The sequence below is a fragment of the Mugil cephalus genome, chromosome 10, assembly GCF_022458985.1.
Source record: "Mugil cephalus isolate CIBA_MC_2020 chromosome 10, CIBA_Mcephalus_1.1, whole genome shotgun sequence".
NCBI lineage: Eukaryota > Metazoa > Chordata > Actinopteri > Mugiliformes > Mugilidae > Mugil > Mugil cephalus.
Window position 1 is genome coordinate 15,246,364 of NC_061779.1, and position 137,989 is coordinate 15,384,352.

The following is a 137,989-nucleotide window of genomic DNA, read 5'->3' on the forward strand; positions in this document are numbered from 1 at the left end:
GTTTCAGTTTAAGGCGAGTTGGCTGGACTGAGGGTGGGGCTGAGGGTGGGGCTGGAGGCATCTGAGCGGCTGTAGTCGCTGAGGGAGCTGGGACGTGTGTTGCTGCCTCCGTGGGGCCTCTTCAGCATGCCTGGCTGGAAATCTGAGTGGCGGCGGGCGTGCTTCATCAGGTGATCGCTGCGCATGAAGCGCTTGTCGCAAAGGGGGCAGCCAAACTTCTTTTCCCCCGTGTGGGTGCGGTAGTGGCGGGCCAGCTCATCGGAGCGGGCGAACTTCTTACTGCAGTCGGGCCAGGTGCATGGGAAAGGCCGCTCTCCTGCAAAACACACGACAGAGGTGATGTCAGTAACACGCATGAGGGCGGCAGCATGTCAGTAAGTGCACATTTCGGCCTCTAGGGTCTTCAAGGACCCCCAAACTGATGGGGAGATTAAGTAGGGACCCCCTACCCCCCTACCAATTATATGTGTTCTTTATTAAACTCCGCTCTATTCAAGCTATTCAAATAATACACAGATTCAAATATTCAACTGCCGTAAACATAAACATACATATATCTGTATATATATAATATTGCAGCATGCTTCTGGATTTCACCTGGGGACTGAATAAGCTCTCTGGGAACCTGACAGAGTCAACGTGTAATATGCCGTGTGGTTGGCTCAGCAGCGATGGGGGTGGGGCCTACTGTGTACTGGAAGCTTAAAAAATATATAAAAATGTCTGATCAACCAAATATTTTGCGATTCCCCTGCAGCACCTCTGCGGACCCCTGCTGAAGATCTATGTTCTCTGAATCGAAACTAGAATAATAAGCGTAGTCCGATGACATCATGAAGTCATCAATCAATTATCCTTAGCTAACATACCAATAAGTAGGTCAACTAACTGTAGAGCTGCAAGGGGTGAAGGATCAATACGGCATAGTATCACGATACTGATCATGGCAATATCGTATTGATACACAGACACCAAATATTGATCTCTGTTATGCCAGTTATGTCATCTGTACATATAAATTGAATTTTTTTTGCCCGATCAAGCCACCAGACGTGACGTTAAGTGTTTGGGAGGAAAACAAAGATGGCCTCTGTGAAAGAAATCAGGATAGAGATGTCAGCATTTAAATCAAATGTCAGATGTATGTTGTTGGTTTTTTTACCACTAGAAAGGAGACACAGGAGAGCACACGACACCTTCATGGTTTTGCAGTTATAAATAGGTTATAAATGGTTATAAACAGGAAAAGACTCATATCACAAAAAGGTTTCAAAGTGCAATAATATAAATATCGTATTGTTAGGCCGGTTTAGCCGACTGTAGCTAATTGTTAGCAAATTGGAGTAGCCCTGCGCTATCATTCATAGTCAAGACATTTAGACCAAAAATACCTGTTTTTATACATTATCATTATAACGTTGTCATCATAATGTTATGGATGTGATACCACTGACAGGAACTCCAAATAAATACATATAAATACAAATACGTATTTTATACATATACACTGATTTCATTCAGATATTCTAGTTAACTTATCATAGTGCGGACATTTAAAATTTATTTCCGGGGGCAATGAAATGCAATGGCAAAAAAAACAAAGTTGATAGCAATATAGCATTACGATGGATCTCTCATCTGAAACATCTTTCAACACTGTAATAAAATAAGCAGGAGCCAAAGGGTGATGGAAAGGTTTAAATAACACAATCAAGAAGCAATTAAAAGAAATCCAAAAGGACGCCTTTCAAACTCTCCTTGGGAGATTAGCGGGCAGGAATGTACAGAATGTAATTTGTGTTAAATGGGCCGACACATGCTAAAGCCAGCATACATGCTTAGTGCCTTTTGTGTGTAATCGCTTACACACGCAGAGACTTTCCAGAAGCAGCGTTGGTGAACGCAACAAAACGAAACTCTGTTCATATTTCTGCCCTCTGATAACAGAACCCGTGCTCGCCACACAATAAAAACGTCTCACCTCAGTGAGAGAGGCAATTCATGCGGGGACAGCGATCGCGAGGTTGTGTCAATGTCCGATCAGATAAGTCAGTGAGAGCAATGATTAGAACATCACTAGGACACTTTTCAAGATATTAAGAGACAAAAGAAAAGGGCTTTAGCGACGGGCCTCTGGGTAAATCACCCAGAAATTGGTGCAGCACTGGAGAAGCAGACTAAGTTTAATTATCTGAGCTCCAGATGCTAATCACACTCACAACGGTTACCCAGCCCATTTTCCACCACGCAACTATCTGTGACTCGGCACATGGGAAATTACACCCTCCCCCCTCCGTCAGGCAATAAAAGTGGGATTCAACACAAATCTACTCAAAGCCAGATGGTACAGTATATCACTACATATACATATATATATCCATTCTGATGTGGAAACAGTGCTACATAGGTCTGTAATAGCCAATAGTGTATTCCCTCTACTTCTACCTGACAATAGCAACATCCCCCATGGACTTCTAAGAACCAGAGCAAACGGCAGGATGTTTTTGCTATGGTTTTCATGTTAAGGTTCTTTCCTGACAATCAATCATCAAGTGCACATCCATGCCAGGTATTCGAGGTATGACAGAAAAAAAAGATGCATAAATGTTTATAGGTGGCAAACAGGGGCACGCCTGCCAAATTTTTTCTCTGTTCTGCGGCTTCCCTCAGGGCCACAATGGAAACAGTCCTGTTCAACATCAAGTGCTCGTATGCTACCTGATGCCAGAAAGTCTCAAAAGCAAGAACTTGATGCACTAGTGTCGATCCCTCCCCTCCCCTATACTGCAGGGTTACAAAACATGCAGACAGACAGAGCAAGTCTAGACAGTCCGGTCCGTGTTCCTGCCTCTGACGCCTCACCTCAGCTCCAGACAAACGCAGTCGGCCCTGCCTACTGTTCCTGCAGGCTCAAGGTTCAGTGTAAACTCTATAACTGACATGCATTCATTTGCATATACTGTACACACTGCAGCCTGCCTTGCCTTGTTGGGGGTTTTTTTTGTTTAATTTTTTAACAGACATCCCCCTACTAATTTGTTAATATAAGCCGGCTGTGGCTTTTTGACCCTGTTTGCAAACCTTGGATTACATCTTCCCTGAAGCATAGCTCGTAGAAAAAAAAAACGTGTAAATTTTGAGGCACTCATCTGACTGAGGTGACTCATGACAGACCGATTTCATCCCATATTAGCAGGAGAAGGATCCCGTGCCGGCACCACCAAATGAGTTATTGGCTTAAAAGTAGAGCTAAGCTCTGCAGGCTGCTTAAGGCTCAATAACCTGTGTAACGGATCCAGCTGCATTAATATTTAACTAGACACAAGAGAGCTAGGCTGAGATATCCAGTCTAAATGCCCTGATACAGTAACACAGCCATAGTGGAAGCATCAGGTATCCAGCAGCAGCTCAGCAAGACGAGTCAAATTATTTGGAGTTCAGTGACTTCTAAGAAAGCGCAGAATCGAGATACACAGTTCCAGCGTCGAGCCCACACTGAGCAGCTTTTGGCATTTAGGCCAACAATATGAATATTAATAAAAAAAAAAAAAATATCCTGCTGCTTTAATGTCAGCCTTGAAGCGCTCATTTACATAAGGGAGAAGCATGCACTGTCCCAATTAATTGCTTTTGTTGTTATACAACATGTGCATTGGGGCCGGCAAGGAGTTTTCTGGTACCGGTGAGGAGGGTTTACCCTCGAACATGGTGATGGTGGGGCTGCTGCGCTGTGCGACAGGAGGACGACGCTCTCCACGAGTGCAGCCATTACTCAGCAGCGCTACCGCGTGAGACGAGCTGCTCCCCTGCCCCGCTTTTCTTCTCATCTAGTTCCAGTGTTGTCACAGTGGGGCACCGCGGCGAACGTGACGCCGGGCCCCAGCGATTGGTTATTCCACCTATGGCAGGGTGCCACATCCAGGGTGTGGTTTGCCCTTCACAGAATGTGTCAGTTACAGAGGGTGAGAGGGGTGTGTGTGTGGGGGGTGGAGGGGGGGGGCGACGAGGGAAGCTTTTCCCTAATGAACACAGTGACCCAGTTACCCATAAAGAGAGTTACATCATGCACGCATACTGTACATCTACTAAGCACTTGTGTGTCCCCCTCAAGACAATATGATTATGTCACAGGTACGCCTGTTATTCAACCGTTCTCCCAAAGTCCACTGGGTCGGTAAATAAACATTTAGTCTCTCCTCTCCCCCAATTTTCCTCTCATTCATACCCGAGAAGTTTCCCTTAAGAGGAAGAATGCTTAAGAGAAATGGAACCCGTCTCCCTGGTGTAACGGATGCTGTCTGCGAGGGCGAGATAAAATCTCTTTTTGACGTGAGCAGGAGTGCAGGAACCGGACTCGATCGCCTCTTCCAACAGCCGCTACCAGCATTTCAACCCAGAGGAGATAACATTCCTGGGGCGTCCTCAGGCATGGGCAAGACTCACACAGTGTACACCTGAAACCTCTATGTCAACCGCAAGATAGCCAGAGTAAATAGCTCTGCGGGGGGAGAGAAGGGGAGAAAATACAGCTCACGTGGATACATCAGAGATCACCTTGACCTAAACTTTGCTCCGCCTGTGCAGTGAGGACCAGCGCAGGAAATATCTTTAACAGAGCCCAGAACAAAAGCAAGGTGCACCATAAACCCACACAGGCGTCTATGGTGCAAACAACACAACAAGGGAAAGCAAAACCAGAGTCGGTAGCTCACAGCTCATTAGATCTGGAGCTACCTCACTTGAATGCGGGCTTAGTGGCACAGCCAGCTTGGCAGCATGAAATAAGAGGGACACCACTAACTCCAGTGGAAGGGTTTAGCAAAATCCTATAATTTGGTCACATGTTTACAACAGACTATGACCTGTAACCAACCAGGAGCCAGCTCCAGTGCCAGCAGACAACCATTCATGGGATTTTGGGTATTACTAAAATGACTGCCGAGCCCCTCATCAGCACAAACGACCGGAGCAGACGGGGTTAACCCGGCCGTGCCCACCCCCCTGCCTCCGCACGCACCGTCACATACCAAGATGATATAAACACTCACATGTGTGCACAGAACAATAAATATACATTAAGGCTTCTGCAGCTCCTCCTTTCATTGTTCACAATGCGGCGTACGCAGGCCTCGCTGGTGCAAAAATAACAACAAAGCCTCGCAAAGTTCTGCGGTCTGCAGAAACACGCTGCTTGATCTGAGGCACGTCTGAGATCAGAAAAACCGTTTTTCGTGGATGTTTGTCGATGAAAAAATAAAGTCAGTGGGAGCGGCAACAATTTACCGAGAAAATCACTCAGTCAAAACATGTTTTCGCAGAAGCTCCACTCAAGAGATTCTTGCAGTGAAGAACGGGTAATTTCTGCAGGAGGACAACAAAGGAGCCTTGGGTGGGTTAGGTGCTCACGACGAGAATTGGCTCGATCTCATCAGGAGAAGGCTCAGAAAACGAAACGCATTTAATATATTATCATCTTTTGTCTTTACTGAGAGGGACGTTGCTCGTGGTTGAATGGGCTGCTTCCCCTCGTGGGCCTATAGCTGTCAGGTTGTGAACAATAGCGGCAGCCTCGCTCCCAGCAGGAGAGGCACTCCTGTAATGCATTTCAATCAGACAGACTGGGCGTGCTAACCGTAACTCACTCACCTTCGTCTACGCTGCGCTGGGCTATTGACATTCACAGGGAGACATGCAGTGGGGTCGAGTGCGACCATCTGATTCCTGCACACACTTAGCCATACATTACTCCATCCCCTTAACTGTTTAAGGGAAGGGCAGGGATGGCTCGCCTGCGCCGGCCAGCTCATCACATTTGCCTCAATTAGTTGGAATGGGCTCTCTCTTTCAGCCTTGAGTGCATGCTAAAACAACCTGCAGCCTTGCTGTGCTGCAGGCGGTCTACTTATCTATACATCTATACATCGTGGTTAACTGATGACATGAGAACAGCTGCAGTCGTTAAAAGGGTGTTTACAGTTGGTCCTCAGGTTGGAGCTGAGACGCCCCCCATCATCCGTGACCTACACACTACAATGCCAGCTCATTGCGCTCATAGAATCCAACAAAGGTGCGCAGCGTCGATCCCAAGGAGCCTCACCACACTGCGATAAGAGAGCCACAGGCTGGAGATGCGGTGCCTGATATTCTGACGTTGTTTTTATTTTTATGTGTCCTCCTTCTCCCGAGACTCCACAAAGTGCTTCTCATTTTGTGGAGGGCCACACCCCAGCGTGTTGTGGTCTGTCACGGTGTAATTTATCGCACAGAGCATAAGGGGACACACCTTACATGCCGTAGTGAACACAAACAGCACGGCTAGAGACGCAAAACACTTCCTTGGACATTAGCAACACACAAATCTCCAACATGGCTTTCTTATTTAAGCTGTCTTGAGCCAGACACACGGGACAGAATCAAACTCTCAGATGGTACCCCGTGAGTGGCGGCGTGCGCAGGTTCTGCTGAAGAGGTCGCAGCCCTTCAAACGTTAATCAGATTAGCTGCAGATGCAGCTGAATAAATGACCTACATCAATGGAGGGCATTGACAGTGAATACCCTGGTATATAACCCCACCCCCACCCTGCTGCACTGTATATTCTTTCTTTGTACTGCAGATCCCTCCCTCGCATGCAAGATGCGGTTGTAGGTTTGTGAACAGTGGAGGTAAAAAAAAAAAAAAAAAAAAAGCAGAGTTCCACAGGTCTGTATCCCTCTCTTCCTGCCGCTGGTAATCAACACCACACCACAAGACGTGGCCAGGGCTCGGCCTCGCAACACAACACGCTTCAGCACCTATTTTGCTTTGCAGACTGGAAACGGGTGGGAGGGGCCGGTGGGGGCGGGGGGGTAGACAGAGCTGCTTTTATAGAGCTACTCCAGAGCTAACGAAAGAATACATGAGCGCTGTGGGCCACTGAAAGCAGCACAGTGAGGGTACAGCCTGACAGGGGGCTTTCAGCGTTATGATTGTCCACTATGCATGCTTGGCTGCTTAATCACAGTTAAATCAGGTTTATATTTCAGTATGAGAGAGGAGCTATCGCGCTATACAGCTTCACGTATGCACATGTACAGTAACATATGGGCGGCATGTGCACCGACCGGCGCACGCCTTCGAGATGTCTTCCACTGAGCGGCAACGCTACCAGAGGATTAACAGGCAAGATGGTGGCTCCACATTGGTTTTATTTACATCCCCAGGATCAAGTAGATTTAACTAATACCTTGTTTCCATTGGACACATACTGTACTGCTACACATGGTTTACATGGGCCTAGTAGATTTCATGCATGAGAGACGCCATTAGGGACTCACGTCACGCAACAGAAGAAGTATCCGCAGCCAGAGCCTGATGTTTAGAGAAGAAACTGAGGCTTAAAGTAACAACAACAACCACTAACTGGACAAATGAAGATTTTAATGGAATTGTCAGTTATTGCAGTTTATAAAGACAATAAAATGTACCACAATCCTGTATCAAATTTTGTGGGGTAGTGAGGTCAAGCCAGAAATGTCAACCAGCTGGTTGTGCTACGAGAAAAGCCAGAGGCTACCGGATGTATCCACTGGAAACCATAAACGTCTTTTGGCAGTCCATCCCAGTTTCAGCCAGAGTTTCAGATGGCTACTTTTCCAGCGAGCTTTCGCGCAATGTCACCTGAACGGAGACGCATGAAAATGATTCCCCTGCCTCATTTTACTACACACCAGGAGACAAATGATTTGATTCTGAAGGAGTGGTGGAAATCCTGCTGTGTGGCATGTAGACAGATTGACCTCTTCTGCCTCAGTAGAGTTTTTTACCCATTGCTGTGGCATGGCAGTTCTCAAGCATGACCATAAAAACCCCCATCTCCACCCAGCTACCTCCTCGGTGCCACCAGCCACACAGGAACACTGTGCCCTTTCAGCGCAGCAAAATATAAAACCACTGGCAGATGCAGAAGAGTGTGTATAATCAGAGACCCCTGTTGCTTTTTCCGCATGGAATTTGGCATAATTTCACGTTTAAAAAACTGTCATCAACCACAGTTATTTGGCCAAAAATAGGCAGCATGCACAAATAGCTGGGTCTACATGGCAGTGGAACTGAGCTGCCAGGTGGTGCCACTTAGTTTTTAGGGCTTCACGGCCACCTCACAGTATTAGAGGCACCCCAGCAGAAACACAAAAGATGGTCAGACAAAACATCAACCCAACTGTAAAATATGTCATTAGGCTCTTTGTCTTTGAGAAATATTGACCTTGTTCTTCCCCACTGTAATTCCAATAGTTTTTGAATAGGTATTGTATGCTGACAAGATGGCCTTTTGCAAGAACTGTTTGTTGAAGACACAGAAGGCCCGGAGTGTTCTTTCTTAAGAAGAGTCAGAGGCCGTCTCTCATATGGAGCTTGCAGTTGGCATTACGTGATCACAGCAAAGCGCCAAAGCTTCACAGAGTACTCCATGGTTACGAGACACCTCTCGGGAAAGCAGGTTATTGTCAACTTGTTTCTTGTTATGTCAAAAAAGAGCAACAGAGAAATAAATGGTGCTCACTAGAAGAAGAAGAAGCAGAAAAAAAGATGGAGGGGATTTTCTTATATCCTTCAAATGTTCTGTTGAAAGTTGAGTTTGTCTGTGCATCAGCATTACATGACTTCATTTTCCATAATGCAGGATGAGTATATGTGTTGGAGAGGAGCCCCACCTCCCACACCAGGAGATCAGACAAAAGCCGTCTGGTAACCTTAGACCCCTAAACTGCTGTGGATTCCTCCCCATTAAACTCAGTGCAGTATAATGAGCGATTTAAATGCAGCGTGTACCCCCGTGTCTGCTACATCTTCATACCCCTCTTGGGCTGCGAGTTTGAGAAGAAACCAGGAATGAAACATAATAAACTGAGGGGAACCATAACCAGGGACTTTTATTTTAACATGGGGAAAAAAGACATAATCCACGGGCCTTGTTGTGGATAGTTTTTTTTCTGCCATTGTTAATGAAAACCGCCTGCTGTGAGGTTTGTAAATCATGCTCAGTGCATTGTTTCTTGAAAACCCTATTGTTAATGCTATCATCGGAAAAGTTTAAAGTCTGCATGGCTATGGTAATTTGTCATTTAGGGGAACTGGTTAAAAACACAACACACTGTTATTGATTCCAAATGTCACTATAAAACTTGCAATTGGTATTTAAGGTGATGAGTAATCGCTTAAGTCAGCAGATACAACAAAGATAAGTAAACACACAATAAACATGATGATAATTCACTATAAAGCGCTCATTTTGAGGAAGTAACAGAATTGTTTTGTACTAAAGCCCCAGAATGAATGAGAAATACACCACAGCTTAGGTTTCATCTCCTTTTAGAAGCTGACGAATCAAGCACAGAGGAATTGCAAAAGCTGGGATGATGAGGCTTTGGGCGAAGTCAAATGAGGACACCTCGTCCCTGGCTCTTTGTTTGGTGTCTATAACAGTGTTTTCCTCCTCAATTAGATAGTGGTGTTTGGCTGTAACTGACTGGGCTGGGATCCATTCTCTCTTGCCTCTGCTAGTAGGGGCTGAGAGGAAGCATACTGCGAGGGTCTGGCTCTGTGGAGGCACTGCAAGGCTGGCTAAGGCAAGCCAGCTGAACTCAGATGACCCACATTCTGGGGCCATCCAATCAGATAGTCAGAGAGAGTCGCTCTAATCAGAATTTATGGAACCCAAACCAATCGTGAAGCCAGACGACGGAGCGCAACCAAACAGAAAGGCAGGCGAGGGGAAATGCTTAATAGGCACAGAGACAAGGGCAGGGCTAATACGGTACAATAAAACCGCACCAAACTCACATGGTCAGGGCTGAAGGGAAGCACACCGAGTGCCTGAGAGACGCTGCGAGGTTGGGTGAGATGAGGCAGCTGTACTGAGATGACTCACGTTCTGTGGCCATCCAGTTAAATAGGCAGAAACCATCCTCATTAGCAGAAATTAGAGGAGTCAAACCGATCGCAAAAAGCCAGATGAGGGAGCAGATCCAAAAAGAAAGGAAACGCAAAGAGACAAGCAGGCCACGTCTATCACACAGCACAGAGAGTAGATCTAACGAGGAAATGTGAAAACTTGACTGTAATAGGAAAATACAAATCTACCAGCCACAAGGAGGGGGGGAAAATATCATCAAATAACAAACCTGTACCGTGTTATTACAGTGTTTACACAACACAAAGCCAGACACAGGGGAGTGTATCTCAGATTGCATGCAAGCAGGCACAGAAAAAAAACAAAAAAAAAAAACAGATTTGTTTGAATGGAGCAGAAGACGAGGTCATTGTGAGGATGTTTTATCTAGCACGTATTTCTGTGGTAAATGACACAATGCTGTGATCTAGATTGTTCTGTTTTGTTTCTGTCAGGCTGCTTGTGTGTGTGTGTGTGGAGATGAAGTGAGAGGCGCAGAGCAGTGGAAAGCAGAGACTCCTCAGTCGAGGCTCAGCTAGCTGAGTCTGTTGCTGGCCAGATCAGCTGGCAGTCTGTCTAGCGGGGGTGTGGCACATCACAACAAAGGGCTTTGGGCAGACAGGCGACTGCACAGCTCTTATCAACCCCCCAATTTGAGTCGATCTACATCTTTTTTCCCCCCTTCTCCCTCTCCCAGTAGCCCATTCTGCGGAATTTAAAGCGCAAACATGGAGGTATGGTCCTTCTGGGAAGGTCACGCGTAAACACGCCGCTGCTGATCCGGAACGCATTTCATAGCATTTCTCTCTTGCAAACTTTCTGCATGTTGGCGCACACTCGCCTCATTCTTTAACGTGCAGGCTACAAATGGGAGTTTTGTGTTCACCGACGTTAAGTTTAATCAAAGAAGGGCGCTCAGGGTAGTTTGTGATTTTGCTTTTGAATTTGCGCTGCAGTTTCGCCTTTCTGTCCAATGCGGTGGTTGCGCGTTTCTGTGCGTTTTGTGATTGTGGTGGTGGTGGTGGGGCGCGAAAGGAAAGCCGTGACAAAGCTCTGGGACTCGAGTGGGAGTGGCACTGTTTTCGACTCCCTCCCCCTCCGAAATTAAAAGGACATTTCGCAGAGTTCATACAACTTAAAGGAATAATTCGAACTGTTAAATCGCGGTGACTTTTCTCCTAGCGACTTCGCCCTTTATTTACATTTAGGGTGGATGCGTGAGTCTCTATGACGGGAACCGCAGCCACAGCAACCCTCCTCTGTGTTAGTATCACCATGACTGGAAGAGAATCCGCACTTATCGTATCAGTATTCTCGGTTTTAATCAGCTCATCCGCTCTCAGACAGGCCTGTGAAATACACCAAGTCACAGCAACAAACACTTGCATCTAATGGCACTGACCTGTATGTGTCCTTAGGTGGGCTTTGAGGTGGGATGATTTGCCATAAACTTTTTCACAACCTGAATAGTGGCATTTGTGCTTTTTCTGAGGTGATTCTTGCTCAGTTCGACCTCTCGATCTTTTGCCTCTTTGTTTGAGCGCAGGATCGGAGATGGTGGTAGGTGTGGCAGAGTTTCCATCATCTGTGAGGTTCGGCGTGCTCTCATCCTTTAATTTTGCCTGCTCGGCAACACTGTTGGGAGTCTGCTGGTTAAAATCCGCCAGGATCCGCGCCACCACAAAAAGAGAGGAGTTATCCTTCACCAGGGGCTCTTTAATTTCCTCTCCGTTCTTGGAGGAGGACGGGATTTCTGGTTTAATCTCCCTATTCCCTTTAGGAGCGTGAACAATTGCACGACTGGACATTGAAACAAGGCACTCTGCAGCAAAGTGATCCATTTTGTCTTTGAAACAGCCTCCCCTGTTTCTTAATGACATTCAAAAAATGAAAAAGGATGGCGTGTGGAGAGAGAGACAGAAAAAAAAATAAAAAGTACTCGTTCCGTGGTTCCCTTTGTGTAGTGGTGTTGAAGAGGAGGAGGTCGTTCTCATCAGAGAGAACTGACTTTATGATCTTACCCGGCTTTCCAATATCATCAACATCCTGTGCGAGAAACGCCTCGGACAAATATGCAGACAAGCCCCCTCAGAAAGAGAGAGAGAGAGAGAGAAAAGAGAAAGCCAGAGTCTTTGTTTAGTGCCACGACGCCGCTAACAGGAACTCTAGAAACTTGGACGCGTTAACTCCCATCGCGGCTTCAAACAATCTCCAGCATAGTGCGTGTGTCTCCTGAGCGCCTGTTCCTGCTCGTTGTATCCATGCTGGGGGCGTGTCGACCGGCAGCGCTCGGCAGCATCGTCAGAGCAGCCGCTCATTCATTGGGCACCGCTTGTCCCCAAATGCACCAAACAACACGAGTTACTTGAAAGTTTCACCACAGGTTGCCTCCGTGCATTCAGATGATGTGTGTCACCTACAGAGCAATGCATTGCAGAGGCATTTAAGAAAAACCACGGCAGCGCGCGACGACACAGAAGCCCTGCGCGCATTAGGGGGGTGTTTACAGTTCACGAGGGAGGTGACATTAGTGCTCAAGTCATTCTGCGGCGGGTGAAAGAGGCCCTAAAATTTACGGGCGGACCAGTCATAAATAATATCTCCAGCAACAATAAGAGGCGACAGATGGTAGCGACATTATGGAATTAGTTTGATTTCCACGAGACAGAAGACAACGCGCTTAAATCCACCACTGTGACACGACGGGAAAGACGCTGGGAGAACCTGCCAGCAGTCATGCCAAAGGGGGCCGGTTTACAGGCAATGAGAGAGGCGTCACGCCGGATATTGATCCGCGTTTGTCCTTTTAAACGTTTACTGCCTCGCCCATGGAGTTTATTCGTCAATAGAATCTATCCTAACATCATTTTGTGAAGGCCTCTTCCCTTTATTATCTGTGGCGAAAAAGTTTTGCGCATAAACAGTTTGACTTGCACTGCAGCAAATAAAGCTTGTCTGCACAGCACGGATTCTCTTTGTGACATTTGTTAAACATGTCATGTGTACCACAGACTTGGATTTTTTTTTACCAACAGTCCAAGGCACATATGATGAGAAAGACAGAAGCAGTTAATTCTCACAGTTTTGGCTTAAAAAATAACACAATCAGCCATTTTCTGTATGTGTGTGTGTGTGCGCGTGTGTGTGGAGTATAACAGCCTATATCAACTAATACTTTACTGTCCATAACACTAGAAGCAAGTTGACCTGTTGTAAGCATATTAGTTGATGAGAAATCACAGTTAAATTATTAAGTTTGTGCAATTTCCCCTTTGCGTACCCTCAGTGTGCAACATTTTCGTCATGAAGTGACCAGATCATGCGAATCTCTCAACGCATTATGGCAGCGACTTCCCCAGTTACACAGTATCCAATGAGAAATGAGGAAATAATAACAGAAAAACACACAAGACGCCAGTGAACACGTCTGTGTACTGGGGTTAAGTTGTCTAGTGTGCAAAAGAAAGAAAAGGTCGACGAGGTGCCACCGAGATGTCACTGTGTTCACCTTCTTGGAGCAATCTGCACAAGCTGGAGTTGACAGAAAAAAAAAATCTTCCTTACAACCTCTCTAATGCTCTGAATCACACTTTAACAGCAGCTCAGATTACGCTCAAACGCTTTGATTTAAAATCTTAATTATCATTGTGCTGCAGACTCAGCTTTGCACCGCAGCATTATTCAAAACGTAGAAACGTGACGAAAGAAACTCGTCCGGGATTCATTTTCCAGTGACATATTTTTCTAAATGAACAGCTTGTGCACTTTTTTTTGGAAGATGGTAGCTTCCTTTCAGCAAACTTGCAATTTACCTCAAGCCCCTCCTCTGAGCGGCCGCATGGTCTCTGCCAGCTGAAGTCCAGCCAGGCGCTTCAGGCGACGTCTTCTTCTTCGGTTCATCCACCGGGAAACAGACAAGTGACACCATTACAGGGGCGGGGGGAAGACACAGGAGCTGGGATGTTAAGATTTTATTCAACAGCAGTAGCGTAACAGTTTGTTTAGGCTCAGATCAGGAATCAAATCTGCTCAAAAGGATGTTTTTTATATCAGTGGTAAGCTTTTCAGATAGACATTCAGGATAATAGTGTGTGTCACTGGATACAAAGTCCTGGTAGAAAACAAACCAGCTGATGCTATTGATTATAGAAGCAATGACACTCTTGAATGTCCCTGTTAACCTCCAATGCACCTAAATGAACCCTGCTGTTCAACCAAATACTTTCGAAAGCTCCATGCGCCTCAGATCATAAACACGACAAAATTCTCCCCAAAGACCAACTGACAATAGAGACAAATTAAAACACATTCAGTGAGAGAAAGAGTAAACTTGCACTCCAGCAGCACAGGATTAGATCTGTTTTCCTGCAGCAGCTGATGTGCTCCTGTGAGAATGAATGCACACTTTCAGCATTGTGCACAAAAGCCCACACTAGAAAGTTCCCAGTGTTCAGTGTGAGCAAGGCGATGTGGCATTCAGAGGGCCATCTGGCTGTATTATTTTACATATTCTTTCACCACAAAAACGTGGTGTTCTTGTGTTTCATGTGGTGCTCCTGCGATCTTTTCTAGTGAGTGCACAGCAAGAGGGTATAGTTCCTCTTTCACTGGGCTGTTTCCCAGAGCTGTGTAGAAACTGCAAGTGTTTATCAACTCCCATCGGGTGTCATGTACAAGAAAGCCAAATGAGACAGTGAGAAAATCAGCTGCAGCTCGCGAAACCGCTCCGAAGGTAGAGAGCAGCTGTAGAAGCGATCGCGTCTTTAAAGAAATCGTACTCAGAGCAGCACAGAGAAATATCTTTCTCCGTTGCAGCAGCGGCACCCGATGGGATGGTTCTAGGGACCTTTTGTACGTTTCCAAATCCCAGCCCCAACCTTCAGTGTCCAAACAACACTGTCTGGCGCTGACATTATGTTCTCAGGCAGGAACAGTGATTTGATTGGTCTCTTCACTTCTGTTTGTAATGGGAGAGATCCTCTTTGAGCACAGGACAACCTGACCACCATGACAATCTGGCTGCGCTGTCAAGGCTCCCAAGACAGACCAACAAAAAAAAAAAACAACAAAAAAAGAGTGAGTTTTTTTTTTTCTTTTGTGCAGCAGGTGGCGGGTCGGCATCCTCCACTGATCATCACTGAGCATGAGCCCACATTTTGAGAGTCAGGTGGCAATCTGACAGTAACTGTGACCAGATGTTTTTTTTTTTTAGTGTTACCCACTGAATACTCCAAGGACCAGACAGGATTTTCAATTCATAACAAAATCCTTATCTGAGTAAAAAACAAACTTGCGCCGTGCTTGCCGCCCTTTGCGTCTTCAGTGAGGACCACGTCAGTGTCGCTGGGCATAACTGGCCCTGTGGTTTTTTAAGGTCCGTCCCTCACCTTTAGCCCCGATGGTGCCTTGGCCTGTAAATAAATAAATGGACAAATGCCTCTTTTAGTGTCATCCACAGGATCCCCAAAGAGTGCTTCCGAAACTCAGTGAGCGGCCATTCATGAAAGTGCAGTTTTTGGCACTCCTTCGCAGTCTCGTAGCTCCGGACTTTGCCACATGGGAAGACCACTCCACACAAGTCAGAAAAAAAAAACATTATTGACAAAATTAAGCAAAGAGGGTGCAGCAGACCAGTAGATAAGCAGGAGGTCCAGTATGGTTTGCAAGACTTCCTAGCCTCATCGATAGTGTTGGCTCCTCCATTTAGCTTTTTAAATGACAGACTATTATTGTTGTATAGAGTTATTACCTATGTTGCATTACTTAGACATGTACCACCCACCTACACCAGACCTAGCTCCCCCACCCCATAGCAATGACACTCATTGACGGCTGCAGCCCACTAGAACCCAAACTGATCAAGTATCCGTGGGATGATCCACCGACGCCCCTCCCCTCAACCCACAGGACCCAAAGGCCTCCACTAACAACATCCTGCTTTCAGACACTCATATCAGGACACCCTCTCTGATGAGTCACAGCTCTTGGGGAGGCACAAGGGAGACCTACACAATATTAGAAAGCTGGTCATAATGTAATGCCGGATCACTGTAGAGTACAACTAAAGGATTTAATTTTACCACTTCATAAACCATATAACTGCACAAAACTGAAACTTCGGCCCATGCAGCAATGAGGAGCCAAAATTGAATGAATTACCTCTTTCTTATGTCGCTTTAAATTAACACGCACCTTAACTCACAAACCCGATCAATTATTAACGGAGACCTTATGTCTGTGTTTATGCCAGTGCTAAAGTTGGAAGGGCACTCCAGCTCCTTATCAGGCTTCCCTGAAATGAAAATGAATGTGCTTATCACAACAGAAGGAGCAATAAAGAACCTGTTTTGGTGCCAGACTTTCTGGTAATGTCGTGCTTTCTTATCTGTTATTGATTCATAAGAAAAGGCATGTGATTTCACAAAATGGTTTCAAATCTGGAGACGCCATAATTCGCTGATTAACAAATGAGCCGGGGGCACGACTTCTCGTGAACATAAGGTGCTCTGGTGTGGGTAGTGTACTATACTCTGTGTGTGTGGTGTTTTTTTTTAGGTGTTGGTTTACCAATCTTACTCATCCTTAGTGACACACCAGCAGTTGGGCCCGGTGACTAATGATGACAAAACAAGCTTTTCACCTGCATTGAAGAAAGGAGGATTAGTCATGGAGAAGGCAGACAGGTGTTACAGAGTCAACATGTGAGTCTGACACATATAAGTCAACAAGGAGCGTACGCCCACCTCTGAAACTTAGTAGGACAATGAACCACATGTGCTTGTTTCAACAGGGCGCCAGTGAAACATTGTCCCTTGTTCTTTAGGCTGAGGAGGGAAAGGGACACCAGATTACGTGAAACATGTATAAATGCACTGAACACATAAGGTCCAACGAGTGAGTCAGGCATGGAAGAGATGGGTAAACAAGTCCAAACTACATGTTATTGTAACAAAGTGTGCTGTCTAGCAGGATTTACTGGTTGCACTTTTTTTCCTTTCCTTATCAAGGCTCTTCTGTCATAACTTTTCCATCAGACACGCAGAGTGTAAACACGGGATTGAACAAAGAGTTCATCAAAAGGTGAATAATGACCCGACATGTAAGATCCCATCCATAACCTTGCGTCTATTATTCTCAAAACAATTCCTGTTTGGTTCAAAGAAGAATTATTATTTCGTGGTGAAAGCCTTTTCTTTAGCCCTGAAGCGACTCCAACTTGTCGATTCTGAGAACATTATACTGTTCTTTTTATTTTAGGTATATCATCCCTAGAATGCACATTTAGCTTGATTATTATAGATCCATAAAGTGTGATTTGGTGTTCAGGTCATTTTAAGGTTTTGCATTTCAGGAAGCATGACGGGTTGATGTCTAATGAAAAGCTCAGCAATTTACAAAATAGGTTTATATGCTTTCTTTATCTTTCTTAAGGCTTAGATGAGATTAAGAATATTGCAGCAAGCACTAAATGAGCTTAGCTTATCATGAAGACCAGGAACTGGCTCTAACACAAGCCATACATTCTCCTTGTCCCGTACATGACTTTACCTAAATAAACATTTGTATGGATGAAACTTCATATGTACACCTGTTTTTACAATTATTATGCTAAGCTGAGCTAACTACAGACATACACAGATCAGGCAAAAAATTATGACCACCTTCCTAATATTGTACAGGTTGTTGTGATTCATCAGGGAATGGACATGGGTCTCCTGAGGGTGTCCTGTGGTGGTCTGGCTACTTAATATTGTTAGTGGTGACCTTTGGGCCCCGTGGGTTGAGGGGAGGGGCCTCTAGATCCAGTGCATCCCACAGATACTTGATCAGTTTGAGATCTAGTGAATTTGAAGGCCAGGTCAACACCTTGTGCAGTTTTTCCCGTTTTATGAGTTGTTTTTGTTTTTGGGATTTGGGCTATGGGATGGGGGTGCCTGGTCTGGTCTAGGTGGGTGGTACATGTAACATCCACATGAATGCCAGGTCTGAAAGTCCCCCACGATTGCCACAAGATGGTCAGTGTTATTCACTTCTCCCGTCAGTTGTCATATTGTTATGCCTGATCGGTGTATGTAGCATCAACTTTCACACCAAACTCCCAACAAGAGAATGTATGGGGATTTCCCAACATTTCAAGTTGTTACAAAAGCTTGCAGATCAGTGGCTATGAAATATTCACATGGACCGAGTGTCGCAGATTCTAGGCCTAAATGCAGTTTCTAGATAAACAGGGGCCTTGTGAAAACAGCTTATATGTGCATACCTGTACAGCTGTTCACGTGAAGGAATCACATGCAAGTCAAGTGCATGGATATGTGCAGACAAGATCACAGGCTGCAGCCCTCACTGCAGGGGCGGGGGTTAGATTCCTGCCATCCCCTCTGTATCACTTCCTGTCTTTCTCCTCTTGTGCTACCAAGGAAGACAAAAAATGCAGATTAAGTCAGGAAGGCAGACCAGGACAGCTTGTATAGACGGTGTCATTCGGGTGCTCTGCAACAACTAGTAAGCTGAGACTGAGAAAGCAGGAAGGAAGACGACGAAGCATTGTGAAGGCATGAAAGAGTGCACTGAGGTGCCGTGTGAGGCACCTTGCAGGAAGGGGGCTAGGGCTGAAAGGGGGTCGCTGAGCGAGTCCACAGAAGGGTGGGAGGTGTTGTTTGAGATGGAGTTCAGCTTGGTTGTCGTCCCCCCTCTGCCTCTGCCTCCAGGCTGTCAGTGTTCAGCCACACAACAGAGGCAGCCTTCTTCACCGCTATGTTAATCCAGCGCTGCCTCCCCCGCCTTGGTGCTGCCTACCCTGCACACCACCACAAAGAACAGAGTGCTCCCCGACATCATTGACACAACAAGTTGATTTTGACGTTGCATAATCGGGAAGAAGAAGACGACGACGACTGCTTTGACCTATGACGTGAGAGTGACCACTGGCCTGTGTGTGTGTGCGGAGCCGAGTTCATAATCTCGAGCTCAGAACTGGCACGTCACTGCCTTGACCCCCGGGCTGGTGCTGAGCTATGACTATGTGCCGGCCGTCATTGTTCCGTCACCATCACAGTGCGGCGGCTTTGTCCGCACAAAACAATACAGTTCTAAAGAGCAAACTGAAGCGGACGCGGTTTTGTTTTTGCGCCCATTTGCTGGTCAGTGGTGGCCCTATTCAAAACACATTGATTAGTGCAGCGGGTAGAGAGGGATGTGCCTCACAGGCACCAGCGAGGGGACCTGACTCTGAAATACACTATTCAGCCGGGTGGTGAGTCTGCAGGCGCTGCATTAACTCGCTCCCTGCTTTAGAGGTCTCTTTTCTAAGGCCACTCAACAGAGGCACTTAAATGGCACGTCATTCACGAGGAATGAGCTGGCCTAGGCTTGAGTCCACACGAGCCATTAGTGCACTGAAAATAATGCAATATGTAAAAGACATACAGTGCAGTATACATTAGACCAGCATCCATGATGTTGGCTTGATTGAAAAATCATTTAATGTCAGAAAGGCGTGTTTAGTTTCCTAGATCACAAGCTGACATATTTGGATTTCTTGTTTTATGTGGCCTGCAACCCACAACTCAAAGAGCAAGTTCAATGAATTGTGCCAAGAGATTTGGTGTTGATTTACTCATTTATTGTTAACTGCTGTCTTTGGAAATGACTTCAGATATCTGATGTGAATTTTTTTTTCCAAATTGTATTTTGCACAAATGGTATCGTGCACTTCTTATTGCTCTCACTCTTTTAAAACCCGTTTAAGGTTTAATTCTTGATTGCAATTACAAACTTGCTTGCACTTGCGTGCGGTTGTGATGCAGCACAGGCCTGTAATTAGAAAAAAAAAAAAAAAAAAAGAGTAGCGCCGGTACGCTCCCCATTTTTAAATTCTGTGTGGCGCAGAGAGGGTTCAAAGCGAAAACAGCGAGGCAGAATTTCAAAACACACGATTTCCAAAGGGGGTACTGTTACATCACATGGCTGTTTTCACCGCTTCGACCGGAGTGTGCTCCAAAGTCATCGGGTTCACAAGTGGGCGCGGCTCCCGCACACAGACCTCAGCGGTGCGCAACCCCTGCGCGGGGAGCATGACCGCGGCGATGCGCCTGGCGCGATGGGGCAGGAATGGGAGAGGGTCTGAAATGTGAAATGTGGGTTAAGTTGCATCGTCCCCCTTAAAACTCGTCGGTGTGCGTCGTTTCGTGGAGCTCGCCGTAACGACACGGTACGCACAGCGTTTATCCTCAAATGACCCCAATGCCGAAGCGAGAACATCCCGTTCCTTCCTGAGATATTAATAGTTCCCTTTGCGTCACCGAACTGTGGCGGGCCGCTCTGCTAGACACGCAAGTGAGCCGCAATTTGTGCCAGCGACACATTCTCCTCCAAAGCAAACACGGTTATAAAACAGGTAGTCATCACTCTCCACCAGCTGTCTGCGGGTGTCACCGCCGATGTGATTACCACTTTTAAGTGTTACGCACATTGTTATTTAGGGGGTGAGAGCCGCGTCTCGATGACAATAATACCGGCGCAGTGCATATTTATGGAGTTTAGTGTCAGGCTGATTAAGGGCATTTGTTTTGAGTTTGAGCACACTATAACGTCCACGTAACACGCGCGACACTGCGCAAACGTCTGCAGCGCAATTTTCCATTTTAACAACAGAAAATGTTGTGCGCCAGGGGGAGGGCCAATGTTGATGAGCTGAAAGCTGAAAGCCATAGCCTACAATGCACAATAAGCCATATGTTAACTCTGTCCCTTCCCCCAATCCTGAAGCCAAAGTGAGGCTGAAGAGCCACAGAGCCTGGCCCACATCGCTCCAGAGGGAGGGAGGGAGGGAGAGGGAGAGGTGGGAGGAGAGTTTCTGTTGCTATGTTCACTGGGAGTCTCCTGTCTGGAGGATCCATGCGCTTTGAGGGCTGACATGGCAAGTTGAATGTAGGTCAACAACAGTAAAAACAATTTAAGCGGCCTGAAAGCTGCGCTTTCAATACCTTCTGCTGGCAATCTTTACGTTTTACTGGTATGCAAAAAACAAACACCCTGACAGACCGGGATAGGGCCTCACCCAGCCGTGTCAGCAGTGCCGCTGACATTTTCCTATTTCATCCCTTCCGTCCTGTGATTACATGACTTCACAGCAGCTCCACACCTGCATTCACAAGGCTCGACAGCTGAGGCTTTCGCCTCTGGATGATGCCAATTTAAACATCCCGAAGAAACACAGCGTCTAGAACATATCGTAATATTGGAAAATCTGCACAGAAAGTTCAAATAATCAATCTGGACTCCACTAACTCTTTTTTTTGATTGTTTTTTTTTTAATGTGTCACAGAGTGCTCTTAACTGGACCCAGTTCTGTTCATGTTCTCATCCACTTGATTTACAAGTTGAGCTTTGGAGTTTATTTTTTCCCTAGAAATAAAAAACATCCATAGATGATAACAACCATGGAATAAAGCCTAAAATGAATCAAGTCTGAGTCTAGCTTTCTCCCTCATCTGCTGTTTCCAAGTTCAAAACCAACCGAGCATCAAACAAGTGTCCCCAGGTTATTTTAAACGTTTCATTTTTAAGCGAAGATCATAAATCCATTTCATGGATAGCTTCGCTACGGGGAGTTTTTGTATTTGGCCAGCTTTGTCTCGTGTAAATCTTATTTCTTGTGAGCATGATTTTAGGGGGAAACAATTTTAATTTCAGAACAAACGCGCTGACTGAAAGGCTCAGGTAAAATGTAGGAAAGCACAGGCACCTGCATTCAAAAGAAAGAACAACTTTCTTGTCCTGGCACTATTCATTTCTTGGATTGCAGACTGGATGCACAACATGTATCAACAAACGTCACAAGGACACAACTGTGTGTGATTCAATAATCTCATTTGGCTAACTGCATTTTTCACATCTCTTGCATTACACCTCAGGTCGATTCGGAGCACATCCACAGAACAGCTTTAGCGCTACCGAAGAGCTACTCTTAAGTGAATGTCTACGGCCTGGCTAGTCCTGACTCCAGTCGATAAAGCATTTAGCCTCCCGACTAAGGTTTTTAAAGATTTGTCTGCTCCCACATCCCCAACCGATTACCTTACTGCTATTTGTTTAGACTCCCACCACCATCTGTGTTTCAGATCATCCAAGGCAGTTCTAATTACAGTCACAGACAAGAGCCCGTAGATAATGACAATGCTGCTATGATCAGCAGGATTAGACAGGTGCTTGTCGACTTGCCCCGACTCGGGCTTTTATGGTCTGTAACGCAACCTGGACAATCAGCGCGGGGATGAGGACCCCACTGACTCTTTGTCTCTGCGTCTCCTCCGCAGATGCAACAACTATGTGACTTCCTGCAGCAAACAGGTGTTTGTTTCTCTCGGTGTCAGAGTTGGTTTTAGAGCTATGCCTCGCTGCAGACTATAAACACAGTGATTCATGCAGTAATTAGCAATTAAACAGTAAAAAATGTGTTTGCCCACTGTACGCCGGAGACGGAAAGTGGTAATTCTGCTTTATTTCGAGGTGCAAGTTCATGCTTCATAGTTCCGCTTGAAGTTGCGGCTTAATGAGCGTTTTGCTTGAAGCATTGATACAAAGAGCAATTAGAATTTGTAATTTGTGTCCAGCCGTTCAGACATATGTGAAAGGAGCTGGCCTAACCACTGGGATCAATTGGGGTTCAGTGTAAGTACACTTTGCAGCACTAATCCAGCAGCACACTAACCCACATTCTGTTTATGTGCTCTTGCATTCATCATATAAATCTCTGCACCGCTTCAGATCCTGATGTTTAGTCAGCCCAGACTGGAACAGAATAGTCAGATCCAATGGCTCTGCCGTGCCAGACAGCAGTGTTTATGTACAATCCAGTAATAGAAACATTTCTGTGGATTATAGAGACCATGGCATTAACAGCGGCCTGTGGCTGACATGAGGCACTGAATATATTGACCGGTTTTGGCCTGCAAATGTTCAGCTAGAGCAACGATTATTGATTTTGCCTGTTTACGCCCAATTCTCAGATTCATTTCCATCTATTAAACTGTGGTTGTGCTCTGACGCAAAGGCGGCTTCGTCGTTGTGGCTTCAGTTCCTGGTGTGAAAGTGTTGATCAGCAGTTCTGTGCTCTTTGCCTGTCTCGCTGTCTTGTTCCCACCTTGCCTGTCCACAGTGTTACTGCAGGGCAGCTCAAGTCTCTGTTTGATCCTGTGCACATCATTCCCTTAGAAGGATCGGGTGGGTGGGGGGGTTGCGGAGGAAATAGGGTTTTTTTGAGCGTGAATCCGACATCTGGTTGTTTGGATGTTGGCCGATGTGCGGATTCTGGAAGTTTATGCAGCTGAGCGCGGGACTCAACACCCCCTCATCCACTGAGAAAGACCACTGCTCCCTGGGAAAGCACAGACGCTTAAAACACACACACATATAGGTTTAAGAATCTCCTCTTGATCAAAGGAAGGCGAAACTGTTCAGTTCAGTTTGACAGATTGTGAAATGAAATCAGCAGTTGTAGTAACTTCCTGTAGGTTTAGAGAGTTGCATTTTTTTTTACAGCCCCCTACCACAGCATATGGATTCTCTGTTAACCTCTGTGTGGGCCCCAGGTCATTCTGTGAAATTCCTTATGCCAGCATGTGCTCACCGAGTAGCAAAATAGAGATATGTACTCTGGCTGCGCGCCAAGGCAGAGGATATCGTGAAATGCATTTCTCCTTGGGGGACCCGTTTCCAGGAACAGTTTTGCTCTAGTGGTGTGCAATGAGGCAATCTGCGAGCAGAGGCAGACGGCTGGGTGTGCACGAGCCTGCCCTGGTGTTCACTAGTGAAGCTGTTAGCCACAAGCAGACCTTTAGTCTGCCACGCCTCCTTCCTGTCTACTTCCTTAAAATCCATTTTGTGCTGACAGCAGAGTACAGAGGGACCTCTCACTACGAGGATTAGATGATTACATTTGGTCTCGCTGCCACTGCCGTAGCAGCACAGCGCAAAGCAACCAGTCTCTGTCATTTTTAATTATTGCACTTCTGCTGACTGGCAGCAAGGAAGAATTAAGGGAAAGTGGCAAATGCCAACCGCACGAGCACAAGCAGAGTCATGAAGGAATATCTGTGTAAAGTTAGCCACCGCATGCTACCGGTCATACCACATTATATGAGGCAGAAAATCCCTGTTTCTGCATTCAACTTTTGATTTATAAGCAAATATTTTAGTCACTTAAGTCCCATATTCTTTTCACAAATGGTAACTGATTTCTTTTCAGGGAGCCGATCCACACCTCTTGGTGGATGTGCCCTTTTGTTTGGTGCAAGAAACACAAATCAGGATTTTACTGCGTTACGCCTAATAAGTGGTTATTATGAAGGAGAGCTGAACGTACTACCCATGGGCACGCAAAGAGCAGAAGGAACGTGTCCCGACATGACCTCCTCATAACAAACCAATCAAGACCATTTCCAGGCCTGAGGTTCAGACGCGTTGTGCCGAGACAGATGAAATGTCCATGCACTTACTGCACATCATCCCCGTGTTACGTTCGCTCTTGCTGCACATGTCATGCAGTGCTCTTTAATCTATCTGTCAAACATGTTTACCAGCCCCGTGTGTTTGTCTTCCTCCGCAGTACTGAGGGACTGAACACACCTGAAACACTAAAGGTCTCAGGTGAGGGTGTAGTCGGTTTCCCAAGCAACCAGGACAAACATCGGCTGTTCTGTAAGTAGAAGTAAGCCCACACACAAGTTTTCATTGTAGGTCACTGCAGATCACCTTGATAAAAAGTAGCACACGCGTAAACAAAGGAATACGCACATGCCTTTGTTTGGTGTTTTTCGCCCACAGGTTTGTGCAGTAGTCTTGTTCCGTACATTTAAATGTTTGGGTTTCCTTGCCAGGGGCCGTGCTTGTAAGCACTTCTCGCAAACAAAGGGCTTCAGCGGTATGAAAGCACAAAGTGAAACATGTCTTCATACTTGAACGGTGTCTCCTTCCTGAAAATCACACGTGGAAGCAGTTTCACCTGAACCTGCTTTCCAGCTGTTGGCTTAATGCCATCTGGCTTAAGTGATGAGATTAGTCACACGAGACATTTACAAATTATCAAGTGAAAGAGGCAAAGGTAAACTCAGCCTGATGCAAAACAGGAGGCCGGAGCCACGAAGATAATGTCTGTATGGAGTGTAAGCGCGTGGTGCGCCTTTTCTGTTTGTGTTTGTGCAGATTTGCCCTCATTCTTCTGCCTAAATCGACGAGACGAACTTGCAAATAACCTGAAACAACCTGACAGACGGAAAGTGCAAAGACTTTCTCACGAAAACTCTGTGTGACCCACAGATAAGGTGAGCTCTGCACCGAGAACCTGACATAAAAGAGAAAAGACTGCCCTCTTGTGGCTGAAAGTAGGAATTCCCTGCTCAACAGGCGTTTGTGCTCTCAGAGAATAGCTCACAGTCGGTGTTTTAAAGCACATTATGCTACGTTATAACAGAATGTGTATTAAAATGAATTGAGGAATATCACAATACATTTTTTATAACAAAACAAAAACACAATTAACTGATCTAAGGTTTCAAGTTTGAGTCATAACACATCTGAAGATGAGGGAGATGTTATTTTCCCCTAATACTGACAAAGCACCACCAATAGCAGTGTGATGTTGCATTCATGTGAAATCAGATATATTTTAATTATTTCCTCGTGTAGGTGAAAATAGATTATACCAACATCCTGTTGATCCTTTTTGCTGTTCTGTTGTTTCGTGAGTTATGACAAACTTTGCAGAAGATAATGTCAAATAATGCAAATCTAGGCAAATCTAATAAAGAGACAAACACCAACTACACATAGAGCAATAACACAGATTTGGTACTCAAACCATGTATTTAGGAAATGTATATTTCATGTATGTTTGTTTGGATGGTTGAACTCAGATTTAAAGAAGCTAACACTGAATATTAGCTTAAGTTAACCCAGCTTCCTTGTATTTTATACTTGTATTCCTCTTTTCTTGCTCTCCACTCAGCGCTCTGCCTTTTCCTGGAGACAAATAATCTCCCCCACTGACCAATGCAAAGCCACCTACAGATGATAAAGCTCATTCGCGTCTGCTTACGAAGACAAATTACGCATTATCCACTCTTAGAGGCAGCCAATACCTGGACACATGGCTGGAGTGAAGAAGAAACCATCCATTCACGGCCCACGTTCGTTATTTGACCTGGTGAAATCATCCGGCTTCCTTTAATTGTGACCGCAACAGGTATGTGCTGAAAGCTCACAGTAATAACAGCAGATGCTTGGTGATTTCATACTTTGGATTAGCCGACTAGACCGCGTGTGTCAGTGATTCTAACATGAGAGTTTTATTCGTTATCTGATTAGCTTATTGGATTGTCAGGAAGATATTCATTCCAGAAATTTGCCATGTCGTCCTTCTTTATATGTTTTCTTGATAGGTGTGGGTGTTGCTGTGGAAATTAATATAGATGAGGTGACCTTGGAAATCATTTTCTGAAGAATTGCTTATACTCAGCCTTAAAGCAATGACACTTACTATCCAGCAGGGGGAGTTGCTGGATATCTGATGAGCCCACCAGAAAGCAAACTAGGAATTAGTTTTTTAAATGAGATTTTCACATAATACGTAGAAAACATTTTAAATGGTGCACTCTCTGTGAAACCTCTGTAGGGGGTAAAAAAAAAAAAAAAGAGAGAGACTAGCACTTACATTCGTAGATGTTGAGGTTCAGGCACTGAAATGTCACATTTTCTTTTTAGCTACCTTTTAGAAGATATAAAAGTCATAATGGGCATTGCATAACAGTGCAACAGGCCTGGAAGTGAAACATTTGGTATCATATTAATACAGTTTATTACTGCTAATGGTTTGAGGTTTTGCCCTTAATGTTCTAAGCTCCGTTAATGAATAGAAAATTTTTTGCTCTAATTGTCAGGGCTGGCAAAATGCATTGTGACGTTCAAGGTCCCAATAAGTAATAGTTTCATTTTGCACGAGTTACATAACAGGTCGGGCTCTTAACAATGCTTAGTATCAAGCTGCATCTGTGTTGCACAACTACTTTATGTGGAAGAGGAAACACATGTTATATGTATCTAGTAAGTGGAAATAAGAGATTAAAAGGAGCATGCATTATACTCTGCTCCTGTCATATTCAGTGCTCAAATTCTAATATGCATGATATCTAAGTATGGTGCTGTGCATGCTTCCTGTTCCTTGCCTCTACATCTGAGCATACCTGCATATCTGTATGCGTGTGTGTGTGTGTGCGCGCCCTGATAGGACTCCCCAGTCTCCCCTGCCACTGATCCTCATCTGGTGGGACAACCTTTAGTTTGACTCCGGCTAACTTTAGCCTTACAGCTTGCACGGTCTCTCTAAGCCTTTTTTGGGGTTGTGGTGTGCCAAAGTAGATTTACCTTCAATAACCATTTATTAAATCTCTATCCATTAGACTCTGAAGCTTGGTAAGAGCTGGCTGCACTAAGCCTGATTATGGGATGCCCGGCAGAGGAAAAGGGTCTATGTGTCAAGTGTGTCATCGAGTGATTTATATCCCTGGCTGGGATCTCTGTCTTGTCAGTTGGGAATAAGCTGCAGAGAGGAGAGAGAGAAGCCCGGGAACCTGTACTGATAGTGAAGTTGAATAATTTGAACGAGTGAATCTAGAGGCTGCTGCTGTCATGCCTCGGGGTCTGCGGCGGCTCCCCGTTGGTTCCCAGTGTTGCTGCTGAACCCTGACCTGTCGCTGCTCCGGAAGGATCCCGCTTTTGACGCCTCCGTCGAGTCTTCAACATGGACTCCAAGGGCCCGAGCAGCACCTTTAAGAGGTCCTCCCTCAAACGCAGCACATCTGGCTCGCAGAAGGTAAGATGAAGCCTGCAGGACGCAGAGTCACATTCAACAGGTGATTCAGTGTTGTTGCCTGTGGCATTTTTCCTTTTTTTGTGGTGTGTGTTCTTGAATTCTAACATTCATTTCCACTTACATTTGTTGCTATTCACGAAGCAAATACGGCCGATTCCTTGTGTTGCACAGCACGTCACACGGAACTACTGCTGCTCACGTCAACCAATCGTTTCAGAGCGCTCTCTGCGCGGCATAAAGGCACGCTTCATTCAGATATGCCGCTCGTATACTGGTTAAGAGCCTGGTCTGCGTTCCTAGTCTTTTAAAAGTTGCCGTTAAGTGGTGTTTAAAGCTGAGCGACCACTCTCTCCAGTATGGCAGCTTAATCCCCGTTAATGGCCCGATGTGGACGGCCACGGCCACGGCAGATTAAAGACTTTCACGTCTTTCTAAAGTCTGCTCCCATGTGATTAACACACACTCGTGGACGTGTCCTTGAAAGCAGTAAGGAAGATGCAATTTTTTTTTTTATATGCATTTCACTTTCCCAGTCCAATATATCCTGGAGTTAGAGGTCATGTACTATAAACTATGCAGTTTTTAGTAGAAACGCACAGATTAGTGATGAATGAAAGAAAATAATCCTACTTCTTTTATATAGTGGGTAAACGTATAGGTTTCTTTGTTGTTTAAACAGAAATATGGAATTTAACCACTCCAGTGCAGTGGGTTAATATACATTACAGCACGGTTTGGTGAGATTAACATCATATACGGTATTTAATCCGCAGCCTTTTTGTTTGAGGGTTTTTTTTTCCTGTAAAGCATCCGTCATTGCTCTCCAGTGAATAGTGCTGCACTTTTAATGAGGTCTGGTTGGTTACTAAATATAAACTCATCAGTGGCACTGACCAGACGGCCGAGAGATAACAATGTCCACCGTGGATTTACCATCTTTACTGAAATGATCGGCGTACACATCATTTACAGCCGTTCACGGCATGGAGGGAGGATTTATTTTTCATCTGCTGGGAAGTGATTTAGAAACAGGGAAATATTTTTATCATTATTTTATTTTGTAATGTATGATATTTACCTTGACGGTTTTGCAAAGCATCTACTTCACTTTCATTAGGAAACAGCTCACTGAAAACGGCCTGCAGCCCGCCGGGTGTGAATAAATCCAGATGAGTCTTGTGCTCTCACACTTAAAGCAAACTGAGCTTTGTTAATGGAAAACACAAAGGCATCAAACCCAGCTCTAATGTGATCAAGAAAAAATTTCACTCTGCATTCACAAGCTCATATGACTGTGATCTAAGTGTCAGGCTCAGGTCAGGTGAGGGCCAAGGAGCTTCGAAAAAAAAAAGAAAAAAAAAGTGGCTCGGGGCAGAGTGAACCACAGCAGATATCTTTGTGTGAAGAAAACTTGTGGAGAATCTAAACAAGTCAGATCCTACCATGCTGCAATTCATTGTAAATGTTTCTTATTATTTCACACACACGCATGCAATCTCATCAATACCTGCAGCAAACGGACACAGATGAACATTTTAAATATTAACCCAACACACACACACAAACATGTGCCGCTTACAGTTTTCACTGCCTTAGATGTCGTTTAGAAATGACGGTCGAAAACGTGGACGTCGTCACCACATCTAGAAGACCGCGAAAAGCCCTTTAGATAAAACTGGACGCCTCCTAGAAAGAAAAGGCAAAGCGAAAGTCACGAATGACTGCAAAGTAGCTGCGAGAGTTAGTCGAGTTTTAGCTGACTCAGGTCCCAGCGCCGCACCACAGCCGCACAACCAGGCACTTACATGCAAGAGTTGTCTCGCATCTGAACCAGGCAAAGCAACAAGTATGGCCAAGGGGGGGAGAAATCAAAACACGAAAGTAAAAAAAATTATAAAAAAAACATCAAATTATATAGACAGATCTACTGTCCATCTACTCTAAAATCAGCAATTCCTAAATACAAATGCCATGCAGACATTGTAAAACTAATAATATACCAGAGCGGATCTCAAAATGCATAATATACCACTTTAATAAACACAAGCTGGAGCCAAATTTGCAACAGGAGCTGTTTGATTTCCAAAAATCCACAGAATATTAAATTCCCCCTGAGTTTACATACAACTCTTCAGTATGTTTGCTACTGATTAAGTTCATTCACTTTCTATTTAATTTGCAAAACCACACCAACACTACAGGCCACACACTATTTTCCAATTGGAATTTGCTTCTCCGGCATAATGTATGATATGTAATTCCAACATTTATCCACTTTAAAAAGCCTTAAAACCGGTATATGTCTGAATGTGGAGAAATAATGTCCAGGCAGACATATACTTCCCTTTCTCTACAAAAATATTGTTTCTGAGTCAGTTTTCATGTCTGAAAGTATCTTTTCAGATCAACTTTCCTTTAGGAAAAACAGAAAAACAACAGCTTTAAAACATGTCTTATGACTCCCTCAACTCTAAGGGATAATCAGTGACACGTTGGACTCGTGATAGCTAACTGGATTTCCAAACTCAGGAGGACAATGAGTGCATTTACAAACAGGGCTGACTGAAAACAGTTAGCTTCACAGTTAATGCAAATTTGCCTATTCGGTGCCTAGAACTCGAGTGCTCGTCGCCTTGTGGAACTATCTCTTCCCCTCAAGTGAAAAGGGCGTAAAGGCAGCTTTATATTCCGGCCATGCGGATTTGCCACGAGTCTGGAATATATTTTTAGACAGTAAAAGGAGTCTACAGGGGTTTCCTTCCTGTCACAGTGCATCAGGCTCCAACCACTCTGGCATTCTGTGCCTAAGCGGAGCAATTAGTTGCTTTTATCTTCAACCCTGGTGACATCCCATTCCTCTTTGGACCCCCAAATCCTCCCCGATCCACTTGTGCTGACGAGTCCCTCGTTGCATTCAACAATAAATTTGACGCGTAATTGTCCATGTATAAACAATTAGGTGCTCAAAAAACGCTGAAATCAACTGGGTCAGATGCTGACGTGCACAGATACAGTCGTCCTTATACCTTCGGCGTATGACTGAACGTGCTGTGTAATTGTAGCTTCACTGGAACAAATTAGCTCTGATCTAGTTTCTTGCTAAGCTGAGGGTCAGGAGACCAGGACCATGTGATTTCAGTGTATAGCGTAGTGTGTAGGTGGTCTAAATGCGTGCCTTGAGTTACACACATACTCAATGCACAACATCTTGAAATTGCTAAAAGTTTATTCTCTGAGAGATTCAGAATGGAAAAGGTTCAAGCAGAGCACTTATGTGTGTTAGCGTGTCACGAACTGTCCAATTTCTAAGGAAAAAACATAATTCCCCCAGTTAAAGCTAATGAAAACTATTTTTCAGCCCCCCTTCCCCTTCCCCTTCCTCCTCAAGCCAGCAATTATAACAACCATCTCACAAAACTCTCTTTTGTTTCCGCCGGTCATTTTCTCAGAAAAGTCTGCTTGCTGCAGAGAATGTTGCTCATTGTTCAAGGACACGTCTTAAGTTGTGTTAATTTGCTTGGTGTGACGCAATCGTATCCAGCAGTATCCAAATCTTGAAGTTTTTTTTTTCTCTTTTCTTTTTTTTTTTTAGTTAAAGTGCTCAATGGCAGCTCTTAACGAGCCAGCTGGTTGCTGACTGGATTTTGGTTTTAATTGGTGTGGTTAATGAGTTTAAGTAAGCTGAAATAACTGCGTCACACCGCTGGCCAAACTCTTCTGGAAATGCTCTTTGTTTTGTTCACCTATAATTATCACCTATTATTTGCATTTTTACCGGCACAGAACAAAAAAGCAGGGTATTCAGGGGGTGTGCTCGGGCCTCTGTCTCTGTCTTTCTGTGTCATCCACCACTCGTCTTTCTCGCCGAGTAACGGTCGGACACAAACTGCTCACCTCGACCATAAAAGGAGTGCTTATTCACACGAGGAAGGTTTTAAGCAGACGTGTACTGCTCTGTGCTTGTTAACTCCATCTCAGCTTCCAGCCAGGCTAATGCCTTCCTTTAGCTATTTAAGCGCGCCTTGTAACTTTAATTAAACAGGATTTGTTTTTAAACTTATACAAATGAGTCGGATTTGATTTTTTCCGTGAGCACGCAGAAGACAACAGATACACGTTTTCCTTTGTTTTGGCCTTGATTCCTCTGTGGGGAGAATAACTGTTATTATTATGCAAAATCAATGATGCTGTTAAATGCAAATCCACTAAACAGTAACATTAAGAGAATAATGGCGAGCTTGTCTGGTGAGTTTTCCTTTCCTCCACAAAAGCATGGTGGCTCCAAATACAGATTAACTGCAATTAGCATTGACTGACCTTGCCCCCAACTGGAGGCCAGTCATGTCTTAACAAGGCGCCTTCTAAAAGAATGCCTGCATCCAATTCTCTCAATTATGCAAATTGCGTTGAAATCAAAGTAGTTGGAGGGGGTGAACATTTTCGGATGAAAAGTTTGGGAGCCTCCGATTGAGGCTGCAGTGCTTTAAGGTTAGACACCGCAACTGCTCCGACTACTCACTCCAGCTAAGATCTTCCACACTGTGAAGTGAACACAAAGAAAGGAGTTTCAACAAATTGGGAGATTAGGGGCCGGTTATCAAAGTAGATTTATTGTGCCTTGTTCAAGCGAAGGATGAAAATACCCTGTGGGCATGCAGAAGGGGTCATGGGACTCCCAAAAGGATTACCTTGAACTGGAGTCATGAGACTTGGGCGAACAAAGACCCTGCTCACATGCTCATCATATTAACCGGCCCTCATAAAGTGAAGAAGTTTCATGTCGTGTGGGATTCAATGAGACCACTTCACTGGGAGTGCAGCACCAGGGGCAAGCTCCAGCAGAGGAGCAGCAGACTGTAGACTTCCCTTCCACTTTCAAGCCTTAACCTCCGGCAGCACTAGAGGTGGGACTCCGCAGCTCAGAGTGTAAGTTTGCTCTACGACCGCGACTCTTTTAAAACGTTAATTTCTTCCCTTTTTACGACAGGTGGAAGTTTCTCAATGATGATGGATGTGATACAAATTGTAGACACTGGAATTCGGATGTTTTAAATGTGAGCAGGCAGCACTGCGTGAAGTCGGGGTGGTTCGCGGTGATTGATAAGATTCGGACGGAAAATTGGTCAGAGCAAAACCAATACAAAAACCTACAGGTTAAATAGGAAGGTGCAAAGGAAAAAAAAAAACGAGCTTTGTATTGGATAACTAAATTGTAGTTTAGCTGTAGTTACCGTTTGGGGAACTCTAATAATTGTATTTGGTGCTATTTTAGATGAAGACGAAATAAAATGATTTATTTTGTTTGTGCCAAATGGGAAAATCAGCAATTGTTGTAGGATACACTAATACTTATGTGGTCATTTATACAGTAGTGGTAAAGTTTAACTATGGGTAATATTATATAATATGCAAAAATGACTGCAAATGTTTGAATTCACATGTTAAAAATTAGACATTGAACGATCCCTCGCATTAATACTAATTATTTTGCAAACAGAGGACATATAAAGCTGCACAGAAAAGGAATCCAGAAAATTTGGTCTGGGTATGTTTTTTTTTTTCCAGGCAGGACATATAGCAGACAGTTTTGGTTTGGTGCAGCCATCCAGCTGGTTGAGTTCGAGGCCATCTGAGGAGATAAAGAGAACAGTAACCGCACTGTGTTAGGTCACAAGACTAAAGCAGAGTTTAGCGACAGTCTTTTAATTTGCACTCATATGACTCGGGGCTTATGAGTAAATTTCAAATAGAGGTGGGGGGTTTTTTTGAGTATGTTTTCGAGCTTTAACTCCATTAAAGATTTCAATTGTGTTTAACTTTCCAGTGTTTTCTTGGAAAGCTCTGCCTCCAGTGATTCAGTTTTAATTGGGCTTCCACTGTCAACATTAAGCCCCAGAAAAACTTTGAACTCAGTTTATTTTTGTTCAGCTCTGGAAAAAGATCAGACAGCAATTAGAGGAGGATTTGACAAAGCGTGGGGGCATAGTACTTTTGTGCGATGCTATTCACGGGCTTCTTATCAAACTTGAACAGACAATTGAAGCAGACAGTTCCGCAGAGTTGTTATTAGTTGGCATCAAGTGTCAATAATCTGAGGAAGAAGAGAAAAGGCTAGACTTCAGTGTGTCATAGAACACGTTTTCGCCACTTGATGTACAATACGCAACGCAAACTTTATTTCTAGCCTCTGTTGAAGTATTTCCATTTTCTCTCCTCTCTACTGTTCATGCTTGTTTGCGGGACGCTAACAGTCCTCATCTTTTAGGCAGGATTACGACCAAGAGGATTTTCGTAGCGAAACTTTTCAGATATCAGCAAGGATGATCTCCCCGTGACCGCGGTAGAACGGCACACGATGTGAGCTAACACTTTCATAATCATTCTTATTTTGTCTTCGCAGGCACAGAGGGCTTGGATCGAAAGGACCTTTCACAAAAGAGAATGCGTTCACATATTTCCCACCAAGGACCCGACCAGGTAATCACAAATCCTTAACTTTAAACTAGAAATTGCTACTTATTATGCGTGGTAAAACAATGTGGCCTTGGACTGCAAACGGAGCTACGTCACTATTGCGAAGTATTGGAGATTAGAAAATATCAAAGTAGTGTTGCTTCTTTGTTTACTGATTTATGTTAAATGTACTCACATTTGATTTGAAACATGAATGCTGCTTGAGTTTATATAAAGGTTTGTCTTTGCATATTCAAAGCACTGAGTGGTAGAATAACTCTTAGAAGAACACCCATTAAAAGAAGATTACCATTATGATTTAAGCTGTTGCTGGACCCTTGCTAACATGATGTGATGTGTAAAGCAGAACAAGGATAAATACATGAATTAAGTAATGACAACATATATGTGCGGCACCTCAGCTCCATACTCAATTAATTCGAAATCATTCCTCCTTGTTCATTTACTAAATCATGACTAAATCATGATCAGACATTTATCAGGATTAAAGCAGTTTTTTTTTTAGAGCCACGTAGGACATGATTACTATCCTGGGCTCCAGAGCTCCCGGGCTGCCGAGAGCAGCCATGCAGTGCGGTCCTTTGTTTGTCGAGGAACATGTTTCTCAGAAGTAGGCACAGTCGCGTTTTTGTTTTATTTCTGGGAACAAAAAAAAAAAAAAAAGAAAGACAAAGCTTTCGTGTGCAGACCGAACAACTGTATCAGATGTCATGCTTCGTACCTTCTGTGATCCGTCTAGATGTGCCTGTGGTCAGCTGACGACGCAGCACGTGGCCATCCCTCCTGGTGCCAACTCCATAGAGGAGGCCAACCAGCTGGTACAGATTGACACACCAAAGGACAAATGGTCTATGATAAAGCACACCAGGACGTACCCAACGGACTCCTTCGGGATAATTGAGTTCCAGGGAGGAGGGTTCATCAACAAGGCCATGGTGAGTCCCTGCCACTTAAAATGGTCATTAGCGAAGTGAGTAAACATCTGACCTACATTTACAAATGTGTAGGCACATCCGGAGAGACTCTGTTAATTAGAAATAAGTCACGCTCTTACACATGCTCCTTCTGTTTTCAGTACATACGGGTTTCTTACGACACCAAGCCTGACAACCTCCTGCATCTGATGGTGAAGGACTGGCAGCTGGAGCTTCCCACCTTGCTCATCTCTGTGCATGGAGGTCTCCAGAACTTTGACCTTCAGCCAAAACTCAAGCAAGTGTTTGGCAAAGGCCTGATCAAAGCCGCCGTCACCACCGGGGCCTGGATCTTCACGGGTGGAGTCAACACAGGTACGAGGGCCAACAGTTTTGGATGGCGCTTTTAACGTTCACTTAGCAAATATCAGCTTGTGACATTAGAAGATTACCTTTGCTCCAAATTGTTATCACATAATACCTAGTCTGCAATTTCCTGGTGGTGGATTTTGACCAACCCATTGTCACCGGTTTAAGCTCTTTAATTAAAGCTTTAGTGGGAAAATTCATCACAAATGACTATCTGGGGGGATTTTGTATGGATTTACCATAGTATGTCCCGTGGCGCAGCCCCATTAGGTGTCTGAAAGAGTTATTTATTATCATTTTTTCACAATTCAGGGGTGATCCGTCACGTTGGAGATGCCTTAAAGGACCATTCCTCCAAGTCACGAGGAAAGGTGTGTGCAATAGGAATTGCTCCGTGGGGGATCTTGGAAAACAAAGAGGATCTCATTGGAAAAGATGTAAGACCATTTATAGATTCATATACAAATAGGATTTTTATACTAATGTTTCTACTTGAAACACACCACCTTGATTTTCCTACTTTGTTCCAGGTAACCAGACCCTATCAGACCATGGCGAACCCCCTGAGCAAGCTGGCTGTGCTCAACAACAGCCATTCCCACTTCATCCTCACTGACAATGGAACCTGCGGGAAGTACGGCTCAGAGGTCAAACTCCGTCGACTGCTGGAGAAGCACATCTCCCTGCAGAAGATCAACACTCGTAAGTTCCACAACGTTCTGTGTACGTCATTAAACATGCTCCATCCTCCTTGGTGTGGGTGCCAGAGTCTTGTTGGACGGTTACTGGAGAGCTCCTCTGTGACCTGTGGGCTTCCCTTTGTCATCCTATGCCTGGAGCTCGGATAAGGCAGGGACAGCAAAGGGATGCTCAGCTGTCACCACTGACTTCACTCCCTCCTCCCTCTGGTTCGTCTGTTCAAACATCAGAGCCCCGCATACTCTGCCTCATTGTTTCATTCTCAGACCGCCGTTATCACGAAGCGCTGGATAGATGGACTGACATTCCTTTTCTGTTGTGCTCCAGGTTTGGGTCAAGGGGTACCTCTGGTGTGCCTCATAGTGGAGGGAGGCCCCAACGTCATCTCCATAGCCCTGGAGAGCTTGAGAGACGAGCCCCCCATTCCTGTCGTAGTGTGCGATGGCAGCGGCCGTGCGTCTGACATCATTTCCTTTGCGCACAAGTTCTCAGAGGACGGAGGGTGAGGTTTTAGATGATTTGTGCCCTGCTTACACTTTAGTATTATTCACCCGGAAGAAAAATAAATAAATAAAAAAAATCTGAAATGTATCACATCCTCTCCATCAGCCTCGTTAATGACGACGTCAGAGATCAACTTTTAGTGACTATTCAGAAAACCTTCAACTATAGCAAAAGCCAGTCACAGCAGATCTTGCTCATGGTGATGGAATGCATGAAGAAAAGGGAACTGGTGAGTAAACGAATAAGCCCGAGTTAACCCTCCCAAAAGTATCAGATCATCCTGTCTGTTTCCACCAATAAACATTTTTTGAGTTGTCAAGCATCTGGTCTCCATTGTGTGGTTCATCCATTCCACTCATCTGTGTGTTTCCATTAACATAGTGAATAAACATAATCCCCACAACCTGGTTGTCATTTCTCCTTCTTTTGGTGGTCATGTGTGCTCACATAATCCAGGGCGGTTCTCAGCTTTAACCTCAGGCCATCGTTTACCCATCGTGTGTATGTGTGTGTGTGTACCGTGGCGGTGGGTGTGTTAAACTCCTCACTTTCATGTAAATAACACAGTTCGACACACTCTGTGGTAAAATCTTCACAGATAGCAGATTAATCCCGCGGCCTGAGAGTGTTTCTCCAAAGTGTTTCGGGAGACTTCAGTACGTAAATAGACGCTGCATTTGTGCATCTCCAGCAGATTTCCACCGGCATAAGTGATGTGATTAGTAGTTTGTAATACCCAGGGCATATAATCTCAGGACTATGTACATTCGGGTGGGAAAGATCAGCACTCACAGCCACCTGCTTAGCACAGGCTCTTACGCCATCTATTCACGGTAAGCATGCAGAACACAGATGGAGGAGAGGCTCCATCTCCCTAATCCTCACCCAGGTTCCTCTCTCCACTGCCCAGGCTTTCAGTTCTCAGAGTGGTATCACTTCACCACTCGCAACTCTGCCTTCTCTATCCCTCATGTATTAGATTGCCTAATGCGCCAACACACTCAGATAAGCAACTTAAACTGCTGTTTTTAAAGATCATACCGCTTTGGGGTTTTTTTTCTTTGCCATTTAGTTTCCACTGATTCCAAATCCAAACAACGCGGCAGAGCTGTCAAGTTATTTGTGGTCTTTATACAAGAGACTGCAGCTCTTAAACTAAAAGTTCCACGAGTAACCTACAGGTGAAACAGTGTCTAGTCCACACATAATCCTTTCATCCTAAGTGCAACCCATGTGAACAGCTGGGTTAGTCAAATAATGACACTGATTTAGAGGGCTGAAATGTGCCGTGATATAAGCGCATGATGCAACATTCAACCGGGTTCACCGTTACAAACGCCTCCCTGTTTTGCAGGAAAGCGAAACATGTGAATGTCCGAGCGCAACAAAAGTTTTCAGTGTTCAATCCTGATGCGGGCTGCTTATTGTTAAAGTATCCCGAGGACAGCTCTAAAAAATCCCTGGCGCCGTGCCTCATACCCATGCCAATCTAATCCCATTCACCACAGCCGCACATGTGACAGGTCCGTCAGCATAATTTCGTTGGATATAGTCGAGCCTTTAACGAGGCAAGAACAACCCCTCTGTCTGAAAAGTAAATTGGACATTAGCGCTGGAAAAGGTCAGCAACAAGAAGCGGTTCAGTCAGCGAGGAGCTCCGCTGAAACTCAGTCGACGCCACGTGTTTGCCATCACTGCAGGCACAAAATAATTCATCCATTCATTCATTTACACTACCAGTCAAAAGTTTGGACCTGGCTTCTAATTCAGTTCAGTGAGAGAGTGTGTCCAAACTTTTGACGTGTAGTGCATGTAGTTTGTAATTTACCTCTTCAGCTCTCTCCGTTTCCTCTGTCACACATAGATCACAGTTTTTCGAATGGGTTCTGAGGGACAACAAGATATTGAAATGGCCATCCTCACAGCGTTGTTAAAAGGTATTATCAGACTGCATCATAAACTACATATGACACTGTGTATTGTTGACTGTGAGCCGCGCACACCTGCTCTCTTCACCTTTCTCTTCTCTCTCTGCCCCCGTCCGTTCCTTCTCCATCAGGCACCAATGCTTCAGCAGCCGACCAGCTCAGTTTGGCTCTGGCCTGGAACAGGGTGGACATTGCTCGCAATCACATTTTCGTTTATGGACACAATTTACCAGTGAGTTGTCCTCACATGTGTACGGTGCAGATTAATTATACCATGCAAGAGCTGCAAAGCTGTAAAGGACGTATTTAGGGCTGAAAGTATCTGCGGTGAAAAATAATAATAATAGTAATTTTCTTAACATTAACTTCTCTGTTTGAACATAACCACGTAGAATGATGCATGTGGCGCTAAAGGTGCTTTCAAACTCACAGGGAATGTAACGCTCTGTAGAGACAGAGTAAAGCAGTAGGTCATACTTTGGATGTGTGAAGGGAAGAAACATTAATGATTAATTGGAGAAGAAACATTTCTTGTGTGGTGCTTTAAAGAGCAGAACGCATTCTGTACATGTAACAGGAAGAGAGAACAGTCTTGCTCTAATCAGTGGTGGGTAGAGTAAACAGTAACAACACTCGAGTAACAGTATCAAATATATGTAATAATAATTGCTCGAGTAGGAGTAAAATAAAAGACCTAAAATAAAGTACTTGAGTTTTTTGTTTTTCTAACTGAATTATGTTTTCAAATCCAAACAAGAAAATGTACGAGTTAAGTGTCTTTTTTTTTTAATCGTTCCTTGTCAGCCTGCCGGTGCCATTGCCAACACTGCGACTTCCGGAGCCGTGGTCCCAGAGAAACCAAAAAGCCCGGCGAGCGCTCCCCGCAACAAGACCCGTGGCAAAAAGGGGAAGGGGAAGGGGAAGGCTAAACCCGAACCTCCAGAGGAAACTGATCCTAGGAAGTTGGAGATGATTCGCTGGGTAAGGATGGGGTTCGTAGAGAAGACTTTGGGTGGAAATGTAAGAGAACAGAATTAAGGTAATGAAAATCACGTGTCACATTCTCCCAGGTGAACTCTCTGGAGCAGGCTATGATGGACGCTCTGGTGTTGGACAGAGTGGACTTTGTCAGGCTGCTCCTTGAGAACGGGGTCAATATTCACCACTTCCTGACCATTCCCCGACTGGAGGAACTGTACAACACGGTGGGTCAGAGAAACTACGGCAAATTAACAGAAAAATTAACTCTAACTGTTCTGAGGGACAAATATGAAAAAGGTTAAGTATGACTAACCTTCTTCTTTCTCCTCTCCTGCCTTCTCGTCTATCAGAAACTAGGTCCTCCCAATACACTGCATGCTGTGGTTAGGGATGTCAAAAAGGTGAGATCATTCCCACTGTACTGAACTTGCAGGAAAATCATTTCACGCCATTTTAGCTTTTATATTCTCTTGAGCCACGTGCTATATTAAACATGACTGTGGTGATTCTGCAGGGAAACCTTCCTCCAGACTATCAGATCACGCTGATTGACATTGGCCTGGTGCTGGAGTGTCTCATGGGTGGAGCTTACAGGAGCAATTACACCAGGAAGGTTTTCCGCAACCTCTACAATAACTTATACGGGCTAAAAAGGGTACGCATCGCTGAAGAAAATAATTGATAATGTTCTCTGCATTACGTAACATTTGATATTAATTACAATGTTCTGTTCTCTTCTTGCAGCCGAAAGCGCTGAAGCTTCTGGGAATGGAGGTGGAGTGTCCTTGTCAAGAAATATTTTAATGAGTTAAGTCAATCAAACCCATACAGCAGGATAAACTTGAGTTTTCTTTGTTAGGATGACGAACCTCGGACCAAAGGCAAGAAAAAGCCAAAAAAGAAGAAAGAGGAAGAGGTGGAAATCGATGTGGATGACCCTGAGGTCTGCCGATTCAAGTACCCCTTCCATGAGCTGATGCTGTGGGCGGTGCTGATGAAGCGCCAGAAGATGGCGCTGTTTCTCTGGCAGCGTGGAGAGGAGGCCATGGCGAAGGCCTTGGTGGCTTGCAAACTGTTCAAGGCCATGGCGCATGAGTGCTCAGAGAGTGAATTGGTGGATGACATCTCCCAAGATTTGGAGAATAACTCAAAGTCAGTGCTCCTGTAGAGTCAAACAAAACTGAATATCATAAGGCTGTGATGTTTATTCTAAAGATAAAAGCATCCGGGTGCATTGGTCTAATTTTGGCAGACTCATACTTTATGCTTCAATATGTTCTGTGCTTTGTGTTTTTTTTTGTTTTTTTTTGCTTGTGATCTCAATCGCATTTGAGAAGTGCTTTAAAATGTATTGTTATGTTTCTTTCACAGAGAATTTGGCCAGTTGGCCTACGAACTACTGGACCAGTCCTACAAGCACGATGAACAAGTGGCCATGAAACTCTTAACATATGAGTTGGTTAACTGGAGTAACTCCACCTGTTTGAAGCTGGCCGTGGCTGCTAAGCAACGTGACTTCATCGCTCACACCTGCAGCCAGATGTTGCTCACCGACATGTGGATGGGCTGCTTGCGGATTGGAAAAAACCCCGGCCTCAAGGTTGTCACGGAAATGGGTTTTGTCTTAGGCAATCTTAATAAATTTAAAACAAACAAACAGTAATAACTATAAAAAAAAAATGCTGTCTTACCTAGGTTATTCTGGGAATCATTTTTCCTCCTCTGATTCTCCTGTTGGATTTCCGTATTGGAGATGACGCGTCCTATCATGCACCTGGAGGCAAAGAAGACGGAAAAGAAAAGGATGATGACGCAAAATCCGGCAAGGTCCTGGTGCATGCTGATCTTGTCATATTCATTTGTGTTTACATGCTGTTAATTTAAGAGTAATAGATGGCAAGCTGAGAGTTTCCTGTGATGTTGTAGGACCCAAAGAGTGATGCAACTTCCCAAAAGGGAGATGAAGAGGAGGGCAGCACTAAAGTCCGCAAAATCCCCATTGGCAAGAGATTCTTTGAGTTTTACGATGCACCCTTCACTAAATTCTGGTTTAACACTGTAAGTTCCCTTTCTTGCACACGAACAATACATGGTATACATTTTATAATATACACATATAGCTTGCAGTGAAACAATGTTATGATTTTCTCTTTCTGGTAGATTTCCTATCTGGGATATTTGATGTTGTACAACTACATTATCCTGGTGAAAATGGAGCGATGGCCATCTATACAAGAGTGGACTGTCATAGCATATATCCTCACGCTTGGTACTGAAAAAGTCAGACAGGTAAAAGCCACAAATATGGCAGAGGCAGACAATGTTAAATGTCAACTTGTGTTAAAGGCTTTTAATGGATTGTTAATGGACTACATTAAATGTTTCTGCCCAGATTCTGATGTCAGAGCCAGGCAAACTGAAACAGAAGATAAGTGTGTGGATGGAGGAGTACTGGAACATCACAGACCTGGCTGCCATAATCACCTTCCTCCTGGGGCTAATGCTACGGCTGCAGCATGAACCGTACATGGGCTACGGCCGAGTCATCTACTGCATAGACATCATCTTCTGGTACATTCGTGTACTGGACATCTTTGGAGTCAACAAATACCTTGGACCCTATGTGATGATGATAGGAAAGATGGTAATGACAGTCAAACAAATCATGTGACAACCTCATGTCAGAAAACACGTGTGTGGAATGAGATAAAATAAATGCCTGTTTCTTTTTCATTCAGATGATTGATATGATGTACTTTGTCGTGATCATGCTGGTGGTTCTCATGAGCTTCGGGGTGGCTCGGCAAGCCATCCTTCATCCAGACGAGGAGCCAACATGGCGCCTGGCCAGAAACATCTTCTACATGCCCTACTGGATGATCTATGGAGAGGTTTTTGCAGACTCGATAGACCGTAAGACTAGAATTCATAGTAAGATTCTGTTTCCTGATTCTGGGCAGATGATCAGTTTTACATGGATTTTACATGTGTTAAATTCTGTGATGTCTATTTCCTATACTTTGTCTCCCCCTGCTGGCTTTTATGTAATACTTCTTACTCCAAAACAGGGCAATAATATTGCATTGTGTAAGAGCAGAATATATATAATTATCTCATCTCCTCAGTTATGATCATCTGCCTTCAAGTTTTCTTTTTCTGTCATTGTTTCTTCTGTCAGGGTGAAGGAATGTGCTTGTACATTTGCTTTGTTATATGCTATACGGAAAGTTGCTTATTTGGTTTCCGTCTTAATGGTCATGATTCTGCTAGGCAAAGCTATAAAACTAGCCGTAAACTCAGGTTTACTGCAAAAACATGACCCCAAGAATTTAAAGTATGCAACTAATAGAGTTTGATTACTGAAACGTTGGAAGGACGTTTTGCTTCCACTGGTCCGATTCTTATTGGACATCAGCTTGACCTTGACAGAAATGCTACACAAAAAATGTTCATTGATTCTAATGCTTTCTCCCCTTCTCTGTGGGATTTTTTTCAAGTCTATGCAATGGAAATCAACCGTAAGTTGTCAAAAACGCAATTCTCATAAAAAAAAAAATGGTTCTCAGGACACATGAGTAGCTATAAACTAATTTCCCCACAGCTCCTTGTGGCGAACATCTATACGATGAGGATGGGAAGAAACTGCCTCCATGTATCCCCGGCGCCTGGCTCACACCTGCTATTATGGCGTGTTACCTTCTCGTGGCAAACATTCTTCTTGTCAACTTGCTCATTGCTGTCTTCAAGTAAATATACGTTCCAGTGCATACCTGTTGTATTGTTGTGTAGAAAACATCTGCCAGTTCAGTTTGTACTCAGTGGTTTGCGTTTCCTCTCCCACAGCAACACCTTCTTCGAAGTCAAGTCCATTTCCAACCAGGTGTGGAAGTTTCAGAGATACCAGCTGATCATGACTTTCCATGACCGCCCCATCCTGCCTCCACCCCTCATCATCTTCAGCCACCTCTACATCCTCTTCAGCAGGCTGTTTCGACGATGTGCCAGGAAGAGGCAGGAGGGAGAGCTGGATGAGAAGGACCGGGGCCTCAGTTAGTCTACTCTCTTAATCCTAAAAACATCCACGCAGTCTTATCTGAATAGAGTAGGATGTACAGATGTTTATGTTGTATCAAACAAAGACACATAAACCAATGAAGCAGACTCTCAGAGCTAAAGAAAGACACTGACATCATGTCATCTGTTTCCTTCAGAGCTGAGGTTAAATCCAGAGGAGCTAAAAAATCTGTATGAGTTCGAAGAGCAGTGCGTGGAGGAATATTTCCGTGAGCGAGAGGATGAGCAGCAGTCTTCCAGTGACGAACGCATCAAAGTTACTTCAGAGAGGTAGGCCAAAAGAGAAGAGGTTCATATATATAAAAAGCATTTACAATTTCACAAACTCTCTATTTCTTATGTTCGCTACAGAGTTGAGAACATGTCCATGCGTCTGGAGGAGGTGAATGAGAGGGAGAACACGATGAAGGCCTCCCTGCAGACGGTGGATCTGCGCCTGGCCCAGCTAGAGGAGATCCACGGACGTATGGCAGTCGCTTTGGAGAAGCTTGCGGGCGTGGACAGACTGGAGCTGACCAGAACCTATTCACGAAACTCATCTGTGTGTGACCCTTCTTCTCTCCTCCGCCAGGGCAGCATTAACAGTGCCGATGGTTACAGTCTTTACCGCTTCCACATGGACATGGAAGAGTTCGCATCCAAGCAGCACACAGATGAGACGGCGAAAACTGGTCTAGAAAGAGAGCGGAGTCTGCGGCAAGCCTCCAGCACTTGCAATCTTGCCGCCAAGGACGCCGGTCAGACCTTAGAGGTTGGTGGTTTGCAGGTATCTCGACCCAGCTCATGTGTGGATATACTTATATCTCCATGTGAACCAAAGGCTGCTTCTGTGGCATCAAGTCAAGAGACCTTAACGAATGTGAAACAAGGCAGCACGATGCTCCTCAACAGACTATCAGACAAAAACAGACTGAGGCCGTCATCCCCTCCAAAAAGGACTAAATCCTTGAGATACTATCCAGTTGAAGATCAACCCGCCTCTCCATTGACAAAGAGGAGGGCTATGAGCACCATCAATGTTAACCCGTCTGATGAACCGGAGAAAGCTGCTGAGCCTTCAGAGAAGGCCAAACTGCCTCTAGGCACCTCCTCTTCTCCAAAGAGAACAAAATCTCTGAAATATATTCCTAGTGAAAACCAAAGCCAGATCTCTCCTATCACAAAGAAGCGGGCCATGAGTGGCATTGTCTACAACCCCGCCGAGGCAGGGGATGATGAGCAGCAAAATGCAGAGTACAGATCACTGGTAGAGCAGGCCACCAAAAGTCCAAATCAGTGGCCAGAAAATTTGGAGTATCAAGTGCATCCCAGCACTTTAGGCCACATGCCAAAAGTATCTACAGTCAAGAGTCTTGCCCAGCAGTTTCAAGGTGCGGCTTCACCAGCAGAGCTTAAAAAGCGAAAAGATGCCATTCCTCCAGAAAGTAAGGGGACACCCCCGGCAACGGAGCCTGCGGAAGACCAAGAAAAAGTGAAGGCTAAGAGAAATCTCTCTGACAACACGGAGTATCTGACTGTAGCAAATGAAAAGTATTTGCCGTCTCACAGGTCGCAGAGCTGGAATGCCAGCGACAGGAAAACAAAGCCCTTGGTTGTGAGCAAGGAGCCCAGAGCCTCTAGCAGTGAAAGAGATCTTGTTGAAGCAAGCATGGCGTCAGCTGCTGGACTGGGGGATGAGGGGAAAAAGGTAGAGGCCGGGAAGATAAAAGATGATGTCTAGAAGTAGAAATGTGAGGCCAAAACACAAGAAAACTAAGCATAATAGATGGATGCCAACCTCTTTCAATGATTCAGCCACTGTTGGATGTCAGAGCAAGGTAGTGATAATCAACACTCTCTTGTAAAGATCCGCTTTCTTCACCGTCTTTACTTGTCATTGGTGTAACATACAGTAGCTCACAAAGATAACCAGTCACATTACAGCTTTTCCCCAATCATTGTGTTTTCATGTTGGAGGTGTAAAGAGAACCCGTCGAACGCCTACCGTCTCTACAGGAGAAAAGTAAAGTATAAACACGGTTAGTTGTGCTGACATATTATACACTTATGTGAATGGTAAAAACACGAACGTCCTATATATTGTTGACATTTTTCAAATATCGCCTGTAAACACGTTCTTTTGAGATACTTGTGTGCTTAATAATGACCCCTCAGAGCTTTCATGCAAATACTCATAATAATACAATACAATATGTATTAAGCACAGGTTCCAAGACACAAACAATCCTTTTGCGCAGTTTCATTTTGACACTAAAACCTGTATAAATAATGGTTCTATTAAAAAAGAATAAATAAAAGTAAGAGAATAAAGTGGATGGCATTTGTACATATGTTTTTTTCTTTCCTCTCACAATACTGCAACTCCTTCTAGGCACGAATGAACAGAAAAGAGATGATGCCAGTGCAACCGGAGATCACAAGCTTATAAATATACATAAATTCACACAGACAAATACAATCAACGCCGAGACTTGATATGCTTAACTTTGAGCATCATCATAGTAAGTATAACAATAGGTAGTGTGTATAAAATGATGCTACGATATATGAAAGTCTTCTTTTTTTTCTACATATAAGACAACCTTGTGAAATATTTTTATGAGATCCAATGGAGGTGTAGTAAAATTGCCCACTGCGAGCAGGCATCAAGCTACAAACCGCTGCTGATAGTCATGCACAAGTCTTTTGCATGAGCAGATATAAAGTATCAGGCCTCAGTCCTCGTTGATCCTCTTCCGGTCAGCAAATCAAGGCCGCCCCTCAGCCACCCATGAACCTCTGAGCTCAGCTGGCCCCACTGATTATGATGAGTTCAGACCCTGCTAAGGAAGCGCCAGAGGCAGGGACCCTCCAAAATAGCAAGCTCACGGCTAGCAACGTAAACGCTACGGACGGGTCGCCTAGAGAAGCGAACACTTGAACAGTTTGATTCTCTTCGACTTTTTATCTGTGATCTTCACCGGTTTTCCCGATCCGCCGGCGTTGTTGTCAGCCTAGGAAGGAAAGGTAGTGAACAAATGTAATGATGCTGTATTTAAAAAGTAGGCCTCCAAACTAAGTGTTGCATCTATTTTAAGGAACTCATCGGTACTTACTGTCTTCGAGCTCAGGTTATGTAATATGTCTCTCCCCATGGTATAAAAAGCCTTTGTGACAGAAACACAAACAAATGTTACACTTAGGAATCATATCGATATATTTAATGGTACTTCCAGGGTGAACCTGTCACCTTACCTCTTCTACGTTCAAGCCGGACTTTGCACTGGTTTCCAAGAACTTCACACCATAGTCTATGGCCAGCTAAGACGGGTAAAAACGTAAAGTTAGTGTCAGTCATTACAAATTCAAGAACTGTGTGTGAATTATGTTTAGATTGCCTTTTAGTAGTGGCTGGCTGCTTAGTCTCACCTTTTCACCTCTGTCTTTAGACACCTGTCTCCTGTCAGTCATGTCGCACTTGTTACCCAGGATCATCTTCTCCACATCGGATGAGGCATGCTGGGAGAATTGAGCATACTCGTTATGTAAGGCAGGTTAAGGTATCACAAAAAAGGACTAGCTTGTTTGTTCATGCACCAACCCATTTTGTCCAAAAAGACAACTGTACACTCTACTGAGCGCTGAGCCTTAGCTAAACTCAGCCAGTTCTGCATACAATTTGCTTTGCCGAGCAGAGGTTTTGAGCTTCTGACATTTACACACAATGACAATCAAAGTTGCACTGCTTCGGATGCCTACACTTCTTCATTTTGTTTGTTTTCACCAGTTTGGTACATGCACTTATTTATACCGACATCGTCCTTGGATCTGGTTCTTGCTGACTTTACATTCAAATCAAACCTATTTTTGCTCAAAATGCCCACAATTTTTTTCTCTACCTAACCCATTCTACTCTTAAAAAAGGTCAAATTGCATTATTTACTGATCATAAATTAGTTTTATGGAAAACGTCATACTCAAATAACTAGTTAAAGTTACAATTCAGGGCTCACCTCTTCAATATTTCTGATCCAGTTTTTTATGTTCTCAAAGGACTTCTCATTGCAGATGTCATAGACCAACATGATGCCCTGTGGGGAAAAACAAAACAACACATCCCACGTTTGCTAAACACTAAGCAAGGCTAGGGACAGATTTATAGTGACAAAGTGAGGAAGGCGAGACTTACCATCGCTCCTCTATAGTAAGCAGTAGTGATGGTGCGAAACCTCTCCTGCCCTGCAGTGTCCCTGAACACATCAAATAGAAAGAGAAAGCAAATATTAGCTAAAGTAGGAAGTCTTTTTAGTCTTTTATATTGCTATATATACATATATTAAAAAAGTAAAGAAAAAACGTATTCAGATTCCACTCACCAAATCTGTAGTTTCACTCTCTTTCCGTCCAACTCTATGGTTCTGATTTTGAAGTCTATTCCTGCATTTGAATGAACAGGCAACACACGAGATCATGCTTACTGCACTGATTGGTTAAATGACATCATCGTTTCGGTCATATGCCTTGGATACACAGCAAAACACATATTTGTACAAAAGATGCTTAGTAAGCTGACATGTGAGTCCCTATAAATTACATTTAAATAGTAGTAGCTGCAGGATATACAGTAGCCTACAGCTATACTGCAACACTGACATGAAGTAAAAGGCTGCCATCAGGTTTCCAAAGGTGAGAAGTCTTGACTATAGACTGGATGTTTATTTAACCTCACAGGTTCACCTCAAGGACAGAATATAATAATTATTATCAATCCCTTTGTCTTCCCCTTGTGCAATAGTTTCCCTTTCAGATATTGTGTGTTCAATATAAATAATAATAAATAAAAAAAATCACTGCCTTGGCGTAGTACGGAGTCAACAGAATCTAGACAAAGCATTAAAACGCATTGTGTTGTTGTGGGCTTTTAGTGTATTAGATTTATCCGCAGGGGCGTCTGCAGGGTACTCACCTATTGTGGATATGAAGGTGGTATTGAAGGAGTCTTCGCTGAATCTGAACAGCAGGCATGTCTTGCCGACTCCGCTGTCTCCGATGAGCAGCAGTTTAAAGAGATAATCGTACGTTTTCGCCATTTCAACAAACTGTGCGCCGCACCGTTTCGATATTACAAGGCCGTAGCGAGCCGGCCGGGATCCCCCGTCTGGAAATCCTCAGCTGTCTGTGGCAGAGTCGGGCAGACTGGCAATCAGCAGACCGGTGCGGAGAAGAGGGACGTCGCCTCCCGCGTTGCATTGTGGGCTGTGTAGTTTAAATGCATAAAGGATTTTAACCATCCCAGGTTTCATAAACAAATCTCCTCCGATGTGTTTTTCGTCACCTGTGTACGCACAGCTCGTACAATTATGAATACAATTTCTGAAATAGGTTCAGCAATAGTGGCAATATATTTTAATACTATTATGAATTTTAATAATTCTAGTAATATCTGGAATAAAGAGGGAAACATGAGAATGGTTAAACAATATTTAAAACATTTAGCCAAGTTGAATATACTGTACGTTCCCCAAGAAAGGGCAATAGGGGGCAGTGTACCCCCACTTCATTCACTGTGCCTGCATACAGTATGTCATTTTTTTCTGTCTGAGCTGTCCGCAAATTCATGTCCTCCACTCGAAGGCTTTAGCTCTTCTAATAATGAGTTTTCTACTGAAATTAACTTAGTGTAGCAATGATGTGCATGCTGGCATAATTAATTCATATGCTGCACACATGCACGTTTTACAAAATGCATTCAACATTATCCTGTAGAACTATATATATTGTTCTGCAACAACATATGGTCCAATGAATTATATTAAATACTTTGTAAAAACTAAACCACTTTTAAGCCACTTGCTGTATTTATTTCCGCAAATACGAAATTATAAGCATATTTTGTGTTATCTTGTATTATCTTGGTTTGTTTCTATCTATCTATCGATCTATCTATCTATAAAACGTGTCCATGTATTCATTTAATGTCTCATTGATTTTCGTCAGAGTAATATCAAGAAACCGACAAATTTCAACTATTTATGTAACAAATTCTTTCAAATAAATATGATACATAAGTGCATGACCCCCCTCCCCAGTCAGAGACAATTCGGTTCGACCAGAACACGCATGCGCAGAGGAAACCTACCATCGCGAAAATGCCTGTAAGTTTTCCAACTTTTGTGGTGGTTTGTTGTGATTTTGTCCATTTACAGCATCGGCAGCTGTCCGTGAATTCTCTCGTCAAGTCCCTAAAGTCATCCGCGGAGTAGCTGTCATCTCCGTGTGAAACCCCCGCAGTTGTGTTGATGCAGAAGCAGCTGAGCAGCACATGGCGTTGGAGTTAGCCAACCTAGCTGCCTGACACGGGTGGCGACTACTTGCTGAAACCTAACCGAAAAGATTACGTGTGCGACACAACGTGTCATTTCGCTCCGAGAAATAGTCCTCTCCGGTAGTGTTTCAGGCCCTTTTTTTAATTTTCTGTTTGCTTTAGTTACCGCTACCTTAAAAGAAAAGCAAATGTCGTCGTCTGTGATATCGCACAAAACGTTAGCTTAGCCATTTGTCATGTAAGGTAGTTGTAAAAAAAAAAAAAACATATTAAAAGAAAAAATATAATGTCTTCGTTCACCTCCCGGAAAATGTTATATATCGAAACGTCTATATTTGCTTGTTTAGTTATAGCAATATCGGGTCTGTATAAACGAATTATATTAACTAAAACTGGTTCATGTTTAGCTAGTTAATACTGTCAAATGTGAACAGTTATTATTATTATTGTTATTATTATTTTGTTTTTATCCTTCTAGCTGGCTAAAGACTTCCTCCATCCCTCCATTGAACATGAGAGAAGACAGCATAAAAAGAAAAGGCTTGTTCAGAGTCCCAACTCATACTTCATGGATGTGAAGTGCCCAGGTATTATCACTTAAGTACATATGAAGTCAACACATAGAGCTACTACATGCCCTGAGAACAGTAACAGATGCAGTGTGTTTTGACCATTTGTTTGGCCAGACATTGTTTGACTACTGATAACCAGGTTGTCCGTGCCAGGCATCCATGAACTATTTAGTGCATTTATAATATTTGTTGGGTCTGTTGTTTATTAGTTTATTACTATTCCGTTGCAGGCTGCTACAAGATCACTACAATGTTCAGCCACGCACAGACAGTGGTGCTGTGTGTGGGATGCTCAACAGTGTTGTGCCAGCCAAAAGGAGGAAAGGCCAGATTGACAGAAGGTAATATATGCATTGAGGTTACACTCCTAGTGTTGTAATTAATTCTCAAAACCTCCAGCTTAACCCAACTTTGTTTTTTATTGTTCCACAGGTTGCTCTTTCAGGAGGAAGCAACATTAAAAGTGCCTCACACACGCACTTGTAATTCAGCCATGCTTTTCTTAAGTCTTTTACTTCACCATTGATTCGTGTTGTGCATTCGCCAGTGATAGTTTGTCATTGTGCGGATGTTCAGCTTTTATGATGAATTTATAAGCCTTTTGTTTTTTAAAATGCAGAATTGTTAAAATAAGATGGCACTAAAATCAATAAAGAACGCTGTTGTAAAAGTTGAAGCATTCTGGGACTTTTATTGACAAGTACTCCAAAATGTTTGTGACTTCAAAATTACCTTCACAGAAAGCATACATGTAGTCCGTTCTGCTTCTGGATGAAACAAAATCATTTGTGCCGTAAATTTTGTGAGAAACACACATATAAAAGACATGGATCTTAAATACACAAGACAAAACAGTAACGCCAAAATACAGTTTCATAACTTTGGGAGCGCACTACTCGGCTTGCATACTCATGTACCCAGCAAAGAAATCACACATTGTTGGCATTCACAACAGTTCAACTTAATCTCACTAATTTACAGCGCGTTACTATGAACTGGAGACTTAAAGGCATAGGTCAACCATTGTACAAAAACAACACAAAAATAAATTCCAAACATTAACAGAATCCCAACATGCATTTCAGTGTAGAGTGGACATCAATCACTGTGTCTGACATTGCACTCCGCTTCTGGGACCCTCCTCATCTTCCTCATAAGCTTCCCTGCTGTAGTTTCTCTGTCGTGCCTGATCGTCCACCTCGCAGAGATCCACCTCCTCCATGTCATCGGTAATCATCACATCCTCTCTGGGAGGGAGCAGTCTTTCCAGCTGGTACATAAGGTGCTCTGGGAGCCAGTGTTTATCTGGGAATTCAACCTGCAGGATGAAAGTACTATTAGCCAAAGGGAATGTTTTCTCTACAACAAGAGTGGGAAAGATTTAACTCCAGATTTGTATCGTGCTGGTGCGATGTTTTGTGATTTGTGACTTACCTGGAACTGAACAATAAGCTGCCCCTTGTCATAAGGATCCCTGTAAATTGGCATGCCTTCATTCTGAATACATTTGACGTCGTTGGGCTTTATTACTTCACCTGTTGATGAAAACACAGCGCTTAAGAAATATTCCAGTTCTCTCACATAAACAGACAAGTGAGCTTTGGGGTTTGGCTCAGGTGGTTACCTGGATGTGAGGTGACGATGAGTGTTCTCTTGTCTAGCGTCTGAATGGTCTTCTTGAAACCACACAAGGCCTCAACAAGTTTGATGTCCATCTTCATTATTAAATTGTCCTCGTGTCTCTGGAAAACTGGGTGGTCCCTCTGGTCCAGCACGATGATTACATCCCCGGGCTCGAGTCCAGGTTCCTGGTCACCTTCACCATGGAATGTAATTTTCTGGCCATCTTTCATACCTGCACAAAAACATTTACCATTCCTTTAAGTTGCTTTCCAAAACACATTGACTACGATCTGTATTGTTTTTAAATATGACCCTCTCTCATATAGACCGAGACCCTTACCTTTGTCAATGTGAACTTCCAAGATTTTCTTCTTGCGTTCTACTTTGAGTCCATTGCAATTCTTGCAGCGGTCCTTGGAGTTAAATTTCTCGCCCTGTCCCTGGCAATCTGAACACATGCTCTGGATCTGCTGAATCATGCCTGGCCCGATCTGCTGCACCTTGACCTGTACCCCTCTTCCTTTGCAATTTGAGCATTTCTCCAAAGCACCCTTCTTACCACCGTATCCTGTAGCAGACAAAAAGGAGAACTTCATTTTCTGAACTGCTGCAAACACTGCAGAGTGACACTGTAATTTTTGTTTTTAAGTAGTACCTACCTTCGCATTTTTCACAAATGACATTCTTCTGAAGGGCCAGCTTCCTAGTACTACCATTGTACATCTCCTCCAGTGTAACACTAAGCTGGTGGACGACATTCTTCCCTGTAGAAAGCACATGACTATTAATGTTTTGGGACTTCATATCGCATGTAGCAAAAGTTCTTACAAAGCCAAATATACCATATATACCTCTTCTCTCTCTCTGCATGCGACCTCCACCTCCAAAGAACATGTTGAAAATGTCCATCGGAGAAGAACCTCCGCCCATGCCTCCTTCTTTGATGGCCTGCTCCCCTCCTTGGTCGTACAGGTCTCTCCTCTTTGGATCTGACAGCACCTCGTACGCTTGAGATATGTGCTTGAACTGCGGAAACAAGAACATTTAAGTTCTAACTTTAGAATACAAGAGTGCATTTATGACACGAAACTGTACAACTTCCAATTATTTAGTTTTGTTAAGCTACTTGTTATGATGAATGTTGCTCAACCTGAGGGACAAATTTCGTTTTCTTCGCTTGTCAGTATATAAAAATGACAACAAATCAACTTTGAGTCTGACATAATAAGGTTAGAGTAACATCTTCCTTTTATCTAAAAAATGTGTACGAAAAAATAAAAACGGTAACATATACTCGTTTATTAAAAGAAAAAGACAACCATCTACAATGTATCTAACAAAGTCAGGCAAATTACAATGTGTGAATATAATGTGAAAGGAGACCTAGTGTGTCCTTTTAACCCATGGTTTCGTATGAGAGGCTTATCTTCCTGTTCCTCGGCACAGCCGCTGCGCTCAGACGTTTCTAGAAACTTCCCCCTGTCCCTTCAAACGGGCGTGCGGGTTAAAATTAGAAAAAGCGCATTTCCAGCGGTCCATACACGGCACCTTTCCCACATGTCCCCCTCACCTTCTCTCCTTCGTTGGGGTTCTTGTCGGGGTGGTATTTCAGAGCCAGTTTCCTGTAGGCTTTTTTGATTTGATCCATAGAGGCAGTAGGGCTGACACCCAGCAGGTCGTAGTAGCCGGTTTCGTGAACCATGGTGACTAATCTAAAACAATAATATTAAAATATATTTATATTTTTTATATCACATTACATTTTTTATGTTTTGGTCAAAGAGCATAACGTTAATATTCAGTGGCACCGTCAGAAAAGTGAAACCGTCAGAAACGTTTGCCATTACCCAAATAGAGTCCGATATTAGCGTAAATATCCGCTTGGTTTAACTTAAAATGCGTTAAAGTTAAATGTAACTAACGGCTAAAATGCTCAAACTAACAGTATTCACCGTCCAGGTAACCGTAATAAGCGTTATCACAAAAAGCACGTGTCCCTTTTACGTTGAATGACAACACTAGCGTTAAATAACATTCAGCTTTAAATTAAAGTCCTAGCTGTCGTCTCTCCAGCTTCTACTTATATATTCTTTCAAATGTCAGAGCAGAGATCTGACTTACTTGCCAGTTGTGCGCTATCTCCAAGCTGCGGGTCGTGTTCCTCTGGTCGTGGAGGGGGAGGATCGCCGGCTCTTATAAGCCGCTCCTGGGTGCAGAACTTTCTGGAGAGACTCTGACAGAAGAGACCGGATGTTTCGTTGGCTGGGACTAGAGAGTCTAGAAAAGTCCGGAGCAGACAAGACAGGGAGGGAGCTGGGGAGCTGCAAATATGTCTTGACCTAATTCTCAGAAAGGTTGTATTGTGGTGATTATATAATAATAATAATAAAAAAATGTCAGTGGGTCAATTTCTTTTATCTTTTATGTCGTGAATCTATGCTGTGTAAGATAATTTGCAGCATGAACTCTGATATTTTGAACACACTTTATTTCGTGCTACCACCAGGATCTTTGCCTGTAGCTATGAGGTATATCAGGGTGACATTCAGCTGAATTATAACAAAACATTAGTTCATTCGGATGCACTTATCAGCCATAACATTATGACCACTTATGATTTATGAAAAGTCATAAATTAAAAATCATCTTATTCATCGTGGTACCATGTCAGTGGATGGGATACCCAATTGCCACATCATTAGGTACACTAGTGAAAATATATACTTTAATAAAACAGTCCTTTGCTCAATTTTGGCTTCTGGAATGTTATGGTATCAACAATGCAATTTTTATATTTTTATACTTTTTATGCACAATTTCTATTTTGCATATCTAGTTTGTATTTTTCCTGATTGTGGGATAAATTAAAGGATTTTCTTATAAACTTTGTATATAGTTTATACCGTTATACTTTTTTATACATTGTAATTTTAACCTCTGACCCTTTTTGTTGGGTTAGGGTTACATTTGAATTGTCGCCTTTCTTGTGCTGTTTCAACATACACAGACTACTGTAACAGGATTAAGATCAAGATTTAGTTCAGGGGTGTTGCATCAGAATGTATTTGTTTTTGCCTGTGTACATAATGTTTTTGCAAGTGAGCGTATATTATGCAGAAAGTGAACATTTGGTCCTCGAACCTGATGTGAAGCAGAAAACCCGTGGAAATGCAAGGGTCAGACGAGGTAAGAGCACCCCCAAAAATCTCCCAGTCTGCAGTAATCAATGCCCATTAAAAGTGGTCCAAGGACGGAAAAGGGGAAAACCTGGCATTGGGGTTAGGGACAGCCGAGGCTGTTGGCACATGGCACACTGATGCACAGAGGGAGTGAACTCTTCCCCAGAGTGGTCTGATCCAATAGAAGAACTACTGTTGTTGAAATAGCTTAAAAGGTTCATGCTGGTTCTGACAGACAGGTGTCACAGCACACAATGGATCAGAGTTAGCTTCATATGTAGCAGCGCAGCCACAGGACAGTCAGGGTGTCCATGCTGACCCCTGTCCATGAAGGTGGCCTGGTCTGACGTATCATGTTTTCTGTTACATCACGTTGATGGCTGTGTGCCTGTGTTTCCCTTGTCTGGGGTATATATGGCACTGGGATGCAAGCAATACCCCCTTGCTGTTGCCATTAGGGGTAGACATAATGTGCAACAGTGTTGAAGTGGGGGTAAGTATCAAAGTTATCCCCATGTAAATCCCAGGACCCAGGTTTCCCAGAAGAACATTACGTTGTAATGAGATCAGTGTTATTCTTTCACATTTCAGTAACTTAATAACGCGTTCCTGTTTTTCCAGAGGACTCTAACACAGTTGCACAATGGCAAGGAATGCTGACTTGCCTGAATGAAGATTGCAGGGTTTAAGAAAGAAACTCTAAAACGTTCGTAGCTTTATGCAACTTTCTGAAGTTCCCCAAACATCTGATCAAACGTCTGGGATGCTAAATCGTTTCAGCATTCCACCGAAAAATATAACGTGTGCAGACTGAACGTGATCAAAACTGAAAGCATAATGGCATGATTTGCTGTATTTTAACCATCAGCTTGTGATTTGTGGAACTTTCTGAAAAGGGTGTTTTACATATAAAAAGACCGAGCTAATTTAGATTCAGTTCATGGACCTGAACGAAGGGTCCATTGCAGGGCCCACGTGGTCTTTCTGATTTGTTTCACAAGCATTAATGACTTCATCAGGCTTGCTGAACTGAAACTGGTTCTCATAAAGAGTGTCCAGCAGGAAAACATATTCTGTTTCCACACCAGGACGATTTGAAAAGTCTTTAAGCGCGGTCTGAGGCTCGGATATGATAACTCCGGATGAAGAGAAGGCTGCTGATCAACTTGAGAACAGGTAAGGTGAACTTAAAATGAAAGTTTCTTTAAACTGCACAAGTAATAAATTGGGTCTTTCAGTTAACAATTCATTGTTATGTTTTCGGTTTAGCTGCAGGACGTGTGTGAATGCTTTGCAGAGGACCAGATTCACCAGTTCCCAAGCAAATACACCATAATAAAAATGTTTGGTGACAGCTGAACAGATTACTTTTTTGGTTTGTCAGTATTCATCGATCTATGAGCATTTGTGCCCAAGCTGTTGAGCACAAGTTCCTGCCAAATTCGTATTAGAAACCCCTTGCACCATGAAATATGCTGTATATTTAAGTTGATATACTGTGAAATCCATATATATTGAATATATATATATGAAAATACTATTTTTATTGAGTATGAATGAACTCTACTTTTGCTGTCATTGAATGTACTCTGCCAAACAAAGCACAGGGGCTTTGGCTGTGCCCAAAGCCCCCTCGACATTGTGTCGAGTCAACAGTGCAGCGTCAAATTAGACCCATGTGATGAAATGTAAACAACAATCCGAACCATTGCCAGAATTTGAAGTGGAGCGTTCGGAGCCCATGCTTTCTCTGTGTGTTTCAGTGTGGCGTCGTCACCTCAAGAGTCTATGGCACAGACAACCAGGGAAGATCTTTCCCATGCCGGTGAGTTGTGAGAACTTGTTGCTGGGATAGTGGTAAAAGTTATTCATGTTGAAAGAACTGCATTTGGTTTTCAGGACTGAAACACGTAGAAGGGAAGTCCGCCAGCTCATCTCTTGCTCCGTCTCATTCTCTTTGGACTTCTGATGCCAGTGGCTCTGTGCACCTAAGAATCGAGGAAGGATGCCCAGAGGAACCCATCACGGTTCACCAAATGTTCAACGCCTCGGTTGAAAAATACGGAAACATGCACGCCCTCGCCAGCAAGAAGAACAACACCTGGGAAAAGATAACCTTCTTAGAGTATTATCAATTCTGCCGGAGAGCTGCCAAGAGCTTTATAAAGGTATATTGTTTGAAGAAAAAGAGGACTTAGTTTTTTTTGTTAGTACATTCTAAAAAGACAAAAAATTTTGTTGATGTGTGCAGCTTGGTTTAGAGCGATTCCATGGGGTGGCAATACTAGGATTCAATTCAGCAGAATGGTTCTTCTCTGCGGTCGGCGCCGTCATGGCAGGGTGAGAAATACACATCCTAAAACACCAATAACCAGACAAAGCTCCTTTCTCAAGCTGTTTGTAATAGTTAATGTGTTCCAACTATTATTTAAGACCTCCTGATGAAGTGACACACTCATGTCTTTCTTTCTTCTACATTTACCTACCTACCTTAATGTGTATTGTTCCTTGCAGAGGAATAATGACAGGAATTTATGCCACAAACTCACCTGAAGCCTGCCAGTATGTGGCTAGTGACTCTAAAGCCAACATAATTGTGGTAGAGAACCAAAAGCAACTGGATAAGATATTGCAGGTACTGTTAAATAATTTTAAACAGAATATGCACCTGTCTTTATTCAAGTGATAATCAGCCAGCGGTAAAATTCACACTTTTGTCATAGGTATGTGACAGATTACCCCATCTGAAAGCTATAGTGCAGTACAGCGAACGGGTCCAGCAGAAGATCTCAAATCTCTTCTCTGTGAGTCCTTTGGATACCACACAAAATGATACAGATGCAAACATGACTGCCAATGCTGTGTCCTTAGCAGCATATTGCTGTTTTTGGTACAGTGGGAGGAGTTCATGGAGCTCGGTCTGGATGTTTCCGATGAACAACTGGACGACGTTATCAGCAGCCAGAGAGCCAACCAGTGCTGTGTGCTGATCTACACGTCCGGCACCACAGGAAAACCGAAAGGGGTCATGCTCAGTCATGACAACGTAAGCCTCCATGTGACTTGTACATAAACAGAGACCTGTTATTAGAACAAGTTGCATGTGGCTGCAGGTGTTAAACTCACACTGTTTACAGAGGGAATGTTAAAGGCAACAACAAGCAATATTCTGTTTTGGGTTGTAACCAATACACAGATCACATGGACTGCCAGTAACGCCAGCAGGGCAGGAGACATGCAGCCAGCCGACTGCAAACAGGAGTCCCTAGTGAGCTACCTGCCCCTCAGCCACATCGCTGCTCAGATCTACGACCTCTGGACGGGCATCCAGTGGGGCGAGCTGGTATACTTTGCACAGCCAGACGCCTTGAAGGTAAATACTAAGAATGACTAAACTGAATAATGTCATGTACTCAGTAAAAAAAACGCTTTGCCCCAGGTGAATAAAATATCTCGGTTATGTTCTGTGTACAGGGAAGCCTGGTAACTACACTGAGAGAAGTTTGTCCCACATCCCACATGGGTGTCCCGCGGGTATGGGAGAAAATGATGGAGAAGATAAGAGAGGGAATAAGTCAGTGTGGATATGTGAAAAAGAAACTGATAATGTGGGCGATGTCCGTCAGCCTTGAAGCCAATAAAAAGTGTATGCAAAAGTAAGTACGGGTTAAGTTTGGCGAATAATGCTTGCAAACAATGTTGGAGATGACACAGTTTAAGTTCACCTTAGCAGAAATACTACGTGCAGACATGGTGCTCATGGTAAAGATTGTAGCAAAATACAAAGGAAGGAGGCGATTTCATTCATTTGTTATTTGTTCACAGGGATGAAGAGAAACCATTCCTTTTTTACCTGGCTGACAGCCTTGTGCTTCAGAGACTCCGGGCTGAGCTCGGCCTGTCTTGCTGTCAGAAGTTCTTCTCTGGAGCGGCACCAATCAGCCCTGAAACAGTGCAGTTTTTCCTGGGCTTGAACATACGCTTGTATGAGGCGTATGGCATGAGCGAGAGCACGGGACCTCACTTCATGTCAGGTCCCGAAGCTTACAAACTACCTAGGTAAAAAAAATATATATATAAAAATAATATAAAATAAATGTCAGCACTATGCTGTGCTTTGAACAAAATTTGAATCGTCTCAGACAGAATTCTTTTCCCGACATTTCAGCTGTGGTAAGGTGGTGCCCGGCTGTCGATACAAAATGGCCAACGTAGACTCCGAGGGGACGGGTGAAATCTGCTTTTGGGGGCGCAACATTTTCATGGGTTTCCTCAACATGGAGGACAAAACGAGAGAGGCCTTGGATGAAGACGGATGGCTGCATTCTGGAGACCTGGGGAAGGTCGATGAAGGGGGTTTCTTGTACATCACGGGGAGGATAAAAGGTAGCGCCAACGACACAAATTGAGGATGTTGTGGGAGAAATTGCATTCACACACTTGGGTGCACGTCAGTTCCGGAGAGGAGACTTGGCCTCTCGGTGTGAGTCGGCTGACATGTCACGGTGCCATTTGTTTCTGTTTAGAGCTGATCATCACAGCCGGAGGGGAGAACGTTCCTCCCGTCCCCATAGAGGAAGCAGTAAAAAAGGAACTGCCTATCATCAGCAACGCCATGCTGATTGGAGACAAGAGGAAGTTCCTATCCATGCTTTTAACTCTGAAGGTATTCTGCCATTATTATTTGTTTTCACAGAAGCAAATACTCAATTCTAACGTTTCTCTGTGGTACAAGTGTGAATGGATGCAGCAGGTTTATAATTCACTGATTCATAAGTCTTCTTTGTTTCAGTGCTGTGCGAATGCAGAAACCATGGAGCCAACAGAGGAGCTCAGCGCGGAGGCCGTCGAGTTTTGCAGAGAGCTGGGCAGCCAAGCTACCAACGTGTCCGACATAATCGAAGGAAGAGACAAAGACGTGTACCAGGCAATCCAAGAGGGAATTGACAGGGTGAACTCCGCAGCCACCTCGAACGCTCAGCGCATACAAAAGTGGACTATTTTGTGGAAGGAGTTTTCCGTTTCTGGAGGCGAACTGGGTAAATTTGGAAAACCGTCGAGGTTTATTACAGCTTTAACATTGTGTCAAGAACGCAGAGTCGTTTTGAGACAGCAGACAGATCTGTTGCTCATTATCCTGTTTCCTCGTTCCAGGTCCCACGATGAAGCTTCGTCGCCCTGTTGTCTTGGAGATGTACCACAACGTCATAGAGGGCCTTTACCAAGAATAGTGCCATGCTCCTTGAGAGATTAACTGTTAGTATGACATGGCGTGTCCCGTGTTGCATCCCATCACTTGTGGACATGCAGTGATTTAATCATACTTGAATCTTGTGTGCAGAAAATAACAGCAGAGCCACACTTTTTTAAATAATATTTAATTTAATAATGTTTTCAATAGTGAATAATACTTTCTGTTCTTTGTATAAGGATGTTATGTCATTTTGTTTTAATGCAACTTTCCATAGACTGAAATGTTTGTATTTAGCCATTCAACATCCATCCCACCACCAACATCCTACCAGCTAACTTCCATGGCAGAAAATGCACATCAGACATTTTGTGCAAATGTTTGATACCATTTTGGATAACAACTCAATAAAAATATGGACGCAAAATTTACAGCAAACAGACATAGCAGCTGAGAGTACTTATAGCACCCATACGGATGATCTGAATAACACCGAATACATTCTGTCTTTTCTAATGTCAACATCATACATATTTCCTTCATACATTCATGATATCTGCAGAAATAAAAACTGGTTACTGTTAAAGAAGACATATCTCAAAACATCTGAAGGTTTTACGTCACAGAAGTTTGATTTAGTTTAAATCTGTAGTTTTAAAGCCACAGACATATGAAGTACATCCAGAAATATGACACTTTATTGACTTGTTGACAAATGATTGCTTCTCAAGTGATTGTGTCAAATACATCAATGATCAAATCCATCCAATAAATAGACGATATTTACCACACATTAAACATCACACATGCATATCACATATACTGAAAGTTGTGGGTCGAAAGTTTTTTTTAAGACTGTACTTTGAAGTGTGCAGAGAGAGAGAGGGAGATCATTCAGGATCTCCAGAGACTTTTGTTTTCTGTTACCATCTTGATTAAAATGTGCAGATACGGCATGTCACGATGAAGTGACCCAAACTAACAATTATCTCCTATCCTCGCTCGCATCCTTTTATTCTAGATCCCGCACTCTTTGACATATGGCTTCTGTGAATTCAGAGCACTTTGAGTTCCCTCCCAGGTCTTTGGTAAGAACCTTGATGATGGGTGACAAAGGCATCGTCAGAATCACAATTTATAAATCGGGACAGGAAAATGTAGGCAACGGTGCATTTCTATAAACGTAGATTACCTTTTTGTCTCGAATGGTGTCGAAACAGGCGGTTTCAATCTTCTTGGCGTAGCCATGCAGACCCATGTGGCGGAGCATCATGACCGCACTGAGCAGCAGGGCGGTGGGGTTGGCCATGTCTTTACCTGCTATATCTGGGGCAGTTCCATGAACCTGGCAGGAGAATCACAACTCATCATCACTGTTGAGGTATCCAATAACTATAAATAATAAGTTGCTTTTCTCCCGAATCCAATCCTGTTAAGTTAATACTGATTTTTTAATTTAATCTGATAAACAAAAATTCCTTCCTTGGCTATGCATGAAAGCTTTTCTTATTCTACTTGTATTCTCTTAGATCACGTGTGCACTGTGCCACTGTATTAAGTACAGGAAACTTCTAAATCATTCCAAAATCTATATGCTTCAGTTAATTTTGCGAAGCATTAAGAAAATAAAACACCTACCTCCAAGATATTCCTTAAAGAATTTCAATGTAACAGAACAATGTTCGTTATTGTGCAAAATAAATGACCTGCAGGATGGTTTTAACTATCCACGAAACCTCAATATCTTTATGAATAGTTCTGAGGTGTATGTTTTAACCTGAACATCAACACTGATGCAGCAAATACTAAGTCAATATTCTGCTTAGACCAGAATTTTAAAAGAATACAACAGAAATCTCTTCAAAGTGCTTCCAGAAAGTAGGTCATGTCTACCATGACCAGCATTTCTAAAAAGATAGGAAACATGAATACATGTTCCTCTATCAACTCATCATACATTTATTTTGTGCAACTTATTTCTTTGATCAAGTTAGATAAAAAAAAAACCCCAACAACATACCGACTCAAATATGGCCACGCCATTGGCGCCAATGTTTCCACTAGGAGTGACTCCAAGACCTCCAATTAATCCAGCACAAAGATCACTGCAATGGTAAATAAAGTTACCTTTAGTTTATTCCTTTGCAAACTTTTTTTTTTTACATAATATGCATCATTAGGAGAAATATGTCATGACATCCACACCATTTTTTTGTGTTTTAGTTGCTTTTTCTTTATTTATTTCATAATATAAGAGACTCACCTCAAGATGTCACCATACAAATTTGGCATCACCAGTACATCAAACTGTGTGGGATCCTGCACCATCTGTAATTGAGGTTGACAGTGTTTTATCCACCTGTAACATTAATTCCCACTCAACTAATTCACAGTAAAAGCTAAAGGAACATACATTAAGGCACACAGTATCCAAGTACATCTCTGTGAATTTCACATCTTTGTGCTTTTCAGCGGCTTCTCTGCATGTTCGCAGGAAAAGTCCATCCGACATGCGCCTGTTAAAAAAAAAATGGTGGACAGTTTTTTTTAGTTTCAGCAAATACCCCTAAAATGACAAATTACTTTAGGTAACTTGGACCGAATAAAACTTACATGATATTTGCCTTGTGAACAGCGGTGACACTGGCCCTCTGATTATTCCTCGCATATTCAAAAGCGTACTCCGCAATGCGTTTGCTGGCTTGCTCTGTAATGAGCTTAATACTCTGAACAACTCCGTCAACAATCTGAAACAAAAATTACGAATACTGAATGTAGATGGTGTTCGAGTTACTTCATAAGTAAACATTCTATCCCTAAACATCGAATGGTGTCAGCACATGCAAGCAAAAACCAAAAAAGACATAAAATGCAATGGAAGAGTAACGCAACAAATGGATACACCGTTATAGTAAAGGAAAAATAGTAAACAACTAGACAAGTCATGTTTTCTCAAAGGGTCTTTACCACATGTTCAATCCCACTGTATTCCCCCTCTGTGTTCTCCCTGATGGTAACCAGGTTCACATCAGTGTAGGGCGTTTTGTAGCCCTCTATGGACACACAGGGGCGCACATTAGCATAGAGGTCAAAGGTTTTCCTCAGCAGCAGGTTCATGGAGGGATGGCCCGCAGCGATTGGTGTCTTCAAAGGACCTGTGGATTGGAAAGTAATTAAAGTTATTCCTGTGGGAATAAATGATGGGAGGCCTACTGAAATGAGGAGATTAGAACATATTTCCCAGATAATGTAAAAATGTAAATGCATTAGAATATGACTGACAAAATTAAAAAGAGCTTTATAGAAAATCTTACTATTTTTATTTATTAAATATTAGTTAGTTGTTTTGTTTTTTTTTTGTTTGTTTTTTTTTTAACAATAACTACTTTGACCAATTTACCTTTAAGGCCAATTTTGTTCTTGTCCATTGATTCTTTGGCATCTGGGGGAATCATCCACTTGCCACCAGGCCCTTGAATGGCTGTAACATTTCTCTCTTCCCATTGGATAGGTGCCTAGATCAAAAGCATATATACAAGTGCTAAATTAGTTTCCATAATGCAGCTCTTGTAAATCAATGTCATGTGTATCTAAAGTTGAACTAAATTTCTCATTTTATATATTTTGTGTATATCAGTTAAAACATCAATCTTTTGCGATTTCAAAAATTGATTTTGCAGGTCAATAAAGAGTTTTTTGTGCTAAAAAGAAAAAAAAAAACATATATAAGAAAAATGCTAACTTTAGCTGCTTCAAATATCTTCATAACAGCCACGGAGATCTCTGGACCAATTCCATCACCAGGGATTAATGTAACAGTTTGCATCTGTGAGGCAAAGCAAAAACACATAAGGACAAAAATCCAATACAAGTCTTTTTTTTTGTTGTTGTTCATTCATTTTCAGGTAAAATAATCCTACTACAACAACAGGTGCAAAACAAAGCTATTCCAGTGAGACTCATCAAGTTACACACACGGACACAAAAAAATCACTACTGTGGATTTGAAAGAAAGCGATACGGACCCCGCGGACGAACGTCCTGGACTGTGGACTCTCATTCTTCAAAGCGCCAACCGCCCGTGACACCTGTCAGTCAGAAAGGCCAAAACACATCACAAATCTCACATTTGTTCCCTGTATAAACTATCTCCCTTTAAGAGCATAATACGATGTTAAATAGAGTTCTATTTCTGGAAACAGATAAAAGCAGGAGCATTGTCTACTAGAGTAGTCAACATAGTATAATGAGTGCACATTTGAATTGTGCATTTTCATTTTTTTTCACTGTTTTTTGCAATGCACTCCTCCTGATCAAACATAATTAATTATACTGTAGGATTTCAAGCATTGATCACTCTAGTAAACATATGTGAACAAGACAGTGCGAATAGTCATAGATGGATAGATGCAAATAAGAAAATTAGCAAATTAGCCAGAAGGAGGAAAATGGCCAGAAATAGTGGGTAGTGTGTGAGTGGAAATTAAAGGCCCATACCCTACCCCAAAAGGCATTCGACAACAGCGAGAACAGAGAAGAGAAACTCAATGTTGTAACTTTTAATGACCAAACACGAAAAGCAAAGCATCAAGTTATCTTGGCAGAGTCATAGAATTTGCAAATCTGCAAATGGAAAAAGGGGCACTTAAAAGATTTGGAAAAAAATGAAAGGCCCATTGCACAGTTTTGCATAACATCTCTAGTGAATGGGATCGCTAGCTAGCTCGCGTTTTAGCGCAATATTTTAACAGTTAATAACTTACTTCCTGTGGTTTGATTTTATCCTTGCCATTGATCGATAAACCCAAGTTTCTTAGCAGATTAAGAATCTGTTGGTGATAGACATGTGTTGCTGTAATGTGCCCTTAACAGACAATGTTTAACTTGAGCAATAATCTGTAAACTGTCATTAAAACACGTTACATGCAGTTAGCTGACTAGCTAGCAGTGGATTCATGTTGCTATAGTAACTACAAGCATGTAGCCTATGCGCTAGCGCCCAGCTATGTAGTCATCATCAATCTGTGTTGTCTCTGGCTGTCCTACGTTTTTTTTTTGACTGTGTGAACCCCTTGCGTTAGCTGGTGAACTGACATGTCATGCATCCGGTGGAATATTTTTAAAGATTTCCTGTGAATTCCTTGTACGTACCGCTGACCTCCACGCCATCCCTGCAATCCTGAGCTAGCCAAGGTCGATGATGCAGCAGCGGCTCCTGCCAAGTTAGTGACAGTACGTAGCACACTTCCGGGTTTAACCGTTTTTTCAGAATAAACATCTTTTCGCACAACAAATGATTAAGTCGTGCGGATTTTAGTTATTTTAAGGTGATTTAATCAAAATACTATGTTGGATTGCCAGGTATTTGATATTTCAGGCCATTTAACCTCACCAGTTACATTTACTTCTGTGCTACTGCGTGCTTTCGTTATATATATATATATATTGTATTTTATTGTGTGTAGGTGCTATAGTTTTTTTTTTGTTTTTAATCTTTATACGGCTAAAGTTTATATTGTATTGCTCCCTAACCAAAGAGCTGCCAAACTGCATTTCGTTGTTTTTTATCGGACAATGAAAATAAATCTTTTCATTCTTACAGGCAACGATAACCGGGTCGCCCATCACTCTTATTCTATAGAAGTCTTCCGGAAGTAGCATTGAGATATAAGTTAACAACTTCACAATTAGTTAGTTCCGCATAAGGAAAAATAAAACACAACTAGACGCAAGCTTCTCATAGAAAAATGCTGCAATTTGTTATTTCGTTATCAGAAATGGTCAAATATTACCGCCATTGTTTGTGAAAAACATTAGCCATTAAGATCATTGAGATTAAAAAAATAAAAATAAATACTGAACGCGCAGTCTTCCCAAATTCAAAACAAAGCACGACTAAATGCAAGCGTTTTACAGGAAAATGGAGCAACGCGTTATCACGTGTGAGCTAATACTACTGATCTTATGTCTAAAGAAGCCTGATAGCATGTGTCTCACATAGTCAAGGGCAGATGATCAACAGCAGGTGGCGCCAGTGACCTGCTTCTGAGACTGAATTAAGATCACCATGAATTCTTCGGTAGCTTTTTTGAAATATGCACAGTTAATATTTTCTGACTCTGGATGTGCAAACTATGTGTATGTATGTATAAATAAAAATCAAAGATTTGCAAAGCATGGTCTTTTCCACAACTTGGTTGTACACATAGTAAACTTTATGGTATAAAACAAGTAGAAACAGCCGAAACAATCATTCAACCACTATTCTGCAAAAATATTTAACCTACAAAGAAAGCATACAGCATGAGACACATTATCTCCCCAAATTATCCAGCAATGCAAAATGGAAAAAAGCTCTTAACCTATAGAAATATTTAAGCAGCATAACTCTCAGGATAAATGTGGGCTACAACATTGTACAAAATGCACACTGTGCAGGTTAAGACATGTTTGAACCAAACTGAGGGGTGTCAGTATGGGTACAGGTTTTCAAACCGCCTACATTTCTGTCCGATACCCTATGCATAGGATGTGTGCACTTTCAACAAATGCCACACACTGCAACAGAGCACATTTGCATGGCAATGACAATTCTCAAGCATTTGGATATAGCGCTGTAATTTAGAAAAACAAAAACAAAACTACAGTACATTAGCCATGGTGCAGCAAGACAACAGAACAGTTGCTTTTTATTGCACACAAATGTGTCAAAAATAGCCCAGCTCAGATGGCATATTGCTTTGGCTGCTTCTTCAGACTCATGGACCTTTCTGTTTGTGAAATCACATGAGTGGCTCGGTTGTTGAGGAGTCTGCATTCATGAAGAACATCTGTAGAGAGAAACACATATGATGCCACGCAACTTGTACCCACTTGTTAAATCACATGCAACACTTTTCTTAAAAAAAAAAAAGGAAGAAAAAACTCTTACCATTAAATTGTTTGTAGGCTTCCTCAATAATGGCATTGTTTGATCTCTTTATTTCCCAGTAAGTATCTTCCACCCAGGGTTTACAATCAGGGTGCTCAATAAGTTGTCCATTTTTATATGATCCAGCTAAGAAAAACAGGTCCAAAACATTTTAGGTAAATAATAATAATAATTTAAAAAAAGCAAGCAGTTTCTGTACTTGTTAAAAAATATATACCTTTGATGGTATCATCAATGTCTTTGCATAACTGGTACAAGTCACTCCCACGTCCAACAACTCTTTCACCTACAATTTAAAAAAATAAGGTAAAAAATCTCCATAAACGATCTTCAAACTATACAGACACGCATTAAAGTTAATGTCATCAAAGTCTCAGAAGAAATATTAGAAGTTACATAAAGAATAAATCTTACCATCCAGCACCTTTATGTGGGGGAACATTTCAAGAACTACGTTCCTATACGATGCGATCCTGCACACTGGCATAAAGAAAGTTTTTGTGAATTCACTAATCAAGGATTTTCTATCCGCTGGAATGTTTTAAAATATAGTTACTAAAACTTACCTGGATTAGTGTAATTATATGTGTTGTCTTTAAAGCGTATATTTTCTAGCTTTCTCAAGGAAACAAGGCAGTGTAGGTTCTCAATACTGATGAAAAACAAAAGAGATTTTAGACAACCAATTCTAAGTATTGCTCTTAAAAATATGATTTTGAGTGAGTGTCAGCTTGATGTTATGTGTTCTGTGTAATTAACATGATAATTAGTGGCACATTAACATTCATCAACTAGATAAGCATCAGGTCAGTGTTTATATAATCATACCTGGATATAATATTACCAGCCACGTTTAAATTCTGTAAACTCTCACAACTGCGTATGGGCTCTGTAAATACAAAAGTAATTACAAATGTAAAAGAACACTTTAAATCTATTCATCATAGTCATTTTCCTGATAAGTGAATACTGATCAGCCATGACATTATGCTTGACTGCTCATGATCTCCAGTCAAGCGAACAACTCCTATTATGTGGTAAACATGGCAGCCGTTTTCATGTCAGGTCGTTCTCAAAGTCGTTGCGTCAGAAGCAGGTAAAATGGCCAAGTGGAAGGACTTGAAAAGGACCAAATTGTGATGGCTAGATGTCTGAGTCGGAGAATCTCCAAATCTGGAGCTCTTATTCTGTTCATGGTCTGCGGTGGTCAGTACCCATGAAAAGTGGTCCAAAGAAGGAAAAGCAGTGAGTCGACAGTGTCTTGAGCGCCATGACTCATTGACACATGTGGGAGGCCGGCAACACAGTTCGACTCTTTTGCATCACGTGGATGCCCTCATGTGGTTTAGCTGAGGAATGGCTCCACCATGGAAAGACAATGAATGTTAAGATGGTAGCACGTGTCGAGGAACATCAACAGGAATGCCAGGACACAGGTTTTCCAGTAAAACGCTACTTCACAATAAGATGATCAATGTCATTCAATTCACAGGTTGGTGGTTTTAATGTTATGGCTGATCGGTGCATATACTGTATAGAATGCATGTAAATATGGACTTGCGCCTGAAATCTTACCTAAACTGGAGATCCTGTTAGCCGACAAATTGAGCACGGAGAGAAGCCGTAGAGACGCTAGAGGAGCTAAATTTGTTATATTGTTTCCAGACAGGTCCAGTCTCTCCAAATTTACACACTCCCCGATGCAACCGAGGTCATGTATACCTAAGGATATGCAGGAAAACAATTATAATATGCAATAATGGACATTTGCAGAATTAATGATAATGATATATTCATTTAATCTTACCGAGACCTCTCAATTTGAGAAACAGTATCGACTCCAAATCAAATTCTCCCGTTCGTGACTTGAGCAGCACGGCAGTGATCCTCTCGCAGTCTGCATCTGAAAGAAGGAGAGTGCCAAGACTGCAGCATAACAAAGCGCGCATTCACATTTCTATTCTTACATATGCAACGCAACCACACAATTTGTATTTGTGAGTCAGCGCTGCAAATGGCATGGCTGGAAGCACTGTGTCTGTGCCGCTTACGCTGGAACAAGCAAATAACCCATGCAATCACATCTAAGTGGAAGATTCAAGCAGTCCATGAATGTCACGTCTGAGTTGTTCCCCTCTCAGCTCCAGAGGAAAGGGTCACAAAGCAGACACATGTGCTGTTGCCGTCCTGAGCCTTGACTAAAGGACTTTTATTTGGTTTGATGTCCCCAGGCAGTGTCTGTCCTACACACAAATTCTCTTGCATAACCCCTATTGAATAAAATTCTTAATAGGGCATAAAAACAAGGTTGTTACAAAACAGACGACGTTCTCAGATTTACATCAACACAGGTTTATTTAGTTTACTTTTATCTATGCAAACTATATGGTAAACAGCACATACAAGATACAAGATATAGAATAGTAAATCAGTATTAGGTGGTAATTAGTATGGGCATCATTTTGCACGGTATCTGCCCGAAAAGAAATATTGTGTTGGCGATGTTAACTTTGGTTCAAAGCCAACAGTGGCGTAAATAACGTAAGCTAATGTTGGTAGCTACCTGTATGCTAACGACGAGCGTCGCTCGTATGACGGCTACGTCTACGTGATTTCATGAGGATGGTTCAGCCGGATGAAAGTGGGTGTGTTATCTAATAAAACGGCAGCCGCGTGCCCCTCTGTTTCCTCTGATGATGCCACGCGGAAAAAAAAAATGTAACAAATAATAGGTTGTCCCATGTTAAGGCGCAGCTAGCTAGCAATCAGGCGGCTAGCACAAGCAGCGTAGCAACAAGCTCCATCACAACTTACCCTGGTCCTTCTCTCGCTGCGAGTCCATCCCGGGTAACTTCCTAAAGCAGAAAGAGTGACCACCGTAGCCGGTGCAGTGGAAAGAAGAGGCTGGTGGTTATTTTGTAGGTGGGGGCTGTGATGTGAAATTACCATCTGTCCCGAGGTAAAGTCAGGACATGAGCACTGTACTGCTGTTCCGTCCTAGTACGCAGGTGGAGGATGAGACGGACCTCAGCCTCCGGCCGTACAGCACCCCCCCGGAGGAGGAGGCGGTGCGACCACACAGAACCTGCTGGAAGATGGAGACGGGCCTGGAAATAACAGTCTAATAATAGTCCTGCGTTTGCTTCATGTCCCTTCAGTGCAACAGGTTCCTTGCGCCAATTAAAAGTTTAAACCTTATTAAAGCGTCGACGAAAACAATACATCTGTGGATTAGGGCCAATGTAAAAACAAATTGGAGGTTGAAAACCTAATAACCACTGGCGCTAATCCTCTTCCACAAAGGAGACAACAACTTTGAATCATCATGATAATGATAATAATAATAATAATAACCCGTAATTCGACGTACTCATAAAATCAATGGGGAAGAAATTAATGAATATACAATTTCTGATACAATTACAGTGAAATTATAAAATAAATAAAATATGTATTTTAACAGCCTATAGGCAAGTTGATTTGAAAAAATAATGGATCAAGTACCCAAGGGAGACAGAGTCAGACATGCTTTTAACGTTGTGTTAGTGGGCAAACCGAACTAGCAGGGATGGAAATATAAATTAAGTCTATTTTGTCCAGTAGCCTATTGTACTGCATACTGGATATAATAATAATAATCATAATAATTAGAATTATGACAGTCCTGCACCAAATGTTAACTTCATCGACGCTATGATCATTTGTATAACTGAGAGAGCTGTTAATTTTAACTTAACTTTCCATTTTATAGGCTGTGGTTAGTGCCATTTGAGTTTTATTGAAGCCGATGGAATCTTCCAAAATGTTCATACAGTTGAATAGCCACTTTTCTGATGCTGTTTTAATAATAGAACATTAACATAGGGCAGGATTGGCTTTATTAATGTACCTAATGAAGTGGCCAGAGAGTGTATATTGTAGTATAATGTATAATACATTAATATGGAAATATTATCCAACAGGCTATGTGAAAGACAAAGTGGCAAAGTTACAGCCCAAGAGTCAATGTGATGCATCGCAGATTCATATAATATAAGGCAATGCATCATCATCATCATCATCATCAACAACAACAACAACAACAACAACAATAATAATACTAGTGAAAATAAAGGTTTAAGTAATAATTGTTGCCCCCCTGTTGTTACATCATTGTTACAAGTAGTTCATGTTTGTTTATTTATTTATTAACCTGAGTTCCCATTGGTTTGTCTCGACTCCACCTGGATGCTTAAAGAGAAGCGGATCGGTTTGCGCTCCTTGAGCTCCACAAAGGAAATCCACTGGCTCCGGCATAACTGAACACCATTCCTCTACTATTTTCCTACTTATTCTGTTTTTGTTTTTTGTTTTTTCTTCCAAGCGCTCCTCATTCCCGTTTTCTAATCATGTGGGACATCTTCCGGGAGGACATCAGTAACCCCTGTTGAGAGTTTGCAAGGATATCAAGCCCATCCTGTGCGGAGTCTTTTGACTCCGCTGGCCCCCTAAATGCCTTTCACTGAGAAAAGGCTTCGGACGTTCGGAGCTGTGAATGTCTACAAGCAACAAATCACTTGATTAAGATGGGGAATAAGCAAACTATATTTACCGACGAGCAACTTGATGCGTACCAGGTAAGCTTGCACGCCTTCTTCTTATTGGAGGATAATGTGTCCAGCTCCAGAATCGGCAGATTAAGGTATAACATAACTACGTGTAATCAGATACCCCATGTTAGCCAATTCAACTCTTTCTTTCTTTCTTTCTTTCTTTCTTTCTTTCTTTCTTTCTTTCTTTCTTTCTTTCTTTCTTTCTTTCTGTTTTTCTGACGAGTGTACATCTTTTGATATTTCTCATACTGTTTAACTAGACTTTAACTAAGTCTGTTATAAGCATGTGGTCCTGAATGCCCAATGAGCTCCCCCTCTATGAACATTTCTTAATACAGCGCACTGATGCTACTGATTAAATATTGACTCAGTCTTGATGGGCAACGATGGCAGGAGGGTTTTGATTTCATTGCAAACTGGAGGACCTTATCATCATGAGAAGGCGTGAACTCTTGGTCCCCTACCAACGACCCAGGAGGTTTTTCCCATGAAGAAACGTGGGTTTATCATGTGATGAGGTGCAGACTCAATAATTGATGTCAAGTCAGCGTGATATGCTGTGAAACTCTACTCTCATGGTTCAGTTTGGTTCTCAAGGGCCTCTCTGGTTACTCCCGCTACTTTTAGACTACTGTTACTTTCTGTTTTGTCTTACAGTTTATTATTTTCCCTATTTTTCCAATAGATTTTATGTCTTTATTTAAAGATAACACATCAGCCGGCTAAACCTTACTTCCACAAGGAAGTTTGAGCTTATTATTTGTGTGTAGACAGGCATCCTTCATAGTGTATGATAGAAACTAGTAGCTTATGGAGGCTGCTCAGATTCACAAACATCTTGGGCAGTTTTGACATGAACAGTGAAAGCAATCATTCTGCCTGTTTTGCTCAGCTAACTGTTCTGTGCTTCTTGCATCCAGGAGCGCAGCTCAGACAGAATGGACACACACGCTAAATGTAAACTGAGGTGACTCCAGTATGGCTGTTGGATAATGCGTGTGCCAACACATGCATGTCAGACAGCGGCAGCTCTCTCACACATCGCTGTTCAAGAGAAACCAGACACCTCTACTGGAGTTTTACTGTAATGGCTGCTCACATGACTTCAGAGAAACTGTAATGTTATTTGTTCTATGACACACTGATGTGTCACTCAGAGTGCTCAGTGCAAGTTACCGTTACACGGTTTGTCACATTTCAGTGCTTTATCAGACGTTGAGTATTGTATTCTCACGCGCTGCTTGTCTCTCTTTGCAGGACTGTACGTTTTTCACTCGCAAAGAAATTTTGCGGTAAGTCTTGTCAGCTATATGGTTCCAGTCACTCACAGTGTTGATCACATTTCAGAACGATACACATAATAGCGTTACCACAATGATGTGCTTTAAGGCACTCTGAATTTGGCAAGTAATGCGTGTGTCAAGCTTGTGATAATAGAACAAACCACACACATTATAGAAGCCTGTATTGAAAAAAGATAACAACTACAGAGTGCGTTTAGCTCCTGTTGGGGGAATTAAACGTGTCTCAGTGTACGTGCTAAATTCTCAGAGCTCACTGTCTCCCACCTGAGAAAATACTGCGAATTCTGAGGCTGTTTGCATTGGCAGCTGCAATGTTAAACACGTTGTTAAAAGGGTTTTCAGTTCATATGCCACATGGAATTACCTGGACACGTGTTTGAAAGGAAAATGTCTCTTGTGCGTGCTTCCAATTGAATTAAAGCGATGGGTTTGAAATAGGTCTCTAAATTTCCTGGTGATGTCCTAAATAGTTCTGCCACCCGACCAAATGCAAATACAAACAGGATGTGGCAGCGTCGGTTAACTCATGTAGATTGCCGTGCCGTCAGCACGGATCTAAATGGCTCTGCTGTGAGCTCAGTATGTTACCTAAACCTTCTCAAAGTAATCTTGACCCTTTGGTTCAGGTGTTGTTTTCAGTGCCACCTAAAGAAGTGTCACATTCCTACTTCTTTCGACCACTTCATCTATTTATAATATAAAACAGTCTGTGATTGCATGACCCACTGCATCATTTCTCACTTCCTGTGTCATGGCCAGCGGTTCTCACATTTCAGTATCTTTTATCAGTGGTTCTAGATGTTGGAAGATACTCAATGACATGCAGATACTCAAGCATGCTGCAGTGTAACATAAGATAATGCTGATAGATGTGCATTGCAAAGGACCGCAGTAACTGGTGTGTCTTGTTACCGTCTTCTGAGATAACATAAACTTTAAAGGTTGAAAGAAAGTTAATCAGATTACGCAACATGTTTGTTTGGTATGACACTTTTTTTTAGTTGTGTTCATGCTGGTTTCTTCCCTTTACAACATTTTCTCTCCCTGTTCGCTCAAGTAGAAATAGTGCGCGCGTCCTTGCTCCTCCACCGCGATACTTAATTGACTTTGACTCTGAGGCTAGCAGCAGATTGGAAACAAAATTGAGAATCGGCAGAGGGCGTAACGGGGTCCTACGCGTTATGACCTCCATAAAACACTGTTGTTTCTGTCTACGCCCGCAGCGGTTACAACACAGTTATGTAACATCAAAGAAAGAGGTTATCATTCGTGGTCGTGCTGGGATTTATTTAAGCCCTTCATTCGTGTGTCACATCCAGCATTGACACAAGATCATTACATTCAGAGACTCTGCTAATCCTTTAAGACCCTGTTTCTCTTTTGTATTGGAGTCAAATAGACAACACAATTGCTCAAAAGGTGTTCCTATGTTTGATTGTAGGTTGCACGGCAGGTACCATGAGTTGGCTCCACATCTTGTACCAATGGACTACACCAATGATCCTGATTGTAAACTGCCGTTAGCCTTGATAGTCAACATGCCAGAGTTAAAGGTAGGTTTTTGATAGAATGAAGGGCTTAATAATCTTTTTGTTTTTTAAATTGTCTCAGTAGTGTGATAAGTTGTGCTTAATAACTCGAATTCCTTTCAAACTGGTCAGCCTCTTCAGCCCGATCTTTGTTTTTCACCATCTGTCTGTGCCATCTTATTTTGGATTGTGCTGCAAACGTGGCGCCCACCGCTCATGTTGACTAACACCTAATCAATACGCCCACTCTCCCATCGGACAGAATTGATTTTTAAACCACCGTCATCCCTGATCTGATTGTGTGACGCCGCATTCTGTGATCTTGGGAGAGTTAATGTGCCATGAAACGCTCAGCCTCTCTATCCCGACAGATCCACCCCCTCCCGTCCCATCTATTTTTAAGCACCTGCCATTTGAAAAGAGCATCCAGGAATTTTAGAAATGGCATGTTGCATAACACATTTACCCTCACCTTTTCTCCCCCGCGCCAGACATGAATGGCGTACTATTTAATATGGACTCCTTATCCGCCGAAGCTTTAGCACAGAGCCTCATAAAGTGTCCTTCTTGGCATAATTAGCCTGTAAAGCTGTCACATGTTTGCAGGGTTGTAAGGGTGGCAGGGGAAAGATGGAGACCGCTGAAGACATGATATATGAGGCACAGACAATGCACAGTTCACCAAAGTCGCCACGCGACTTCATAACCATAAATACAATCCTATCTCGCTGCAAGCTAATGAGCTGTGGTGAGCTGACTCAAGTCACTCCACTGTCTTCGGATATCAAGTTAAAAATGGCGGTGTATTATCTCTTCTTTGGCTGATATTTTATTGACCTCAAAAGATGCAGAATCACTGCAATTCCAGGATCTCCTTTTGATTTATTACAAATTGCGTAAAGCCAGTTAATTATGTTGGATATAAAAACCACTGGGAGCAACTTACGGTTGATCAACAGAGGAGAAGATATTGGCTTCACCGTACTTACGAAGAGTCAGCTTTTTTTCAGCTGAACCCCACGATCAGCAGAATACATGTTCACAATACCGCTACTGCTCCTATGAGATGAGTTTTTATTACTTATACAGTTTTCTTATCTAAACTGTGCTATATTGCTGTATCATGCATTTTAAGTGCTTATGGTTACAGATATTTATTTATTTATTTAAATGAATAATCCACTTTCATCCACAGGAAAACCCATTCCGGAACAGGATTGTGGAGTCCTTCTCAGAGGACGGGATGGGGAATCTCAGCTTCAATGAATTTGTGGATATGTTCTCAGTGCTCAGTGAAATGGCTCCTAGAGAACTCAAGGCCATATATGCCTTTAAAATATATGGTAATTGCACACGTCTAAAATGTTCCTTCCACAGACTGAATGAAATCAAAACTTGGTATTAACGAGTCACTATAACCGCTGTTGCCTGTAGATTTCAACGTGGACAACTACCTGTGCAAAGAGGACCTAGAAAAGACTCTAAATAAGCTGACAAAGGAGGAGCTGACTCCCGAAGAGGTCGAGCTGGTGTGCGAGAAGGCCATCGAGGAGGCAGATTTGGACGGTGACAACAAACTCTCCTTCGCCGACTTTGAAAATATGATAACCAGGGCTCCGGATTTTTTAAGGTAAAAAATTTAATTTACTTAAAAGATATAAAGTTAAAGCTTTTGCAAGCACGCTCCTTACATTACCTTCCTTACGAAAATCCCTGACAACATTACTTAATATTGTATGCATATTGTATTTCTTCTCATTCTAGTACCTTCCATATACGTATCTAAGAGGGCTTGATGGACAGTTTCTAAAGTGGACAGTGTGCTGATCTCCAGGATCGGACCTTCAGGCAGCGGCACGGTCGCTGGCTCACACTTTCATCTTTTAAAAAGTTATCCAGCTCCTTTTCCTGATGTCCCTACCTCAGTGAAGTGTCCCAAGATTGAGAACAAATACAGGTTGTATCCGGATTGCCACTAATATTGTCACTGTAAATCAAAATGCATTTTCCTTTTACTACCTATGAAAGGGCTTGAGCTAAATTGGAAATACAGGGATCCTTTGCACAGTTTAAAGTGGCAATTTCGAAGATTTGCGTCCTGTTTGGCAGCATTTATAGTTGCGTGTGGTAACAACGAACATGGGTTAATAGTACGGCTCACAGGATTCTGAATTGCGCTGCTAACACAACTCAACGGGCTGCAGTTTCACCGTGCAAGGAGTTCGTTATGTTGCAGAGAAGCTGGAAGGGTGCAGCGTGTCACCTGCAGCTCCTCATCTAACGGCTCACTGTGGCCGCTCCCTTTTGTTCCATTACGTCATGCGGCGTTTCCAACAGATCTGCTGTCAGAAAAAATGCCAAAGATGGCAGTTGTCTTGTTTTAAAACCTCAGCGCTCTTGTTACAGGATTTTAATGCAGTTTCTTTTGTTAAAGTACCCAAATATATGAAATATAGTCTTTCATATATAGTGTGGTGGCCTCATCTGACTATGGACAGTGAGCTCTTAAGAAAATCTTCAAGATTGCTACTCTAAGGTTCAAAACTGGTAAATGTCAGAAATGAGCCAGACTCTGAATAATGAGCACAAAAAAAACAACAAAAAAAACAATAACAACGAAATAAAAAAATATATATATACACCTTATCTACCTATATTGCACATGGGTCCAAGTTTTCCTAGAATTTCAGTATTTATGAGACTATGGACAACGCTTGAAGTGAATGAAAGCACTGGCATTAAGGGCATACAGATATTCTATGTGAGCTATACAGTATTTGTACATGCAGTGTTTAGCTTGTGATTCTGCTCCTATTACTGGAACACGATGACAATCATATCTTACTGTTTTCCAGTTAGTCAAAGGGCTTTGTCATCTGAACTCATTTTGGTAGCTTTCATCCTCTGCCTCAGCCATTGTCATGAGATGTTAGTTACAGCCATCTTTTGGATATATATTTTATACTGTTCCATTTGTGTCCAGATGTTTCTTTGAATAAATGTTTTTCTCTGTGTGTTTTCTGACTGGATTACTAGGTTCGTTTTTGTCAATGAAGAAGAGCACGAGAAAAAACACTTTTAAAAAACAGGACCCCTCGCTGCCTCATAATCAAAAAGAAAAAAAAAAAGAGACATTTCAAGGTTTCAAGATCTGCAGCTGTAATGAGCCCTTCACATAACCAGTCCATCCGTCCGCCCACCCGTGATGATCAAAGGGTGTGCGCAGTAAAGATCAGGAAACGACTGCGCCTCTGCGTATCTCATCGTATGAGCTGTAATAACTTATTAAGGAGGATGTGATCATTAGGAGTGCGCTGCCTCAGCATTCATGGGCGTGATTACATCCTGCGCACACACACAGTCAATCTGAAGGGAAACCTGGCGGAAACGGTCTTGGCCGTGATGGTTGGAGATAAATGGGCTGTGGTTTCTGGGGTGTAGGGTGTCAATTTGCATGAGGTACATATGCACCTAGATATTATAGCGCATTGTGTTGTTTACATGTTCATTCCAGATTGTGCTAACATGATAAACTTTACATATTCAGACACAGACCGTGCACCTGCTAAGAGTCACATTACATTTTTGTACAGAGCAGAAACCAAGCAGAAATGGGGGCACTAGCTGCTGGCTAAAACGACTTGACATTCAACCCCCAAGGTAGACCCGGACTATTTAAATGTCAAGTGTGTTATGTGGAAAGAGTTTCGATTGCTCTGTTGCAATGTTCTGCTGTGCTCTGTCTGTTAGCTGTTGGTAATAACAACCCCTTCAAAAAGAGTTATGTTTGAACTAGTCTGTGCAAAATACTAAAGATCAAGCGATAATGTTAAAGTATAAAACAGAGCCATTCTGGGGTGCTCGAAGGCTACAAAGAGACTCCAAGTGCCTCGTTTCTAACAAAGGAGGAGATTTTTCCAGTGGAGTCTGTTAAGCAGTATGCAGCCATTGGAGCAGCCCGTTAATTCTCACTTTCATTATCTCAAGTTCACTTTATGAGTGCAGTATCAAAAATTCAGGGCAATGGAGTGCTGATCGCATGGCTTCATTAATTACTGGGTCTCACCGGGAACATCTGTTAATTATGATTCCAGCGGAGAAGCTTCTGGTACATCGTGATAGTAAGGGCTGTAAAGGGGCCGTAACTGGAGGCATCTGTTTCTGAGGGTGAGGGGGAGACAAACAGGGTGTGAAACTCACACTGTGGTTCCCTCCACAGGGCCCCAGTCTGTCCTAATGTGATCTGATTTAAGGTGGTGCCTTTGGGTGGTGAAAGTGATCTTAAATAATTAATTTCTACATCAATAAGGAGTAAACTAGCAAATCACATTTTCTAAATATATTACAATATCAACCATAGCTCTGTATTATTAATCATTCATTGAAATATAGATTCATTTATATATTTATCTCCAAGTCCATTTACAGACATTTAATTTAATGGTTTTATTTATTCGTTATACTACTATTTCAGTGGTTGGGGGGGGAAAAACTCTTTATAATGACTTAATACATTTTATAAACATTGTAAATCATTATAATAACTATAAATTTATAAAGAATTTATGTTAAGTGTTCATATAGAGCTTATTCATTTGAAATAAAGGCTTGTAGTAAATCTTGTCTCTGGGATCTTTGACATCATGATGATTCGATTGCCTCTTGTTTCCCCCCATTGCACATCAAATATATAAATATAGCTCCTTCCATTATGTCAGTACTAGATGCAGAAACCCCCAGAGGCACAATCATTGTCACGACATCTCATTTATCCGTCGTAAGTATTTACGTAGGTCTGGCACTTTATCACGATAAAGTTATAAAAAACGCCACAGTGCGGTTGATAAACAGGTTGGATGTTTGATATTCAAGTGGTTTGGCACATCCTGGCTAACATTACCATCATGCTCTTGTACAACAACATAATGGCGCGGCTGCGCTTGCACTTAACTGCTAAACTTTCAACGACTGTGAAAGCGACACATTTAGAGGGTTTTATTGGAGTTTTTTACCGTTACTATAAAACTATAAAGCCAGGAGGGGAAAAGAGGGGGCCGATAATAAAAGATAATAAATGCCATTTCTGTAACTTTGACCCACCTCTCCGTCGCTGACACATAAGGACGTTTGAAATCTGTATGCAAATAAAGTTTCCTGTGAATGAAGTGCAGCACTGATGGTGGCAGCAGGTAGTCAAAACATTTTCTGCTGTTTTACAGCACCCATGACGGTTTTGAGGAATTTCCGCCCGGTGCACTGTATGTGAGCGTTGCCTGATGAGTTACAGGAAGGCTCTTCGAGTCAGGGACGGTAAACCGTCATGAAAGTGTATCAGATGGGAAGAGCTTTCACATCCCGTGATACACTCTCCTTTGTGCTCTGGTTTCTTGATGAAGAAATGTATTTCTGCCATTGTGTTGCCACATCTTTTTCTTTTTTTTTAAGTGGAGTCTGTTTTGTAAGACACGTGTGTCTGTTCTAGCACCCAGGGCTCTCGAACCACCTTATCTGATGTAGCACGAACAGCCCACATATTTAATACACTTATGTTTATCTCCGCTTAAGAGAAGCACATGAAATTTTCCGGTAGCAAGGTAATTTACTGTTCTCTGTGAATCACGTTATTGATTCAACACGTCTTTTTTCCTCCTGAAACCTTATGCAGATTCAGTCAAAAATAGTTTCTCCAGTGTAATCACCATCATCATGCACAAAACACCACTATAAATAACCGCTTATTTACTCAACTTAGTTTCAGTGTACAATTCATTTTATTTGGACTTACTGTACAAGTAGAAAAGAAAACTCCATGAGCATTTTTAAATAAATACTTGAAAAAGCAAAGATACAAAAGTTGTCATCGACGTTGAACATATAAAAGAAGCTTCCATGGAGTTAGCCGGTAGCTCAGTAGTGTGAGGTTAGGGAAATGAGTAAACATTATCTTCTTTGGCTGGTAAGGTGACATCTTCACCACTTCTTCTTGGCCTCGGGGAAGAGCCATTTCCATTTGTCATTCTGCAGGAGGTAAAAATGTTGATTTAAAAATAAATAAGACCAACATTCAGAGTAAGATGTTGACATGAAAGCATTCCGATTAGATTACTAACCTTTAATCCCCGGGATGCAGGGTGAGGTTTGATTCTGATGTCCTCCAGAGGCGCGTAACAGTTGCTGTTGCTGCTGCTATTGTTGGGTTGAGGCATGGCTGTTTCCTTGTGGTCAGGAAGCTGCTCATATGTACAGTCGTCAAGGAAACAAGAACTGGAAGCGTCAGTGTAGACCTCGGCATACACAGAATCAATGTCCGGGGTGGCCATCGCTGATCTAGTGTCGGAGGGTGTAGTGTGCGGGCTGCCGGGCCGGCCAGCCAGGTGATAGACCGCGGTGTCGCTCGCGTAGTCCGGGATGTGGCTGCTGTTCGGTCGGCTGCGAGACTCGACCTTCTCTGTGCAGTTCGTGGCTTGTCTGGTGGGATTGGGGGAAAGTCTTGGTGGGGTGACGGGAGGCGCGCTCCGCCTGTAAGACTGCTCCCCGTCAGAGATGCTGTCCAGGAGCGGCAGAGACCTGCTCTTGCTGTCCAGTGGGTTGACCTCAGAGTAAACAGACTTTGGTCCTGATGGAGGACTACATCTCCCAACGCCGTGGTCACTGATTTTCGACCTCTCAGCTCTCCCGCCGTTGGCTCCCGTTAAACTGCTCTGGGAGCTGTATTGGGCTCTGGGTATCTCTCTGGGCGACTGCTTCCTGAGCTGAGCGTACAGGACCCTGTCCTGGTCATTGAGGTTGGCGCTGTCAAAGTGTCTGCTCCTCCGAGGCAAAGGTGGAAGTTCCTGTTTTACAAAATAAGGCAGGTCAGCTTAAAAATTTCTACGTAACATATCAAATAAGATAACGCCTCTATAACTTATGGGCTGCACCCACCTCCGTCCTGTTGGCTTTTGATGGCCGTGTAGGCTGCTGCTCCGAGGCTGGGCTCTGCTGTTCTTTCCGCATGTTCTTCACAGGCCTGACAGCAGCAACAGGAGCAGCAGCGGCAGGCTTGTCAGCCTTGGGGCTGACCTGAATGATGTCATACAGCTCTTCATTCAGATCCTGCGAGAACAAATACAGCAGTGAGACCTTCACTTCCTGGCCTGTGCTTTTCCTTAACAAAAGACGCGAAAAACGATCGTCGCTCACCTCGAAACACGAGCACGTCAAGTACTCTCCGAACGGCTCGATGGGCCTCGTCTTGTAGTATTCTATTAGCTCAGGCACCGTGTCGTGTCCCTTGGTGTCGCCATAGACGACAAACAGGCCGGTCTCGTTTTGGTTTATCACAAAGTGACGACACCGGTTGCTGCCTCTGCGACAGGAACAAAATAATTCATTAGAATGCTGGCAACACATTTTATTTGGTCCAGTGATGTAAAATGAGCAATCTGGAAATGAATTTGCAAATAAATTCAAAAAGAAATAAATAATAATAAATAATACATCTTGAAATGACTGAAAACATAAGAAGCCATCATGTGGGATAATGAATGATGCATTTAAATATCCCATTTGTTACTGCTGGAGCCTGAATATCTTCCAGTAAAGTACGAATGGTAAGAAGAAGTAAGAAAGAATAGTTTAGAAAAGTCCTCTAAATAACTACAGAGGATTTGTAACAGGTCACTGGATCGTTACAGTATTTTTACTTAAAATGTGGTGAAGCAGTCTGGATTTCCCAGGATTATATATGCACGTAAATATTAAACCTCATTAACATGATAAATACTGTAAATGTATTGTTCAAATTTAACCAATACTCACTTATAGGACAGTATGTATCCGATTGCCTTATCGCTGAGACGGATCAAGAAGCAGCCCGGATCCTTTTCTCTGAGCTTTTCTTCAGCCTGCCTGCAGACAAGAACAAGAACAGCTTTAAAATATGAACTTTAATTCATTAATTTATTTTCATTACAACACATGTTTCGACCGCCATTCGGCGCAGGAACAGCGAGTCCGGCATCGAGGAGAGAGAAAGCGGATCACGTGATCCCTCCTGGAATTTACTTGCTCACGGAGGAAAATCCATCTCGCTACTTGGCCTTTCCACACATTCAATGTTACCGGTGCTCGTGTGTGCGACGTGGCTGCAGCTTTTTTACAATTTGCGTAGGCGTGTATATATTTCTGCTTGACTAAAGGTCAGTAGGCGAGAGTGGGTTACAGAGTGGACACTTTCCATCAGAGAAAAAGTTTGTCAGCAACCTGTCCACGCAACCAGGCTTCCTTTTCGTGCCAAACAATGTACATTTTTACTTCTCTATAAATGTTTACGCACTGTGGCACCATTAAGTTGGAATAACTTTGTTTTCAGAAACATTCTTCTTTTTATTCCTATCCAAATAAATCACATTGTCACAATCATTTCATGAGAAAAGCTGAAAAATAAAAAATATATAAATATAATAAATATATTTGGATTTAACAAACTGAAGACGCGTAATGTTAGAGCACTTACTTTCTGGTAATGAAGCCCTGGAACCAAGTGGGGATGAGGCCATTATTGACGATGTTTGGCACTTGAGTCTCGATGAACCACTTTGATGTCAGCTCCCTGAGACTCCCCTCGGGCCCGTCGGCACCAGGATCCCCCGTTACGTCCCTTTGCTCCATCCTCGTGCGATCCTGATCAAAGCCACACAAACATTGAGCTACGGCCGCCAACGTTCACTTCCCTGTGTACGCTGCGAGTCAGCACTTCAACTGTCTAATTTGCTTATTTTCCAGGAGGTGTCAACCGGAGCCAAAAGGCGGCTCAATGGTCTCGTGGTTGGAGTGAAAAGCTGGTGTTTCAGGAAGTATCTGGTCAGACCAGCCTCTGCTTTTCATGTCTGTAGTTAATTGCACATCATTTAATTACTGTTCCATGATATCTATTTATTTCCATGGAGTCTTCTCAGAATGCAAAAGTTCCAAGGACTCATCTCACTCAAACTAGTCATTTATTTGCACCAACCTAATGTTAAAACATCACACCTATATAAGTCAAACTTTACATGGAAGTATATAGTTAATAAGTTAGTCATTCGCGTTTAGAGTGAGAACTGGAAGCCGTCCTTACCTTGAAGCGAAACCTCAGGCAGGTCCTAAAGCAGGGTGATTTTGTATGTTTTTGATCCTTTGGTCTTGACTGTGAAAAGTGGCAGATCTTTTCAGATCTGAGTTTCTGTTGTTTAAGCAGGATGCAGCAGTTCCTTTCAATCCCTGGGGGGGAAAAAAATAAATAAAAAATAAATTAGAAGTCTAATTAATGTAAAGCTCACACGGTGCTCCTATAAAGTGTTTTCTAGTGGAGAGAGTACGTACCTTTTCTTGACATTACCAGTGTGTGATTTGAATCTGGTGTCATTTCAGCAAACATTCAAATGCCTCTCTCAACTTCTGAACAGCCTGTAATCTCCAACTGAAAGTGTTTTGAGGGAGTGTGACCCTACATAGGAGATATAGACTGATGACATTTACAGTTACACACATTCTTCCACTGGTCTGGAAAGCAGTGTCAACCCGTCAACGGCACAGCTCATTTGCGTAAAAAAAAAAAGAGAGAAAAAAAGACAGCTGAACAAAGCAAGCGCTTCCTGAAGAGAAACGGAAAGTAAGCTGCAAAGAGACTGTGGTTTGGGTGCACACGGGGCGCATTGGTTTGCAAGAGGAGGTTGTTTTACCCACGGAGCGTCTCATTACCATAGTAATGGGAGATAAGGTGCGTCAGCAGTTGATCTTTTGTGTGCAGTAATTTCACATCAGCGCCGGCGAGGCTGGAGCAGAGGGGTAAAAAGAGTGGAAACACATGGGACGGTGACAGTATGTTTGCAGAGATTTTCGAGGGACACAAACAAATAATGAGACGGTGATACAGTATTTCCCAGGCTTGTTTCGGGGGGTTTTCACAAATGATGGCTAACACGTTCCCCCCCATGGCTGAGACGCTTGTCATGAGCCACCTCCATTAGTTTTAGGGCCGTGGGGAGCGAGTAGGAACTCCCTGTGGGGGAGACACTATAACCAGAAAAAGTCTGTGTCATACTGAGCGGGACGAGGCTGGATTTCAGTAATCCCCAGTGAGAAGAAAACTCCATCCACGACCTCAGGAGTCATACCGCTGTTGTTCGTGTGTGCGTTTGCGCACAGTTTCTCCGTCCGAACAATTAGATTCCAGCTTTGGCGTGGCAGAAATGATTGGCTCAGTGGGTGAAGTATTGCTACAGTGTCATGACCTACAGAATTTCAACATGTCTACTCAGGCGTCTTTGTGACTCATAATAAGCTCCTCTGGGGGAGTAGTGAGGTTTGGGGTCAAATGCTATCACAGCTTGTGTTTATGAAGAAACCTTATCTTATTTTGCACAAAATGAAACTGCTATATAAATGTGTGAACATCAGATTGTGTTTTATCTACAGCAGCCGTGAGACAAATTGATATATATAAAAAAGTGGAGACTGAAGACTTTTTTAGTCGATAATTTTTCTCAAGCTTCTTGCGACACACCTATGAGGGGGATGTGAGCCTTTAAAAGGTCATGAGACAGTTGGCGCTTTTAAAATGTCATTACAACTGAGCTGCTTCACTTTTTAGTACGCCTTTCCCCAAGTTAAAACAAGCATCCACTCAACCAACCCAGCACTCACCAAAATGATAATGGACCTCGTAACAACACACAGTGATCGCAGGTAGTTTGGGGATTTTTTTTTTTTTTTTTTTTTTTTTTTATTCTAATACACTTGTGTTTTTCTGAAACTCCTGTTTCGCCGACGGTTTTCAGCGGGGAAAAACAACAGGTGTATTTCCCGTCACAAAACCAGTCACCGAACGTGGAGCCCACATACTGTACAGTGCATCACGTTGTGACACGTTCAGGTCTGCAACCATCAGTCGGCCTAATATCTAGCACATGTGCCCCTTGGGAAATGGAGAAAAAAGGTTCCTGCCATAGTCTGGTATGTTTGAGAGCTTCGAGCGTATAGTGCATGAGTCACACCGTGAATAACACATAACAGAGTGCAGATTATACGCTGGAGATAAAACAGCTGCAGATGAACTGATAACATTTACATATGCACTTTGCATATTGTTAGGTGAAAAGCTTGGATTTTTGTATTTCTTTTCGTTTTCCAATGTCATAATTCAGATTTTTTTACGTATTGGCCTTCAACCCAGCATGACACCCTAGTCCTTTGGTGCTTTCAGTGAGTTTTTTTAGTCTTTTTACTGTTTTTAATGCTTTTATTGTTTTTTTTTCTCAAAAAAAAAATTGTTTTATGCCTTATGTCCTTACTTTACTTATGTACAGCACTTTGTTCCCGCTGTGGCTGTTTTGAAAGTGTTCTATAAATAAAGTTGAGTTGAGATAAGATATAAATACTATGCTATTTAAAGAATTTTTTTTTTTAAATCCATTACAGGATAAAATGACAGTGTAGCAGAAACAGGAAACATGGGGAGAGAGGGGAGTATGACGAACAAGAGCCCCAGGCAAAATCAAAGCGGGGCTGTTGTGGTTACATGCTATTCATCTTAACCGCCCGCCTAGAAAACCCATTCGTACTTTGTTGCTTTATTTCATTAACCTATGACTATAAAGTTATTCATTAGTTTGCAGATTAGCATGAGATCAAATTAAATGTGCAAGATGACGACAGTTTTTGCCGTTGCTTTCTAAAGCTCGTGTAACTCAGACTCATAGATGTCACATCTTGAAAGAGTACAGAGTAGACTAACAGAGCTCAAGAGACCCTCGTAACATTAGATCACCTAAGATGCTTTTATAGACTTCAGTCAAGACTTTCCTGGAAACGACACCAAACAGAAACATAATAATCTTAACCTGTTGATAACCTGTTTGATTATAGGCAAAACATGCAAATGCCCTGAGGATTTGGACCCCTACGTCACAGAGCTGTCAGATTTACTTCAAGTTCATAAATGTTGTTATTCTGAAAAATTATTATCACAACAACCAAGGTGCATTATAGTCTTGTTAATTAATATTAGGCTTATATGATGCATAGTACTTCACTTTATATTTACACCAATCAGGCATAACATTATAACTACCTTCCTAACATTGTGTAGGTCTCCCTGGTGCCTTCAAAACAGTTGTGACTCCTCAAAGAATGGACATGGGCCTTCTGAGGGTGTCCTGTGGTGTCTGGCAACAGCATGTTGGTAGTGGGGGTCTTTGGGTCCTATGGGTATTGAGGGGAGGGGCCTCTGTGGCTCATCCCACATATACTTGATCAGTTTGGGATCTAGTGAATTTGGAGGCCAAGGTCAACATCTTCTGCTGTTCTTCATGCTTTTTTGAGTTGTTCCCAAACTTTTTTGTGTGCGTCAGTCTTCATCCTGCTGGGGATGGCTGCTGCCATCAAGGAGTGTCATTACTATTGGGTGGGGGTATCTGGTTTGGTCCAGGTGGGTGGTACATGTCTAAGTAACATCCACACAATGCCAGGTCTAAATGTTTCCTAGTAGAACCATTAATTGGGTCAGTGTTATTTCCTTTACCTGTCAGGGCTTTAAATCATGCAGCTTATCGCTGTATAACAATATTTTCTTTATATACAGTGCCTGGCCAACAAAAAAAGCCACCACTGGATTTAAATAAGCAAATAGGTATGAGCATCCTGTATGGGCGGCTATCTTTTGTGGAAAATATGTTAGTCTGTTTGAGAAGGATCAAATCATTGGCATGCATCAAGCAGGGAAAACATCTGAGGAGATTGAAGAAACTACTAAAATTGGGTTAAGAACCGTCCAGCACATGAGTAAAAACTGGAAGAATAGCAGGGAACCGCCATCTTAGAGGAAGAAATGTAGTCGTAAAAAATCCTGATTGATCGTGATCGGCAATCCTTTAAACGTTTGGTGAAAGTGAAATTGTATAAAAACAACAGTAGAACTCAGGGCTATGTTTAATAGTGAAAGTAAGAGCATTTCCACAATGTGAAGGGAACTCAAGGGACTGGGACTGAACAGGCTTAAGAAAACCACTAATCCGTGAGGCCAACTAGAAAAAAGCCTTCGATGTGCTAGGGAGCATAAAGATTGGACTCTGGGGCAATGGAAGACGGTCATGTGGTCTGATGAGTTTGGATTTACCCTGCTCCAGAGTGATGGGGCATCAGGGTAAGAAGAGAGACAGATGAAGTGATTCATAGTCTACTGTAGTGTCTACTGTACCAGCCTGTGTGGTCAGTGCTATGATCTGGGGTTGCTGCAGTTGCTCAGGTCCAGGTGCATCATCATTACGCCCAAAGAATGAGGTCAGCTCACTTCCTGAATACACTGGATGACCAGGTTATTCCATCAGTGGATTTTTTTCTTCCCTGATGGCATGAGCATATTCAAAGATGACAATGCCAGGATTCATGGGGCTTAAATTGTGGTTCAATGAGTGGTTCAGGCATCATTTTCACACATGGATTGGCCACCAATGGACTTTGCACATTGGTCAGACTCTCCCATCATCAATTCAAGATGTTGGAGAAAAATGAATGCAACACTGGATGTAAATGAATCTTGTGGCATTGCAGAAGCTTATTACAACAATGTCACAGTGAATGCATGTTGCAATCAAACCTAAAGGTTGTACAATGGCATATTAGTGTGTAATGTACAATTTAATGTAATGCAATGTTTAATGTAATATCTATACACAGATATCCAGATATCTGCTCATAGATATTACATTAAAAGTAACTTAACGGGGCAATGACGCCCAATTTGTAAAAATGTAAAAATAACACACTCTGTCTAACCAAGACTCTCAAATGAGATAATTTTAGCACGTTCTCCTGATAATATTTAGTCGTATGCTCCCCCAATATATGCCAGTCTTGTTATTTTATTTCATATATTTAATGCACATGCTGTCTAAACTCGTAATGGATTGTTTTGTTACCTTTTGTTGCAGGGTTGTCGCTTCTACCTCGCGCTAACCGAACCATACGCCGTCGTTCATCTTGCCCAACACCACCACCCAGCGGCACTCACGCACACGACCTAGTCCTCCCACACACGCCCACGCACTCACACGCTCGCCGCCGAGAGGAAAACTACGTTTCCCATGCTCCCCCGAGCGAGCGAAAAGGCAGTCATGCGGGTGGAAGCAGGAGTGGGCATCCGCCGCTGCGCTGCACGAAGAAGAAAGTTCGAGGAAAGATGCACGAAGAGGAGGATGGCAGCGAAGCAAACCACTGCGCAGTTTCGCGGACCATGCTGCCCACCAAGTCCGTGGATGTGGCCGAGCTGGAGGGGGCGAAGGAGCAGGCCTCCAAGCTGTGCGGCTACTTAAACAAACTGTCCGGCAAGGGGCCTTTGAGGGGGTTCAAGCCGCGCTGGTTCGTGTACGACCCGAGGAAATGTTATTTGTATTACTTCAAGACTCCCCAGGATGCCTTGCCACTCGGACACATCGACATAGGCGATGCGTGCTTCGCCTACGACGTGGAGGGGGAAGAGGGTCAGTTTGAGATCCGCACAGCCGGGAAAGAGTTTCTCCTGAAGGTATGAACTTTTCTTTTCTCTTTTCTTTCCTTCTCTCTTTTTCTTTTTGCACTGGGGCCCAGACTTTTACTCTTTGCTGTCATTTGGCACTTCCTTTCCTTGCTCGCTGTGAAAAAGGCAGACACACCCATTCACTAAGTTCACAGATTTATTCTCTGCCGTGCTTTTAGTTAAACGTATTACAGACAGAGGCGCGATTTATCAGCTCTCAGCCGCTTTTAAGAAAGAAAGACGGGTCGCGCGTATTAGCCAAGAAGAGCTCAATCTGCCACATCTTTCAGCTGATAGGCACCAAAACGCACCATCATCCCACCGCGGTCTGCTGTTTTGGAGATTAGTTCAGGTTGTGATTCAGATGCGCCCCAATGGGTCATCTCACGTGACGGCGCGCCCTCGCAGTCATATGACTGTTTTTGGATTTCAGACAGGTGCCTCTGGTTGCACTCAGACACCACCGCTTTAGCAGATGGTGTGAATCCTTAAACGCCAGCAGCTTGCATGGCCGGAGGCTGGAACTGAGACTGAAACCAGCGTCTGTGCTCATTCACATGACAGATCTGCTATTTGTAGAGCCCTTGGACACTTCAGTGTGATTTCACCACCTTCTTTACATGATATATATCAAAACTGTAACTTGTGCTTCTGGTTTAAAATAGCTCAATGAAAGTTGAAATTCTCGTTTTAAACCGTTCAGGTGAATGATATTTTTTTGTGTGTGTGTTTTTTGTATTGTTTTGTTTTTGTTTGTTTTTTTTCTAGGCCCCCAGCAGACAGGTGATGCATTACTGGCTCCAGCAGTTGCAGCAGAAACGTTGGGAGTACAGTAGCACACGAGGCACCGGTAACAGAGACAGCTGGAGCTCCCCGACGTTGGCCCACCCTCCCACCGGCCTAGTCGGCTTAGATAATGGTAGGCAGGTGTACACATACTCACGCCCGCAGTGGGTGCACGCAAAACTTTTGGACGCTCATTTTGCCCGGCCACCAGCTGCTAGTAAATGCTCACGACCGATTGATTTAATATTAACACAAGTGCTGCGAATTCAAGGAATACTGTGTTGCCAGGTTTCCACGGAATGAATGTGTGGGAGTGGTTGTGTGAAACGCTGATTAAATGAGAATGAACACGGGTCGAAGTAAAAGAGTTCACGTGTGCTTTATCTGGGGCGTGTTTTAATCAGGGGCACGTTTGACACATCAGCGTTAAAAGTAAATCTCTTTTTATCTTACAGTAGGCTATATAAGTGCTGCTGTACTTACATTATTGCCTAGTGGACAAACTTTGGAAACAACCTGTACAACCTGTTTTTTTTTTTGTTTTTTTTTTTTGTTTTTTTACTGGAAAGCACTATTTACCGTGTAATTTGAAATAGTAAATGTGTCAACTAAACCTAAACCTAAACATGTACTCTGGGAGTTCTGCCTTCTGCTAGTCCGAAAGGAGGAATGTTGTGGAAGCGACTATCAGGCACATGATCAGAGTGATCAGAATCGCTCTTTGTTCGCTTTATTCGGTGGATCTCGTTCTGCTCTGAGCAGGTACTCGTTGCGATGTTATCGTAACACATCCACATTCCGATGAAAAGCATTTTGTAGCAGAGCGTTTCTCGATGTATAACGTGCAGCACGAATACAGGACACAGCCGATCGGGTGAAATATTTACTCGGTTTCAAACAGCCCGATTGTTCAGAAAAGGAGAAGGAGTCGTACGTCCTTGTTTGACACTCATGAGGGACTGAGACAAATGTGTGTGTGCGTTTGTCCGTTTTCATTTCTCGGGTGGTTAAACCCAGTCACAGGTTAAATAACACCACTTGTTTTTCTGTTATAGGTGAAATGAAGTGTAAATCCTGCTTCCTTTCTCCGGTCGTTGCAGACACTAATGTTTTTTTTTTTTTTTTTTTTTTTTTTGTTTTTTTTTTTTGTCTTTTTCAGAATCTTGCTCTCTTCTTGTTTTCAAAAGGCACGGCTATCCTCGGTATCAGTGCATATCAGTGTAGTGGTGTTTAGTCTAACGTAACGCACTGTCTGGGATTTTCCCAATAGGGACCCTGTTGCTAGCGGCAACTGTCAGCTGCTGCTTATTTTTGTTAGCTCTATGAAGCAAATATTTACATTTTTCGTCTACGTACGATTAGCTCCGTGCTAAGTTAGCTATCTGTATCTAACGCTGCACACCACGTAGTTGCGGTGCAGAGACTGTTGTGTACTCTGTTTACTTTCACTAAGCCTTCTCTTGTTTAATACGCTCATTATTATGGTGCGTACTTTAGCTAAGAGGTGAATGTTGAGCGGGCACACTCGTCTCTTCTTGACGTGAAGCCAGGTATTTTTGTAAACTTCCTGTTTGCTGTCCTAACTCGTAACCTCTGATCTGAATGCTTTCTTGTTGTTTGTACTGAATCAGTATCTCTGAGGTGAAAAGATTTGACTACCCGCTTTTGAATGCAGAAGAATAGTAGTTCCTAAAAGTACACTGAAGGTAATTTAAATAGAAAAGTGTTTATTTTATGCATTATTGTTATTATCTTTTTCATTCTCAGAAGACCTTGACCCATTGTCAGTGAGCTGTGCGGCTTTCTCGCTAACTAGTATTTTTCCCCTCTGGCTATGTTTTATGTCGCTCTATTTGGGGGAAAGATTAACACAGGCTGAAAGACTGTTGCACCCTCTGCCAATAGATGTTGACCATAAAGGCCTCAAAAACAAACCGCACCGATTCACATGCAGCTTTTTTTGTTTTTTGTTTTTTTTTCTGTCGTCAGTGAATTTTATGCTGGTGCACGGTCACAAACAATGAAAGATTTGTTTTTGCAGGGTTTAACAGAGCAGAGGGATCCTGTTTATTGTCATAGATGAATTACAGGTCAGCCATGTGTGGTAGTTGTGATAGCTAATTTGGTCCTCTAAAGAAATGATTCACTTTGATGACACAAAGCATATTTTTGTATCGGGTAAATCTCAGAAAACCTCCCTATTTATAGGTAGAAAGGTGGCCAGGAAGTCGATATCGACTTCCTTTATTCATGTTATACTGGACTTCATTGGAGGTCATAGTGAAATCATTTCCTTTCCAAACAAGACACACGCAACAGAGACCTTGCAGAGTGGCAGCCGTTGCAGGAGTAACCCAAAAAAAAAAACCTGTTGTCTTTCAGATGTCGTCTTCGAGAAGCTGAGTGAAAGCATGGAGAAGGTGCGCAATGACTTTGCCATAGAGACGGACAGTGACGGCGGGTCGATGGTGGGGATCCACTCAGCCAGAGGGCCCGGTGCTGCGTCCATGAGCACCTTCTCCCTTAAAAACTTTGGTACAGAACTCAGGTAGGTACAGGGGCTTAAGGACAGCCTTCCAACTCATAGCCACCCACTCTGATGTTTAAGACTATATTGTCAAGTCTCTGATTCCCTGCCAAACAGGCGCGACTAGTTTGTCTGCTCCGTGCCCGAATAGAGCAGTATTAAAGAAAGAAAACACCTCTTCAGTTCGTCCTGAGGCTGGCTGCAGTAGAGGAAACGCTTACATCCATAGCTCACTAGTTAACAACCATCAACAGTTGCTGTTTTCCGTGTACAACACATCTATTGAGAAGATGCGGCATGTTGAAATTCTAAAAATGTGACATGTGGATTGGAATTTGCTTTGTTTCCATAATGGAAAGAGTGGTCACTTAAGGTGCACTGGAATCTTGAGCTGCAGTGTCTTAATAGTCTCTTTGGCAGACTCTTCTCCATTTTACACACAGCAGCTAGTTGTGTGCTAACATTTTTCTTTCTTAACAGTTGCAAAATCTCTGTTCCAGCTGACAGCGTCTTTCTAATTTGTGTCTAAATGCGTACATGTGTGTACAGTTGCGATGCAAGAACTCATGATCAAATAAAGAGCAGCCAAAGGTCAGTGATAAGAGAACATCGACCACAGGTCTTGCGTGAAGAGTGAACCCGAAGTCGGCTGCAGCCTTTGTTGTCAGATGGACGTGAGATGCACGGCTGAAGAATGTGGCTGCAAAGGCAACGCAGGCCCACTTCCTTCTGTTGCACCCACCTAGAGGCAGTTTGAACGCGTCGCCTCGTAAGTGTGAAAAACAGTTAGTCACAGAGTTATAGACGGTCACAGCTTTTATTTAAGAATGCCTTCACGGATACAGGTCAAAGATTAGCATTTGTCTCAGAACAGAGATAGTTTTATTAGCTTTCCATTCGCATACACTAGGCTGTCGAGCTGTGTTGTTTGGTTTTTCACCTTTTATATTGATGCAGCTGATTTTTTTTTTTTGTTGTTGTGATTCAGAGCCAATGATGAGTATAAGGCCTGAAAAGTGAAACCCGCAGGGCCCATTATGATCAAGTTGGGTGGTTTATCAGGGCACTGCAGTCATGTACAGAGCAACCACTCTATTTATATTTATAGACATGAGCATGAGCTCGACCGGGGTTTGAACCCAAGACCTCTCACACCCGAAGTGAGAATCATACCCTTAGACCAACAAGCCACGGTTAGCTGTAATAAAAATAAGAATGTTTATGGAACTGCTAAGAGGAAGCTATTTATCTGTGAAGTATATACGCTTTCATTGGGTTAATTTCTAACTTTATTGTGCTTAACAGTGAGTGGCGCAGTGTAAATGTGACCTAGGAGAGGTAAAATTACCTCTACTTACCCTTAAAAGGTGGCAAAAGATGCAAAGTAACATTTATATATGTACAGCTAAAAATGTAAAAGCCATCCTCGGGTTCCTCCAGCCAATGCTCCTCTGCAGCACCTCCTTCTTGCCCAAATATAGTCAACTCTAAAGAAAACAACACGCTGATTGCTGAATGCCAGCCTCGAGGCGTTAAAACAATGGTCCATGGGTGATGTCACTGTGTCTACATTCATCTTTTATACGCGGCCTGTGTCCTCGGGAGTACAGCGGTGGCGTAAAGATGTCGACACTCCGTCTGTTACACACTCCCTGCAGTTAACCCTGAATCTCTGTGGATCCAAACTCTGCTTTTACATTTTTATTTATTTTTTCTCTCCAGGAACTCCATGTCCTATCTGCGTTCGGGCAAAGCAAGCGAGCACAGACGCAGCGTGTTTTACACCAGCAACAGCAACTCAGATGAGTGGGAGATGGTGGACGCTCCGCCCAAGGACTTCCCCGAACAGAAACATCATCAAGAAGCACACAGATGTACGTCCACTCTTTGCGGACTCGCTCCCTTACTCATACATCCACCCACCCGCTGACCGGGTGGTGTAATGCTCATTTTTCTTGTTGTTGATTATTTAATCCTGATAAGCCATGGGCTTTTTAAATGAGCCATATAAATGAAAGTGACATTGACATTCCCTGCTTAATGAGGATCACAGGAAATAATTGACTTTAACTTCTCTTCTCTCTGATTTCGTCGCATCAGCGTTTAGCTTCGATTTTGTGCGCAACACCTCGCGTCCTAAGAAACCTTTGCTTCGAGACATGATGGGCTCCGGGAGGCCGGGCCGCGGCGCTGAGACCCGCGCTGCCGAGAACCCGGAGGCGGAGTGTAACGGCAGCAAACCCACGGAGCTGCAGCTTCGCCTCCAGAGCCAGCAAGAAGAACTGAGTCAGATGCAGCAGGAACAGGGCAAACTCAGAGAGGAGCTGGCCAGTCAGAAGGTACGGTCGTCTCTCTTCCACTTCCAATAGGGAGAAACTGACTTGGAGGGCGGTTTACTATAATTTTAGTTGATGCAGCACATGCCTGAGACTGTGGTGTCTCTGTGACCGAGTGGTTCAGTGTAATCTTGAGGTTCTCACCAATACACTGTATATGATGAGTCACACTTCGGCTAGAAATGAGGAAACGGCAGCTCTCCGGGTAACAATAACAGCTGTGCCACTCCTTCCCATAGCTCTCTGTTCTCCTTTTTGTGTTTTTAGACCAGCCGATTGGTCACAACGGCGGTTTAATGAATAATGTATGTGTGGGAGCTTCCAGGTCAAACTTTAACAGGAACTAACTTGAGTAACTGAGCTGGGAGACTCTGCGTAATCACTAATGGACAGGGCGGGATTATTTCCACTCACTAAGACCTGATTTTGAATAGTGAAGGAAGATGGTCATAATGTTATGCCTAATCGGTGTGTCAGTCCTCCATGTTTTTTTTGAGCTCTATTAGTCACATAATTTATTACATATTATGGTATTTTCTAATGTTTTATCCTAATAATAATTAATATAATAAGTTCATTTTTGCTCAACGTATTTGTACATGACATTTGCAACGTTGCAGCGCCTCTTGTAAGAAGCAGTGTTGCACATTTTAACCCACAGAACCCACTGTGGGGAGTTCATCAGTGTACAATCTGCATCACCGTGATCGGGTTTGTGTAGGTGTGAGCGCTCGTGTCGCACGGATCAGTCCAAACGATGAACTGTGCGTTTGCACATTGACCGCTTTTTGGCCGTGCAGTCTGTGTAACTATGAGCACACCTCTGGTAAACATAGCAGGGGTTTCTCTCGGGGAGGCAGTAAACCAGAGCGTGCTGCCGATTTAGTTACAATTTTGTGGCCCGCAACAACACAACACTGTGGAAATGGACGTAAATTAATTCATCGTAATTTGTGTTTGGAGTAGATTCGGTTTCAATGGGTAATGAGAAATTCTGGACTTTTTCAGCATTGCTCTGACATAATGTTGTAACTTTCACACATCAAGTTGCACAATATACATATCCATTTTGTCCGCAGTGAAAGACCCTAGTTTAACGAATCCACATTTTCTCTTTTCAAGCTATGATCCTGATCTTACAAGATGATGTGTTGACCGAACAAAATGCTCCTTGCCCTTATCACCCAGGAGCTCGTGAGGCTTCTGCAGCAGACTCTCAGGACCTCCCAGTGCGACAGGCCGACGGCGTGCCGTCCAGCCCAGGCTCCAGATTCATCCGCAGCCTCCGAACAGACCCAGGCCTCTGCAGTAACCCAGGAAGAAGTGGCCCGGTTGGAGGCCCTGCTTCAGGACAGAGAGGGACAGGTTCAGTCCTTGTGCGGCCACATGGAGCGCCTCGCGCTGGAGAAGGAGAGCCTGCAGCAAGAGCTGAAGGGCCTGAAAATCAAGGTGGGGGAGATTAATGACCAGCTGGGAATGCTGATGGAGACCATCCAGGCCAAGGATGAAGTCATCATTAAGCTGTCGCAGGAGAGCGCCGAGTTGAATCTAAGCACAAGTGAAAGTAGTTCGCCACCAGCCCACAAAGAGCAGCAGGAGCTGAACTACCTCAAGGTACAGAAGAGAAAACATAACCAAGTTTATAGCAGACAGACATGAACAAGCTTAACTTGAACCACTTAATCTGAAAGAGGGAAACTAAGTGTAGTTGTGAAATTAGTTGAAAAGGTATTTTTGGAATTTGTTAAAACTTTAGTTTAACATTAGAAATGTTCTTTCTGTGTTCTTTCCTCCTACTGATTAACTTACTGTATGTTTATTTTTTATCACTTTCAGGACAGTCTTCAAGGCTACAAATCCCAGAATAAGTTCCTGAACAAAGAGATCCTGGAGCTGACAGTACTGCGCAGGAATGCAGAGAGTAGAGAAAAGGCTTTAGAAGCAAAGGTACTAGCTTGCGTTTATTGGTTAATGGTACATTATTCTGTTGCTAGAAACAGGAAGTCTGGGTAGCCTCAGGGGAAGTCCACACACCTATATAAATAAAAAAAAAAAAAAAAAAAAAAAAGGGCAAGTAGAAAAAATGGAACCTTCTGTTTTTGCCCCTCACCTCTTATCTTTTTTGCTGCAGTACACGGCCCTGGAGGCCAAGCTGTGTCAGGTGGAGAGCAAGTATCTGGTGCTGCTTCAGGAGGTGAAGATGCCAGTGTGTTCGTCTTCGGAGCAGAGCCCCACCACGGACGTCATTTCCAGATTATTGGAGGACGCGCTGCAGGTGGAGACCTCGGACCAGCACGATCACCCGATTTTCAAGCCGAACACGGTCAGGTATGTTCATTCCAAAAGCTTCATGAGTAGATCATTACAGTGGTTTTAGGCTGGAAACAAAAGCTTAGCTTTTTGTGTTTTGCTTTCATTTAGATACCTTTTAGTGTGTAGTGATATGTAGATATAAAGTCATGAGAGAAGACCCTGGTCTTGGCTCAGTGACATGGAGTCCCGAGACCGGTTCTACTTTAATAAACTGCTGCATACAATTTGCCTTGACTGGAAAAACTAGACCCGCTAATTGGCGTCTGTGTCACTATTGGCACGTAGTTCTGCACAAGTTCAGACACGTTCTTTGTGGCTCATCTAAGTGTATAGCTAGAAACCTGCCCGAGTCATATACAGTTGAACAGTTGAACTCACGGAATTAATTAAGCACTAATCATCACCGCCTCGACGATGACTTCTCTGTGCCTCGATTTCTCGTCAGCGAGTATGACGTGTTTGGCTTCAAGACGGTGCCCGAGGAGGAGGAAGAGGAGGAAAAGCTGGTCGCCAAGGTGAGAGCCCTGGAGCTGAAGTCCCTGTCCATGACGAACCAGGAGGTGTCCGTCGGGGTCAAGTGGGAGAACTACCTGGCCAGCACCATGAACAGAGACCTGGCGCGATCCCCCGAGCTCAAGTCCCTGATTCGCTGCGGCGTCCCCCACGAGCACCGGTCCCACGTGTGGCGCTGGTGCGTGTCCTTCCACGTCAAGAAGTTCCGCGACCACTTGCCGCCAGACTATTACGAGACCTTGCTGAATGTGGCGCGGGAGAAGCCCAACCCGGCGTCGAAGCAGATCGAGCTGGACTTGCTGCGCACTTTGCCCAACAACAAGCACTACGCCTCGCCTAGTGCAGGTGGCATCCAGAAACTCAGGAACGTCCTGCTGGCCTTCTCCTGGAGGAACCCAGACATCGGCTACTGTCAGGGACTAAACAGGTAATTGATTCCCTCTCCTTCTCTCTTTTGTGCGTTGTAACCATTAATATTTACTTATATGCCATTTCCTCAGGCTGGCAGCAATCGCCTTGCTCTATTTAGACCAAGAGGACGCCTTTTGGAGCCTTATAGCCATCGTGGAGGTTTTCATGCCAAGAGACTATTACACCAAGACTCTGCTTGGCTCCCAGGTGAGTACGTTATGTTATATTGCAACATGCTTCCTTCCCAGTTTTACAGTGTAATGATCACGTTACTAATGCTTCAATTAGTGTTCAGCACAAAATTTATTGTCTCCCTCTGCTGGATTTGTGAAAGTAAATTCGTCCATCATTCATCAAAATATAAATTTGTCCTCGCTGGGTCGGTGCAGGTTGACCAGCGCGTGTTCAAGGACCTGATGAACGAGAAGCTGCCGCGGCTTCATGCCCACTTTGAGCAGCACAAGGTGGATTTCTCGCTCATCACCTTCAACTGGTTCCTGGTGGTGTTTGTGGACAGCGTGGTGAGCGACATCCTCTTCAAGATCTGGGACGCCTTTCTGTTCGAGGGGCCGAAGGTAAGACGTTCGGTCCTCTCAGTTGTCACGTCTCTGTCAAGGCACGCTCATGGGTTGTGTAAAAAAACTAAAATATGACAAAGATAGAGTTTTGAAATCTGTGAGGTAAGCGTTCAGTTAGCTGGGAGGAGATCAGGCTGCTTCTTAAGGTGGTGCGTCTGATTTTAGCCTCAGGGTTATGTTGTTTTATTAACAACAATGTAAAACATGATCACCTAACTCCACACTCTCCTTATTTTAAGTCTTGTTCAACTGCTTTAAAGTTAAATAACCCGGAATAAAGAAAGTCAAACATCTACAGGACTGAAGACAGATTTATTTTCTTATGAGACACAACCAAGATAAGTGTTAACACAGTTCCATATACACTCTATCGTATCTATCAATCCAAATCTTTTATTTAAACCAAATAAAATTTTAAGCAATAATATATTGGACGTATAGTTGAGCCCGGAGCTGCCAGAAAATCATTTCATGAAACTCGTGGTATTTGAAACAGTCTGTACGACAATATGTTTCCATTCGGGAAAAAAAAACTGGTAATGGAAACGCCCACATTTCCAAAAACTATGCTGTCATGAGGTGGTTCTTCAGACATACCGTCATAAAAGTTTATTGCAACAGTACAATAGAAACACCTTTTTTTTTTTGCATTTCTACGTCTCTGGAGATGACACACGGGTCATGTGACCGGTTCACTTGAAGTCCATCTTCCTCAAAGTGAAGTCTCGCATGACGAGAATTTAAGAGAATTATGGGATATAGGGCGACAAGACTTTACGAGAGTTGCAGCTCATTTGCAAAACACCTTTCAGTGGAAAAACACTAATGGAAACGCAGCTAGTGACATATAATCTCTTTTTATAAGCGATGAACAATGATTTGGAGGCGTGTATTTGTGTACCTGGTGTCCAGTATTCTCTCTCTCCTTTTCCGTTTGTTTTTTGGTCTTGTCTAACAGCTTTTTAGCCTAAATGTTTAGCTGTGTTCATCTAGCTAGTTGCTAACCTTGTCAGCTGATAAACGTTGAGCAGTTTTTAGAGATTTTATATTGTTTTCTATTGTAATCAGAGTGGTGAGAGTGAACCAGAACTGTAAAATTATAGGGCAGTGAACAAAAAAACGTTAAGATGTTATCAAGCTCTGTGGAGCTGAGAGAAACTGAAGAGTTGGGTAATTGTTCTGTGTGGGTTCCTCCCTCTGGATGAGTGACGTAAGAACAATGTAAAGTAAAATGAAAGATGTGGTGGGAGTGTTCTTTGCTGTGTGTTCAGAGGAAAGTATTTCCGGGCTTTCCTCTGACCGTGATTAAGAATGCTGTGGTGTACATGGATGTCAAGGCTCTGATCGTATTCTTCCACAGATCATATTTCGCTTCGCCCTCGCCCTCTTCAAGTACAAAGAAGAAGAGTTTTTGAAGTTGCAGGATTCAACGACCATCTTTAAATATCTTAGATACTTCACACGCACGATCCTGGATTCAAGGTAACTGCAGTCTTTCTTGGTATTTAGCAGCCATGTGTGAAATGTCCTCTTTTTTTCTTTCCTCCTGAGAGGAACATGCAGGTCTCCACTAAACGTTTACTGTTGGTGGAACATCAGGCACCTCATCAGAGTCCTTCCAGACTGATCGTATCATGTTGCCCCGTATGTTCCAGGAAGCTGATGAACATCGCTTTTGTGGAAATGAACCCGTTCCCCATGAGGCTGATCCAGAACCGCCGCTCCTTCCACCTGGAGAAGGTCCGCCTCGAGCTGACGGAGCTGGAGGCCATCAGACAGACCTTCCTCAGGGAGAGAGAGACGAGTCAGGACAGGAGGAGCTTCGTCAGCGACGACGAGGAGGATAACTGACCTCAAGGTCCTCGCATTTCCAGGCTGCCTGGCTCACGTCCGAAGACAAAGGGATCATCTCCGCAGAACAGTGACGCGTCGATGCGATGCGTGAATGAATCACTGGGAGTTGGTCTCTGCATCAGAGCTGGAACGATCAACTGTCGAGTGAAATCACCCAGAGGAACCAAAACATTACAGGCCGAGAGGGCTCTTTATCAGTATTCCTGCCAGTTTTTTAAAAAAAATCACTTTGTAAACTCACTTATTCTTGCTGTACGCTGGTGTGTTTATACAAAAACAGTATGCTTCAACCCGGGCCCCTCACTTCTCAGCTCAACACTCTGCATTTCCAAATCAGTATTTTCAAACACACGCTTGTCATTTTCTAATACTTTATTTTATTTGCTGTAATTTGATTTTTTTTTTTTTTTTACTCTTATTTAATTCCATTATTTCCGTCTTCTATTCCCTCCAGTTCTTTGCACACCTCTCTTATTACTGTTTACCTCAGTCGTTTGTTTTTTATTGTCCTGATTACCACTCGACGGTACATTTTTTTTTTGTATTTGATCCGGGCGTCTCTTGATGCATCATCATGAATCACTCATGCTGAGACTGAAACATCGCTGAGTCTTAAGTCTTTAAGACCTTCGTAAATATACGCACATCATTCCCAGCTGTATGTGGTCAAAGAAGAGGAAGGACGGAGGAATCGCCGAGAAAGATTTGTACTTCTTCTGTAGGAATAAGTTAAGGTGCACAAACCTGAGCCGTCATACGAATGCTGGGAGCCGGTATTGTCTTTTCAAGGAACAGTCCAGTTTTATTTCCTTTAAAAAAAAAAAAACAAAAAAAAAAACATTATTAATTAATATTTGTTCTTAAACTCATGTTAAACTTTACATTTACCACTTGTCAACCATCTGTTATTGGCACTGACACCAAAACATCGTATGAAACAAACTACCTGATTAATCTTTTTTTCCATTTGCCTTAAAGGGCCCTGACCGAAGAATACCGCTCTTAATTGTAATAGTTTATTTAGTTTTGTCATGTTCTTGTCATTTCTTTATTGAGATTTTACCCCCTCCTTTTATTTTATCACATGTAATGCTGAAATTGTTGTTCTGAGCCCAAACTGAAAACATGCTGATGCATTTGCGTTCATTGTCCTCCAGGTGGCAGTATAACATTTCTTTATGCAGAGTTTTCGCAGGTAGCTTCTGCACAGTGTGACCATCCGAACATAAAAATGGGAAAATCATTTATAACCAATGAGGGAAGTATTTATGAGATTGCTAGATGTGCGTAGCAGATCTTTTCTCTTTTCCACGTTGCACAGGTACTTTTTAACTCTGTAACCCTATTAGTGACTACGCCTGTTTTACAGTTGATTGTTATTAACAAACCAGCCCGTATTCAGAGCGTCACCGTAAATTTGATCAGTCATTTGTAAAACTGTTATGACTGACTGAATGGGATCCTCTTCTCACGTAGCCCCTTCCCTCGTGTGTTTGTGTGCTGTTTACAGCTTCACTTTGAGATGTTTACAAAAATTTCTTAATGTTCATTACAAAATCCCCAACCCTTTTCTGTGCTGCAGTACTGTCAGCCATAGCCATTATTCTTCTTGAGCCACCCGAACTCGTGAACAAATGGCCGTATTAAGTTGAGAGGGTGGGTGGGGTCAAAATGTATAAATTTCATCTCTTTGTCTATGAGAGCAGGTCTCTCTAGCAGGTCAAACATTCCTCTAGGTCATTTTCTAAAGTTCACATTGCTTAAGGACCCAAAGTAGATTTCAAGGTTTACTCAATGCGCAACCTCTCCTCTAAGGCTAGTTTGCTTGCATTGTTCGTCTTTTTTTGTCAGATGTTCACGTTGAATAAGCTACATTTAAAGGTAATCCTTTCTTTCTTTCCTTTTCTTCTCTCTTTCTTCTGCTTTCCCCAGCAGCGTGTTGCACAACATTATTTAGGTCACTTCACTTTCGTCTACGTAAATCAGTCTTATTCTTTTTTTTGTTGTTATTGTTGTTATTCTATATCGTTTAATAATGAAAATACAATGCTGATATGTTGTATGCCGAATCACACATACATGTACGCCACCGTGTGTTTTTGTTAAAGCAAAGGAAGTTCAATAAACCGTGGCTGACTGAACAGTGTCGCGTCTTATTCGCAAGGTCTTGAAGGGTGAGGGGTAGAGGCACCTTGCTTTAAGCCTCAGTTCCTCAAAATTGTCGCTGGGGCCCCGAGCACCAGACAGCTTTAGCCGATGGCCTCCCTCACCCGCGCTGCAGTTTCATAATAGAGCCATGGGGGGGAGGGACTTGTGCAGACACAAAAAGCCTGATGGGGCAGCGTAAAGTGTCAGAAAACAACAGAGACGTCAAAGGAGCAGCTCCCTCAGTCATCTGCAGCCATGAGCGGACTGGGACGGCTGTAAGAAAAAAACACAAGCAAGAAGTTTGCCATCAGCTCTGCATCTGACACAAGGTAAGACTGTAAGCATAATTTGGCTTTAGGGAACCTACGGGGCTGTTGAGGCACTTGTGTGAAAACTCATGAAACTCAACAGATAGGAAGTTTGTGGTATTTCACTATGTGAACAGCTGTTTTTTTTGTGTGTGTGTGTGTTCTTGCACTTGTGTGCACAGTGTTCCCTCCCATATTGTGTTCAATGCTTTACTTTTAAATTTCGATTCACGTAAGTGGTCAAGTACTAATATTTACAAAGCCTGCGTTGTTGCCTTTTTGCCAGACAAAATGTTTCACAATAGATGCCCTGCCCTAATTATCCAGAAAGGCTCTTTTTTTTCTTTTCTTTTTTTTTAATCTGTAATCCTGTTAATAATCTCAAGAACTAAACACTGTTATGCAGCTCAGACTGACACAGTTGTGTGAGTCGTACTTTGAATTTAAAAACTAAATGATCAGCGGTGAGACCAGTGAAGGCCGGAGTAAAAGAGTAAGTGTCATTTCATTTCCCTTTCTGTCGTGAGATACAGACTTTCTCGGCTGCACAGTGAAAGTAGGAGTAATCTAGTGATGGTATGCTTGTACAGCAAGCTGAAACACGCAGCCAACACTTTCATCACCGCAGTCAGAAAGCAACAGCAACTCGTCTTTGTATCCACAGGGTTGGACTTGCGGGGAAAGGGAAGCCTACTCCTGGAAAAGAGAGATCTTCAGGCGTGAACGTTGCACATCTTGGGAGATAACTACATCAATGAGGACACCTGGCATGGCGGTGTTCAAGCAACAGAGTGTGGAGGACTTCTACGAAATTGGGGAAGAGCTGGGGAGGTAAGCAAAAGCTGCCGAATGAAATGAACATGTTTGGCAGGAGATATTAAATCGGGACCCAGTCACCGAGTGAGTCAGCTCTCCCTTTCAAGTCGACTGACTCAATAGTCCCCTCGGTACACCAAGGTATGCAAACAGCTGGCCTGTTTAAGCCTGAGCCAGGGGAGTGTCTCTGCACTGATGTAGGCTGAAGTTTATGTCAAGAGATAACGTTTCAAGAGTTAACGCACCCTGAGAAAACAAGTCGTGTTCGGGAACAGTTCGGGAATGAAAAGTGATTTACTGCTCACTGACAGAGGTTTGTTCTGGGCGGTGGACCGGTGTGTGCTGAAGTTGAAGCGCTGTTCATCTGCCCTGTGCAGAGGAGATACCGAGGAAAAGGTCTCCTGTGGGGAAATAAATTAAAGGAAGTTGGCAGGGCACGATGTGGATTGAGGAAGCTACGCATTCATTTTGCCCGGGCATGTGCACCACTTACTAACAGACGGAGAGGGTGTAGAAGGAAAGAGTCTGACCTCTAACCTTTAACTATTCATCCAGGTGTACGTGCCATCTGCTCTGCAGATTCTCCTTTTTTGGCCAAATGATGCATTGGATATTGGAATTCCTCATGTTTTCCTTCATGTTAATCTGGAAAAGAAGTAAATTAGTGTGCAGCTCACAACTTGCAGCTCAAACGTTGTTCATGTTTTGACCATTCTAATCAATCATATCTATTATAATATAGTAATTGATTAGTAATACACATTAGTTTTCTAAAACACATTAGTAAATCATTTACGAAAATGAATGAAGGCATTAGTAGCAGGTTCTAAATTGTAAAGCCTGTAAAAGTTTGAACAATTCTTCTTCTTCAAAACAAATTGGCTGACATGGATTGTTTAAAGGCTGATCGCATCTGCTGGTTTTGAACTCTCAGCTTGTGGCTCCGCTTTGTGTCGAGCTTCGTTCTCAGCGCTACTATCACGTAGATCAAAAACATGACTCTACTGTGGTCGAAAGCCGCAGATGCTCGCCACTGAAAAGTTTTTCCGTGTTTCTTTTTTTTTGTTTTGTTTTTTTTTGTTTTTTTTTTGCTTATACAGAACAATTTTTTTTTTTTTTACCACCGGTGTTTCTCTGAGCACTTCGGAAGAGTCTCACCCCGCCCACAGTTTTGACATCCTAGTGGGTTCACACCTCTCCACTTCGCAAAACTGTTACTCAGTTGTCCTCTTGAGGGTGGAAAAAACTTGACATGGGGGGCAAAAAAAAAAACAACAACATAAAAACATTGATCTGTGTGCACTGTTTGACACATTGTGTCCTCTGTGGAACTGTTGAGTGTGTATTCGCCATGTGCTGAGGGGCTTCTTTCCGCTAATGACACACAGCTTTGGATGAATCTATCTGAGAGAAAAAAAACAGCCTTTGCTTTAGCTGTTAGACATTTACTGGCAACTGTACCTGTGCTCTTGCCACCTGAGTGATGACACAGATGATGACATATAGTAGGAAATACATGATGACGTACAGTGTCTGCGTACAGCTACCACTGGAACACCCAGCCCTCACCCACCCACCCAAACACACACACTTCGTCACACACACACACACACACACACAAACCCCAAACTGGTGGTCTGTTTATGAATGTAACTGCCAAGGTAAGACTTTTTGGACTCTATTTTTGTCCCCGTGTCACTATTAAACCCAAGAAATGTTTTACCTTTACTAGAGGCCACAGTGGTGAAAGAGTCATCATCAAACAATTCACAGGACTCACGTCTTTGCGTGTCTGAACAAAAATAAATGACATCCGTTTTACCCAAATGATGAAATGACAAAATATCGGTTTACAACTTGGAGAAATAGAGGATATGACACCTCCACTAGTCGATGACTCCTACACAGGTTTCACATCACTGGTTTGCACATCGGGGTGGCTGTGTTTGATTGTAGACGTGCCCAGATGCAAAGTCAGTGAAATATATATATATATATATATATATATATATATATATATATGTATGTATACTGGGTGATATTATTGCAATGTCCTAAAAAAAAGTGTAATATTCTTGATCTAGACAGCTATCAAATCTTTATGGATATCTGCCTGGTTTTCAAAGTTTTGAATGAATTCATCCGGAGAAAAAAACATTGACAGACGAAGAACGAGAGCTCTAACTAGACGTGACTGTCACTTGTTCCCAAAGGCGTTAAATGAAGGCAACTGGACTTGTAGAATTTCTCGCCACTCATCTTCATTTCTGAGAGACTAGTGGGAGGTTTAAGTAGGAAAACTCTGTGGGTAAACCCATCAGAAACTTGCTTGACCAGAAATTGGTGCCACTTATTTCCATATTAGCTGAATACTTACCTGACTGTCACATACCGAAGTGTGGGATTAACCGGTAAAACCATTTGGGTTTTATCTGTAAGACACATGCATGGAACAAGTTACCACCACACATCTGAAACTGTGACAACTACTTGCTTGTTTTGAGAGAAAAAAAAAAAAACCCAAATATTGGTTAAAAATAAACCAGACATGTACTCAAATAGCCTGAATAGCTTTCTTAATCTGATGCATACTCTCTGGGTTTTTGGTCCATTAATATTTTTTTGTTGGTTAAATGGTTTGTCATAATGTTGTCTGTTTCGATACTGGTTGTCTGTGTCCTTTTTGGTTTGTTTTGACATTGTCTATCTTTGTCTGGCTCTGTATTTGTCTATTGTGCGATTGTTGTTTTAAAGCCTTCTCTGTCTGACTACGGCTGAAAATTAGCATTTGTGCTGAATCCGGCGGATTTACATTGATGACTAATGCATCAGTGTTGATTAATGTCACAGTTCAATAAACTTTTAATAATAATCATAATATTGGTTTATATATATATACTGTATCATCCACAGCCATTAAAACCACTGACTGCACTATGGTCTGCTGGAAAAGGTTTGGACATGATAACATGTGGATGTTACTTTGTTAGCAGGATACAGCCTGACACACACACATACACAAAAAAAAGTTTAGGAACACCTTAAAAAACATGAAAAACTGCACAAGGTGTTGACCTTGGCCTCCAAATTCACTAGATCCCAAACCGATCAAGTATCTCTGGGGTGATCCACGGAGGCCCCACCCCTCAACCCACAGGCCCCAAATGACCCCACTATCAACACTGTGTTGACAGACACCACAGGACACACTCACAAGGCCCATGTTTTCTGATAAGTCACAACTGTTTTGGAGACTCAAGGGAGAACCTACACAATGTTAGGATATCTAGATACAACATTACAATCATTTACAGCTGTACTTTGACTTGGCAGAGACTGCGATGGTGGTAAACGTTCTCGCGCTAATGTTTGCATTTCAGTTCTTTATATATACGGTGAACCACGTCCGTCCCTAAATATGGGGTCTCACAAAGCTGTCACTCTTAAAACGAATTCAAAGCAGAGCAGTAGGAACGCTCTGGGTCACATCTGACCACGCATCAGCCCCGGTTGGTATTTCCAGGCACTGCAGTAATACATTTTAGAACAAATTCACGCAAGAAGGAAATGAATTAGAGAAACGTTTTCAGTTTGCAGAAGTGCGTGTTGCCTGTGGGGAGGCTGCAGGAACGGCGGCGGCGCTCATTTTGGGCGACTGTGAATCGCGTGCTAGACATGTTGAAGTGAGAAGGGCTTTCAGGCGTGAGGTGGACAGGTGTTGCAGATGAGCAGGGCAGTAAAGCGACACAGGATGCGGTTAAGAACACGGCGTGTGTATATAGCACAGGGTCATTCGTGAATGGGGGAGAGGGACAAGGATGGGACGAGTAGAGATTCCTGCTGTAGAGTAAAAGTAAAATATGTGTTTATTCAGTGCGGCTGGGCGGAGGGAACTCCATGCTGACCTTTGGGACGTTTTCCAGAGTTGCCATTTAACAGAGGTCATCCCATCCCATTACTGTCAGCAAACAGACCCGCTGCTTAACAGATGCTCTGCTGAACACTATGAAGGCGTAGGGGACTTCAAATAAATAGATAATATGGTTCATGAAGCCTGTCTTTGTGTTTTCAAGTAAGGAGTGAACAGAAACTGTAATTTCTTCAAAGGTCAATTATTTTTCTAAAAATCCATAGCTGCCGTCTTGGCCCTCCTTCACATCAGATTTGCACATCATGAGAGAGCGGTTGGGCGCGGGGCTCGGTCAATTACGTATCTGGCAGTTTGTTTGTCCCGCTGCCCCAGAGGTTGCTCAGTTGAGAAATGTGTTTAAATATTGGGTCGGCGCCACTCGTCCGAGCATTCCTCCAACCTTGTCCGTGGCTAATGACCTTCAGCTGTTGGAAGTGGAAACTCTGCAGAGAGATGGTACTTTCAGCTCCACCCGGCGGCTTAGAGCTAAGACGGACGGCACGCCTGGCCCGTTGTGGAATACCGCTCCCAGCATCACTGTGTTACTCTACACTGTGTAGCGACGCTAACGTAAAGCCCCCTACGCTGACGTTTGTGTCGGGCCCTCTCTCTCGCATGTGAGCTACAGCTATCATCATAAGGGGTTACTGTGTTGCTCGGTGTTGCTCAAGAGGCAAATCAAGGCCACTGTTGGTGCTCTTGCCATGTGACTGCTCCTCCCCTTGGGGTACTTAAGGCCTGTTTTTGCAAGTGGAATTTCGCTGGGGCGACTTTTCCTCCTCCTCCTCAGTTCACACATTATCATAGTCGTCTCTAACAGGGTCAGCCTTTCAGGGAGGACTCAGGGGTGGAGATGTCCTGTGAATAGAACAGGCTGAGGGAGGATTTGAGATTCCACTCCCGCTGTTCTTGATCACCCCACACGCTGTTTTTATTTCCCCTTATTGCCTTGCGTTTGTGACTCTTTGTGGACGGTTGTAGCAATGTGCAGTCGAGAATATGTCCCCACTCTTTCTCTTGTTCTTCTTATTCTTCTTTTCCCTCTTCTTCTCCCCTATCTCCCCTGTTGAGACATGTCCACACACATATTAAATGATCTCAAATGAACTACCTGGGGCTATGGCTGGGTTGATGCCTTCTCACAATATGGAAGCTATACGGAGGCATTCAAATCTATTGTTCGAAAGCATTCATTTAGACACAATACATGTACAACTAACCCTACTGTACTTTTGTGTTGCTTTTTGAGTCACTAGTTTAAATTCCACTTTCGCTCCAGTGTGGAAGTGGGTGGATGTCTGTGCTTGTCTGATAAAAATGCACATCGTTACCACTTTTGCAGCTATTTTTTTTTCTTTTTTTTTTAAAGCATTGAATAAGAGTAATTTCAGAGCTCCCAGATGCGATCATAAATGAGTAAGCGCAGGAGTAGGGTGCGGCTCGAAAGGAGGAAAACTGGAACTGCGGTTTAGGGAAAGCTGATGGGACAATAGCCGCTTTAAACCACGGATTGTATGTGTTTGTTTTGTGATGCTCTGGTCAGTGCAGGTGTAACCGTCTGTGTGTGGGAGTCCAGGAAGCAACTGGATGACACAGGTTTGAGTGATACAGGCTTGCTCCTCGTAGCAAGCCTCCCTTTCATCATCCTTCTCTGTCTTACTCGTGCAGCTCAGCGGATCTTTTTCTTTCTCCCCGGCAGCAGCGGTGGAGCGGTGGCCAAGAGGTGGCAGATGGAGAAGAAAATGCTGTGGTTGGATATTCTTAGCCCGCTAGACACTGACTAGACTCAGGAATCTTTGTGTGGACAGTTATATAAAAAAAGTGTAAAGTCCCTTCTTGTTGCCATCTTCAGAATTTGCTAACATTTAGAAGCCAACCATTCTTAAACAGCCCAACACTGAACGATGACTTATTTTCACAGTCTGAATGTATAGAAGAGGTGGTTTCAGCCCATGGCAGCAGGAAGAGAGCAGTAGGAGTGGTTTAGCATGCTTAGTCAAGTCTGAGATTACAAGGGCTGGTGTGATAATAAACCTATAGAGACTCCCTCACATGTTGGAAAATATTTTCACACTTCTCTTTGGGTCTGTCCTTAGGACAGCGATGAGTGAGTGACTTATATTAGGGGAGTGACAACAAGAGAAAATGTTCCACTGTGTTAACTGGTGGAGTCCGGTATTCAAGAGCACTAATTAGATGTCACAAGCACATATGTATCAAGTATAAAAGGCGAAAACAAGAACACAGCGATCCAGTGAGAAATAGACACCGAGCCACACCTCTGTTGTGAAATATTCAGAGTTTTTGGGATTTTTGCAGCGCGCTGAACACACGAGGATGGCTAGAAATTTGGCAGGATATTGGATGGGGTGGGAGGACAGAGGCTCTGTCTACACCACCGGCTTGTCTGATTGTTCTTTGTCTCAACGGGAAACAGGAAGTGATGGAATATACTACAATATTTCAACTCTTTCTGACACTCTGCTGATGTCCGTCTGTTCAGCCATATCCTGTCGTTAAGTGTGAAGAATTTATTTAGGAAATCGTTCTATATCTCAACACTGCCTGTAGTACACAGCAGAGGCAACTGATAGTGACTGACTTGGCTCGTCAAGACCGCAGTAATATTGTGGCTATTAATCTCTGTGTCTTTCTGCTTCTTTCGTGTCTGCAGCGGGCAGTTTGCAATCGTCAAGCGCTGCATAGAGAAGAGCACAGGAACAGAATATGCAGCCAAGTTCATCAAGAAGCGTCAGAGTCGGGCCAGCAGACGTGGTGTGAGAAGAGAGGAGATTGAGAGGGAGGTGGACATCCTGCAGCAACTCCAACACCCCAACATTGTAGCGCTGCACGACGTGTACGAGAACCGCACAGACGTGGTGCTCATCCTCGAGCTGTGAGTCACTGCGAGACAACACAATACACTTAATCCCCTCTGAGAACATTCAGACATCTATCCATACTTTGTTTTGTCCTTTACAATGAGTGAAATGATTAGAACCTACACATTATGTTTCATTGTTTTAATGTGTGCGCAGCATTTTGAATGTTTTCTGCTGGTGTTCCTGTTTCTGATCTTTGTGCACGTTCCTGTGTACATGCATTGTTTGTTGAAGCTGTGTTTGCTGAAAGAATCGAATGCCTCTGACAAAGTCAACAATGCTCGTGTTGAAAAGAGGCCTCTGCGTCCTCATCTGGGTCTAGCTAGTGCCTGGGAACACGGAGGGCTTACTGTAATTAGAACTAATTGAAGAACTCAGCCTAATCAAATAATGGTGAAGTAACTGATGGACTGTTAGCTGCATATCTTTGAATGGACATAAAAGAACACAATGTTCATCATGGACTACCAATGATTGATGATTTATAAGTAGGACAAGCTCTCTCTAAACGGATCCAGGTTGTCGCCCCCAAACAAACATATCTAAGGCATTCAGGTCTTCCTCATCCAAGAGCACACTTAAGATAACGTTCTGGAGAGGCCGGATTATCTGAGCCCACGGTCACAGAGTGTGTATGTGTGTTGCAGGGTCTCAGGAGGAGAGCTGTTTGATTTCTTGGCTCAGAAGGAGTCTCTCAGCGAAGAGGAGGCCACTCAGTTTATCAAACAGATCCTGGACGGAGTCCAGTACCTCCACTCCAAGCAGATTGCACATTTTGATCTAAAGGTACAACATCATCCATCTGTTATACTATATTTGTCTCGTGTTGAAGATGAAACCCAGCAACTGCACTGTATGGCACATGCAATGTCAAAAAGGACTCTGTGTATAGCAAAACAGGTGTCTAATGTACGTGCTTGTCAGAGTCTCGCTATTTTGATTCAGACATCCTTCCTGTGTTTTGTGGCTACCATCCAAACTCTCAGATACCGACACCACAAGGTTATCTTGGCGCTTTCAGAGAGCAGTGTTGCACCCATTGCTCTCTGAAAGTCTGTCCTATATGTTAGCTACAGTGATTCATTCTTGATGCTTTAGCTTGGCAAATAAGGAAAAAGGAGTGAAGGGCTCATTCTGCCAAAGGCCTCGATTTTCTGCACTCAGTGTGCACTTTTAATTACTGTGAAATATTTTCCGTGAAGTCAAAGGTTTAATGGAAGAATGTTGCTGTTCTGCAGAGAGCTTGATCAGAAAAGTGATAAGCTAACACTTACGCATATATGTTAAATGTGATACTTCCTCGCAACAGCTAGCTTACCATCTTTTTACTATGAATCCACCAAACAGCTCCTTGTGAATTAATTTAATTTTATTCCATACAAAACACAAAAAATAAAAATAATCAAGCTGCTATGATAAAACAGTTGATTGCCAGGCTGTTGGTTCAAACTGTGTGTTATTGTATTTTAGATAGATAGATGGATTTTGTTACTTATATTCAGGCTAGCGGTTTCTGTTTCCTTTTTCTGTGTCTCCTTTATCGCTATTCCTAATGCTATTGCTATCGCTATAGCAAGCTATTGACTCAATTTTGGAGTCAGTCTCAAATGGCCGTTAGAGAAACTGGCTTAATTTTTCGTCCCTGGAGTTTGCTACTGAGCTACATTAAGCTAGTCGGTTGCTAACAGAAGAAGCATATTTAGCATGCAGCTCTACAGGATGTGGGAGTGCATGAAAAATAACTGCCAACGTGTCAAACTTTTATACTGTACACTAACAATGACTACAACTTATTTGCTTTAATGCTTACACAAAAGGTGACTTTATCCAGGTAACTTCTTTTGCTATTAGTGCTGTTTATGTATTACCCAATCTTGGTATTAGTAGTAATCTGCTGAAAAATGTGATTCTCTGTTCTCTTCTTCTTCAGCCTGAAAACATAATGCTGCTGGACAGGAGTGTTCCTTTACCCCGCATTAAGCTCATAGACTTTGGACTTGCACACAAAATAGAAGCCGGGGCAGATTTCAAAAACATTTTTGGCACCCCTGAATTCGTTGGTAAGCTTTCACATTTGAAGAAGAGGCTTGGTGTTTGGCCTGGTGCTGTTTGTGATGTTGAGTGTGCGCTGTCTATTTTCAGCTCCAGAGATAGTCAACTATGAGCAACTGGGATTGGAAGCAGACATGTGGTAAGAGCCTTTAATTACCTCTGACTCTTCAGACTTCCATACAACAGCCTACAGTGAATATCTTTGGATTAACCTTGTGTTGTTTTTCACAGGAGCATTGGAGTCATCACTTATATACTGTAAGTTGGGAAGATTTGTGATTATTCACGGGAATCTCGATGTATCTAAAGAGATTATCGAGGGAGGTCTGAGTCAGCATTTTGAATGTCTGTGCTGTTGTTTTAGTTTGAGCGGTGCCTCTCCTTTTCTTGGCGACACGAAGCAGGAAACGCTGGGAAACATCTCGGCGATGAACTATGAGTTTGATGAAGAGTTCTTCAGCAACACTAGCGAGCTGGCCAAGAGCTTCATCCGACAGCTCCTGGAAAAGGACACGAGGTAACAAACAGCTGAACGCCAAAGGTCAAGTTCAATACAAAGCCCAGCATTAGGGGTTTCGCTGAAATAAATCCTCATGTGCAGCCCTGATCCAAATGAGAATGAAAGAACAGTCAGTCTACAGAAATCTAGAGCAAGGATTTAGGCACAATTGTTTTGGGTACACAGTGTGAAATAAAATAAGCTAAATAAGCGTTACTTATAAACTAATTATTAGAGGTCTTTCTTGGTACCATGTGCAGTCTTGCTCTTGTGTCTTAACATGTGTTTCCCATTTAAATGCACCTCCAAGAAACTGAATATTCCAGTGAAAGTTGAGCTCTGACTGTATTCCTTTGAGCTCACTGATGAAGAGATCAAGTAGGGACCCGCTACCCTACCTACTATATGTGCTTTATATTAAACTCAGCCTAGTGCAAATTACAAATATACATTATTATTATCATTTTGCATTCAGTATTAAGCTATTCAAATAACACACAGATGGAGCTATTATTTTTTTATTTCTATTTTTTGTTCTAGTCACACAGCCATCCATCCGTTAGCCTCAGTAGTTGGCTGATGGGAGCGAGCTGCACCGTTAGCTTCTCTTCTCTCTGCTAATATTGCATCATGCCTCTGGAATTTTACCTGGGGACTCAATAGACTCTCAGAACCTGACAGTTTGTAATATCTGCAATCTGCCTTGTGATTGGCTTGGCAGCGGTAAGGGCGGGGTCTACTGTGTACAGGAAGCTTAGATTGACAGGCTCGTGTGGTGTGCTGTTGAGACAGCTCCTGTGTCACTGAATGAGTGAAATGCTACTGAAAGATGTCTTCTGCCGCTACTGAGCCACTGATTTACAAAAATATGCTGGATTCATGTGTATATAAAGAAAAAAAAATTAAAATATATATATATATAAATATGTAATCAACCAAAGATTTTGCCACCCCCCTGCGGTACCTCCACAGACCCCCTAGGGGTCACGGACCCCCTGTTGAAGACCTATGCCTTAGAGATTTACGTCCTAGCAGATAACTGAATTACATGCTCTCTCTCTGATCGAGTAGTTTGGATGCGTTCACTCAGCTGCTTTTTCGTCATTTTCTTGTCGTAACAGAAAACGGTTGACTATACAAGACACCCTGAACCATCCTTGGATTAAGGTATGTACTTGATTTATGCTTCATTGTTGCATGTTTTGTATCCTACGTAACTGTTCTGAAGTCAGCACTGACCTACTACAAACATTAACAATAAATGTTGCAGGTATCGTATGGGTAACAAGGTCAGTTCTTATAGGAGTTGTTAATACGTTTTAAATGTACAAAGGCATTTGACTACAGCTCCGAATCCCAGAGCACACATCTCCTAACTGTACACCAATCAGCCACAACATAAAAACCACTAACAGGAGATGTAAATAACATTGATCATCTTGTGACAATTTAATGTTCTGCTGGGAAACTTTTGGACCTGGCATTCATCTGGATGTTACTTAGACATGTACCACCAACCTAGACCAGGCCAGGTACCCCCAACCCATAGCAACGACACTCCTTGATGGCAGCAGCATTCCCCAGGAGGATGCAGCCCGACACAGGCACACACATAAATGGTCTAGGAGCAACTCAAAAAGCATGAAAAACAGCACAAGATGTTGACCTGGCAGTCGAACCCAAACTGAGGTCTCACTAATTGTGTTTTTAACGGCATGGAAATGTAACAAGCTCCAATTTTGAAGAAGTCTACTCCCACACTGGCTGCTGATCCGCATGTGAATGATGTCTTGCTGTGGAGTCTTCATCCTGTTTGGACACAAGCAGGAAATATTACATACTCATCAAGAATGTTTGCTGCTGGGCTTTTTTTGGCACTTTTACCGGCCATGGCTTTTGCTCTAGGTTCACACACTAATCCTACAGTACCACGTCTGCTGGGATTTTCACGGCTATGTAGTGTGTTCAAGATGCAACAATGAGACAACCTCTCACTCAGTGTCCCCCCCCTCCACCCTTCTGTCTGAAGTCCTGCGGCCCCATGGAAGAGGACAGCGCCGCCCGTGAGGCCGAGAAGAAAGCAGAGCAGCTGAAGACAAAACGTCTAAAAGAGTACACTATCCAGTCTCACTCCAGCATGCCACAGAACAACACGTACGCCAACTTTGAGCGCTTTGCTCATGTGGTTGAAGACATCAGCTTGATGGAGACGGGGCTCGTAGAGGTGGCAGGAGCACACCAAACCCTGCAAGGTGACATAGAAGCTCTGCTCTCCATCTACAATGAAAAGGAGGCCTGGTACAAGGAGCAGAGTGAAACTGCGAGGAAACAGCTCTCCCTGGCCGGCTACGAGTTTCGTAAAGTCGAGGCCACCAGGAGGCTTCTACAGGAGGACCTCAAGTGTATAGATGCCAGCCTGGAGAGCATCAGCGGGAAGTATAACCACAGGCAGGGCCAGCTTGATGCTCTGAGGCAGGAGTTGAACTCTGAGCTGCAGTGGCTGCAGGAGGTCATGAGCTCCGTGCATCCCGAAGGAGCCCGCAGCAGCATCCAGAGCAGCGGCCTGAGCACAGGTGTAAAGCAAGCACTGAAGGAGCTGCTCCAACAGTCCTATGGAGGGGAACTGTGCCCCGAACCCAAACAGCCACTCACAGAGTCAGGCTGACAAACACCAACGAAGACACACTGTTGTTGACCTTAAAAACGCAAATGTGATTTTGAAAACTTAACTTTAGTACAGATCCAAGACGTTGATTTCTTTTGTCAGAAATGTTGGCAGAGACTTTTGAATGTATCTATTACCTATGTATCTATTTTTTCTTGTGTAAATAAGATAAAAATACAGTGTTGTGGAAATAATTCTCTCCAGATAAAGGAACAGTAGGTATACACATAGGAAATTTGGAAAATATACGTATTTTTTTCTCTTGAAAAGTTAAATGAGATTATGGAGCTACAGGCCACATTTAGCAAAAAGACCAGATACAGGAGAAAAACTGGCCTTGACAAAACAAACAAAAAACTAAGCTAAGCTAAGCTAAGCTAAGCTAAGCTTTTTTTTTTACAGTGTCATTGTTGTGAACTCTATGTAAGTGAGCAAAATGTCCAACAAACTATTCCTTTCAGCTGGATAATTATGACACTGGTTTATTCTTAACATGAAGCGGTAGATGATTAAACAAGATTTGGTCTTTGGTCTTTTCCAAGTTTATCCCATTTGGAATAAATTTTACAGTGTCGTGGTCAGGAGAAGACACTGGATCAAGTAATATGTTTTTTTAGTGGAATGTTACAGAACTTTTATAATTGATTGATTTTTGTTTCATTCCATAGTTTTTTTTTACAGTGTGTTGTTTTTTTAATAGCGGTTACCCATTTGTAAAGTTACATCCGTAGAAATTGTTCTTGGATTCAAATGTGCACTTTTGGTTGAATTTATTTATTTATTTTAAATATCTCAGTTTTTCTTTCTTTCTTTGAAGATGTTCTGTGAGCAGTAAAAACAGCATCGATGATAAGATCTCACATGTACAAACACCTCTCACTTCCTTATCTGTGTTTTTTTTTAAGCATCTCGTCACCTTTTTTATTTGCATTCAGACATTTCCGTCTAACCAGAAATAAATTTCAGTCGTTTATTGGGAATCCGGTTTCTACATTCCTTTGATCAATAATTTCAGTATTTGAAACATTTTAAGATAAAGACATGACAGATTCTTCTTCTGCCACTTCATCGCTCATTGTGTCTCTGCAGCCCCTGAATCCCAGACAGGCCATGGTGAAGAGGCTCTCAGTGGTCAACCTGGAGAACTTTAGGAGGCAGTACGCCAGACGCAGGTGGAAGGTAAAGTACAGTATTTGGTGCTCACTTGGATTATTGCTATACAGCAAATCAGCTTAATATTCTATCAATAAATGTCACCCTTCGCTGAATGTGTAACTCATTCTCTTTTTTGCCTTTATCTGTTCGACAGCTGTCATTCAGAATCGTGGCTCTGTGTAACCACTTAACACGGATCATGAAGAAGAGCCAGAAGCTGCCTGATCAGGACGGGGTAGGAACACACTGTTGTTTATCAGTAACATTCATCCATCCATCCATCCATCCATCCATCCATCCATCCATCCATCCATCCATCCATCCATCCATCCATCCATCCATCCATCCAGCTACAGCCAGCAGCTCTGATTGGCTTAGCTTAGCATAAAGACTGCCTGCCTCTGTCTGCCAGCACCTCTAATGCTCACTACGTGGCACCGAAACCATAATCCCTCTAATCACAATTATTCAACTAATCCATACAGAAAAAAAAGAAAAAAAAAATGATGTGTAAAACTCCTCTGGGGTTTTTCATTGACAGGAAGGAAACACTTCCTGAAGTCTCAACTAGCTCCCTAGCAACTGTGATAGTAAGACTCCCAATGCTACAAACTAAGACACGTGGCCGTAGGTAGCAGCTATTTATCTATTATAAAGACATTAAAACTATATTAGACTTCTCATCCACCACTGCAAGAAAATACACATTGTTTTGCATATGTGTAGGCGTCAGAGTTTTTTTCGGTGAGTATCTGTCCTACAGATGTTTTGCTGTGAAGTATTTGTGTTCAGCAACCTTACTTTAACTTCAGCTCTGTAAAAGCAATGACTGAACAAATGAAATTCAAGTAAAATAAAAGTAATAATGTTGAATAATCTAATTAAAATGAAGATAGAAATAATACCACAGGTTTTGTAATTTTACACATTCTTGCTGAATTATTGCGATTAAAAGCAAATCTAAAGGAAAAGTATGATCTAAGTAAAACAGTTGTTGACTCTTGTTGTAGAATTGCGGTACAAACTTTAAATGGAGTGCAACATTTGTGATTTAAATGACTGATTCTCATGAAATACGCAAACTAAACAGAAAGTTGATGTGAGGTTATTATTTATAAGCACAGGATGTTTTTTCGAACAGCGGGCCTCTGAGATTGTCATCCTTTCCTCACAGCATTAACAGAGGTGCAACTGTTACCTAACTCATGTGTGTTCTTGTTTTTTTTTTCAGAGGGATTGTGAAAGTGACCAGGAAGAAGAAATTCTAAAGCGGAGACCAAGAACCAGAAAGAGAAGCAGCACTTCCTGAGAGCAACATCAAGCTTGTCACTCGACTGGTGTTACAGCTGCGGGACGGTGACTCTGCAGCTGTTACATGTAACAAAGATCCTCTACAGCATCTATTTGAGCGGTGGCTGTAAAGGCAACTTCACCCACAAAGCCAGCGAATCCTCTGCTGTATGTTAAATAGTGTTCTTCCATTAATAAATGTGAGCAGTGTTTTCTGATGTGAGAAGATATAAGTAGGCCGTTGCCGACAGGAACTGTGTGTGTGGTAGCGTGCACACAAGAATGTAGACAGCTTCCTCTAATAAATGCAGTCTTAAAACGTCATCAGCTGTTGCTTGACGTCCGAGTGTTGGCACAGAGTTAGGCTCTGCCCCTTTTTCGTTTTTGCCGGCTCCACGCAGGTATTTGCAGAAGTGTCATTGTCCAAAGTATTGACATACATCTTCACAACCAAACGTTTACATGGTGTCTGCGCAGACACACTGTTTACCGTTAACCTCTTCACTTGCCACCCTGAGAATAATGAACTTAAGCCTGTGTGCACTGTACAGAGCTATGTGTTTACGGTTTGTGACATAGGATATTCTTAATGACTGTACAGTGCTCTCATACATTAATAACTGCATTTCATCTTACGTGTACATAAAGTCAGTATATAAATACTTTCTATACATACGTGAAACTAATTTTTGCAACTGAATTTTTAATGCAACCGTTAGGTCTTTAATGTATTTATGGTGTAAATAGACGCGAGCCAGTGCGACGTCTTAAGTCCACCTGTGCTTGTATCTTATGTCATTAAGTGGAGCTTTCTTTTTGTTTCTGTTCACACTGTTTCTGCATGCCTGTATGAACTGTAAATTGAGAATGTGTTTAATAAATTAATGAATGTGATCCGCTGGGTTTTTGGTCCGTTTTAATGAGACGAGCCCTTCATTTCGTTTATTCCTTCACTGTCAAGATGGGATCCCATGCAGATGACCAAACATGTCAACCCCAAATATGCAATGAAATGTGATAAGTCACTATCCCTGCTGAATCATAATATGAAATACGTAAACAAATGCCAGTGCATCCTGACAATAAATCAATCTCTGGGCATCAACAGACAGTGCGATAACGCACGTTCCATGGTGGCTACCGTTTTTTCTTTCAGCCGCTTTTCAGTTGATTATTCTCACAACAGTAATGCTGTTTGGGCTCAGTTGAGCTGAAGGAGATTGAGGGGATCATTCGACCTGAACCAAATACACTTTGGCAGTGGCCCGACGTAGGCCAGGGGAAAGGAGTCGTAATCAACAAGTGGGTCAGTCTGGAATCCGCCTGTTTGTGCTTCATTGTCTTATCACAGAATTACTAAATGTTTAGCATGCGCGCTCAATGTGTGAGCTCGCATGGAAATAAGTGGGACATAAGAGAGCGCTGGCAGCAAGATACGTGCAAACGTTGGCGCTGTCAGGGTGAATATTAGACTATAAATGACTCTTCTCTCTGATGACTGCATCAGAGGGAAGGTTTTCTGTGTTAACTGCTCGACATATAGTTTAATGACAGCCTCTGAGTTACTGGCATAGGATGAAATAAGAGAAAACATTTAGTAGAGTCTCCGGGCACCCGTCTCTGTCAGGCTACGGGGCGGGCTGGTGACTGTAAATATTTCAGCCATGTCTCACTGAAATCTGAGATGATTCCTTTGTCGCCTTGTCATTGGTAGAGAGCGTGAAATGACATGCCTTCCAGTCAGGCGTTACAGTTAGCGCTAAGGCCTCTCGTGTAGCAGGGTCACAGCTGGTATGATGGGATCAATAGCGAGGGATCATGGGATTCCAGCAGACTTACGGCGGGATGATCTGATGGATGATCTGTGCACACAGACAAATAAGGAGTGCTGTCAGAAATTGTATGCTGGTCTCAATATATGTAACAAAAGCCGTGTCCTCGTCTTTGAAGCGGCGTTTGACTCAGCGATGTGTCATGATTCCAAACTGTGATATGTCATGTACATGTCTTGTACAACTGAGTCATTCGTAAAAAGAGGAAGACCACTGCAACTCACTTGCAGGTAAATCTATGAAGTAAGGTACAATAGCCATGCTTAAAGATGTAATTTAAGGAGAAAATCTCACTCAGAGATCATTTCAACATTACTGACGCAAATGCTGAACCAAAATATTTACAGTCCCAGCCCTTTCAGATGTTGAGGTCACTGTATACAGTGCATGTTGGAGGGGGGAAAAAGTATTGACAGAAATGAAGCTTTGCGTTGACATACATGTGTTTTCTTTTACAATGGCGCCCCCTCGTGGTTGCAACAAGAAACATCTGATACAAGCTGAGCGGTTGCCTGATAATTCACTTCAAGAAAAAAAAATTTACTGGTAAATGTATATTTATATTGTATTTATATTTATGAAAAAAAGAATACCTAATCATCCATGAACTGTTTCTTTCAAATGGGACTCACATTTACATCGACAGTATAAAAATACACGAGTACACAGGTGAAAACCAATGCATTCTAATGTATCAGTCCTGAACTAAATCCCCCTTCAATACTTTTAGCCTCAGAAAGTTTGTAATTCAACTGTATGATGATGATGAGTTACTCTTGCCAACATCTTTTGTGAATTTGTTCATAATGCTAATTCTATACATTATCCTGTTTTAGATTTTATTTTACTGGATAATACTTTTTTTTTTTTTTTTAAATATAATCTTACTTTTTGCTTGTGCTTTTGTAAGGGCGTTTCAGTTATGTGCAACTAAGCTACTGTGACCAAGTAACTTCCCTCGTGGATCATTAAAGTCTATCTAAGTCTAAGTCCAGCCCACTGAGTAAGATGGACCCGTGCTCAGTTATTTTAAACTAAAGCTGAATACCATATCCTTCATGAAACGAACATTTAGTGCAGCACTGGTACATTATAATGCATTCACGATCACTAGTGTACCTAATAAACTGGGGACAAGAGTGTGAATAACAACAGGCACGCCACAAGCACACAACACGGCTTAAAATCCTATTCCATTTTGCTTATTTCCTGCCTATTAAACATGAAACAATACAACTTCGGAACTTTGGAAGTGCTAACAAATGTTAGCGATGCATCTGTCGACTCCAGTGACTCACGGCGTGTCTTATTTTCCTTGATGCAGCTGATGATTCGAAGATCTGACGACAGACGCTGTGCAGCTCTGGAGACAGACCTGGGGGCATTAATCATGAATGCCAGCCTCTCACTTTATCTGTGTGATCATTAGGCCATGCTTTAGTGTGATGATCGCTCTTTGGAAATGAGCTCCTGGAGGCTGCTTCCATTATTCATACCTACAAGAGCACAGTCTGCCCCCTATTCTTGGAAATGAGACATAATAAGAGAGGAGCGGGAGGGGGCGGTGGGGGGTGTCACTTGGGCTGCATGCTCCTGATGTGTCACCACGTGGCGTGTCCGTTCCACTGGTCTCATTCCCCTCCACACCTCAGCCCCCAGCGATCTGCATCACCGGTACCTGCGCAATTAGACCCACTGGGGGTGACAAGTGCTGATCGGTAGTATGCAGAGGAGGACTGGCCCACCCCTTCAAGGCAAAGCCTGTAATTTTATCGGATGACCTTTTCATCAAAGTTGTGTTTTGCCGATAGAAGATCAACCGACATAGCTAACTCGTGTCACCATTTTGTTCCTCGGGGCTTTTGAAAGCAGTTTGGGTATTTTTAATTAATATGACGAATGTTGCATTTCCATACATATTAATAATGATTACATAAACGCCACATCTACAGGCCAAATCAAGCCTTTGCTCACGAGACAGTAACCGATTGTGTGAATCACTTGTTGACTGCGTCGTGCGGTACCACTCCTGTAAACCTCGTACAGTATGAGCAGGTGCATGTTTTGAAAAATAGTCAGGTCCGCAGGGGCTGTGCCATACGTCCCAAATTCCCACACGTACCGGACTTAAATGCCTTCTTGTTTGTGCTTTTTAAACGTCGTTTGAAGATCAGAGGCCCACGAGGATCAGCTCTCTGCTCTTCTGCTAAAAGAGTAAGTGCAGGTAATTAGCCGGCGATATGTAGATGGTGGGGGTGGTGGTGGTAGTGGTGGTGTTGGGGCTTGATGATGCCTTGCTCACATAATTAGTCTCTGAGGCACCGTGATGGTCCACATCTTGAAAACAGTGCACACTATTAACCCATGAAGAGCAGGGCTTACGATATGATGATGCTGGATTAATAACTGTTAACCACAATATGAACTGGCAAGAGGTGGATTTTTGCTTCTAATGATTTATTTTAAATAAATGTGCCATGATATTACTGGACCGCCTCCATTCATTCATTAATACACTGAGATTAAATAATAATTTACCTCATTTTGCTTTATGCTCATGATTTTACCATATGAACAACCATTTCTCTTACAGGCACAGTTCACTGCTTGGCTTTTGCCATGTGAAATATCAAAAACCTGGCATGTGAGGAGAAATTCAATATCAACGCTGCTGGTAAAGCCCACGCAGAATCAGCCACGGTGCTCTTTGAAAATTGTTCTTTCTCCTAAAAGGGCCGAGGGTAACCTATTGGAGAAGGCAAAATCAATCGCCCTGCACTTGCAGAGGCCTTTTACCGTCTCCATCAGTGATCAATGTGCTCTGTGGTCATTTGGCTCAAGAGACCAGAATATTCCCACTGCAATGTAGCAAGGGGAAACGGGGCCAACCTCAGGAAACACGGATTTAGAGGTGCATATGTCCAAAGCTAATAGCAAGTCACGAAATGCATTTGTGGCTTCTTCTGTGAAATAAAATAAAACGCCATGCTCCTGCTGCATAGCCGAGCTCACAGTGTTAACAGAAGCCACACGCTAAGTGTTGATTGGCCCAGCCGCTATGGATCGCTGCAGCTGTTTCATCATTTGTATAACCTGCTCTTCTAATAATTGAGCAGGGGATATTTTGGGTTCACACGTCTCTTAATTAAAGGTGCTCCGCTCTCTGACAGATGAGACCATTATCTCTGTGGAGTGCGGATGAATCAGCTGCAGTTCATAATAACATAATGACTCCGTTCCTTGCTTTGCAGGGATCAGATTAAAACCTGTGACAGTCTCATGGAAAGCAGGATTTTCACCTTTTCACCTTTTTTATTTATTTATTTTTTTTATTTCATTCGATGGTGGTTACAATCAGCTGATGGCAAATCCGTTTTGGTCACAACACGTGACAACTTCAGTATTAAAAACCAGAGCTGCCACGAGCAACGGCTGCATCGCAGGAGGTGTGACTTTGCAGGTTGAGGTTATAAGTCACTACCTGCACGGATGCAATCAGTCCTTTTTAGAGCGGGAAGTGTTACACAATGCACTTCTGATTTAGTTGCGTTTACTGATTTTCCGACAGGGTTGTCATCTGCAAGACTTTACACGCACCGCATCTGCCTCTTTCTATCCGGGAGGATCCTTAAATACTGTGCATGTATGTAACAACGGCAGAGTGAAACCCCACCACCCCGGCTGTGGATACAAGCTCACCTCCTTGTCATTTCACACGCAGCTGGAGCACAAATCACGGCCAATTTACGATAAAAGAGTAGCTGGAGAGAGTGAAACCCTGTTTATTATTCCTTCCGGCTTGTTGCAACTGGAACCAAGGACCTCTCCTACCCCCCATCCCTCCTCCCCCTCTCCCTCTCTCTCCCACTCGCCTTTGAATGCTGTCAACAAAAGGCTCCCGTCTCTGGTCGCCCCAGTAATGATTAGTCTTTGTAGTTGTGCCCACATGTACTGTACAGAGGACAAAAAAAAAAAAAAAAACTGACATCAATCAGTTTTGTAAAGCATAACCTCCACCTTCATAATGGAAAGCAATATGATTTTCTTGTCCGTGGCAATATTGGCCTATTATTTTAGCAGGTAAATCTTAAGTGAACGTATCTGCTTAAATGAGAATCTAATTCATTGACACTTATAGGGCATCTGGTTATTTTTTTCTGCACTTACCTGTCCTTGCTGACTTCACACATATTCCCTATTGATCTTTAGCGTTTTTGAAACAGACAAAATATGAGAAGCAGTCCATAAAAAGAGAGCATTTTATTTTTACCATATGTCCTTCACAACCTCGCATTTTTGTTGGGATATCTTAATTATTCAAATCCTATGTGTCTCTCTTTTTTTAAAAAAATTTATATTCTTGTCCTTTTGTCCTTTCCCGGCCCATCACATCACATGTCCACTTTTGGCAGCCCTAATGCCAAAGTCAACTCTGTGAGAGTGGTGCCTTTTTGTTGACGCAGCTCTTCCTATCATTCATAACAACTTCCGCTTTTACCTGCGATCTGTGCCAGCTGCCGTTAGACACGGAGGCTGCCGGGTTGTCTCTGCACGTGAGGCCCCCGGCCATTAGCCATTGGGATCTGGGGCAGCAGCTCTGAAACAAAGCAGCGTGGGCGGATCGACCAAATTGGCCTTTTTAGTCTGGAAAAAGAGACATGTGACCGTAGCGTGTCACTCAGGGAAATGGGCTACCATTTTTAACGTCATTGCTTTAATGGGAGAGGTTTTCCAAGCTAAAGCGCGCTTACTAATGTCTGTTTTCCCTCTGACACAGTTAGCCGACACCAGATAAAACAGGAACCAACATGAGGCAAAACTGAATCCGAATCCACAGTTGGTGGTTTCACAAAAAAGGAAAGTTCAGTCAAAAGTAAAAGGTTGGCTTTGACCAATGGAAGGAATGCCTAAGCCGTTTATAGCCGTTTTCAAACACTTTCTGTCTGCATCTACGGACAAACTCGTGTTGTTTACCTTTCCACCTACAGGTGGCAGTGTTCAGTTTTAGGTGTGTTTGTGTGTGTGTGGTCGCAAATTGTTTCTTGCAGCTGGCAGACCAGTGTTTGTCTACTGCCAGCAGTGTAGATACGGTTTCTTAAAAGCCAGGTTCAGATTGCGGCTCCAGGGAACAGGAGCAGAAGAATGCGTCTTGAGTCACACAAAACTTCAGAAGCGAACATATTTTCTCCAGCATTGCTCAATACCTTTTGAAATAAGATACGTTGCGAACGCAGAGCCGTTCCTTTGGTCATTCTTTTTTTTTTTTTTTTTTTTTTTTTTTGCTGTTGTGCAAACAGGTTGGGTATAACCCTCCTATTATCCTTGGGGTCAATTTGACCCCAATCGATGTTCATCATTCAAAAAAATAACAGTAGAGGGAAGGTCAACGCGCTGGTAGCAAGGGGTTATTTATGTAGTCAATGCTTGACAAAAAAACTTGGTCAACATGTTTATGTAAATCATTTTCTTGAGGGTGAAATGTGTTAGTGTTATTTAAGGATAATAGGAGGGGTAAATGCGCTTTCAGATGTCTGATTTATCTACAGGCACGTCAAAGCAGCGCAGTGGAAACACTTTCTGGGAAACGTGAAGCGATACTGGTACAATTCTCCACAGTCCTCTAAAAGCAGAACGTAAGTTACTGAAAATGACACCCTGCCGTACCAACAATAAATCGTATCATTCCCCCAGGAAGCGAGTTCCCTTCGAGTGTTCTCTGCCGACTCACCCTGTAATTGGTCCGACTGTGATATAAATCATATAGCACCCTGTCTCTGGAGTTCTTTGATGCATAATTGGGCTTTTTAAGATCCGCTGCGAGACTTTAAATTGACTCCTTCAAAGCGAACGAAACAAAGTTCATACACTCTACAACTTCGTGCCAGTCAACAGTGTTTCTAATATTAGGGCCTCTTTTCGGGGAGGCGTTTAATGGCGGGCGTACCGAGAGAAGTTAAGGTTTGAGCATTCAAAAAAAACACAATACACAATCTGCAGCCGTCTTGCATCAAACAAATATAACCACATTTATTTCGAAAGTATAAAATTTCACACTATAAAGGCCACTTTTCAGGGTAAGTTGACAACCTTTCTGTAGGATTTACACAGACAAAATACCTTGTCCCTCTCTGCTGGTCTAGCATACTGTCCAGTTCTGTGGCAAAATAAAATAGTAATTGTTCTACTCCACCACAGAAAGTAGTTGGCAAGATCTGAATAATTTAATCAATACAGGAAAATGGCAGGAGAGTGAGAATTCCTGATTTGTACATCCCACGGAGGAGCAGGTACTCTAAACGGTTCTCTCTCTGTATGAAACCGGCTTACAGGCACAGCTTGACGTTACAGGCACTGTTTGCCTTCTACTGGGAGACTCAGAAAAGAAATCTGCGGTTGACATTCTTTACAATGGCACCAGTCAGGCCACGAGAGCGTCCCCCATGGAGAGAGCATCCTCTGTTTGTACAAGCAGGGCGACTTGCACTGCGGACCTCGCTGTAAGAGGCCGTTTGGCTCAGTGCGGATCTGGTGAGGTGTCCAGAGCTTTTGAGCATAGTGTTCACATTCCTACTCACTAACCGTGACTTGGTGCTCACTGAGGTAGAACAGTTGTACCAAAAAGACTTATTTATAAAGAATACAAATGAGTAACAGTCACATCGATAAACTTAAAGAGTGGAGTCATCGGGTGGGGCGGGGGCGGGGCGGATCGTGGGGGTAGTCGACGTCACATTTCACCCACATTTTCAGCACAATATGTAGACCACTGACATGTCTGGATATCTGGATATACCTCCTTCCAGCACAAGCTTCTCCTGCAGTTCTTTCCCTTTCAGGCATAATGGCAGTTTCACAGATGCTCAAGCTGCACCGTTACATCTACAAGCCAGTGGGAACCATTCAGGGGTGAAAATACTTGCTCCGGTCGTCTTGGCATGTAAAATCTATCCTTCCAACTCTCACACGCGCTACTCAAGAGTGCAAACAAAAAAAAGAAAAAAAAAAAAGAAAGAAAGTCAACAAAAGGGAACTAAAGCAGACACTTGTCATGTCAGAGAGGGCACATTGCCATACAGAGAGTACAACATGTTCTTCGACACCTCCTCCCACGTCGCAGAGGAATCTGTGACATCCCTTTTGAAGGCTCCCGTCTCCCCTGAAGGCTGGAATGAGCTGAGCGAGCTGACTGGCTCCCGGCAGGGTGGGCAAGGCGAGGCCGGGCTGCGCGCCGCTTACAGCGGGACGCCCGGCCCTCTGCGTGGACTAGGACCAGCTGCTGTCCATCAAGCCTCCCGTCCCCTTGCGCGTGATGATGCTGTCCGTTGATTTGAGGAGCCTCTCTAGACAGGGCGCGTTGATTTTGCCCGGCGGCGGGCCCCTGGGCACCGAGTTCGTCTTAGTGTGGCTGTCCGTGCTGGAGGACACAGCGCTGTCCTGCGTTAGGTCTCTGTCTCTGGGGGATAGCAGGTGCCTGGGACCAGCCTGGGCCTGCTCTGCTGTGGGGGAGCAGATGGGAGATGTGTGGAGCCACTTCAGGTTATTGGCGGAGTAGGCTCCGGGAGGAGTGAGGTCTGTGACTCTCAGGGCTTTGGCGCCGGCCGGAGGATCACTGACGGTGACGGGGCTCGCTGCTGCGGTGGGGGCCGCCGGAGAAAGCTGCCGGGAGAGACAGAAACATGATTTAATCATAGCCGCTCTTACTGTTTACTGTCGAGCGACGACACATTCCCAATGCTATAGCTGCGTTTTGCCTAGAATACCTATTTCTATCTGTTAATGTGAAGACATTATGATGGAAATGGTACATTAAACTGCACCAATAAGCCCCTACAAATATAATGAAAAGTAATGGCGTAAACATTCTTGGGTCACTTGGAGGCAATGCCACAAGCTGAAAACATCTATATATTACCACCCTAAAAATAGCTGTGTTACCTGCTTACAAAGTACGTAGTATGAATTTCAAAATTGAACTCTGGGCATGTTTTGTCCAATTTAGTTTTCAGTTCAGTTTTGTTTTTCATCCGCTCTTGCGGGTTCTTTGGTTTCCAAATGCTAACGGTCTGTTTAGAGGCTAGTTGCTAAATTCGTCTGCCATTTGTTGCCATTTTTTGCAGAAAACAGATACGTGCCGTGTCTGAAAAAGAAAATAGGCCTAAAAAAAACAACAACAAAAAAAACAAAAACAAAAAACAACCAAAACAGTTAGCTGAAAGAAGCTAAAACGCTCTGAGCGGCAGGATTAAGAGCACGTCCAGTTACAACGTGAAAAAAACAACAACAGCAACGTGTAAACAGTACAGGACATAGAGCTCCTGTTCACAGGAAGGTGTGTCGGGATTAAGTCCTCACTAATAAAAAGCAAAGGAATGTTCCAGAGCTTTCTGACCTTTCTTATCCCCTTAGGGACACTCCTCCAAAATTACCTTTTCTCCTCTGTCATTGTTCTTAGCGAACCTGAGACTGCAGTAATGCCTCTGTAAAAATAGCTTTTAATCCTCCTTTCCCTGTCCTAGACATGTGATTAAATAATAACAGATATTTCAGTCCCTCTTTCACTGCGTCGTCACCATATGTTCTTGGCAGCAGGCTTACAGTGACAGTGTTGCCACACACACACACACACACACACCCTCACACACACACCCATACCTTCGGTTTCTTTGTGGGCACAGGTTCTTCTGTCTGGGCGACGGCGAGTTGATCTTGGAGTTTTACATTAGGAAACCAGCTCTTCAGCATTTCCTCCATTTTAAGAATGATATTAATATATTTCTCCCTAGAAAAAACAAGAAGGGGAAAGAGAAAGAAGGAAATGTTTACTCAAGCTATCAAGCATGAACGTGAGTAATCTACCGAAAAATCTTGCCAACCTCTGCTCTGAAATATTATCTCAACATCAAGCTCACACAGGAAATATGCAATCTTGAACAAGCGAGCGAAACGCGTACGCTCGTCAGCAAAGCCTGCGCTCCATGTGTGGGGGGAAAATTGTCTTAAGTACATTTCTCACATGTTTTGTTGCTCACACGTGGCTCGATGTGTAATGGTCCCGCTCGCCTCTAAATATAAAACGGCGAAGCCACAGCGGCCTCCGACAGCGCCATTGTGGAAATAAAAACCAGTCCACGCAGGTTCCGTTGGAGGTGGTCACAGCCAGAGTCCCATTAACTCCCACACGTCAAAACCAGATGGTGAGTGGGGATTAGCCTGTGTCATATGATCGAGGCCTTCCTGCTATATTCCATTCGGAGCATGTTAAATTCATGTGAAAGATTATCCGCAACAGTGACTGCTAAAAAAGTCACTTTGATCCTATCTACTATTGTGTTGCTGCAGGGACTGCCAGCTGGCAGCGCAGAGCAGGCACGGGGAGCGACCGAGGGTGGGGGGGTAAGTCCACCTTCGAGCCTCCACCCCGGCCCCGGCTGTCCTTGTCTGCAGGGAGGCTGCCACGCCCATTCTTTGTCTCCCACATGAAGGCAGCAGCTGGTGTGTGAGGGCTTCAATTAGTCTGTGCCAGACCGAGTAGCACTTTGCACTTTCGTATCCGTACACCTTGACTGGCCTCGCAAGACGGAGCTTGCGCCTCATTTCGGAGCCGGATCGCGTCACTTTGCCAGGATCCTGAGACGCTATTGTTTTCCGAGAAATTTCACTCTAAAACGATGATGTTTACTAATTTGTGGGAACTTTTAACATTCATCTATTATCGCGTTTGAATTCATGCTCATCTTTAACTAAACGATCGCCATAAAAATATGACTTATTCGATTTACACGTGTGATACATATATATATTTTTTTTACCGAATTTGCAAGCCTTACCGAGAACGGCGCCGATTACCTGCTTCATGCCTGTAAAATATTTTAAAGGGATCGTGTAACAGGAGCCGAGGCTTTCTCCTTTAAAGGGGTGATATCATAATCCATTACACTGTCTGGCCAGTGAAGAGCTAATCAAGCAGACTCAAGTGTGCTGCTCAAACAGTGGAGCTTGATACATTTTTAACAAGATGCCCAGCTACAGTGAGAGCCAGCCATCTCTGCAGTAAATGTATCCTGAATGTGTGGGGGTAGCGAGCGGCCTGCTGTGAGCCATGTGTCAGGAACATAATGTAGACCACTCCGACCCACAGATACAGAACACCTCTTCTAGCCACGCGTTGGAGGACGTATATTAATTACGGTTGAGGTTTAAAAGCTCAGTTGAAGAGAGCACTTAGGCAGCACATGCATACTAGGCTGGCTCGAGCACACGTATGCCCCCGCTATTATTCACAACAGCATCCATAGGATTGGGAAATATCACTGGAACATTATGTGGGTCACGCCGGGGACACTCACCCCATGCAGGGGTTTTGCAGGACACCCATAATCCTCTGAATCCTGTCCATGGCCACACTCTCCTGGAAACTGCTGAGTCCTGGAAAAGAAGAAAGTTGTAGCATGAGCCACACGAACTGTGCTGACAGCAGGCCTGAGTCTGTGTAGCAGATGGGTTGTGTGAAATGTGTGTGCGTGAGGGAACAGACTCCCTGTTTCTGTGGCCAGGAAGTGTTGGGTCACACAAGGTTTGGGTTTGACCAAGATCACAAACTAAGCAGTTTCGGAGCTTGTCTGGACATGGCGCTATCTTCCAAAACGGCCCTCATAATGCTTATCTGACAACTCAATAACAACAGCTGCTTTACTGGAGACCGTGGGACACTATGTTCCCACTCACCTCTGCCAAGCAGAGCTCGCGAGCAAGTCTAAAGTGAGACATTTCTTCCTCACAGAAGGGAAAAAAAACAAACATTTAAATTGTTTTTATGTTCCCTTTTTAAAACGGTGACCCTTTACCCAGAGTGAACTCCCTAATTAAGTCTTACACACACACACTTAACATTTGCGGTTACTTAATAGCCTTGAAACAATACACGTCTCAGGCATCTCACTTTCAAAATCTCAGGGACACATATTGAACAAAGACTGGCACGCTGTCTGTTCCCTCTATTGTTTTTTCCCCGAGACTGAAGAAAGATAGCAGTCAAGAGAGACACAGATAGATGTAGACTCATGTGCTGGGGTTCAAAACACAAACAGAAGACTGACTTACTTTCTTTGTATCTCCCTGAACGAAGGCCATTCAAGATTGCTGACAGTGGATGAATGTAGCATTGTAGCTCCAAGCACTGAAAATGATAACAGATTGATTTGTCGGTAACGCATGTAAAACAAAAAGAAAGAAAAAAAAGGCTTACATAAAACCAACTTCCACAAACCGCTACTGATAAGTTATGTAATATAATGCTGGTTTGAGACTACGGTTGATTTACGAGTACAGTTCCTCAGAAATAAGGGAGGGTCATTTTTACTGGAAACGTTACGCATCTGGCACTGCGTAAAACCAGCAGGGGAGTCAACTCGTGCGACAGGGCATGCTCTGGTTTTGCTGACAACCTCCTCATGTGGGAAGCAGACGCGAGTCACGGGTTATGGCTCACCTTTCTGCTGAAAATTCGGTCTTTCTCCGACGCGTCGGAGATGAGCTGCCGTTCCTTGCGCTCCTCCTCTGCGGAGCTGTGAGGTCTCTTCAGTGCCTGTTGAGTGTTTTTGCCAGTCATTTTTTCTCCTTGCTGCGTTTTACACAGCCCGGCGGTGGCGCCTCTGCCCCATTTCTCCGCGCAGCCGGGAGATCCCAGGCCGGAGACCTCCCTGACCGCGCTCCAGTTACCGCCGCCCTCCCTCATCTCGCTGCTCCGGCGGCGGGTGCTGCTGCCGCCGCCGCTGCTGCTGTCTGATGGGCCCAGGTGCGGAGGGGCGCCGAGGGATGGAGGGGCCTCCGTCTGGCTGCGCTCTCTGGTACAGTCAGACTCCGGTTCGCTCTCGTTTTCCTCATTGTCGCTAGCCAGCCAGTCAATGGAGTTGTCCGAATCTGTAGCAGACATCCTCAGCTGCAGGCTCTAACTAGCACTGACCATCACTGACCTGACGAGGGAAGGGGAAAAAAAAGGGTCATTGTTACCATGTTGCTTATAACACCAGGAGAAGTCAAAAGGTAGAAGCGACTACAATTACATTCAAATGAGAAACAGAAGCCAGACAGCAAATGTGAGCCCCGTAGCCAAAATGACAAACTGGAGTGTCCGCGAGCAAACACCGCGTCGTGTTCGTCGGGATGAAAGAAGAAAAAACATGTAAAGCGCGGTGCACCTCCAGCCAAGCAGACCTGACCTAAAGACAGAAAGACATCAGAGCACCCGGAGCAGATGGTGGCAGCGAGGCCACAGTTGTTGAGACCACAACGACCTGTTTGTTTTGCAGATGCAACACCTGAGCCAGTAAACACAGGCTAGCCGCCATCAGAAGCGAACCCCCGCGCCATCCCGTGCCGCTCTCGCATGCGTCAGGGCTTTTTGGGTTTTGGTCTCTGCAGATGACTGTAACCCTCCACGTCACGGTGCCACCCGCAGACTCATTTCTGCATTTTGCATTCGAGTCTTCGCCTTCCACCCCGGCTCGCCAGCTGCCACCACCACACTCATTCATAAACATTGTTAGCTTGTTTATTCAGGAGGGGGGGCAGGAGTCTGCCACCATGGCGACCGAAGCACCTCAACAGACTGCGGACCTCCCATCAACGCAACGGACACTTGTGGGCCAAGGAAAGAACAAAAACATTTAACAAAATGGAAGACCGGCACCGCTCCTTCTCGACAGAAGGATGTCTCGTGGACAACAAGCTGCAACCAACTGCTCTTCGCTGAGGCTTAATTGCTTGTGGGATCTTCAACATGTTTCCTCAGTGATTAGTGCTCGGAGGAAGTGAGAACTGCCTTTTCAGAGCATGGATTATTTCGGGCGTTTGTATGGTTAGCGCCTGGCATGTCTCTCTCTTCCTGTGAAATCTGAGGGCAGAAGAGTTAATTGCTCCCTTGTTCTTTGTCTCAGGATGACCACCTTCGGATCTTATTGTTACAGGGGAGGGTGGGTCAGAGATTTGCAGATTCACTGAACGTGAGGCGACAACAAACGTGATAACAGATTGCAGGTCTATAATGTGACATGCCCCCCCCCTGGATGAGACGTCCACTTCTGTGGAAACTTTGCGCGTTTTGAATCCGAATGTTTAAAATTCAATTCCAGGCAAGCAGAACGTATGGATAAAAAAGGTGAGGCACAAAAAGGCTCGTATCTAATTCTGTAGCACAGTCTGTCCTTTATCAAACCTTTGTTATATAACACTACTTTCTATAAGGAGTCAATCTTCTTGGTCACATTTCTGCCATTAAAAAAAAAAAGAGAGAGAGAAGCCAGTCATTTTTTCCTTATCATCTAATAAAGATTGTAGAATATAGCCCACACAGCTTTAAATGACATCAAGTGAGAGCCGTGACTTGTTTTACCACCTATTTCATTCGATTCCCACATAAAGCAACATACACATGCGGCCAAGTATCCGCCTGCCCTGGGCCTTTGAAAGCACCACACGGGCCTCCACTCCTCCTTCTGATAAAGATATAAATCACTGCTGTTAGTGCGACTCTTTTTTTTCCAGGAAAAGTGGGTCGTATAAAATATATAACAGACAACAGCCCACGTCCCTATCTACCTGTGTAGGTGGTTCTCCTCGACGGAGGCGCTCACTCATACTAATGTCTAAATTCAATGACAATAAACACCTCAGAGGTCAAACGTCGTTATCTTCCACGGGAGGGGAGAAGGGGGAAAAAATGTGAATGATCCGATCTATCCGCCTGAACGTAGGCTTCAGATCAGTTGGGCAACAGACACAATAGACTTCCTCATAGTAAATTTGGCAGCATGTACTCTTAGATTATATAAAAGCAGACGTGCACACTGGGTATATACAGAGTATTCCACGCGTAAACTGTGATCAAACACAATCAAACATCCAACACAAATGACTGTTTTCTAGCGAGCGTCACGCCTGTGTCAAATTCCTCTGGATGATGTTTTTTTTTTTTTTTTTTTTTTTTTCAAAAATAGGACCATCTCAGGGTTATCGCCATAAACACGCGCAGAATAGAGTCGGACGTGTGTGAGAGGGGTGGTGTGCCGGTGGCCGAGGCGTGGACGGTGCCTACCTTGCCGGGATCTAGCGGCTGCTCGTACTCTTCCTTTGTTCAGCGGGTAAATCCAGCAGGACCGTCGGGCGGAGAGCAGCTGATGTGCTGGACGTGCGGCGTGTGAGTGGGGAGGCTGCGAAGCCACTGATCGGCCCGTGTTGCTTCTCCCAAGGCAACGTGTCTGAGAGGGCGGGACCAGCGGGCCGCCGCTCCCCGATTGGCTCGCCCGGCCAGAGCCACCGACCAACCGGCTGCTCCGCCCGGTGCTCTCGCGGAGCAATAGGCGAGGCCGGTTTACATATGCAAATGACATGGAAATGACACAAACACGTGGACACGCGGATCGGTTTCATTTCAGCAGCTGGGCGGAAAAGTCAACCCAGGGCTAGCTTCGGTCATTCTGCAGGCATTCTCCCTCATTATATCATCTGGATGATGATGCTCCGACTCGAGGCATGTCGGTAAGCTGAGCCGAGGCATGCTAAAGGCGCAGTCAGCAGTTTCAGGAACAACTGTGTGTAGTCAATGAGATGAGTTTGCTCAAGGACTCTTCAGCAGACTAGACGTAAACGGGGATAAATAGGGGCTGTCAGGCCATTTGGTCAGTCGCATTTTTTTTTTAACATTTAGAAAAACTACTAAGCACAACTAAGCAAAAGTAGAAACAACCACACTAAAGACATACTAGATTAGAAGCAAAAGTCAACATATTCTACTATAAAACAAACAGATTTATTCATGGATGGCCCCTTGCCATGAACCATCTCATTTTCAAGGGTGTTCAACATAGAATAATAATACAACACAACAAAACAACCATGGTGCAAAAGCACACAATCGCATACAGCGTGCATGAGGCTCTCGACCACCAACCCACCTACACATTGTTCCTGCAAACCCACAGTACCCACGCACAATGAATAAGTATAAATACTACAAAGCATATAGTGTAGCACTTGTGATAAATTATCATAATAATAATGTGACTTTTGATGTAACAGCAATGACAATCACGGTGATATTAACAATAAAAGTAGCAAATATTGTGTATGTAGTATGATGAAGAGTTGTCTGTTGGGGTTACTAATTATTAGGTCACTAAATGAAAGAATAGTGATGTCACAGTCCCTCGAGCTGCTTTGGTTTATCCAAAATACAAATCTGAAGCTAAGCCAACCTGGATTGTGGGATTTCTTAAAGACGTTTAACCACTCTTCAGTTCCAAATGACTCATAGGGAGTTTAGGTTTATTATTTGTGGAACATCTGTGGGTGGTGCATACCTAAAGCTCGCATAGCTGGTGACTGCAACAACTAGACATTCACCCACGGTCCGCAAAAGAAAAAAAGAAAAAGAAAAAACAAGTACAGCTGCCTATGTTTCATCTTTATTTATTTTTTTGGTTTACACTGCGCGTGGATGACTGAGGACATTCACAGATGTATGCGCTTGTAGTTTAATCGGCGGATCTTAAACCGGTTGTGTAATTTCACATTTAATCTAGGAAAACAATATAGGCAGAGGGGCATGAAGAGTACTTTTCCTTCTGAAGTGTGTTGAAGTAGAACGCAACAGGAACATGTACAAGTACCTCACAGTTGTACCGTCATGTGGAGGTCTCTTGAAATGTCATTAATCAAGTAATACATCAAGCTGAATTATAGCCAAACTGACTATTATTTATTTCATGCAGTGCCTCTGTAAAAGCCAAACAGCAAAACCTGCATGATTTTTTACAGGCATAGCTGGTTGTTATTGAAGGTCTAATTGACGTGCCTCGAATTTTTTTTTGTTGTTTTTTTGTTTTTTTTTTTCAGGCAGTGACGGTAAAGGCATGACTCACAGGACCTCTGTGTGACTGCCTGAGAGGGTGGGATTAGGAGCACTCTGTCAGAGGCCAGACGAGAATCCTGAGCCTGGAGCCAGTGAGTCACGAACCCTTTCGCAGCTAACAGGGATCACGTGCACTCGGGAGACACCCACTCAGAAGGCACAGGCAGCCTCCTCTCCTCATCTTCCCTCGATTGGCAGCGAGGACGAGCAGTATTTTAAACAACACATATTTCCTATTCTGTCTGCGGCGCTAACAGGTCACACGTGAAAAAAGCTCTGCGCGATGTTTACTGAACCAAAGACGCTGCCCAGACAGTTTTAACAACCGGGTGCAAATCTGTCAGACATAAAGCGCAGAAGGACTCCTTGGAGTGTTTCTCTGCTTTCTATAATGAGCGTGTACCATGGTAATTAGATTCTAAGAGCGGCCGTGGTCAAGTGATCATAGAGGAGTGTATAGTATGTGGCTACTTTTGTTTTATGTGCTGCTGTCAAAATGACGGGCAGACAGGACAAGGGCACCAGCAGCCTTGTGCACAAGCTGTGTGTTTACTCTATTACTGGGCCTTTAATCACATCCTGCTGTGAAGTATGCTCTCCACAGACACCAGAGCACCCATAAAGCTGATCAGGGTGACGCGACCGCTGGCGCAGCGAGCCCCTCATGTTAATTTTAATTGTCCTATAAGCTGCGGCAATCTCTTAAACATCTCATAAACAGTCTCCTGTCGTTTGCGCTCCTCAGGCTCAGATCCTCCGGTGACCCCAGACTCTGTGACGACCATGAGCTTCCTACAGCTTTCCAGCGAACTCTCATTTCCCTTTTTTGTCTTCAAGACTCCCACGTCGCTGGGGAATACATCACATCCCTTTCAAAGCACAGGAAACAGACATCTACATTTGTTTTCGGATCAAAGAGATATTTTAGGCACATGCGTGCAGCATTTGAGGCTACACATGCGTCGCGTCGAATGCCAAGATATACAGGGTCTAACCGGCCAGTACTGTGCAACTCCCCCTCGCGTCTTCAGAACAGTTCTGACCTGTCAAAGGAAGGACTCCACAAGACCTTCAGCGGAAGACCTGTCCCATTAGGCACCACGACACATGCAATAGATCAGATTTAAGACGTTGCAGGGTGCGGCCTCACTAGACTGTACTCGTTTTCCATGCCCATTTCAGATCTGGGGAAGTTTGAGGCCAGGCCAGTGTATTTTTGCATGGTTCTTTGAACTATTCATGAGCATTTTTTTCAGTGCGGCAGGGCGCTTTGTCCATTTGAAGGTCACCGCTATTGTGGAATACCATTTTTGTTTTGCAAAAGAATGGGTGTACATAGTCGGCAACAATGCTTAGGTAGGTGGTATCTCTCAAAGTAAGCCAAGGTTTCCCAGCAAAAAATGCCCAGGTCATCACTCCTCCGACTTGTTTCCGCAGCATTGTGCGTTCTGCTGCCACCTTCTCCCCAGGAAAACTGCCTCCACACAGCCCCCACCATTCACATAACATAAAAGAAAACCTCAACCGTCTTCCATTGCTTTGTGGTCCAGTTCTGATCCTCACACTCCCATTGGAGCTGTGTGTTCCGACACCTCACCATCGTTGCTGGCTTTTAGGTTTTCAGTAGTTCGTGCTACAGTAGCTCTTCTATGGGATCATAGTCAAGCCTTTGCACCTTACGCAAAACGAATTAGCCCTGT

At 43.3% G+C, this 137,989-nt stretch overlaps 13 protein-coding genes across 20 annotated transcripts in view; 6 read left to right on the forward strand and 7 right to left on the reverse strand.

The window, feature by feature from the left end:
• Positions 1-12,772, reverse strand: part of klf13 (Kruppel-like factor 13) — an 18,994-nt gene extending 6,222 nt beyond the window's left edge. Inside the window, exons 1-2 of the mRNA XM_047595478.1 lie at positions 11,334-12,772; positions 1-316 (exon numbers count right to left, since the gene is read on the reverse strand). The exon at positions 1-316 is cut by the window's left edge and continues 6,222 nt beyond it. Coding sequence (XP_047451434.1) covers positions 9-316; positions 11,334-11,811 — 786 coding nt within the window. The 5' untranslated portion in view covers positions 11,812-12,772 and the 3' untranslated portion in view covers positions 1-8. The remainder of the gene's footprint in view (positions 317-11,333) is intronic.
• A 14,750-nt stretch (positions 12,773-27,522) lies between these two features.
• LOC125014693 (transient receptor potential cation channel subfamily M member 1-like) lies at positions 27,523-46,061 on the forward strand. Of its 3 annotated transcripts, none has more exons than XM_047595979.1 (27): positions 27,523-27,803; positions 34,204-34,280; positions 35,017-35,212; positions 35,353-35,566; positions 35,873-35,997; positions 36,091-36,262; positions 36,587-36,761; positions 36,869-36,992; positions 38,628-38,700; positions 38,823-38,923; positions 39,496-39,672; positions 39,762-39,896; positions 40,023-40,073; positions 40,187-40,327; positions 40,417-40,446; positions 40,532-40,824; positions 41,044-41,272; positions 41,368-41,499; positions 41,599-41,730; positions 41,833-41,961; positions 42,065-42,316; positions 42,411-42,603; positions 43,170-43,190; positions 43,274-43,418; positions 43,516-43,721; positions 43,884-44,016; positions 44,098-46,061. In XM_047595979.1, exons 1-27 carry the CDS (start codon positions 27,732-27,734, stop codon positions 45,464-45,466), a joined length of 5,097 nt encoding a protein of 1,698 aa, XP_047451935.1. In that variant the 5' UTR covers positions 27,523-27,731; the 3' UTR covers positions 45,467-46,061. The 3 variants fall into 3 exon arrangements, with proteins under 3 accessions (XP_047451935.1, XP_047451936.1, XP_047451937.1); XM_047595980.1 differs by having other exon boundaries at positions 42,411-42,585; XM_047595981.1 differs by lacking the exon at positions 27,523-27,803 and adding an exon at positions 32,320-32,729.
• Positions 45,588-49,020, reverse strand: LOC125014694 (ras-related protein Rab-8B-like). The gene is made up of 8 exons (XM_047595982.1): positions 48,692-49,020; positions 48,102-48,162; positions 47,915-47,975; positions 47,739-47,816; positions 47,155-47,244; positions 46,981-47,046; positions 46,842-46,892; positions 45,588-46,739 (listed from the first exon to the last, which is right to left on the reverse strand). The coding sequence occupies exons 1-8, from the start codon at positions 48,813-48,815 to the stop codon at positions 46,647-46,649; spliced, it is 624 nt and encodes a 207-aa protein (XP_047451938.1). The 5' UTR covers positions 48,816-49,020; the 3' UTR covers positions 45,588-46,646.
• An 800-nt stretch (positions 49,021-49,820) lies between these two features.
• Positions 49,821-51,298, forward strand: rps27l (ribosomal protein S27 like). The gene is made up of 4 exons (XM_047596883.1): positions 49,821-49,880; positions 50,529-50,637; positions 50,853-50,963; positions 51,055-51,298. The coding sequence occupies exons 1-4, from the start codon at positions 49,875-49,877 to the stop codon at positions 51,081-51,083; spliced, it is 255 nt and encodes an 84-aa protein (XP_047452839.1). The 5' UTR covers positions 49,821-49,874; the 3' UTR covers positions 51,084-51,298.
• On the reverse strand, positions 51,288-54,514 carry dnaja (DnaJ heat shock protein family (Hsp40) member A). Its single transcript, XM_047596882.1, has 8 exons — positions 54,367-54,514; positions 53,816-53,957; positions 53,097-53,271; positions 52,905-53,009; positions 52,586-52,813; positions 52,247-52,477; positions 52,057-52,157; positions 51,288-51,940 (listed from the first exon to the last, which is right to left on the reverse strand). Exons 2-8 carry the CDS (start codon positions 53,945-53,947, stop codon positions 51,725-51,727), a joined length of 1,188 nt encoding a protein of 395 aa, XP_047452838.1. The 5' UTR covers positions 53,948-53,957; positions 54,367-54,514; the 3' UTR covers positions 51,288-51,724.
• A 1,922-nt stretch (positions 54,515-56,436) lies between these two features.
• On the forward strand, positions 56,437-61,053 carry acsbg1 (acyl-CoA synthetase bubblegum family member 1). 3 transcript variants are annotated; one of them, XM_047596967.1, is made up of 14 exons: positions 56,437-56,600; positions 57,188-57,249; positions 57,339-57,592; positions 57,676-57,764; positions 57,939-58,059; positions 58,148-58,228; positions 58,321-58,470; positions 58,621-58,797; positions 58,899-59,080; positions 59,250-59,483; positions 59,593-59,810; positions 59,951-60,090; positions 60,217-60,463; positions 60,579-61,053. In XM_047596967.1, exons 1-14 carry the CDS (start codon positions 56,554-56,556, stop codon positions 60,653-60,655), a joined length of 2,079 nt encoding a protein of 692 aa, XP_047452923.1. In that variant the 5' UTR covers positions 56,437-56,553; the 3' UTR covers positions 60,656-61,053. The 3 variants fall into 3 exon arrangements, with proteins under 3 accessions (XP_047452923.1, XP_047452922.1, XP_047452924.1); XM_047596966.1 differs by having other exon boundaries at positions 56,438-56,600; positions 57,324-57,592; XM_047596968.1 differs by lacking the exon at positions 56,437-56,600 and having other exon boundaries at positions 57,400-57,592.
• Positions 60,787-65,856, reverse strand: idh3a (isocitrate dehydrogenase (NAD(+)) 3 catalytic subunit alpha). Of its 2 annotated transcripts, XM_047596970.1 has the most exons (12): positions 65,767-65,818; positions 65,379-65,444; positions 64,641-64,703; positions 64,358-64,441; positions 64,016-64,130; positions 63,583-63,770; positions 63,229-63,362; positions 63,029-63,131; positions 62,879-62,943; positions 62,636-62,720; positions 61,808-61,960; positions 60,787-61,711 (listed from the first exon to the last, which is right to left on the reverse strand). In XM_047596970.1, exons 1-12 carry the CDS (start codon positions 65,782-65,784, stop codon positions 61,628-61,630), a joined length of 1,158 nt encoding a protein of 385 aa, XP_047452926.1. In that variant the 5' UTR covers positions 65,785-65,818; the 3' UTR covers positions 60,787-61,627. The 2 variants fall into 2 exon arrangements, with proteins under 2 accessions (XP_047452926.1, XP_047452927.1); XM_047596971.1 differs by lacking the exon at positions 65,379-65,444 and having other exon boundaries at positions 65,767-65,856.
• Positions 65,857-66,812: 956 nt separating this feature from the next.
• lrrc61 (leucine rich repeat containing 61) lies at positions 66,813-70,637 on the reverse strand. Its single transcript, XM_047596466.1, has 9 exons — positions 70,361-70,637; positions 69,354-69,449; positions 69,122-69,268; positions 68,375-68,435; positions 68,113-68,198; positions 67,961-68,026; positions 67,764-67,832; positions 67,547-67,672; positions 66,813-67,445 (listed from the first exon to the last, which is right to left on the reverse strand). The coding sequence occupies exons 1-9, from the start codon at positions 70,386-70,388 to the stop codon at positions 67,339-67,341; spliced, it is 786 nt and encodes a 261-aa protein (XP_047452422.1). The 5' UTR covers positions 70,389-70,637; the 3' UTR covers positions 66,813-67,338.
• Positions 70,638-71,825: 1,188 nt separating this feature from the next.
• On the forward strand, positions 71,826-77,995 carry cib2 (calcium and integrin binding family member 2). Its single transcript, XM_047596767.1, has 6 exons — positions 71,826-72,162; positions 73,396-73,430; positions 74,884-74,995; positions 76,167-76,314; positions 76,406-76,601; positions 76,736-77,995. The coding sequence occupies exons 1-6, from the start codon at positions 72,112-72,114 to the stop codon at positions 76,755-76,757; spliced, it is 564 nt and encodes a 187-aa protein (XP_047452723.1). The 5' UTR covers positions 71,826-72,111; the 3' UTR covers positions 76,758-77,995.
• A 2,734-nt stretch (positions 77,996-80,729) lies between these two features.
• LOC125015107 (SH2 domain-containing protein 7-like) lies at positions 80,730-85,260 on the reverse strand. The gene is made up of 8 exons (XM_047596769.1): positions 84,317-85,260; positions 84,072-84,214; positions 83,469-83,635; positions 82,772-82,861; positions 82,154-82,319; positions 81,896-82,066; positions 81,082-81,804; positions 80,730-80,989 (listed from the first exon to the last, which is right to left on the reverse strand). Exons 1-8 carry the CDS (start codon positions 84,369-84,371, stop codon positions 80,942-80,944), a joined length of 1,563 nt encoding a protein of 520 aa, XP_047452725.1. The 5' UTR covers positions 84,372-85,260; the 3' UTR covers positions 80,730-80,941.
• Positions 85,261-89,080: 3,820 nt separating this feature from the next.
• tbc1d2b (TBC1 domain family, member 2B) lies at positions 89,081-102,966 on the forward strand. Its single transcript, XM_047595680.1, has 13 exons — positions 89,081-89,516; positions 90,276-90,426; positions 92,676-92,841; positions 94,543-94,694; positions 94,921-95,159; positions 96,345-96,770; positions 96,993-97,103; positions 97,288-97,484; positions 97,915-98,409; positions 98,483-98,600; positions 98,783-98,968; positions 100,332-100,453; positions 100,627-102,966. The coding sequence occupies exons 1-13, from the start codon at positions 89,172-89,174 to the stop codon at positions 100,820-100,822; spliced, it is 2,904 nt and encodes a 967-aa protein (XP_047451636.1). The 5' UTR covers positions 89,081-89,171; the 3' UTR covers positions 100,823-102,966.
• Positions 102,967-103,144: 178 nt separating this feature from the next.
• dapk2b (death-associated protein kinase 2b) lies at positions 103,145-119,444 on the forward strand. 2 transcript variants are annotated; one of them, XM_047595682.1, is made up of 12 exons: positions 103,145-103,302; positions 103,946-104,112; positions 110,682-110,903; positions 111,537-111,675; positions 112,820-112,949; positions 113,032-113,080; positions 113,173-113,199; positions 113,306-113,458; positions 114,562-114,607; positions 117,195-117,284; positions 117,415-117,495; positions 118,492-119,444. In XM_047595682.1, exons 2-12 carry the CDS (start codon positions 104,036-104,038, stop codon positions 118,567-118,569), a joined length of 1,092 nt encoding a protein of 363 aa, XP_047451638.1. In that variant the 5' UTR covers positions 103,145-103,302; positions 103,946-104,035; the 3' UTR covers positions 118,570-119,444. The 2 variants fall into 2 exon arrangements, with proteins under 2 accessions (XP_047451638.1, XP_047451637.1); XM_047595681.1 differs by lacking the exons at positions 117,195-117,284; positions 117,415-117,495; positions 118,492-119,444 and adding an exon at positions 115,470-117,085.
• Positions 119,445-126,384: 6,940 nt separating this feature from the next.
• LOC125014687 (circadian-associated transcriptional repressor) lies at positions 126,385-134,631 on the reverse strand. 2 transcript variants are annotated; one of them, XM_047595963.1, is made up of 6 exons: positions 134,475-134,631; positions 131,871-132,354; positions 131,483-131,558; positions 130,729-130,807; positions 129,035-129,161; positions 126,385-128,038 (listed from the first exon to the last, which is right to left on the reverse strand). In XM_047595963.1, exons 2-6 carry the CDS (start codon positions 132,312-132,314, stop codon positions 127,646-127,648), a joined length of 1,119 nt encoding a protein of 372 aa, XP_047451919.1. In that variant the 5' UTR covers positions 132,315-132,354; positions 134,475-134,631; the 3' UTR covers positions 126,385-127,645. The 2 variants fall into 2 exon arrangements, with proteins under 2 accessions (XP_047451919.1, XP_047451920.1); XM_047595964.1 differs by having other exon boundaries at positions 132,445-134,618.
• Between the last annotated feature and the right edge of the window lie 3,358 nt (positions 134,632-137,989).

Coding starts and splice junctions, on each gene's coding strand:
- LOC125014693 (XM_047595979.1), top strand. CDS start 27,732: ATGGACTCCAAGGGCCCGAGCAGCACCTTTAAGAGGTCCTCCCTCAAA. Junction 38,924..39,495: donor TTTATGGACACAATTTACCA/GTGAGTTGTCCT, acceptor GTTCCTTGTCAG/CCTGCCGGTGCCATTGCCAA. Junction 44,017..44,097: donor ATCAAAGTTACTTCAGAGAG/GTAGGCCAAAAG, acceptor TGTTCGCTACAG/AGTTGAGAACATGTCCATGC.
- LOC125014694 (XM_047595982.1), bottom strand. CDS start 48,815: ATGGCGAAAACGTACGATTATCTCTTTAAACTGCTGCTCATCGGAGAC. Junction 48,163..48,691: donor CACCTTCATATCCACAATAG/GTGAGTACCCTG, acceptor ATTCAAATGCAG/GAATAGACTTCAAAATCAGA. Junction 47,047..47,154: donor CTAAAGACAGAGGTGAAAAG/GTGAGACTAAGC, acceptor TACCCGTCTTAG/CTGGCCATAGACTATGGTGT.
- rps27l (XM_047596883.1), top strand. Junction 50,638..50,852: donor CATGGATGTGAAGTGCCCAG/GTATTATCACTT, acceptor ATTCCGTTGCAG/GCTGCTACAAGATCACTACA. Junction 50,964..51,054: donor AAAGGCCAGATTGACAGAAG/GTAATATATGCA, acceptor ATTGTTCCACAG/GTTGCTCTTTCAGGAGGAAG.
- dnaja (XM_047596882.1), bottom strand. CDS start 53,947: ATGGTTCACGAAACCGGCTACTACGACCTGCTGGGTGTCAGCCCTACT. Junction 52,814..52,904: donor CATTTGTGAAAAATGCGAAG/GTAGGTACTACT, acceptor TGTCTGCTACAG/GATACGGTGGTAAGAAGGGT. Junction 52,158..52,246: donor CATCGTCACCTCACATCCAG/GTAACCACCTGA, acceptor TTTCATCAACAG/GTGAAGTAATAAAGCCCAAC.
- acsbg1 (XM_047596966.1), top strand. CDS start 56,554: ATGATAACTCCGGATGAAGAGAAGGCTGCTGATCAACTTGAGAACAG. Junction 57,250..57,323: donor GGAAGATCTTTCCCATGCCG/GTGAGTTGTGAG, acceptor TTTGGTTTTCAG/GACTGAAACACGTAGAAGGG. Junction 59,081..59,249: donor AATAAAAAGTGTATGCAAAA/GTAAGTACGGGT, acceptor ATTTGTTCACAG/GGATGAAGAGAAACCATTCC.
- idh3a (XM_047596970.1), bottom strand. Junction 62,721..62,878: donor TTGTATGGTGACATCTTGAG/GTGAGTCTCTTA, acceptor TTACCATTGCAG/TGATCTTTGTGCTGGATTAA. Junction 61,961..62,635: donor GCGTGGCCATATTTGAGTCG/GTATGTTGTTGG, acceptor TTCTCCTGCCAG/GTTCATGGAACTGCCCCAGA.
- lrrc61 (XM_047596466.1), bottom strand. CDS start 70,388: ATGGACTCGCAGCGAGAGAAGGACCAGG. Junction 69,269..69,353: donor TCTCAAATTGAGAGGTCTCG/GTAAGATTAAAT, acceptor GCATATCCTTAG/GTATACATGACCTCGGTTGC. Junction 68,027..68,112: donor ATATAATTACACTAATCCAG/GTAAGTTTTAGT, acceptor TCTTTATGCCAG/TGTGCAGGATCGCATCGTAT.
- cib2 (XM_047596767.1), top strand. CDS start 72,112: ATGGGGAATAAGCAAACTATATTTACCGACGAGCAACTTGATGCGTAC. Junction 73,431..74,883: donor ACTCGCAAAGAAATTTTGCG/GTAAGTCTTGTC, acceptor GTTTGATTGTAG/GTTGCACGGCAGGTACCATG. Junction 74,996..76,166: donor TCAACATGCCAGAGTTAAAG/GTAGGTTTTTGA, acceptor TTTCATCCACAG/GAAAACCCATTCCGGAACAG.
- LOC125015107 (XM_047596769.1), bottom strand. CDS start 84,371: ATGTTTGCTGAAATGACACCAGATTCAAATCACACACTGGTAATGTCA. Junction 82,067..82,153: donor TGACGTGCTCGTGTTTCGAG/GTGAGCGACGAT, acceptor TTGTTCTCGCAG/GATCTGAATGAAGAGCTGTA. Junction 80,990..81,081: donor CTGCATCCCGGGGATTAAAG/GTTAGTAATCTA, acceptor TACCTCCTGCAG/AATGACAAATGGAAATGGCT.
- tbc1d2b (XM_047595680.1), top strand. CDS start 89,172: ATGCACGAAGAGGAGGATGGCAGCGAAGCAAACCACTGCGCAGTTTCG. Junction 95,160..96,344: donor AGGAGCTGGCCAGTCAGAAG/GTACGGTCGTCT, acceptor CTTATCACCCAG/GAGCTCGTGAGGCTTCTGCA. Junction 100,454..100,626: donor CGCACGATCCTGGATTCAAG/GTAACTGCAGTC, acceptor CGTATGTTCCAG/GAAGCTGATGAACATCGCTT.
- dapk2b (XM_047595681.1), top strand. CDS start 104,036: ATGAGGACACCTGGCATGGCGGTGTTCAAGCAACAGAGTGTGGAGGAC. Junction 111,676..112,819: donor TTGCACATTTTGATCTAAAG/GTACAACATCAT, acceptor CTTCTTCTTCAG/CCTGAAAACATAATGCTGCT. Junction 113,459..114,561: donor CTCCTGGAAAAGGACACGAG/GTAACAAACAGC, acceptor TTGTCGTAACAG/AAAACGGTTGACTATACAAG.
- LOC125014687 (XM_047595963.1), bottom strand. CDS start 132,314: ATGTCTGCTACAGATTCGGACAACTCCATTGACTGGCTGGCTAGCGAC. Junction 131,559..131,870: donor ACCGAATTTTCAGCAGAAAG/GTGAGCCATAAC, acceptor TATCATTTTCAG/TGCTTGGAGCTACAATGCTA. Junction 130,808..131,482: donor TTCAGGGAGATACAAAGAAA/GTAAGTCAGTCT, acceptor CTTCTTTTCCAG/GACTCAGCAGTTTCCAGGAG.